Genomic DNA, 116619 nt, shown 5'->3' on the forward strand with positions numbered 1-116619 from the left:
CTCAGAGATGTGTATAACTGTAGACAGAATGACAGCCGCTCAACGAAGTAAGCATAGTGAGATAATCAATCAGCATTACGGAAAAGCGGCAACAGATAATTTCGAGAAATGCGAGTTATCGACTTAACATGCCTTTTATTAGATAGGATATAATTGATAGAATTAATATCTACTGTTTTGATTGTTGTGAACATTTTTTTCTTGGTATCTCGTAAATATAACTATCAAATTCATTATTGACTGTTGCAGAATCGTGGATCTGTATTTGTCCGGTCTGCAGATTCATGAACATGCCGATAAGCAGAGCCAAGAATGTTCCGGCGGAACTAGAAGAAAACTTAGCTTTGCAATGGCAATGGTTAGTGGGCCCAAGATGATTCTCATGGACGAACCGAGTACGGGCATGGATCCCAGGTCAAAGAGGTTCTTATGGGACACGATTCTCGCTAGTTTCCAGGTATGAAATAATTAAAATTATTCTTCTTAATTTTATCCAATACATTTTTCCAATAATATATTTTTTAAAAGATTCCTATTCCAGATGGAAAACTTAATTTAGATGAAAATTAAAGGAGTAGTATAAAACCAATACAAATGAATAATAAAATAATGATTACAACATACAGAATTTACAGAATATGCAAATACAGAATATACAGCAGTTAAATATTAATATTAAAAGATTAAAAAAGATTCGATTTGAGTATATAAAAATTAAAAACTTATTAAAAACTTGTCTTCTAAAGTCTAAAGAAAACCTCTTTAATTTAGGGTGGCAGGGGAGTTATATTGACTACCCACTCCATGGAGGAAGCCGACGCGTTGTGTTCAAGAGTTGGCATAATGGTGAAGGGTGAGCTGAGATGCATCGGTTCGACTCAGCATCTAAAGAATCTCTACGGTGCTGGCTACACCCTGGAGATGAAGCTTCAGGGCGGCGACTGCACGCCGACGACACCCTCCGGCGACAGGATTACCGGCTTAAAAGAATTCGTCGCCGGCCTCTTCCCCGATGCCACTTTGGAGGAGAGCTTCGCTGACCGGCTAGTCTTTGCCGTGCCCCAACATGCCGTAACTTCGCTGGCTGAGTGCTTTATACAATTGGAGAAAGGTGAGAAAAAGGCTCGAATAGATTGAAGAATTTGTTTGGAATAGTTTAATAAGCGGCTTCGTTGTGGATCCAAAGAATACAAAAATCTAAGAATATTTTTTTGTTTTTAAAAACGTACAAGGGACATAAGAGAACATTAGAATTAAAAGACAAGAAAATTAAAAAAATGTAATTTTGTTGATTTTTACGCCTATACTTTGAGTTGGATATTTTCAATATAAAATTTGCATCAATTTCAAACATCGCGTCTTAATTCTCAACTGTAATGGAACAATTTCTAATTTCCAGGATCATTAAGTTGAAAATTTTATTAAGCACAAAATAAATGAAAGTTGGAAAATTGAAACTTTGCTAATTCTTTGAAAATTTCTACTTGCAGCCAAACTCGAACTGGACATAGAAGAGTACAGCTTTAGTCAAACTACTTTGGAACAGGTGTTTCTCAAGTTCTCGCACTAGGGCACTTCCCTGAAATGACGTTGTGCCGTCGTTACGTGATAATCAGTGATAAACTCGCGATTAGTGCGCGCGGAAGAGCTGTTCGTCCACGAACGAACACGTGAAGAAAAAAAAAAGTGCTCGAACATGACAGATGTTTTCAATTACTCGCTCGCAATTTCAATTCTCGTTCTCGCTAACGAATTATGTGATTGCGTCAATGACAATGTGATGAAACGTGTCATCTTCTTATTGCAAGGCGTCGCGGATAATGGAACGGCGAACATAATGGTTATCTAACTATTCTAGTGTTGTACGTTACGAAGGAATATCAAAAAGAGACATCGTCGTGTGCCTTCAAATCCTTGGAGGGACAATGAAGAAACGAACAGACGGAATGAAGACGGGAGAAGAGGAGATTATGAATAATTTTAATTTTATTTTGGAGTGTTGCATTAAGGTGTGACAAGCCAGTTCGGGAGAACGGCTTGACAAGGAAATGATAAATGAGAAAGGAATATAATGAGAAACGAGGAATAATTATCCAAGAGTCCGTAGCATTTAAGACGAAGAGAGACGAAGGATTATATTTAATTGTTCCAAAGTATTGGAAAAGCAATTAGGAAATTATAGAACAATTGAGGAAACAATTAGACGGGATCGGCGTGTTGCGTTTAAAAAAGAGTTATAAATTCTAGATTGTTAAAGCAAGAATGAAGAAAACGTAAAGCGATGGAGGGATAGTCAATCAATTGTCTCACCGTTATACGTTCGACAGAAAACTAGGGGGCGAACAGAAAATGGTGGACAGATAGATAGCTGTATACCAAAGCCTAGATTTGAGGGAGTGTTAAAGACGTTTAAAGTAAAACTAGTCGCTTTGTAGCTCCAACTGGCAGAATGGGACGAAGGAGCTATGGGGGAACATACACACATACACAAACAAAACACACACACACACACACACACAAGTTATAGCTACTAGCCTAGTATGAAATTTCGAAGGAGCGTTAAGTGACAAATCGTCTTGCAGCTTTATCAAAGAAGAAATATCGAAGGAGCGATACAGCAAGACGGGACTTCAAACAAGAAATTAACGAAAGTTCTTTGATTTCGAGATTAAAGGAACTATAGAAAAATGATGTAGAAATCGCTATCGTGACGGTGAAAATTGTCTCGTCGCTGCATAATTAACGACGAGAGACGACGGGGGAATAGTCCATTATTTCTAGCGTGAAAATGTTTTGGGGAACGTCGGAGACAAACCAGTTCAGAGCGAAGAAATGTGAGTGGAGGACGGTGGAACGTGAAGTTAATCCTTCGGATGGTGCTTCGAGAATGTGTTGAGGCAAGAGATCGCCTTCGAGTTATCGGAGGAACGACGATCGATAGAATCAGTGGAACAGTTAGGAACAAATAGGAATCTAATAATAGTGTCTTTCCTTTAGGAGAACGTCAAGGTGACAGGGTGGACGAGGGAGAGACGTTGACGACGGTGTTACTGTTCGCGCGCTAGAGAAGAGCGTGTGAACGAGCGCAATCGTCCCTCGCGAAAGAAGACTCTCCCTGCAAAGTTTTGTGTATTTATTCTATAAATAGTATCGCGCGGGGGTACATATACACACCGTGGGAGATATAGACGCGATTTTTTAGCACGAGCTCCGTGTCCTTTTAAGTTGGTGGAGTGTTGGCCCAAAACTGGGCTTTACGCTCGATATTTCCCCACGAAATTTTTATCTGACGTCTCTATCTCTCTCATATCAATCGGCATTATTTCATCCGTATTATAACGTCACGTTCGAGAGGTGGATCCCCGCGCTGACGTAGATCGGCGTGCGAGGGTGCGAACGTCGGGTGTAAGCGCAGCAATGAGCGCGGGAAATGAATGTCCTCGTGGCGTAGAGAGTTGAGATTACGTACTGATAGTTTCACTTCGTATTTGAAAAACTTACCGATAATAGATCTTGTACCGATATTGCACTGGAATTGGAGCGCACGTCCCGTTGTTTTCGGGCAGGACGGCTCGTTCCTGGTAGCTGCAAATCGATAGACCGGCTCGAGAAGATAACTCGTGAGATTTCAGTCTTCGGTTGGTTTCATTTATAATCCTGAAAAGTTTTTGTATCATAATCGTACACATGCCAGTAAATCGCTTTACAAATCCTTCACTTACTATATTATAATTTTATCAACCCTGCGTGTGTGATCATTGATTATAAAAAATAGATAATCTAAAAGAGTTTAACAGACATTTATAACTCTTGAGATATTAAAATTTTGAGATTTTTTAAAACATTTTTTACGTTTTTTCTTCTATTTCTTTTTATTTATATTTCGATTCTCCTTAGAGATTTTTTAAGATATTTTTGATATTTATTCATCTTTCATTTCTTCTTCTTATCATGTCTTTTAATAAATTTAATTAATTTAATACCTCAATTAGTCGTACACATACAAAACATTTTTATCATATTAAAATTAGCACGTATTAAAATAAATTTCTGATGAATATTTGTATATAACATTAGATTCTGTAGAAATGATTTATTTGAGAAAAAAATGAACAATTACTTTTCTATCGTGTGCAAGAAAAATAGTATACGGCTAAGATATTAAGAAAAAAAGATAATAAGAACCAATTCAAATTCAATCCATTTTTTAAAATAAGTTTATGTTTTTACAAACAAAAAACTTGATTTTATGAAATAAATATCGTGATTTCTTCTCATCAATTTATTTTCTGCATTCAACTATTATATGAAGAAACGCAGACAGTATCATAAGTATTTTTGACATAAAATTGCAAATAGATACAGTTTTCAAGTTGGAAGATTAAGAATAAATTTGTAACATCGGATTTTTCAAATTGTCCACTTTTTGAGCCGAGCCATCGAAGCGGCGCCGACGTGAGTCCTATTGGGCCTTGGGCCATGCTGGATGCATCGAGTTACGAGGAGTGTTCGAGAAGTAGTTCTCATCGCGGAATATAATTACCGCAAGCGTACTGATTACTTAAACTTTTTGGCCAAGAAGCTTTTTAGGCGAATTTTTTAGCACGACGCAACGTTATAGATTCGACATTTAACATTTGTATTTGCTATGAATTTCCGGGAAATTATAAGAAAGATGCTTCCTGAAAGACACGAATACGGGAAACGAGATGAGATCGAAGGCATCAGAGTCATCCAACAGGATTTGCATTTAAGAGATAAAAAATTGAATTGGAGAGAAATATTACGCAAGTGGTCAGTTTTTGTCGACTGACGTATATTACGCATGTACTGTAATATTGTCGGCAGATCGGATGTTTTCTCTTTTGATAAGCGAGGGTATTAACGTGCCTTGAGTTCAGTATATTGTATAACGTGTATTATATACGCGTAACTTGGAAGAAGCCGAGAAACGTAATTGTCGGCCGCAGTCATGCTGCTCACAGAGTGAAGTGCGATTGTTCCCGAGAGCTACGAAGTGGCGATCTCTTCTGTCCTGTTACCTTTTCTTCCGAACACACTTTGCACTCCAGCGCGATCGTTTGCTTTTTCTTCCGAAACCCGCGAAGCGTCGTATTATTTCTCGAACACCTCTCGGATTTTCTACACACGTAATTAGGAGAACTACCCCAGGAAGGGCCGTAGTCCTAAGAGAGAAAACGCAGAAGAACGACACGGCTTATAGTCTCGAGCGCAACAACTAGAACGTTTTTCTTGTGTGATAACAATCGTACGGACACTCTTTACCGTTAAACATCGATTGAATAATACAGCGAACGATTCCGAGAGAGAAAGAAAAAAAAAAGCAGTCGCAGTTGAAGATACTGTTTAATATTGTAGGTTTAACTCTTTGCACACGGCAATCCTGTTTTACACGCCATCATCCTTCCCCGATGGAAGATCTTGTATAAAGAAATTTGAAAAATAAAATTTAGTTAATAAAAAAATTAGCTACTCTTTTCTCTTCTGTGACTAATTAAACGTCTCGTGAAAATAATTTATATGACAATTATATATAATTTTACTATTAGATACGTATGTACATATGTATAAATAAATCACAAGATTGGATAAAAAAATTTTGTGATATATTCAAATGTATTTATATATATATATATATATATATTTATACATATTTACGTATATATTCCTTCAACTCTTCTTGTACCGATTATTCGAGTGTAAAGAGTTAAGTCAGTTTTCTGCAGTCGGGAATAATTTCGCGTACCTTAGTCAACATAAAGAAGGGAGAACTGATCAACATTAAGCAATACATACGAGAAATTGAAATAGATACGAGTATGCAATTAAGGGCATGAATGGTAAAGGGCGTCAATTAAAAAACGCGATCGATCGTTCGATCAGATCGGAAAAAATATCTTAGTCCCTTCCAAACAAATTATTTGTGAGATGTACCCGAATTGATTTATATATTGTTTATAAATATATGTTGTACAGACTATCCCAAGTTCACTGTTTTTTCCTTTAACGACATATTCGACATATTTCTTGAAAAATTTCTTTTTAGTTTTTCCTCAAACGAAAATTTGACAGAAACGTCATCTGCCCTCCTAATCTTTTTAATCTTATGACATCTTTATTTATCGAGGAGAAACGTTCGAATTTTTCAAACTGTGTCATTAGTGAAAACGAAAATCAATTAAAAAAACTGCTCTTCTTGCACATGTTCATATTTACATGCTCTTCGTAAAATGAGAGAAAGAGATGCGCAGTGAATTTGGAACAGCTTGTATATAGCGTTAATAACTGTCTCAGCATAGAGTAACTCTTGGAAGGGAAAGCATTCCCACAACACGTGTATATAAACTTACTTGATCCTATGAAAAAAAAGAGAAGTAATATGCTTTTTATACAAGTATCATTCACCGAAGATTTTAGAATTCCGCTTTTATTGATTTATGAAAGACCCGGGATGATAAATAATCTTGTCATCCAATTTTTAAAATATAATATAGTCAAACTGAATAAACTTTGTCTAACATCAAACTAAAATGATCGATTTGTCTCTTTGTCATAACATAGTAAATTTTAAATTTATATGTGATCAGATATTTATTGATTTTTAATATTTTGACAATTTGTATTACTTTTATTTCATAGAGATACACACACACATACACACACACACACACACACACACACAAAACTAGAACGTAAAGATTATTTTTTCAGTTAATTTTTAATTAATACTAATATTCCAAATGTATTTCTTAGTATTCTCAAATAATAATTGAGTTTTTTTATTACAAGAATAACGTAAATAAGTGATTTATTTAAGGTTTAATTCCATCTGTAAGACTGTTTTCTTGTAATAAATTATTAATTTTCACCTTGACCGCTTAGTACACAATTAATATAATTAGATAAGTATACGATAAATTGTTATGATAGCTTTAAAGTGTAATTTTGTTGCCGTTATTTATTATTTAGTAAATTATTATTATAATTAATATTATTCAGGGTTGGGTAAGTTAATTCTTTTTTAAGCTAAGATAAATTAAAGTTAACAGCTGTGAAAATACACCTTAGTTAAGATGCAAGTTAATCCACAATAAAATTAATAAAATTAAAAGTTAAGCTAATAAAAAAGAAATAATTGTAAAGTTAAAAGTTAAATTTTTTTCATTTCATAATCTCAAGGTTTCTAAATAAAAGTGTATATTTATTATACTTATTTTCAGACGTGGAAAAAAGTCTGATTTCGAGAGACGTCTACAACATGATTCAATGCATAGTAAGCCCACGAACAGCGGTTCCTTTCCACGGCCACTGGCCAGATTATATTTGTTATATTAATAACTTGATGTTCTCATTTGTTCGAATTTGACGATACCGCAAATCTGTATTTTTTCTTGGATTTTACATAAGAAGCATTAAAAATGCAACTTCAAAAAGGTTAAATTAAAAATGAATATATACCAATAAAATGTAACTAAATGAAGTTAAATTTAAAAGTCTAAAATATACCTAAGCACTATCCAACCCTGATATTAGGTGTTATTGTTATAATTCTGTTAATCTCTCAAATTAAATCACTATCCAATGAATGATTGCATCGAATATGTATTTGAAAAACTTTAATTCACTAATGACGCAAAGATGAAGCTTTGTATGTGAAGGCTTACGTTTTATCAGAAAAAGAAGTCATCATGTGATTGAGAATCGAAAAGCTAATAAACTTGAATTATTATACATCCCTGCGAAAAATAGATTTAAAAAAAATTGACGCGAATTCAGCTTGTTCGAATTCTTAATCTTTCAGAAATCAGCAATCTGTTAAAGATGTTTGGATTTATGCTGTTAGTTATTTTTATTATTTACTAATATTATTTTGCATTTCTTACAAACAATTGGATTCGAAGTAACTTTTTTTCTTTCTTTGGCGTATAAAGTAGTAAAATCAAATACCCAGAAATGATCAGTCTATAAACGTCAAATCGACTGGGTATGTAAAAGGCAGTATAAACTTTACTACATTTCAGTATTTATTAAACAATTGTTTATAAATTCGTTTATAGAATAGCTAAAGAAAGAACAAAAAAGAATTTACTTAATCATTTTCGAACCGATGCGCGATGCTTGATTTCGAACCTCAGGAAGTCGCACCACAGAATGAATTCTTGTCAATTTTTTATTATTATTTTTTAATCACCTGTTGTTTTTTTTTACAAGAACTGCATTAGATATATGTATTTCTATTCTAGCTATATCTCGATGAAGTTTTATTCAATACATATATATAAATAATAAACAAAAAAATTACCTGTCCATATTTCTCGAATGTTTCGTATTAAAACCAACAGCGGCTTTCCGCGAAAGGTAAACTTTGTAAAAAAAAAAAGATAATTTAGGTCGAACTAGGCTCTTCTCGTTATACTTTCAAGCTTATGTAGAACTGTTTTCTTAGGATTTTCAACAAATTTCGTAACATAGAATAAAATCTGAAAGAATTTCGTACGACAAATTCGTTTGGGCTGAATTATTTGAATCTCCGTATCCCGTTTCCAATTTTCATCCTCCAATAAGAAAATATATAAACTATTTACACGAAAAACGCTTCTTGTTTATTATTCACAAACAAAAAGCAAATGGAATATAGAAGCTTATAATAGAAAAAATAAGTGGAATTTCATTTAAATGTAAAAATGACTTACTTTCACTGTATTTTTTTATTCAATCGTCATAATAGAAAGGTGTTTATACGCTATTAGCGTTCAACAATACATTTCCATTCAATTTATACTGTTCAGAGGACTATAATATATATAACGTTCCATTAGATATATATTAGATATACATTAGATGCTGTTCTTATATGTACGATTTTATACACGTCTTTATTTCATAGAATTACTTATTTTTGAACTAATTTCGAACAATTCAAAATGTCGAAATAAAAAAGATTTGTTTAATTTTTAATCCATCCTTATTATTAAATTAAATAATTTAATAATTTATTAATCAGTTATTAATAAATTATTAAAATAAGAAATTTAATTAACTTTAATTTTTACTTTTATTTTTAATTTTTATTACATTTATTTGATAAATATAATAAAAATTTGATAAATAATTACGATATTAATTTACATTTATTTAATAAATTTAATAAATATTAGTACCGTAATTGTTTATCAAATTTTAAAAAATAATTTTGTGTGAAAAACTATGAAATATAATGAATTATGCCTTAAATACTACATCTATATACTGAAAAAATGAAAAAACTTTTCCTTAAATTATATTATAAAAAAAGAGTAGAGCTATTTTTTAAATGCTGTAACATTTGTAAGATGTTTTTCATTTTTTAGATTTATGTTCTATACAATTAAATCTAAAAATTAGTTCAAAAATAAGAGATTAAAGTGATTTGTTTCTCAATTTTTTCAAAATTAAAGAACTTAAGTCGTTTCGAAGTAGTTGCAGAAAAATTTTCTTTGCCACTTACATTAATTATTGCAAATTGATTTTCGATTTTATGCTTCACATACACCATAAAAAATAATACATAAAATAACATAAACAACAAAAAAATTTATCCATTATAAATAGTATAAATTTACACTTGTTCATGTAATTTCGTTTAGTACTTTTTTAATAGTGTATTTCGATTTTAATACAAATTAAAAGTAATTAATAGTGTAATGAAAAAGAGAATTGATATAAGTGCTGCTCCTTGTTTTGAAACAGTTTTCGTTTGCGAGAAAAATTAAAATATATTAAGGAGTATAACTAGAGTAAAATATAACTAGATATTAGATAAATATAAGAAATTTGTCAAGTATAATGCAAAATAACATCTCAATGTATAATGATAAGAAAGAGTTTCTAGTCTTTTGTCGATTTTTGTTCTCTATATACATCGTAAAGCGATTTTTTTAAAATATAGATCTTTTTTGCCATTTTTGCTAATTTCGAATTGAAATTAATAAGGAAATATTTTTATATAAGATTTAGAAGATGTTTTTCTCGAATAGATAATAAAAAAAAAAGTTTTTGGCAAAGTCAAAACACATCTACAATGTTACGCATTTAAATAAACTTCTCCACATAAAAAAAGAAAAGAAATAAAAAGATAGATTTCTCCGAATTATTGGCCTATAGTCGGAATTAATCAAAAAAAGAAAAAATAATTCTGAATATTCTCTCGAAATGAAATAAAGATCCGCAAAATAAATTATCCTATTGAATCGCAGTGTTTTTACACACTAATACGCATTTTATATCGAAATAAGTTATTCACGCATCTCTCTTTTTTTTACAAACGCATATACATGGATGCTCACATTCGTAATCAGCATTCATACATCCGAAAAAATTCCAAAATTATTTATACTATAATACAATTGTAGTATAATAGTATCAAATATTTAATGACTTAACCGACCGCAAATTTGAATTCTAAACGGAATAAATTATTTAAATTTAGTTATGTTTACAGTTTAGTTTAAAATAACATTTATAACATTGGATTTGCAATCAAATTAATATATTTATATATTAATTTGATTATATATATATATATATTTCTTTTCTTAACTTTTTAAAAATATAGTTCTTACAATTCTTAAATAAAATATATATACTTAGATATTCTAAGACATTCTAAAAGTAAATGGAATATTTCATTTCTCTTCAATTTCCTTGTTGATTTTTTTATTCCAATAGCAATTTCGATGATCATCAGAAAGATATTCACGATCAGCAAAAAAAAAATTCGTTTCTTATTGAATAATGTCGAGTAATTATCGTACAGGACATACCTGTTATTAATCAGTTTGCCTGTCTCGTATTATAAACAATAGATAAAGCGAATTTGGACTGTATTTGCTAACTTATGTCCTTTTAAACAATTATAAATGTGATCATACGAATTACCAATCGTCGAAATCAAATTTTAACTTAAAAAGTAAATTTAATTTCACTTCTAGAAGTGAAGAGTGAATAGATTACTCTTTCGAGACTTCCTAACTCAGAGATGAAGATTTAAATAAAATGACGAAGAAGATAAAATAATTACGCGACTAAACATAACAGCAGACATAACGTCCAGAACAAGTCTGACCTCCTAAACATTAGTCACATTCAGCAGATTTACATTGTGTCATGAATGTCGAACAATAATGAATCAATAACAGTAATGAATCTACGTATCTAGTTAATCACTTAATTTTAGTTGTCATAGTTACTTAACTGAGAGTAATTTAGATGTGATCTTATCGGTATCTAGAAATTAATAGTTTCAAATTTTTCTAATAGATTAATAATTATTAATCTTTTGACTTTGACGAACTCGAATAATCTCGGTGATCTTTATTTTATCTTTATAAAAGACATCTTTATAAGAAATTTCAAACAGGAAATTGTCGTCGCTGAGGGTGATAGTATATTCGCTTCAGGAAGGCATTGCAATCCCAATTCCGTGCCGTATGTAGACGTTAACGATAATTTCGCGCAAGCTTATCTTAAAAACGAGATCAAAGAGTAATCGAATAAATCTTTCTTACATTGTAGATAAAATTAAAAGCTTGCTGCCCATATGTATGTTATTGCCGATTTGATACGAATCTTTTACAAGTTATTTTCAAGATTAAAATTATTAGATTCTTAGCACGTTGGTTTATTATATATCTACGACATTAATAATAACCGATTATCGTTGGTATAATATTGATTAATGTCGCATTCATATAAAATACATTTAGAAGTGTTTAAGCAGTTATATGCGCACATGCAGTTGTAGTCGCATTAGAGAACTGACCCGATGACATAGGTAATTATTATTTAAATATCAAATTATTCGACCATATATCAAAGTATTCTTTCATATGTATATATATCTATATACGTATTTTAATACCGAAGTATTAATAATATCTAAAATAATGTCACGTTAAAACAACTGTACTGACTAAAAATGCAATCCAGCTGTTTCTTCTTTTTTCCACGTTCTTCTTTGTACCTCTCTTTTTTCCTATATATTCGCTCGCTCATTCATTCATTTCATTCATTCTATCTATTTATTTTATGCCTATCTACCTATCTGTTTATTCTTATGTCAATTTATAGACTAGACCATAATGTCTAAAAAAAAAAAAACATAAGTAATAGAATTAAGTAATAAATAAATCGCTTGGAAGTCTTCAGAATTCTCGACTGATTCTTATAAGTCCACAACTTAAAGTTCTACGACTTATGTTATTTTTCTTTCACTACTACGGTCTTAATAAAAACTTAGCAAAATTCGTGATACATTACCGTTTTCAGGGATAGTCACATATTGCGTATGATCATTTCACAAAAAGTCAGAGTAATAAATAAACGGTATAAAAAAAAAGAAAAGAGAAATGCTGACGTGACATATTACAAAACATTACTCTACACCGCGGCGTATTTACCAAGTAGAGTTCAGCACCTTCTTCCTCATGTGGACAGGTACAGCCGATGGTAGTCATTGGCGCCGAAGGCGCAGTTGCACTTGGGACACTTCCGCTGTCGCGTTTCGTAACGTGTGCGGAGGCAGTCCCAGCAGAACACGTGGAAGCACTTGGTGAGAACAGCATCCTTACGTTTCACCTTGCAAGACGGACAGGTCAGAGTTTCCTTGTACTCCCGCAGCTCCTCCGCCATTACCTCATCCAGGGTTTCAGCGAGCTCGATCTTCTTCATACGCTCGACCTTGCGTCTGAGTTGCGCTATTTCCTCCTGTAATTCGCAATTCATACGTTAAACTTTATTTCTTATCAATAACTGATTATTAATGGTATTCAAAAAAAGGTAATTCAAAAAGTTCAGAACACAAGATAAGTATTGCAGTTAATGGAGAATTGAATCGTTTACCTGTAATCTTTTAGTTTTATACGCTTCAGCTTCCAAGGAACTTGTTTTCTCGGCTACGACCTGTTGCGCTTCCTTCATTTGGGAATGATATTTCTCTGTAACAATAAAAGTTGTATCAATAATTTGAACTAGACCGCGTAAGTGAATATTACAAATAAATTTGAGAGCGTCTTCTACGGTCACGGCTGGATCTTGGTGCTTAATAATATTTCTGTATGAATTTTTAAATCCATTATTCAGCCATTTAAACTGCGCTTCGAATCAATGTTGGACTTGCAATACAAACATTCACTGACGATGGAATATGGATAGTGAGATCGCAATTGCTCTTCAATTTTAATAAGCATCTTAAATTACAGCGAAGAAAATTAGGATGCTTCTTCGCATCGGATTATTAAAATTAGAATAAACGTCTTAAATCACTGCGGAGAAATTAAGATGCTTCTTCGCATTAGATTATTAAAATCGAAAATCAAATTGTGATTTCACTATTTTATCTTTAGCGAATGATTGCGTTGCAAGTCCGACATTGATTCACAGTTAAATGACTGAATAATTTCAAAAATTAATATAGGCATTCCATTTAACGCTCATAACGCTTTTGAAATCCTTGTTGTTTGTCAAATATTAAACAAATAATGCTTGCGAGCATTAAGTGGAATGCGGCCATAGAAATATTAGGCAAGATCCAACCGTGACCGTAGAAGGCACTCTCAAAAGTTGTATCAATTTCTTGTTAAAAGTAAGTTTAATAAATGTTTAGTTTTTATTAAATTATTTATTTTGATTTAATTTTCTAGATAATACTAACATTAATAAATGCAAAGACGTTATATAAACAATTTAATACAGGATTAAAAATTTATATGAGATATAGAGATTAGATTTTACGTAATTAAAAATTTGTACTTTAATCTTTCCGCGTTTTGTGCAAAGAATCTTACCAAGATGAAGCTTGAGATCAGCCGCAGATTGTGCGCTCTCAATCGCTTTCCGCTTATGCATCTCCATCGCCTGTTGTCTCAGCGCCAATTCCTTTTCCACCGTGGCGAGAGAGTTTTGTAAGAGACGCTCCTTCTCTTCTAACTTTCGTACAACTACGTTGGCCGCCTCCACCTGCGTCGTCAGGGTGGACACTTGCTCCTTCAGCACGTCCTTCTCCTCCCTCGCGAGCTTGTGCAATTGATTACTTTTAATCCTCTCCGTCATGAGCTTGAAATTCGCGTCGTCTTTCTCGCGCAGCTGCTGTATCAGTCTAGAGTTCTGCTCCTGCATATCCTCAAACGCTTGCCCAGTCACTTCCATCTCATTTAGAAGCGCCTCCTCCTCCTGCAGCCAAATACAATTCTGTTCAACATTATATTTCCGTTCGCGTACGCTACCAGATTCTGTTATCTACTTCCTAATACTAAAAGGCTTTTAATAATATAGGTACAGGTTAATAATAGGGTTTTTAATAATATATTTCATATACATAAAATATATAGGATATATATATATTATAGATAATTAATATTTTGCAAATGTAAACCACGATTTACTGTCTTTAGTCTAAAAACAATATAACACTAATCGTGGTTCGCATTTGCAAAATATTAGTGCGTTTTGAAAAAATCTAACCTATAAAAAAAAGTGTCACCAATCTGTCCACGACTGTATACATATATAAAAATTTGCATATTTCCATTACTGATTAATAAAAAAAATTCTCGAGCCAAACCTCTTACAATCAATTCTACCTCCCAGTTAATTAGTTCTAATCTTTTTATATATATAGCGCATCAAAAGTAAATTCACAGGAAGAATAAATAAAACCTGTGAACTACCTGTTTTTGACAAGCAACCTGACGTTGCAATGTGTACGCTTGCTCCTCCAGTTTCTTAATCTTTATCTGTGCATCCTCATCAGCTAACTTCTTGCGTTCCTCACGTTTACTTTCCTACAAGAACACAATGCAATTCACATTATTAGATTATTAATAAAAATCCTTACTAAATCAATGAATCGACAAATGCACATATACATACAATATTATGGTATCAATAATGTTATTACTGTTAAAGAGAAAAATATTAATTCTTATCCAAACAAATTATTTTTCTTCAAATTGCGATAGCTGATTAAATGTATGTATACATGTTTCATTCATTTCATTGATTTATCACGTTATCTATACATTACTATAAAATCATTACATAGCACAATTGTAGCAATTACAAAATATATTGCAACATACTTGAATCTTTTTAACTTGCTGTCGTAAGTCCTCTAACTCTGCTCTCGTTTTACGTTCGGCAGCCATTAACTGTACTTTGTCCCGTTGTTCTTTTCCAACACCTTTGTACATGTCTAATAAAAGCTTCATTTCCTTCATCTCATTCACAGCTTTTCTACAATCAGATATTTAATTTCGTTTATTTTCTAAAATTATATATCGTTGCAACACAGAAATGTCAGTATTTTATGCAAAAACTAGATATAACTCTGCGCAAACATACTTCAGTTGTGCCTTCAAATCTCTCACGAGCTCCGATTCCGCCATTTTTGCGTCTTTGGTGCGATGTGCAGGATCCCGATGTTCAGTTTTCACATTTTCTTTCTTGATATCCTTCTCACGTTTTATATCTTTCTCCTTTTTCAGAGTCGGCGAAGTTAACGTAAGAGAGTCTGGCGTGTTTTTGTTACCTTCACCTTCTCCAACCTCAATAGTTTCCACCTCTTCATCAGCACCAGATTCCCTCTTTATTGTAACACCACTTTCTTCTTTTATCTATATGTCAAATATATGTCAATTATATGCCATCTACATATCAACAATTTGTAAGACGAAAATAAGCATAAACAAAATCTCATTCTAGGAATTGAATAATAGTCTAATCTATTAATATTTCTGTAAAAAGATTTAACTTTTTCAGAACTGCATGCAAATACAAACAACAAAATGTATAAAAAATTAATATAATTACACAAGCAAAAGTATATCATATTTTGCGCGAGTGTGATTAAATTTATATTTTTACCTGTGTAGAACCTGGCAGCGAATTTGAGGCATCTTCTTCTTTTCCGCTGCCGTCTGAATTATTCCCTTCTTTATTTTCTTGCGACGCTTGTTGGCCTAATTTAGTTGTCAACTCCTCTACTTCCTTTTTTAACTGTAAACATTTGATAAAAATAAATCATTTTACAATTTTATTGGAGTAAATAATACATCGTACTATTATATACTATCATATGTAAAATTTTGTTATTATTGAGATAACGCGTGCTTTATGTAAGAGCGGTTAACTTGTAATCGACAAATTCAATCCTGACCCACGTAAAAAAAAAAATAAATAAAGGATCGTTTATTCTGCCCTCCAAAAATAGGAAAATTTCAAGAGAATATAATTTTGTCAAAAATTCAAACAAGAATTTTACAGCTAAGCCTCTATTTTTCAGATCGCCACTTTAGAAAACTGATTTTTCACGACACAGTACCTGAGGCCATCTCTAACACTCGTCAATTCACGAAACGTTTATTTGTACTTACTCGAGGTATTTCAGTAGAAGTTTCTTTGTACTTTCGCTTGTACCGATGCACTTCTCCTTTTAATTGCTGATTGTGATTCTGAAGGGAGGTAATTAGGTGCCGCATTTCTCGATTGATCGGACCTGTCTGTTCATTGGCAGCTAGATTCTGTTCGAATTCAATGCGAAGCATCTCGTATTCCTTGCGTAATTGTGCTAAAACGTCTTCGAGCTGTATACACTCACCGCGCAATTTCTTTTGGGCCATTAACTCTTCGCTCTATAAAAAGATTGTGATAAAAATAAAATGTCAATTTACACGCTCGTGAGAGCACCGTCTACGGATATATACAGATCTTACCTCCATCATCTCGATGTGGCGCAGATGTGCATTCTTGCTCGATTGCAATTGTTGGCGAGCGTCATCCAATTGCGTTTTTAACTGCATGGACTCGTTATATAATACGGAAAATTGCGATTGTAAACATTTGTACTCTGTTGTCTCCACAATTACTGACTCGGGAAGCTGTCTTATCTGCAAAAAAAGGTTCAAATTCAACAATTTAGTAATAGAGCGAAGTTTAATTAGATTAGATTGGAATATCGTGATATAAATAAAATTTAGGAAATTTAACTCTCTTTTATTACTCACATCCATTTTCAATTTTTCCACTTCTTTTAAGGTGTCGCGGTGTTGTTGATGCAGTTTGTCTAATTCCTGCAGTCTGTTGTTAGCTAATTCACGCGTCTCTTCGAGCTCTCTTTGTAAGTCATCAAGCTGTAAATAAAAAACAAAAAATATATTATAAATTAAAGAATATTGTAGTATTAAATTTAAGCTTGCACTTGTAACTTTATATAAAAAATTAAAAAAAGAAGTTTTACCTTAGTCTGAGGAACACTAGATGCAACTATAGTATTCGGTTTATTACTGCCTTTCTCGTCTGTGCCATGAATTTGCTGAAAGGTTTTTAACTTTTCGATTGCTTCTCCAAGATGATGTTCCAATTTATCGTTTCTCGCCCGCACTTTGTTCAATTCGTACTGCAGATCGTCGACTTGATTTCGCAATTCTGCTGCAAGCGTATCTTTGCCTGTTATTGTATCCTGCAGCTCTGACATCTACGGAGAAATATGCAGAATGAATAATTGACATTTCTAAATTATCGAGCAAAAATTTACAAAAAAATAACTCTAACGCTACAGCCCAATTGGAGACTCGACCTTCTAAATTAGGTTTTCTTCAAATTTTTCAACAGTTGGGTTTTTCTATAAGATTGTTAGTTTCACATCCAATTCCCCCTAACTTGGAGAATCTTATAAATTAAAAATTTACATGTGGAATCGGAGATTGAAAATTTGCGACTTGCCAGTTAAAAATCTGCCGCTCTCATATGAAATCACACGGCATTCCAAAACAAAATCTTATGATGAGATTAATAAATCATAACTTTTCAAATTTAAATGATATTGGTTAAAAAAAATATCCATATAAGAATCTCTCCATTTCAAAGACTAATAATTTATTTGTTGTCAAATAAATAGCTGTCAGATGTATATAGTCGATAATAATTAAATATAAGTAAAACAGAAGTCAATTACCTTCAATGAGATAGTGTGATACTTTTCGTGCAATTGTATATTTATCGCCTGCAGATTTCTGTTTTCCATTTGTATTTCTGCATTGGCACGACGTACGACTTCGTCAATGTTTGGCGCCTCTTCTATGATAATATGATGTTATAAAGAGATTTATGACTTTTCGCAATAGTTATGTAATATGTCCATAAAGTTTCTCCGAGATTTTGTGAAAAAATTTGGATCTTATCGCAAATCAAAACAAGATACATATGCCAATTTGTTCGAGTATCTATATCTGCGTTAAGACTCCTGACCACCGCAACCATATTGAAATTATAACGTCATAAGTGAGAAATGACATGTAAAAGTTTGTTGCGTGCCATTTTTAAATAAAGAAAATTTAGATAAAATAAAAAAACAGGATCGTTTTGAAAAACTTGTAAAAATGGATAAAAATTATTCTTCCCCCCCCTTGACAGTCAATAAACAGTCGTAAAAAGCACGTAAAGTGAAGCCTATTCAGATAAGAAAATTTATGGTTTGACAGCTATTGAAACGAGTGAAAAATATGCATTTATATATAAAATTAAAAAATAACTTGTTTTTATCCATTTTTACGAATTTGATAAGTACAAAACAAGTCACAATTAAGCACATAATAATAAAATGACACGTGCAACATAAAATTTCGTCAACACATTTTACAGTAAGATTCGTTAGTTACTTCAGTCGAATATTCTCTTCACATTCGGCTGTGATCATTCAATTCTTATTGCTTACCAGCATACACTATATTGCAGAATTCTTACAGTTTACGACTTATAACACTGATACATGACTGTAGAACAGGCCTAGTACGCTAAACAAGGTTCTAATTCCTATCGCGATATTGTGAACGTCAACGCAGAGCCAACTTTTGGCTGAGTAATCAGGAGCCTTAATTTGAAAAACCTCGAAGGAATTCTAGATGTGACTCACCACCGTCAAATTCTCCTTTGAGCGCAAGAGTGATCTTCTCATTCCTTTGAGATAAACGATCAAAAGCTTGTACAACTTTAGACACAGCACGTTTCGACACCTGCACACGGTTTGCTAATTTGTCGTCTAATTCCTCCTTGTCCCAAGATGACAGCTGCATGAGAAACGACGTTGTAGCTTCGCTCTCGTCTGTAATAAGAAAGAAAGACGTTTCGTTAAATTTGTCTCGTGGAGAATATTGTTATATTGCACTTTCTTTCAAAGCGTACTTTTGTTTTCTGATTCATCAGCAGTTTCAGCGTCGAATCTCTGCAGTAACACACGTATATCTTCATTGAGTTGATTCCAATATCGATTAACTACATTAAGTACCGCATCGTCCTGCATTTGACGTTTTTCTAATTGTTCGATACGTTGTCTCATTTCAGCTTCAACTCTATGCCTTTGTTCTAATCTCTGAAATAAATAAATTGCATATAAGAGAAGCTATATAAACTTGTACAAATTGTACAATACTGTAAAAGAATTATATACAATTTATATGTAAAAATATCATTTATAGGTTATACTTAAAACTTGATTAAAATTGAATCTAAAAATTTTAAATTATATATAAAGACGCATGTAGTATATGCAGAATAACAGAAAGATGTTAAAATCTAAATTATTTTGTAAAAAAAAAACAAAATTTAAACAAAATTAATTAAACTACTTCTGTAGAATAAACTGTAATGTTTATTTTATTCTTCCATTAAAAAATAACAGCAATTTAGTTTTAGCATTTTTCCAATTGTCCTGCATAATTTTATTTTTTTGTAGAAATATAGAGCTAATTATTGATAGGAGATTAAGGTAATTATGATAGTAGCGGGGCATTTGTTAAGTGCAAAGTGTAAGAACAAAGGATCTCAAGTTAAGGATCAAGAATCTTGATTAGCTCCATAATTTTTCAATCTCCTATATTTTATAATTAGTGTTTAATATCTTTAGTGCATAGAATTACATTACTATTTTCTTATATATAATGATATGCATCCTTATATGGCAGCTCAACATTTATCTTTATCTGCTATTACAAAGAATATATGTATATATACCATTACAAAATATAAATCTATATAAATACTTTCTTGCAAGAATATAGAGCCAATTATTGATAGAAGATCAAGGTAATTACAAAATCAACTTATTAAGGATACAAATGCAACATATAAATTTTTTTATACCTGTGCCAGTTTTTTGTTTTGAAACTGCAAAACCTTCATGTCCATTTCCTCGAGTGTAGATATGGGCCCAATTAGAATCGGCTCAAATTGCACCTTCTTTATAGGTGGTTGGGTACTGGAGTCCCCGCTCTCTAAGGGTCGCTTCGACATCTTTGCGCGTAGTGCTGTGTCTGCCAAGCATAAATAATAATAATAAATATAAGTAATTTGTTTGAAAGATGTTTTTATTTGAAGAACATCAAACTGCCGTTTAATATTTAAAAAGTTGAAATTCTATAATAGTATTGTGTAGGCCCATTTTCATAATATATGGTTAACAAAAAAGTTAGGTTAACTAAAACTGGAAAATTAATTAAAACACACTTTCATAAGCTTATAATAAAATAAACTAAAGGTCACGTGTATATCAGTTGAGTTGACATCAAATTAACTGGTTGGTGGAGTCCTAATCAAATGTCGTTAAACAATAAACTTCTTGATGATTTTCAACCTATAGGTAACCATAACCATACATTGTGAAAATGGGCCATAAGAGGTGGTTCCAACATGTGATACGACTGGTATGCCTATCACGCCATCGTATTAAAATCGATTCGTATTAAAAACGAAAAGTAAAGTATTGTATTCACACGAAATCTCCATGTAAATATAATCGTTTATTAATTACAGAAAAAAAAAGACGAAAACTGCTCCAAAGTTACGATTTATTTTCAGCGAGAAAATCCACGTAAACATTGCACCGCGAGTCATCAGTCGTCGAAAGCATTAATGCTCGCGTGGCAAGAGCACGATTTGAAGAAATGCGCGCGTGGAGCAAGAAACGAAAATAATTTTGCTAAATTCTATTAGAGTCGACGAGTCCCTAAGATGTCGTCCAGCTACACTTCGCGTCTACGATGCAGCCAGCGCGAGGTTCGTGGAACCTCAGAATGGAATCGAGATCGCGCCGAGGCGTGGGTGGGTCTGTCGAGGCCTTACCGAAACCTTCGAATTTACCACGAAGCTCCCGGAGAGCTCTTGGCGAGCGATACCGTTTTGGAATAACGCCGTTGTTATTGATTTCGCGCGCGCGAGCTTGTCGCTCGCGTGCGGGGCCGCGCGGGTTTTACCTCCGGGTACGAGCGATTCAAGCCGCTTCCGCCGCCGCTGCTACTTCCACGACAATGCGTCCCCTCGCTCTTCCTCGATCTCGCAGGCTCATTCTCTGCTGACGCGATCTGCCCCGAATGCCAGATCGGTCGTCACGGACCTCCGCATCCTGCACGATCTTATGGGACGAAGGATGATGATGATCGTTTCGAGAGGCACGCCAGCGGGCCAGCCAGTGATCTCTCTCGACGAAGCGGTGCCAACAGTTACGCGGCGCGCGGCAGCTCGGAGAAGCCTGTCGAGTCGGGCGCGGTCGGTAACCCTCCGTCCGTCCGCCCGCGGTAAAAGAAAAATAATGCAGTAGCTAGGTTATGCGGCGTGTCAATTACAGTCAACATTATAATTTATAATGATATTATTAAAGACCGACACCCTTACGGGAGTTAGCGTGGCTGGTTTAGTATAATTGCTAAAATTTAAGCAATTTATAATCAATAATATATGATATTAATTTAATGATTTATTGTTAGATCAATGTTTTTTAGACTGTACATTGTAATTCATCTGTATTATAACTGTTATAACTTAAAAAAAGCTATAATAGCTATAATAATTGTATATCTAATTGCAGTTAATGATTTATATATATAACGTATCGCGATATACTCGCGGTCGGTACATGCTAAGCGTCGATAAAAGAGATCGCGTCTCACATAGGTTGGTAACAGAATTGAAGTGGCTTGCAAGTGGCTACAATGGAAAAGTCAGGTTATGGTTCGCCTTGTTTACAGTGATTCGAGTGATTTACAGATCCGTGGTATTTTGACACGTGCGCGTAATTTCTCTGAGGAAATTCTTTGAAATCTTGACTATCCTTTGCGAAGAATTGTCAGACTTCTCCGCAATTTGACCGTTTCTTGGAGGGTGTTATCGTTTATTTTTTACATACCGTGATAATTAATCGTTATAAATATGGATCCGAAGAAAGTATCTCTGTCGAAGAGTATATTGCAAATGAAGGTGAGTTCAAGAAAGAGGGATTATGTAGAAGATGAAGCACTGTTGCATGTATAATACGTGAGTTTGTTTGCAGTTCATGAAACGGACGAAAGACAAAGTGGAGAAGGAGCATTTTCAGGAGGAAGGAGAGGAGTACTTCGGCAGCGAGCTTACATCACGCATGAAGGAAGCGTCGTAAGCACTTTCGGTTACTTTCTTTAAATATATTTTTAAGCCTTACATCTGGATTAATAATAATGTAAATTAATACAAATAATTTAAAGGAGGCTGTTTTGAATAAATAAAATATATTAGAGGCCTATGGGAGTCAACCATGTTTGCCACCTCTCCGGTTTTCGTCCGGAGACTCCGGCCTATTCGACAAATCTCCGACTCCTCGGCACACGAAAATAATCTGTAGGCGAGCGTTTAAAATGTTGACAACCTCCTTTTCGGGAAAACACGATTTTTCTTGGGCTCAATGAAAAAATCTGGCAGAAAAGCCAATTTTGATTATTTTTTTTTTTAGAGAATGTCTATTTTGAAAGAATTTTTAATAGCGTGATTAATGATCTTCTAGCAAAACACTAATACATGTCCGGTACAATATTCCTTAGAAAGTGGTAACCATGGAGCCAACATGGGTATGTAATAATTTTTTTACAACATCCAACCACATGCAAACTGCGCGCCGCATATTCGTCGATCTTGAAACAATTCATTACATAAGGTCGAAATCAATCTTGTAACAAATTTGGATGGAGTTGGATATTATAAGAAAATTATTTCACACCAACACTCATGTTGGCTCCCTCAGGCCTCTACTTTAATATATTTGGTAAATTTTAATACATTTTTGATGTTTTTTGTACATCAAAATATATTGTTAAAACTCAAATTTTATCCCAGTGGAAGTATCGCTGTCATTAATTACTTCTATTTTATTCTATTGTTCAGTGGAAAATTTCTCATTGAACCGAGCTATGTTTTCTGCGAGGGACTCGCCGACGGTAGATTGAGCTTTCAAGGAATGAATCCAACTATAGAGAAATTAATGGAAGTAAAGGAGAATGCCAAACGAGCCAAAATAGAGGTGAAACAAGAGGCCGACATATCTGATGAACAAATGGCCGTTCAGTGGAAGAAAATGCGAACGAAGTTTGACAAAGTAAACAAGAACAGAAAGGCGCAGCATATAAAGTCCAACGACCAAGACGAACCATTGAGGAAGAAACCAAAATTCCTGAAACCAGCAGACTGAATCGACATTGTGGCTAATGTATGATTATGTAATATAATTTTATATATATTAAATAAATACGTTGTATATTTGTTTGTATATTTACAGTTTTGTATATTTAATGGAAAAGCTAAAAAAGTAAGCAAAAAAAGCTCGAATGTATCTAGCCACATGTGGTTTTCTTTGCCACGAAATTTGACGCGGCGAGTAGCTCCCGAAATGTTTCCACGCACACGCCGCCGGTACAATCTTTCCGCATTCCTTCCTGCCAAAGCGTATCGAAGCTGTTCTCCGGAAATTCGAAACCGATGTTCTCGAATATGCTTCGTATTTCTTCCTTGTCGTGAGTCTATATAACATATTTACAAAATAATATAAATTAGTATTTTCATGATATAATAGATAAAATACTATAACGAAATAAAATAATAAAATAGTATATAAATTAATATTTACAATTTGAATTTTGATAAGTTTTTTAGATAAAAAAACTTTTATTTGAAAAACTTATTTATTTGTTATTTGAATTTCGTAATTTGATATAATTCATATTGAATTAAGAGTAGAAATATTCAAACGATAATATATGAGATAACTAGATGATGCGCGATCTACCTTGAAAAAATCTATATGTGTCAAGCCGTATCTTGTGAATATGCTAGGCGATATCACACAATGAACGGAGGTTTGATCGCCCAAGTTCTCCCTATCTGGATGTATACCGGCGCGCGGTAATGCTGTTATCAGAAAGTCTGACCTCTCAGATGGAAGTCCTGCCGCACGTACTTCTATAATAATTTTTGAAGCTCATATTCCAAATATTCGCTTTGAGAGAAATATTTTTAAGATCGAATATAGATATATAAAAAGAAAGTCCTACTTGCACTATCAGTTATTTGAACGTTTTTTATGCTGTCACTATACGTAGTACGATCTGGACTCCCCACGGATATTTCTAAAATAATATATTCTTTAATATTTTATGTGCTATATCATTACAAATTAAATTAAAATTGTTATATTGATTTCCTTAAGAAAGTTTATCATTTGCAATTCCTCCAGTTGATTAATTTTACAAAAAATTTAAAGATATCACAAACATTATCTGTAAATTACGTTTTATTGATGGCAAAACGGGTAAACTACGCTTCCAATTCAAGAGATTCAGCATTTCCCTGTAATTAATATTTCCATCTTTGCGCAACTGCAATGTGTCCATTAACGGCACGAGAAACTTCTTGTTTGGATATATGCGGTACTTTTCGAAAATCAGAAAAACCCTATCTTCAGGCAGCGCTCCGACATATTCCTGCATTAAAATTTCGTGACAATTTCATAATTACAAAAATATGATTTATAATCGAAATTGATATGACCGTGTAATTTTGGTTAATTTTATTGACCATTTACCTAGTATATCTATACCTATTTACATGCGAATTTATAAATTAATATGCATTTTGTTGTAATAAGCATAAAATAACACACATACATATGCATATATGATATATTTATTAGATATACAAAGTTAATAAAAACATGTGTACTTTGTCCAGACAAGAAAGCTCGTCCTCTATGTCCAAGAACGGCACTTCCGGCATGCGTTTTTTGAGTTTTAGACGAAAATCGTTTAAATCTTGTAGACATTGCCACCAAAAAAGCGCTTGCTCGTTGAAATCGAAATTACGTAAAATATCTGATACGTTAAATTCGTCTTTGATGGTCTTCCTACCGTGTACGATATCTGCATAAAGACGCGATGTTTCTAGGTCCCTTGAATCACAAATTTTAGTCCAAAAAATGCCATTTTTATTGTTAATTGTAATTAAATTCTTATTTATACCTATTATTTATTTAGTACTGAAAAAGAAAAAAAGATAATTTCTATACGATTTATAATTTAAAAGCCACGTCGTTTCACAAAAAAATTAAATCTAAAACATTATACAACAAAAAATAACAATATAAATATAATATATTTATATATAGTAATAAATGATAGGAAGATATAATTATAAAAAATAGTAAAAGTTAAAAAAATTTTATTAAAACTAAATATTTTATTTAATATTTTATTTATGAGAATTAAAATATTTGTATTTATCTTTTTATTTATATAACGGAAGGGGTGGAGGTTACATAAGGAATTTACGAGATTTTTATCATCTCTCTCTCATCATTCCATTATAAATTGTACAACTATCGCAAGATTAATAGTTGCTTGTTCAATTGATATTACTTGACTTGTCCGACAAACGATCTAGTACGCTCTACAAAATCCGCTTGTCGACGATTGACTAAGGTAACCGGTTCGTGATTAATCCACGTCAAAATTCTTCTAACCCGAGATTCCGATCTCCGACTCTTTGGCGGTTTGCCAAATCTGGTATGTTTATCGAAGGACTTTTTGTAACTGTAAGAAGAAATCCCGATTATATAAAGACAGCTCAATCCGTCTCATTCTTTGTATTTGCTTGACCAGCTATAGTCTTATTGACATCTTGGCATCATGATCGCTCTCTTGATTTATTCTGCCGACTCATAATTAATAACTATGCGATATTCAATACATATACCAAGAACGCGGAGAGTCTTCTTGTATCGTCATGCTTCCCTCAATTTCAAATACTTGTTTCATAGTCGCTTCCATAAAAATCCAAATGAGAGTTAATTACGATAAGAAGGTTAATTACAATTCTTTCGTTACACAATACTTAAGTTACATCAGGATAAAAAAAGGAATGATGACGTTTCAGATTACCAACAGGAAAAGAAGTATCATCCACACATTTGATATTCTTTATGCATGTGTTTGTGTGAAAGAAATCAACTTCAAGATAGATAACATTAAATGAATAGACAGTATATTCTATATATATTAATAAACAGTAGTTAAAGTGTCTAAAATCTAAAAAATCGTTTAACACTCAATGTTTCGCTGTTCCAGCTAAAATTCCAAATATTACACTTAAATTATATCGCTGTTTTTTGTATCTGCTAAAAAATTGTCTGTCATACATGGAATTTATAGCAACAATATTCTAAGAATATATGCAAGAAAATATAGGTCTCATAACCAAATATGATTGAAATCTGTATTGGAGTCTGGACTGATTAAACGTCATAGAGAAACTTCTTGCTTTTGACAAATAGTTCAGATATAATTTCTGTCTCTGTTATCTATATTGATTAAATACAAAACATACATGGTATCGCAGTGCTTACTAATCACTTATCCGTTTAGCTAATTTTTCGTACCTAAATAATTCTCGCTGTAATTGCAAGATTACTTTTTTCAATGAAAGAAGCGTCCTTTTATCATAAATTGAAAAATAATTTTTAGCACCTATTCGCGATATTTCCAATCTTTTAATTTAAATTTTTGGGAAGTACTTTATTGTCTCACACGAATACGATCATCCAAGAGCTTGCCTATACGTCCCACGCAATGCGCGATATCGCGTAACGGAATTATAATATACCGCGCCCGATTTTGCAATGGAAGAATGGCAGAAACGGAATACATGGCTTACTTAGTGTCCCGGCGACGTAACGTTATACGCGAGGGGATATATCGAATGAAGTTGTTCGGGCTGTTGCCGGCCTTTTTTCCCCGCGTGTTAATTCCCCGAGATGGATTTGCGGCGTTTAAAGAGCCGGCGGCGGCGCTGTCTCTTGTTGCGCGCCGATTAATTACCTCCGTTAATTACCTCCGTGCGCTCGATATTACGCAATAACGTAAATAGATAGTTGCACGCTCTTGGGTAATCTCTGATATTTAGCATTCTTCTCTATACGTATATAATGCGTGTGTTGTACGTGTGTGCTGTTGTTTTTCGTCACGGCGCATATTAATAGCGAGCGGGAGTATAAAAACGCGATTATTTACTCTCAGATAAATAAGCCAAATAAGTAAGTCGAGAGCGCTGTGTGCGACACGTGTGCTACAGCACGAGCTTTTCCGGAAGAGAAGCGGAGAGAATTAACATTTAAATCCGTACGTGCGCTCGACGATAAACGTGTAGGAGATGAGATGCGCTGACAGAATACAGATGATGCGCAATCTCGACGATATATTGTCTATTAATTTGGCGGCGGAAAAGAATCATTTAATTGCCACTGCCTGCGGTACGAGTAATACTCTTGTTATTCGTCGTCGCGGAGATGAGTTTCGCGGAATTCGATACAATATATGTATATATAACGTCTCTGCAGCATGTCGACGGGCGAACCCGCACCGTTATCCGGGACAAGCAATTCGCGCGCTCGCTTGCACCACTTTCCGAGATTTAATGTATTCTTACAGCTGCCACGTCAAGACCATGATGCAATAATATTGGCTGTTTCGCCTTGTTTTCCAGATGAAATATCGGACCGTTAATTGCGGTGGCATGTGGCTCGCCTTGAACGAGTCCCGGCTCTTCCCTTTAAGAGCACCGCGGGATGGCCGCGGTGTCGAAAATCGCGCGACCCAACTGCACGCGCGCCGCGCGCGAAACTCGATAATATTATATTTATAAAATCCTCGACCGCTTCGGCCTGGAAGGCGGCGGCGCCGCGCCGTTTCCCATGGAACCTCATGAGTGGTTTGGAGATATCGCGCGAGACCTTATTACGGCGATTATTTACTCTGATCACACAACAGGACTGTCGAAGTTCTGCGCTCGACGTAATTACAATTTGCAGCGAATTGTGAACGGCAGTGGAATGGAAAGAATGCCACTTTCAGAGAAAGAATTTGAATGTTATTCTGGAAAATTATTCAAGATAAATAAGTAGTAATGTTCGGGCATATAATATTTGTGGTATAGTTTAATTCCACGAAAGATCTCGCGCAATAAAAAAAACCGCGATTTTTTTAAATTAATTCGACGTTGCGTGAATTATCGCATCCGCATCGAATTATCGAGGTATAGAATTAACGAAATGGCCGAATCTCTTTAATTCTTGCATCCACAAATTCATTGCAATTTTGCCGTACATATATTCCGGTATAACGAAACAAGCTGTATACGGCAAGGATAGCTCGTGACTCTGTCAGTTTAGTCAGTTTCAGTTTACTTTAGGACAAAGATCCAATCATTCCTCTCTCATATCTTATCCGTCTCAGTATATGATTAAATTCTGATTACGTTTAATGCCCGCACCGTAACGAGAAATAATTATCGGTCATGATGCCGCTTGTTTTTCTTCAAAAGGCGGGTGCGCCACCGCGAAGAAAAACCGCGCGAGATCTGCAGATGCGACTGGATATCAAGAGAACGCAACGGATGCGCGAGTAGGATATTCGATCGGCGTGTTATTTCTATAGAAAAACGCGCGCCGAGATTATACGAACAATTTGCGCGATCGTCGATGATTGGCCGAGTCGTAATCGGGGTGGAAGGGAAACCTCGATACGAATCTCACGCGGCACAATGTGATTTTTCTTCCTGGAGAGAACGCTCCCCCTATCTCTCTCTCTCTCTCTCTCTCTCTCCTCGCGCGGCTGGAATCCCGTAACGGAGAAGTGCAATTAAAGCACGATCCATTGATTGGAGAATGATTAGTGCCAGAACGACGAAGCTGACCGGCCGCTCCCTTTCTATCACTCGTCGGCCTTTTTTTGCGCGGATAGGAAGCGAGGAGAATTGTGCTGCTTCGTTGCGCACTTCGAGAGAATTGCAATTCCGCCTCGAAAGGCGAGCGGAAGCTAATACAAGATATGTACGATGTGTGAAGAACAATTTTCCGTATATTTCATTTTTCCTTTATGTAATTATACGAGTTATACTAAATATGACGCGTGAAATGAGGAGGTACGTTATGTTAACTTATACATTAATGCCGTTCTATTAGACCGCTATATCAATAACAAGTGCGCATACAATATAGAGTTTTCTAGGAATTTTATTAAAGCAAGGCCAAAACAATACAGTCAAGCAGGCACAAAATGAGTATAAGATAAATATGCCTATTGATGGACTAACATAGATCATGTGACTGTCGATCCTCGGTAATTTAGAATGCACGCTGGTCTACTTGACGTCCACGTTCTTTTTTTTTTTTTACATTATTACCGAGGAACATGCGTCGCTATATACGAGTTTCATGAAGAGAGAAAGAGAGAGAGAGAGAGACGAAAGCTCGGACATGGCAAGCAAGCAGGTCTTGTTGTTCGTCTTGTACGTGCTAAATATTTGAGTCAGGTTGTCGTCGGCATTAAACGACGAGCAAACATCGCCGATACACCGCGGAAGAAAACGTCGCTCGTTTATCAAGTGCAAACAAGGCACCGTTTTGTCTGCCTTCCTCACATCATCCCTCAGAGTAGGTTGTTATTCAGGCAGCTCGAGTAAAATCGTCGCAACGTCACGGTAATTTAGAATTTAGAAAAAGCCATTCGGTGTTTTGCTTAAATCTACACAAGTCTATAAATATACGTATTTTCTCTTTAACATATTTTATATATATTAAAAATCATTACACTAATTATAAAAAATATATATAATACTAGTTTGCGTAAAATTATATAAGCTTTAGATATTAATAATAAATTACGCTGAACAATAAATTTTGATCAACTTTTTGTTTCTCAACAAATAATAGATGGGTGTTGTAGGGTTTTTTACGCTGAAAAAGGATATATGCTTTTTAAAAAATTCCACTGTTAAATTTTTAGAAACTCCACTTTGAAGGAATTTTTTATATAATAATAACGCGAATTCGTAACATACATTTTAATATATGTATATCTATAAGAAAATTAAATATATTATATATCTTTTTACAATACATGAAAATAAATGTGATGATATGAAATCTCTTTTATTATTTATGTACAATTTAAAGTAATGAAAATAAAATTTATTGGCAACATTTAATGTCAACAAACAGTTAATTTATAAACTTTTAGAAAACTATAAACTTCTGAGGTATGTTTAAATATCGTTAAAAATACATTTTTATTATTTCATTTGGATTTCTTCGCTCCAAACCTTGGCTTAATGTGAGAGACAAGCATGGCGAATGATTTCATCAAAAACATCACTACGATGGAGGCACGTTATCAAGGAAAGTGGAGTCTTAACATGCGTGTTGATTCAACATGCTGTTGGACACTGAAAAGAGAAGCCAAGGGTGCTACGTACAAGAGAAAGTCATTAGCTGAGACTTTATCCTGCATAAAATAAAAGAGAAGTCGTAAATTGTTTAAATTTGTAGTTTTTTTTTTCAAAAATAGAATCCTTGACTTTTCAAAATCTGTAGGCAAACTTTTTAAATTTTATATTCTTTTTCAGCAGCTAAATATACATAAGAATCACGATTCAAGTGTTGAGAAATAGAAACATATTGTAAATCAGTATTATTTATTCGATTCCTCGATGTTGTTTTTGAGAGAGAATGTAAATTTCGTGAAATAATTATTTATTTATACAACAAAATCACAATTTCACATGGTATCTGTAGAAGAATGTGAATGGTGAACGCGCGAATATTTTACCTAGCAAAAGATTCGTCGGTACGTGTACAGCTTAATCTCTTCGCGGTCGGATATTTTTTCGAAGGTGCGCGCGAACAAATTAGAGAAATGGTTGGAAAGGTGAGAACAATCCTATCTGAAGAAATCGTATATCTGTCTGGGTATGCGCGCAACGAGAAAACGCCCGAGATCTCGGCCGAGAGGAACTCGATATCTCACTCACAGCTGTGCGGCTGCGAGAGGCCGGATTTTTAAGTTACAGCCTCGTGCAAAGAGAGAAGCGCTAAACGACGAGCGTTTGAAATTGCGTCGTGTCGTCCGGTTGCATTTAAAGCAGCAGCTCCCAAACTGCACAAAGTGAGAGTATAATATAATAAACCAGTGAAGTGAATATTACAAGGACAGATAAGAATGGCACGTGCTTCGCGCCAAGCGTATCTCCATTTCTATTTCTGAAGCGTGTCGTATTTAAAGAACTGATATTTTCGCGCAGAATTCTCTTCGTAAGAGGAGACTTACGTTATCTTATCAACGGAATGTCATTAAAACCTAATATCAATTTTAAACTAAATTTTACTTCTTGGATTAATGAATCAAAGTTCACTTTGCCGTTTCTAATTAATGTTAAAGTTAAAATTTTAATATACTATAATTTTATATATAAATAATAAATATATAATATCTTTTCTTAAAATAATTATATTCAGATTTAGAGAGCTGTCAGACATAAAGAAGCGGAAAAAAGTATCGAAAAGTAATATTTCAATTGTCTTACCTATACAGAAGACGTGCTTACGAAGGATTAAGCTGTTCCTTGTGGGATGTTCCTTTGGGAACCCCTGATAGACCGACATGGTAGCGTGTGACGTAGTACGAAACAGTGTCAGCAAGCGGGGTCGGCGTGTGGGTAAAACGGTAACCGAGCGCGCGGAACAATATTTGCCCGATAACCAACCTGGAAAACGTTCTCTCTGCAGCGTGCTAATGGATTTAGCGATGGCGGGACCACGTGCCCCGTTCCGAACGAACGAGCGTTGCTCTACACGCGGCCGGCACGCGCGTGTTGTGCAAATGTCTGTTTGCCGTGCCGCGGCCGGTGTTTCACCGGCGATGATCGATGAGATTTTTATTCGCATGCGAGCAAACAACGCGGCGAGGCCGCCGCCGCCGCGCGTTTTTTTCTGCCGCGAGCGCGAACTCGATCGAATGCGGACGGATCGTATTTCGAATTCGGGTCGGATTCTCGCGATCATCTGTAATCCCCGTTATTTCGTACATCGTAGATTTATCATGGAATTTCCACCGTTATGCATTTCCTGAGAATCTTTCTCAGCAGATGTAATTACGGTGTAGCAAGTAATACTACATAGGTATATGTCTATAATATGTTCGATCACGTCCCTTTCTGCAGAATGTGTTCAATGGGAAAATTCACCTTCAGAGAGTAGGGAAATTATGGGATGGACAGATTTAAATCTAAAAATCTAACGAATTGAGAAGAAAGAATAAAACGTCAGATATGTATAAAAATCTGATGTTTATGATTTATAAAAAATATAATTTAAAAGAAAAATATGAAATTGTATACCTATATTATAACTGAATATTATGTTATTCTTTTAAATTAAGTATCCAATTGGCATGTTTCTCCCGGAATTATCTCAGAAAGAGGAATCTGGAACGGGAGAAATATCTGCCAAATGAAAGTTTTTCCTGTTATCTTCTTGAAATATTAATTCAATTATCGAAATAAATTAATAGATAGCTGAGAAGTTACAACCAATTTCTGTTTCAAATTTTTTAGCTGTATAGACTCGTTCCTCTAGAAAGATAGTGTCTTTTCGTTCAACGAACACCGAACCTTTCGACAAACCGTTAATTCGTGTAATTATCGCGACCCTGATAAGGCGTAACGCATCTTGATATCGCTTTCACTCTGGATCAGTATTTCATCCGCATTTTTGCCACCGAGCGAAATTCAGGTGATCCAGTTGCATTTGGTTGCAAATTTACAAATATCATTTTTTGAACCGGATTTAAGGATATCAGGAAAAAAAATTTTTCACGAGTTTGATCTTCTTAATTTATTATTATCTGTTAAAATTGCTATGAATTATCGGAACAATGAATTTTTATTCAAAAAGTTGACATGATATAATATGAAAAAAATTTGATATAAAAATTTGTCAAGAAAATAATTAATTATACAATAATAAAGGGGAAAGAGCCAAATTCAGCCGAGGCTAGATGTTGATTGTTACCCAATAATATTCTTGAGTTTTAAATTTTTAAATTTCAGTTATCGTAAATTGCGCGCTGATTACTGTCGGTCTTTAAGAATGCAATCATAAAATAAAATATTACCACAAATTAAATTAATCGTCAATTCGATGGCATGCTACAAGTATCTTAAATAACTATAAACTGTATTGCGAAAAATATTGCTTCAGCCAGGATTTTTCGCAATAAGTTTCTTTACAGTATCATTATCGAATTGACAATCAATTTAATTTATGATAATATTTCCACTTTATGATTTCTTGCCTTTTTTTTACATTGTGTGTTAGTAAAAATGATAGGTTTCTTTGATAGAATAGTGTTTAATTTATATAATTTTCTTTATTTATGTATTAACTATTTCGTTTCAACTATTTTCCATCTGTCATCCTCTATGATTCATTAAACGCTGAAAAGGTTAAAATAAAAACCTAAAGACATTTTTGAAATTTTATTATAACTTTTTATTTACAGTTTTGCAAATTGCAATTTATTTTATTTATTTAATGTCACTTTATTACATATCATTGAATATTAAATTAGTCACTTTATTACATATCATTGAATATTAAATTAGTCAGATATTGCGTTTTTAATTTCTGTTCAAATTATAAAGATTCTAATAAGATATAAATGTTATGAAGATCATACATGCTATTCATAAACGCTCGATGAAATGTTTTGATTTTTTCTGTGTAATTTTTTAAAGCCCGCGTTTCGTGGATTAAATAAACGGCATTACCAGTTCGACGTTCGGTACTTTCAAGGAACTCGTTTCAACCTTCACACTTGTGCCGTTATAATATATCGCTGTTAGGATGACTTCGAGAAGCGGCAGCAGTTTCAGCTTGTTGTCCATCATCATCCGTCACACGTGTTCATAGGTCGGGTTCATCAATTTGAACGGAGGGAGAGATCGATTTCCTTCGCTCGGTCTTAAGATAATACGGCCGGAAGTGGCGCCGTTCTCACATCTATAATAACACCGTAACGGAACCAGCAATGACGGACACCATGTCAAACGAACTCTCTTTCGTTAATGTTTATTACAGTTTGAGGACCGGTATTTTTGAGGTGGGCCACGAAGCCAATTAATAATTTATGACTAAACTACTTATCTTGGAAGCATTACGGTAGGATCGATTTGATTTTTAAGTGTGAAATTCGAAGATAAAAACGCCAGTACAAGCCATCACTTATTTTAGTATTTTTCAACAGCTTGACAGTTATTCTTCATTACTGTTCCATCAAAAACGATATTTACTCGAAAATTATTACTGATATTTCAGTTATATATTGCTATCTTTTTGAATATTATTATTGCAGTAGTGTCATCGGATGATATATATATGCGATGTATTTTCCTCGAATTATATAATTGATATTATTTTTATTGATAACTACCAATGATTACGTTGACGATTTAATGCATCAAGTATATTTTAACAAAATTTCATCAGAATCTTGTTGGAATTCGTCAATCAGATAAAACTTTAAAGATAAAGATAAAGGATGATATCCGTTCCGGGCAACGAGGCGTGTAATTGCCGGTGTAAAAAAAAATATCTCGCAATCATCAAAGAAAAGATATTAAAATTCGACATGTGTGTGTTTATGATTACCTACAGTGTATCGTACACGAACTGAAGTATGCAATCACACACACACACACACATACACACATATATATACACACACACACACACACACACACATACACACACACACACGAAAGGCCGTTATCACTAAGCGCGCGCGTGTGCGCGCATCGTAATTTTAGAATCAAGGAAAACCGAGCTAATGATATCCAACGATATGTCATTTCTATCTTAGACACTCCCTAATTCGGTACCGATTTACATTCTCTCTAGGCAGATAAGAATCCAAGTATGCGCCACTATCGCGATCTCTTGCAGAGAATTTCCCTGTCGCAAAATCATTTTTACGTGATAAAGTAGCGCTGTGTGTGTGTGTGTGTGTGCGTGCTAAACTTTCGCAAATATAACGTATAAAATGTAAATAGATAATCTCACTTGTTAACTCTTTAATAGAAACTATTAATTTTAATTCCTTCGATGGATTATTTGACTTTCGCCAAATGTCGAAAAATTCTGAGCAATAAATAAAAATTGAGTAACTGACTAGAATAAAATCAGTAATTTAAAATAAAAATTAGAAGAATTAAATTTAAAAATAAAAGCCAATAAACCTTTAGATTTCTCGTGTCACGCAATTTGACGAATATAGAATTAAATAATTATCTCAATAAGTTATGGATATGATTTTAGAATTTCTTTTTCTTTCAAGTAACACGTATATCGGCTTACATAAAAACGTAGGATCGGTTGCGTTTCCCTGATTAAGATCTTTGAGCTTAAATAGTGATAAATTAGTAAGTTTAATTTAAATTTATCGAACAGTTTTGATCCATTAATAGGAGATTAATTATATATACTGCGCGTGTTCTCTCTTAGAGGCATACTATGAAACGTGATTGCCAGGTTCCGGTAAGCGAATAAAAGGTGTGTAATGATTAGCTCTCAGCTCCATTGCCAGTTACAAGGATCCTGCTACTTACGTGACTCAGCGTGCAATGTTATCAAGAATTTTTTTAGCATGAAAGTCCTAATAAAAAAAATATGTAAAATTGAAATTTTACATTAAAATAATTTTTTTTGTAATTCTATAAATTCTTCGATCAACTTAATTTTGGTTCCCAAATCTCTTTATATTTTTGCAAATGTTTAAACATGATATTTATATTTCCTAATTCCTAAATCCTCTCATTCAAGGATTCTTAAACTTATATATTGCTTATTCACACGATTAAATTTTTACATACTTCGATTTTTAGTTGCATAGACATTTAATTTTTTAACTATTGATTTTTTTGGAGTTAAATATCTTGGTTGCACAAAAACTCTAGATTTTTTTAATCTGTCACTTTGAAGGACTTCAATCAGTAGGATTTTTAAACATTCTTTTTCATTTTTTCTGAGATTTACAGATTTATAAATTATTATAAAATCTATAATTCATTCGGAACATGAAATTCTTTTAGATTCATTTAGATTATTTCAAATTTTTATAAATGCTAAAAATATATACGTATATATTTGCGATTGAGAGAAAAAATGCGTATTTTATTTCTTACACATTAGTCACTTATGCCTAATAAACGGGCTGTCGGTGAGCAATATTACAGAAAATCCCGTTCGTTCTTTCGATTTCGATGTTCTCTTACTGCCATACGTGATGTTGCTATACTCGACGATTATAAACATAACGCGCTAACGATTATCCGCTTAACTCACTGACAGCTGACATTAGCGCAGGAATTCCCGCGCGAAGCAGCCGCGCGCGTTCTCTCGCGCATTGATTTTGATACTCGCAGTTCTATCTGTGCGCTCACCTTTCTACAGGTGATAGGACTATAACGTGTACACGTTGTTTCAAACGCCTGAGACAAACGTGTTTTCGCAATACAGAATTTAATTTCTCATCGAAGAATTACTGTACAATGTTTTCTCTCTTCTGTCTCCAATTTCTTCTGTCATTTCTACAAAAAGGGTAAGAAGACAGATATTCTTGATTGCGGAAATTTATTTTCACATTAAAAAGCGCCAATTTCATATCAATTTGAAATTCGAAAATAAAAATAAATCGAATGTCTTGATTAAAAGGATTGAAGAAATGATTATAATCGCATAATGATTTTCGCGTACTTTTGTTCCTAACACTGCGAATTGACGAAATATACATATATGAATCGTCCTGTATATAGGAATTAGAATGCCAGGTATATTACAGATATATTTCCGTATTTTACGTCACAATTTATTTCAACGTCAAGCAAACTGAGATCTCTGCATTTCATTTGTCTACAGTTCCAAGAAAAACGGCGACCGGTATGAGGCCAAACGGGCTGAAGTGAATCCTAATTGTCTACACAATCTACATTCCCAGACAGGATTTCTGATTCATCTCCAATGCATTTTCTGATTATTAACTTAAGCCTAAGTTCGCCTCGGAAGACAATTTCGCGTCATTATCTCTTTACGATTTTTTATTTTTTTCACCGCTCATGATCGATTGCATTACTCTTATCTCCGCTATTCGTACCTCCGTTATCGAAAGCCGCGGATGTGATCAAAATCAAAAAGTGATATTGTATTTTGGAAAGTTAAAAAGTTTACAGTCACGTCGGCTATACTACTGTCGTTTCTCTCATTTTACGTGATTGGAAATTAATTGTGTGTGTATAACTGACGGAGCACAGAGCACAAGAGATGTGCATGCATACGGGAGACGAGTGCACGCAGGTGCACTCCGCTCGAGGGCGGGAGGGGATAGAGCAGCGAGACATGGGAGGAGTTCCCTGCGAGTGCTCTCTCCGTCTCGTCGAAGAGACCACTCTCGCGGTGGCAGAGGTGGTCTCTGCTCACCTGAGCGTTTCAGGTGGCAGTCGCCCTGCTGAGTCGTTCAGCGACGGGTTCTCCTCGCGTGAGCGCCGCGAGCGAGCGCGATTCGCCACAGAGAGCACACGACAACGACGACAACGACGACGACTCCGGAAATTTTGAGATCTCCGCGAATACGGGACCGATTGAGATATGTCGAGCAAATCCGCGAGTACTCGCGATGCGGCCCCGAGAATCGCGGATCAATTCGCTGACGATCTCCCAAATTCTCCTTCGTAGATCGATGGGGCATCCATCGTATTTGTTTTTGTAAATGCAATCTTGAGTACGAGCTATACGAGTTTGACACTTAGATCTAATTAGTCAGACGAGAGTAATGCAGTAGGATTTTAGCCTAATAAAGTTCGATTAACGAGATCGTTGTGAATTGAACTGATTTAATCAGGGACACTAATTATTAAGTCAGACTGGTTTGACTAGAGGAGCGGATTATCGATGAAGTATAGCTGGTTGATTTGATATAATTACGTATTTTCGAGGCAAATCGACACTTTCGGTGAAATCGTTTAATTGATTTAATAAGTCGGAAAGATTTTCAATGTTTATTGAACTTCCGGATTTAAAAATATCGCAGAATCAAAACTTTTGTGATGACATTTTACGAAGGACAATGTGACGCATCAATATGACGAAGTAACCAAGCAGGTATTCTTTCGCCGGTTGTGATAACTCATACGCGTCGATTGAGGATTCGAAGGCGGATCCGCAGCGTGGAAAAAAAGTGCACGCCCTCGGGTGACTTCGAGATCTACTAATTGTGATCGAGGAGCAAATAATCTAGGAGAAAAGGTCGGCGCTCGTTAAACGGGATGATCTCGACACGGTGGATTCGATGGCGACGTGTGCAAAGCATTCCCCGGGCGGCGTATAAATTTGTCGTGAAATCGACTCGTCCAACTGCATTCTGACGGAATTATCAGGGGTATCGCGTAATAACGAGCAACGCCGAAGCGGCAAAAAGCGCACGGTTAAAGAAACCGATCGCGGGAAGGAAATCTCAAGTCAAGGAGTTTATGGGACTGCTGCCGCCGTGGACGACGGAGCAGCACGAGGAAGAAAAGTGCCCGCGTGCGCGCATGTTGGTCAATGAAAGCGCCTTATTAAAGATGTATCAATGTAGGATAGGGATGGACATGCGTTGACCGGGAACTTTGTGAAACGCGAACAATGCCGTACGAGACGGCGGTGTAATTTATTTAACGAAAGTAGAGACGCTCGGTGGATTCCGCGCGCTGGATTTTTCCGAGCTTTCTCTGACGAAGGAACAAATGATTTTTAAGATATCTACGTAGCTCGTGCCTTATATCAATTTTCGAATGTGTACAAAAAACATAACAAAAAAAAAGATGTAAATCAATCCAAGTGTTAAATATTCATTTAATTGACATTTAAAAAAATTTGTTCGCAGTTTTCGTTAGAATACAATGAAATTTTTGTTCATGTAAAAAAGAAGGATCGCCAGCTTTAAAGGTCTGCGAAATTCGAATTTCTGCGAGTCCGATTCTAGACTCAGTCCGATTTTCGGCGACATCCGGCGACTCGATAGAGGTCGGCGACCAGAAAGAAGATTAATTAATGGGCGGAATGAGATTAGGCGGGATTCACTGAGGCTATATTGGCCCGATCTGCTGATTGTCGAGTTAATTTTAACGGTGAATTAAAAAGCGAGACTAAAAAAAGCGAGCAAAAAGAATGCGGCCCGTCATAAATCTTACAATGACGATGTGACAGCGGATACCAACACCGTTATCGCTGAAAAATGCCAATAATTATATGGCTATAAGTCAGTGTCAGACAACAGAGTCAACAAATGTCACCTGTAAATGCGAATCGATTGATCGCCCGTCAACAAAAGTTCGCGTGCGTAATAATCGTAAGGTATTCTCAAAACGAGCGAAATATATTCCGTTGCAAGAGAGATTGTATAATTATTAATGTCATCGCATTACGAATGCGCGCGACGCAAACTGCAACGTAGACGACACTGAGCTTGCTCGAGAACGGGATAAAGGATTTTCCGTGCTCGAATTTTACGTGCGTGAGTGAAGAGAAAAAGAGTATATTCGAAGATCTCAAGATCTCCGCGCGAATTTCCCCGGAGGATGGTTTTACGTGAAAGCTGACGTGGCGCACGGTGGAATGGACAACGACAATTCGACTGAAGAGCAGTCGTTAAGAACTTTCGAAGTTTTGCAAAGATATTTCCTTCCCAAGTGCCGCAAAGTCGCATGCAGATGAGGTAGCCGGGTACTTTCGACCAGGGGAGTGCGTATATTTCCGCGTGTGTGTCCCGAACGATCATTGATCACGCGAGCAAGTGGAGCATGATGGGAGAGGTGATCCGCGTTTCTGGGAGGGCGCCGGACGTCGGTGACATCCTGAAGGAGGCCATGCTGTCGCAGAGGTTCGCCGATGTGGCCCTGTGCTGTCCGGGAGGTCAGCGATTCCTCGCGCATCGTCTTGTTCTGTCGGCAGCCAGCTCTTATCTCCAGGTAGGTAAAGTAAAAAAAATAAAAAAAGCGCCTGTCTATTACAATTAATTGATAGTTTCGTAATTAACTGGTAGTAAGTTGTTATAATTGGCAGTAATTAATAATTAAATCAGTCATATAGTCTGCAGAATGACGCAGATTAACTTTTTCGAAACAATTGAGAGATCGAAGAAACGTTAATCTAAGTTTTTTTTAATATTCTTCTTTGTAACGCATTTTTATTGGATTAATTGATTAGAGAGAACTGGATGTTATATATGGATATATATATATATATTATTCGCTGATTTTCCCTTCTTTTTCGTTATTTATTTGATAATATTAATGTAATACGTTATCAAATAATTTAAAAATAATCTGAAACAAAGTTGATATTTTCATAATTAACGTTTTTATAACACTCGAAATAACGATTTACCTTAACAGAGTTAACTGCAAGAGAGATAATTATATTATCTTGAATTTATATACGCGACTTATAGAAGGTTTCGCAACAGTGACATTTCTCAAGTGCGTTTTATCGCGCCTGAGAGAAGCTCCTATACCATACTGTTACTCGTATCCTCCGTCCGTAATAGGAGTCCGTACAATAAAAGAAAATGCGGCTCGCGCTGCCATTTAATTAGCGGGGTTAGTTACCGGATAACAGACGGGGAGCTGTTAATCCCGCACTCATGAATGCAAGTGCATTTCGCGACGGATGTTTCTCGCGTCTCGCCCGACGCCGCGGGCGTGCGCTTGTATTGTATATTCGGCCGCGCGAATCACTGCACCGCGTCCGCGATTTTAAACCCGCGATTGTGTGCCGCGTCGCCGCTGACGAGCGTTTAATGCCGCCGAATTATGTCACGCGGAAATAAAGATAATGCGATATCGCGCAACACACGCGCACTCGCGCTCGAGTGTGCTTGTTGCTTGAAACCGCGCTGCGCTGCGCGGCACGTTACGATGCGCGCGCGTCGCGCTCTTGCGAACTCACCGCCGAGAGTTGCGCGATCGTTAAACTATTGCGCCACTATAGATTGGAACATGAGCGCGAATTTAACGAGACAGGTGCGACTCATATACGTAGACTCGGCGATATTAATGTGCAACAGGACATGTAATCCTAATACTTCTCGGTGTGCACATCCTCCGAGAATCGATTATTTCTTAGAAAGAGTTACCCTATACATCGAGTCGACAAAGAAAGTAAATCGATTATTTCTTAAAGACTCGTAATTCTGTATTGAGTCGACAAAAAGTAAAAACCTGTCTCATTTCAGTTAAGGGGGATTAGATTGTAATAAATTGGAAAATCAAAATTGTAAATACTAAGTTTGCCCGTCTGTTATTTACCCGAGTTTCTTTCGAAACTTCGCTCTTTCCCTTCAATTTCTAACGCCACTTGACTCCATTGTTACCGCGCGATTATTAGTCTTTTGTATCTTTTTGCACCTAATTTCTCGCGCGTTTAAACCTGCTTTATTATACGTTGTGCGTTGTGCTCATTCGGCCAAACGAGAATTCAATTATAATACATTGGAAACTATAAGATTGTCCGTTGTTTATCTGAATTCTCTGGAAACTTTTTTCTTTTCCTTTAATTTCAACGCCACTTGATTCCGTTTTTATTGCGCAATTATTGGTCGTTACATCCTTTTACACCTAATCTCTCTCGTGCGTTTAAACGCACTTTATTGTACGCTTCATTGTGTTCGGTGCAGTTAAACGAGAATTCGATTGTAAATATTGGAAATCTAGAATTGTAACAAAAATAAGAGATTGCCTATTATTTACTTGAATTCTTTCAAGATCTCGCGGTATCCCTCAAATGTCCTTTAATTTCCAACGTCACTGAATTCCGTTATCATCAAGCAATTATTAGTCATTATACGTTTTTATACCTAATCTACCGCGTACTTATTTTATTTTACGCTCCGTTGTTTTTATCACATAAAACGCTTAAGTGCAGTTTTACGTGAGTAGAATCTTGTTGCGAAAGGAAAACCTAGGAAATAAATCCCGATGCACTTCAGCGTACAACGTAATTACAAAGTAATGTCGCGTCAGCGACGTGAAAATTGTCAATTATGCGTCGCTGCCGCGATTCGTGCCGTGAATTGCGCTTTCTAAACTCCAGCAAGCGGAATGCCGAAAAGAAAAATTTCCCGTACTTCCTCACAAATGGAAATTCGTTAAACGAGCTCAGTCCACTCGTCTTATTGACGTCTCACTTTAGTCTCCACTAAAATTCTTGACTTTCTCAAGGAAGGATTTAATCGCGAAGCATTAAACGTATCTCACTTAATTTCTGCGTGCATTGGCGATGCGGGGTTGATTATTTTTTTTAAATATGAATAATACCGATCGCTTCGAAGGCGGAACTAAGAAGCGGCAGTTGCGATCGTGCGGCGTTAGAAAGGCAATCGCTCTTCCCGCGTCTCACGTCAGAGAAAGAGAAAAAAGAAAGAAGGAAAAGGAAGAAAACGAGGTCCGCAAAAGGTTTGCTCTCTTGTCGCAACAAATATGGCAACCTTGACTTCAATGCTGGCAGATACCCAGATCTTCGATGCCGTGTAGCTTGTAGCGGCGCATTTCTACGGCGCTAGGCAACCCTTTTGCGGTTTCTTGGAACGCGTACCGAGACGACCGACCGCGCAACGCATCTTTCCGGTACTGCCATTCGCGGATTCCCAAGTCCCGGCATCTCGATTTATTACCGTTTGACCCAGTACTTGTTTACTCCACGTGAGATTTCCACTTTTTTGTCGCGATCCTTCGTGCGTCGTGTAGCACGAAAAGAAAAAATAAATAAATTTTCCGTGCCTCATTATACTGTTTCTTCAAAAAAAACCACGTAAAAAAATGAAATGACAAAGTCAAAATATCTTAAAATTTTTGTTACCTATAGACTTTTCCAAAATTGTATGTATTTTAAATATATGTATTTTTATTTGAATTTTAACTATATTTTTAAATTAATTGAAAGCATTATTGACAAAGAAGGTCGAGAATACTTTTTATATTAACATATTTTTTAATGAAATGCTGGGAAGAAAATTATTTTACACGCGCATTCTCTCTCTCTTTTTCTCTTATCTTTATATAATTATATATTCTATTTTTATTAAAATATTTATACATATAATAGTTTTAAAAGTACAATTGTGGTTTGCCTTTACATTTAAGACAGAAAATATTTCTCTTTTTATCAAGCAAGGATGTTGTAAAGGAAAGATATAAAATATAATTTTATAGTTTTACGATGATAAACAAATGCATTTAGAGCAATCTCCGGTTTGTTCATCGCTCGAAGCAGGCTTTTCATTGACGCACGTCTCACGGCTAATTAGCCAGTTAATGAGCACCATAAAGGATTGATATCCGGTTTTGTATAGCAATTCAGTCTAATAATGTTTTCGCACGGTAAAATAATTCACTATACAAACGGAAACAGAGAAAATGAAATGAATAAACGAATGTGAGTTGTTAAATATCTATATGATTCAGCCACGATCTCGTAATGGGCTCCTTATTGCAAAATAAATCGCATGATTTACGAATAACACGCTACAGCGTCATCTCGGAACTGGCAAATTCACATGATATTCTAGCGCGAATGGCCTGATTAATGCATATAATTGAGTGCGTATATAAATATGTATATATACGCATACTTATTTCATCTAAAATTTAAAATATGAGATAATTACAAACTAAATTAATAAAATTTGAACACGAATTACCTTATTTAATAAAAAAAGGGAGGGGAAGAGAGAGAAAGAAAAAGAGAGAGAGAGAGAGAAAGAGAGGGAGAAAGATTATAAAATACAGAAAATATTACATGTTGAACAGATTCATCGTTATGAAACACGTTGCGCGATTTGTAGACATGATTGCGCTACCGGCTTTTTACATTTGGCGTTTTTTTCATCTCGACGAGCGTGGAAAATCACACGTGCTTTAATTAGTGCGACTGATACAATTAGGTGAAGCGGGCTGATTCTTGCAGTCGCGAGTGAGAAAGTATTGTCATAATGAAACACATTTAATACATTGTATTCTTAATGTAATAAGAGAATTTTGTGGAAGTGTATTATGATACGCGCCTCGCGCGCAGTAGAACCTGAAAGAGATCTTAAACCGGTTTACACGACCACAATAATTTATTTTCGGTCTTATTTGCTCTGTTGGATCACTAACACAGAAAATTACGTTTTTTTACGTTTAATTTAGTTACGCTACGTGAAATTGTCGACGCCCAAGAAAAATATTACGTTCAGGACCGGAATTCGCTACAATCCGAAGTAGGATTTATGCATGTATGCATTTGGCCTGTTTCCTCCGCGGCATTTTATGGCTTCTTTATGGCCACTCGCTACATTAACGACCTTATGAATATTTTCGGGTAATTACGTTTTTTTTCTTATTCGTTAATCTCGATGATGATCGGTGTTTTTATCTTTCGCAAACAGTCACCAGTTGAAAGAAATTTCTGCAGAGAATTGAGAGTTTCCTTTTGCCGCTAAAAATGTAGTAATAATATCGATAACAATATTTTAAAGTGTTCATGATATCGAATAGAAATATCGACATTAACTTCAAATACTTTTAAAATGCAAGTACAATAAAAAAATTATATATAAAAGAATCATTTATAATAATATAATAATATGCTCTAATTATAATCCAGATTTTATAAAAAATATATATATATATTGGGAAAGTAATTATTGTAATAATTAAACGCGTAATTTTGATATATAATAATAAGAAATGTTTTTAAAGTTTTGGAAATCACGCCGCGGGGTGAATATCTAGCGTTATCTGCTATGATGTATTATGCTGTGATGTATAAACTGTAAATTAGCATGTTTTTTCCGTGATATCTGTCAACGGGGTTCAGTAACATATGGTCGTTAGACGAGTACATAGACGAATGCTTGTGTCGTTTTGCAGCAGTAGTCGTTCATGGTGTGAATCATCTTTTAAAGATATTCTTACAGATTAGAGTCTATCAATCCAATGCACATATACAACTCTTGGATTCCGCAGAGCCGTCAAATACCTCACGCAATCGTCGAATAATTTCATTTTTCCACATGAAGAAAATGATAACTTCTCGCGAATTTACAGCGTCTTCCGTAGTCACAAATGTCACAATATTAACACCTGGGAAATACGTCTGTACTCGCCCAACGACCATACATTACTGAATCCCGTTGACAGATGTCACGAAAAGTATGCTGAACTTGTGTATACATCACAGTATGAGATAACACTAGATGTCTGGCTCCGCGGCGCGATACCCAGAACTTTGGAAGCATCCCTCGTACTTGAGATACGGCAGCTCGTGCACCTCGTGCAAAAAAGATTAAGAATTCTTGGATTATTTTTATAAGGATTATTTTATAATATTATAAGAGACGAGAAAGAGAGGAGAAGCCTTAAATGGCCAGCGATGAGAAGTTATGGTCTTTTAGTGCGAGTAGATTATAGTGTACGTACATATTGCATTTTACAAGCGTCGTAATTTTACGCAGAATTTAATTGGATTATATCTGTCTCTTATTTTCGAAGGAGCTTTCAACTTCCCGTTACTAAACAGGAAATATGTGTTTCATAAATTTGATACTTCAGGATATTGTTGTTATGAAAATTATTTCAAAATTATTAAATAATATTTTAACGGCAGATTTTTTGTCTCAAGAATAAAGTTTTATTGATACAAAACACTTCTCTACGGAATTTTATTTCTTAATTATATGTGCACACGTACGGACGTGCATCGGCCATACAAACGTGCAATTTAAGAATTCGCGGTTTATCTTCCGAAGAGCTGATAGAAGCAAAAAAGTCTTTAGCCGTCGTGTGTGATGAGGAGTTATGGCTTTCCGCAGCGGGTAGATTACGGTGTGTCCACGTGCGCTTTTTGTGAGCATCTTGCCACACGAGAGCGTGTTTCTCATGGCTCGGCCCATCATTAGGATGCCGGCGCAGCACGAGATCATTCATTGCTTAATTAACATTATCGTAACTTGAAAGAGAGCGACGAACCGATGTTTCACGTCGGCGTGTATTGCTCATGTCAATCGGAAAGATACGACGTCGCATGTACGATCTCGATCGCGGCTTAAAATATCTTTCCGCATGTGCACATTTTCTCTTATTGCTGGATCATGCTTGTATATTGTGCTCTAAAACCATGGATGTTTGCCTTCAATTTTAGACGTTCGGGAAGTTTATAATCTACACATTATTTGAAGACGTATCTTACAAAGAAAGATGTACATATCTTAAGAAAAGGGGATGATACATTCCTTTGAAAGGAATCGCGACTTTTACATTTATTATTAAAATGATACGAAACGAGACACATAAGTGTTTTTTCTTGATAGACATTATGTCAACTTCAAACTTTCATATTATTTACATAAATTTGCTGGGTTAATTTATCCGTTTATTAACGAGATCAAAACGATCGAAAACGAAGAATGAGAATAGTTCTCAGGAAGTATATATTATTAAAGTTATGTCGTATAAATAGATACATTGCAAAATATCATATACATTCGCGCGTTTGAATCGCAGTAATAAGATTATAATGAAACTAGGAGTAATTAACGATGACATACATAGGGGAGACAGTATAACGGCAGAACCGCAGTGTCATGCCGATGGCGGCGTTTTAACCGCAGCAATGTTTTGCATCCACTTACACCAGGAAATGCTAATTAAACTACTACGAAGTTGAAATTCACCATGGATTTAATTAGACGAAGGCCAACAGGTCACAATAGGAAGATCGAAAAGATCAAGATTAATGTAAGTGTAGGATATAATTTGAGAAGTAACGTTTGATTAAGAAATCTAATTATTTTTATTTTGCTAAGTTTCTAAGTTTTATTTTTATTTTTGAAAAATGTTTGTATTAAAAAGTTATTTGAAGGTAAAATATTAACGTGATATTTAAGGCATCAAACTACATATCGAAAAATCATATTTATTTGTAAGAAAATTATACTATCGTTTTATTAAAAATAGAAATCTTAAGTTTTCTATTTCAGTTTTATAAAAAATATTTTGTAAGTCTTATCGAAATTCTAATTTGAAGTGATCTGTGTTTACTAGAAACTTATATTATTTAAATAAAATTATCATAAAGAATATTTACAGATGCAGTATTTTAATTCTAAATTTCCTAAAAATCCTAAAGGCATTTAATATCGATGAATTTAAAAATTTCATAAAATACGCGCACACCTACTAATTTCTATTAAAGATTCGAAATAGTCATATTTCAAGTGACAACGCCTAATGACGTTAGAACATGATTTATATATGGTTTTCTTCATGAGCATGTACATAATTTTATGGCATCTTTTAAACCCATAAAAAATTGTGACGCCCGTTAGAGGAAGCTAATTGAAGATAATAGACTTTCAGTTCGTTAGAATCACCAATGGAAAAAAGGACGGTCCAGCAGTTGTCCATTATTACTAACAGTAACGGGCTATTAATTCGACATATTGTGAGAGAATAGCGCTTTTTTTCTTCTTTCTCGTAGTATAGAACTTTAAGCATAATGTACATCAGTGAAAATTTTTTTCATCACATTATCGAATACACTCTTCGATTTCAAACATATTTTTATTCTTACATAATAATTTTTATTTCCATTTTTTTGTACGTCAAGTAATAGAGTGACGTTAAAAAACGACATAGATCAAAATATATGTCATCCTTTAATCACTTTAATGTCATCCTGTTACTTGGAAAGATAATAGACTTTCAGTTCGTTAGAATCACCAATGGAAAAAAAGACGGTCCAGCAGTTGTCCATTATTACTGACAGTAACGGGCTATTAATTAGCTCATAATCTCATAAACTCGATATTCATTTTCATACAAAATAATATTTAATAATACATATTTAAAATTATAAATACATATATACATATTTATAATAAATATATCTTTTTAATAAAGAACGATGGATATTAAATTGGCTGATTTTTACGTCTAAAATAGCAAATAAAAGTAATATTTTTTTAATTTTAAAAACGATGTTTTTTATTAGTTTTAAACTGCTAAATTTTAGATACTGACCTTTAAGAAATGCCAATTTATGGGAGAATTATTAAAATCATATAGTTAATTAAATATCTATATAATATACTGTAAATTATTGTTGAGCTTTACACACAACCGAATGTATTAATTTGTGTTTTCTTGCTAATAAAATATGATAATGCTCTCATCTCTAATAATTTATGTTTCTGCTTAAAAAACACATAAAAAAATTATTAATATCTGGAAACAAAAACATTATCGATAGGAACTATTTTAAATCATGCCGTTAAGGCTCGTCCCATTCATGTATTTAGCAAGTTTCATATGCGATTTTAAAATGCTAAAAAATATTTATATATATAAACATTTTTATATGTAAATATATTTATATGTGTACATCACGCCTGTAAGAAAGTAAAAATTATATTTTCCAAGTTTCTATAAAATAGAAACTAGCAAAACAAAGAAATGTTAACTTTTGTTCCAACACTTATTTATTTATAGCCATGTGAAAGCTACTATTTACACACACGATAAAATATTAAACGTGATGAATGACGTGATTATACTTATAGATGTGTGAAAACGATATAATTCTTTAGCAATCTCTTGCAAGATTTTGTTCATAATTGCGAAGGATCGATCTTTCGTGATCCGATTTTATCTTGCCTGGGGCAATTTCGTTAAATTTCTAACATATCACAAATGTACCGTTACGAAGTTTAACGAAGCGATCGATCGATTGATCGATGATAATCGTTCGCAAACATACTTGCGTTGCGAACTAAGAGAGTTGTAACGATATTCGCGCGTTTTATCTACAGCGAGCATCTTCCGCAGCTATTAATTCATGCGGCCTGGCAATATTCTCGGCACGGATTCGAATCGCTTATGTATGCAAATCAGAGCTGGCTCTAGACCTCTCCTAACGTTACTCTCCGGTGTAACGCACTTCCCAATTCGAGAGGATACCGTTCTGCAGGCTTACATGCAAATGCGCATTATTTATATTTATTTACACCGTCGCGCCGTTTCACAAAAAAGATCAGTCTTTGTATTGACCTGAATTATGTTCGAAATAAATTTATAAATTTACGGGAATAACTTCTGCGAGATGAAGTGGATGGGATTGGAGGCTACTGGTGGTTCTCAGAACGTTCGTTTATCCGTCCGACATGTGAAATTCTTCTGACTGCGAATGTATCTCCTTTCTTTTTCTCATCAGAGCTTATAAATTTTGCATTTAAATTCGGCGAATTTACGGCCTGAATACTGGCTAAAATATATAAGTATTAAATATGTCTATAGATGTTTGGTTGCTGACAGGTAGGATAAATCAGCTAATTTATTCATCAGATACATTCATAAAGCGAGAAGCTAAAGAGAGCTCTCATCAGAATTATGAAAGATTAATGTTGCGCGTGCGGGCGTTTATAGAAGCCAATAAAAAACGTATATATATACGTATATATTTGCGTACATTTTGACGAAAACTTTATTAATAGACGGATAAATGTATACACTATATATACATGTTTATCGCATTATAATACAACTATGGATTTCTCATTTGGCTTAAAATCAATATTTTATCAGCGAGAATATAATAAAAGTCCATTAATTGCCCGCAATTTGTCCATTTTCAATAATTATCTTGGCAATCAAGGTTTGAGTTAAGATTCTGTTAGAGTACATAAATATCACATAATGCAAAATATACACGCGTAACATAATTCATTAAAATATATAAGTTACAAGTGATAGTGATAAGTAAATGGCATAAGGATATGATTTTCATGTGTTACGCTAGATTACTTATCGTTGTCGTTAACTACCGGTTTTAAGAATTTTCTATGCGCAACGTGAAAGAAATATTTCCAATCTGCTGGGTAAATTCGTAAATCTAAACTTCCGACAACGTGATAAAGAGAGAATGTGCCTCTATGTGTAACCAGTTGCGAGTCGCTCTTCGAAATAGGATTCTTACACTGAGAGAAAAAAAAATGTAAAAAAAAAAATATTTCTTGACCGCTTGCTATACACAGGTCACGAATTAGCAAACACTTGTTTGTTAGTTTAACAAAATACTTGTTAATTCACAAAATATCATGTTAATGTTGTATGTTTAACTCAATAATATATATATAATTAAACTAAAGAAAAACTGTCAATAAAACGCATTTAGTTTATACAAACAACTTTTTTTCTTAGTGTAACAATTCGCATTATCGGATAAGTAAAATAAGTAGCAAATATTAAAGTGAAATTATAGTGAAGATAAAAAGTTGTAATATTTAGATATTGCGTAGAATATGCAAAAGAATAGGTAATATTATATTAGATTATTTCTTGATTCTCTGATATGGAAAGAAAAGATTTAGTCGAAAAAAATTATGCAACACACGAAGATATGAGAAGTAATATATAAGTATAATATGAAATGTATTTCATATATATAATATATCTTTAACAGATTTTATTTTTATCGAATTGATTTCATTAGTGTTTTAATTTTATATAATGTTGAGAAAATTAAGCTCACACATTGAAAAGTCATATTATAAGCGTTTATTTTTTCTCAATCGCAATCTACAAGATTACAATTAAGGCGAAATCTTCGAATGTACCGTTCCGTCGCGTGCAATTCGCAATTCGCGATTCGTAAAAATAAATACGTCGATATCGATCACTCACTCGAATGCGAGCCTTCACTTATTAGTCCGCATCCGTTCCGATCGCCAGGATGTATATACGTAATTGCTATCTTCGGCATGGGTAGGAATAACTAAGAAAGTAGAAAACCTGACGCTAACAAGAGTTACTTTTTCAATCTTACGGCGAAATTAACCCTAGAACGCAGTGTATACATTCTGTTATGCCAATAATATGCTGTCTTACGAACTCCGTGCCGTCTTTCCGTTCGCGTGAACAAGACAAATCTATATTGCTGGTTTAGAGTTGCGTATCAAGTATCTGTACTAACATATGAAGATCGATTCACTTGGTGGCGATGAGCTCAGAGGAGATTCATTCCTCTTTTTTTTTTCTTTTGAGATATAATGTTGCGGAACTGGAATATTGAATCTTGATATACCGGTTCTGAAGTAAGCCCCTCTGCAGCTTCGGCTAATATTTCAAATCATAACATGATACGATTGAAGTCCTCTTATTAATGCATTGTATTTTTCACGTCAAAGAGGGAGATAGACGGGCTCTAGTTGCAACGACAAATTATTTCATTTAAAGCGCAACTGAATTGACAGAATACTGACGGCTGGAAAAACAACTGGGCAGCTGAGCGTAACAGCGACTGTACAGAAGTGTAGTATTACAAGTTATATATCAGCGTTTCCGATCTACAACGGTGTAACAATTGTGCCCTTTCATTTAGCGCAGGCCTGAAGCTATCATACGTTAATATGGAACTGATAAAAAGCACCATTCGAAATAACCGCCGGCAAAATCGAGATTAAATATTTTTACCTTCTCTGAGAAGTCAAGCTCTTATTGTAAAAATTATAAAGGCCAGTATGACCTAATTATATATTAAGAATCCAATTGTTTTCAAGTCTCTATGCCAAGTTTCTTTTTCCACATTCGAGTTTTTTCCACGTTTAAGTCCCTATTTTCATTTTGAAGTTTTATCTAAGGTTTTATGAGTTTATGAATTTAACCTGAGGTTTTATAAATTATATGATAGAGAGAGAGAGAGAGAGAGAGAGAGAGAGAATATTTTCCATTTTCTATTTTATAATATTTTATAACATACATATATTCTGTTATGACAATAACATTATGACGTTCTAAACCCATTTTAGCCCATATTAATATTATGACGTTCTAAACCCACTTTAGCCTATATAATTTACTCCAGAATTCAAAATAGGATCATATAATGCGAAAAATATATAAAGAATCGGAATATGTGTATGTAACATGTGCATATAAAATATAAATTAAAATATACATATACGTATATCAAAATATACGGGGTATATGAATTTACAAATAAAATTCTGTCTTGAAATCTGACGCGAATTACAGATTCCGTAATTTTAAAATTCTTACATAAAGAAATCTCTTGAAATCTCTTTATTAATATACATATATTCCTGTTGAGAGTTGCATATCAAATATCTATATTAACGTTTAGAACTTGATTCACTAAATGATGACGATTCGTTTCGTTCCCTTCCTTTTCGTTCTCTTTTCAGTCACAATATTGTGAAACTGAACATTTTTTTTACAAATTATGACATCTCCTTAAGACTTTGAATAAAAGCAGGCGCCAATATTATTAATTGCAAGCATGAGAAATCTTGCAGCCGATGAAGATTAATTATATTTTTCAATTCTCCATGTTCTATTGTATTCTAATAGTATCGCATTCTCTCTCAGTTAGGGTCAATCGCGTAAGATCCCCGTTGTAAATGCCGCGGGCGGCCGATGGCGCGGCTTTTAACACCGTACGTCACTCGCATAATGGCCCGTTCGGCGGCCGGTTATCGATATTCGCCGCGGCGTATGATTAATAGCCGATATTGTTGCACGGTGATACCTGTATCTCACGTCTCGGTCGGCAGAAATCGTTACGCTTCACGCTCGCAGCTCGCCTCATCGCTCATCACGTTTACGGCTCCGGCCTCTCGCGTGCCGTAAGAGACGTTTAAATTCCATACGTTACGATTCGTACGAGCTGGTCGTTAACCGTTTCTTAACCGTCACTTATGCTTTCTTGCATAAAGTAGATGCCGGCCGCATCTGTCTTACGTGAACGCTTGTCATTTACAATCTAAGCAAACTGAAGATGCAACATCGACAAATTGAGATAGGATAAATAAGAATTAAATTATCTATGGCACAATATCGACTATCGACTTGAATCTGATTTCTCCGCGGCCTGTATATGTATTTCAAAATACGAAACAAGAACAGTGTGAAATTATCGAACGTATAAGAAATACATTAAGACGCCTTGTATATATTATGAACGTTGAAATAAAATTAAATTATCTACGACGCAATATCGACCGTCGTTCTTGTTATGCTCTTAATTTTCTAATTTAATTCCCATTCATCTTATCTCAATTCCATCAACGCGTTCGTGTACACAAGCGCCTACGCTTATATGTATCTCTCATTTTTGATCATTTCACATTGTGTTCCTATTCCATATTTTAAAGCAAATGTGACTGCGGAGACAAGCGACAGATAAATTTACATTAATATCGCGTTGCATGGGAATGCCTGTCATTTCTTTTATCTTAACGCGGAAACATAATTTGCATTCGAATTATATTCTCGCGCTTACACAAAAGTGTCTTTCTAGTCTAGCGCAACCGTAACGGTAGCCAGTAAATTGACGATGCCCATTACGTGTAACATGAATCAACCCGGTGGATTACAAGCACTCAGACTGCATTACGGAATAACGTGACGTTGACGACATGTGATGTTGACGTTACACATCGTGCGAAATGGGCCCTTAAACGGAGGCGGCCGTTCCATTTACGCTTACCGATCCGTCTCCCTCATCCCTTCCCCCTCTTCCCTCCTCTCGTCGCCGATAAGCGCTTACGTTCGCCGATTCGAATAATTTCAAGCGGCAAACTGGTAGATTAAATCGTGGCTCTCGGCATTTTCTCAGTGTCGGAATCGTATAATTATTGGTCTTAGGCATAATATTGCGAGCGCGCGGATCGAATGTGCATGTATATGAGGCGCTGCTTATTCGCGATGCTTTCTCGCGAATAGCGATATCGTAAAATCCGAACGATATTCGTTCGCCATTACACACCGCATTGCGGATACACGGCCATGATATTTGCGATGACCATAGTATTTGCGTCGCGTCTACATAGCAACGAGGCGTGGAAAATATGTTATTCTAAAAACCCAGATCCCGAGTTTTTCCCGTAATAACAATCGCCCCCTGCTTGTTATCGTTAACCGCCCGGTGAGCGAGATCGCGTGAGGTGTGAGTCCAGAAGTCCGAACATAACGATTGTAGAGATTTTTCCGGAGAGACTTCATTTACGCCATTTGATTTAGAGAGGAAAAAAAGATGTACAGAAAATTCTTCACAGTACTTTACGGAACTTAAGGTGCTCATTAGCATCAATATTATTAAATTGCTTGTCAATTTAACTCGTGATATCACGATTCCAATTTCAGTTTAGGGCTGTTTCAAGATCGACAAATAATCGATTCGCAGTTTATATGAACTGTGTGCCGATAATACGTACATACAAATTCACACAAAAATATTATCAGGCACCAAGATCCGCTTAAACCAAACAGGCTTATTTATATTGCTAGTTATGTACAGACTTATCATAATTTAATGTTAAATCACTTACAATTAAAAATTTATAATTATAATTTAATGTTAAGAAACTTTTTTAAATAAATTTCTAATAAATCGCGTTCTTCAGTTTCGAGCCATTTTAATCATTGATCCATAAATTTCTCCCTCTGTGAAAAGGCGATCATCATCTCTCTCGTGATATTTAATCCATAATTATAAATATCCATGTGTCTGTTATCTGTGAATATTAACGGTTACTGATTTCAAGCTGTGCGAAAATTTTTAATCTGCTTCTATTCACACGTCAGTCCGTCACGCGCGAACTGAAGAATCGGCTCCTCCTGTGCGTTCAATCGCGCGAGATTGCCTCGCGTTTGCAAAAATTCCGCGCAACACGCTGTCGTGGGATATCGCGAAACACCCGCAATTACGCGAGGTAGGTGCGAAATTTCGCGCGTTATTTTCACGAAAGGCTAAAACCGATCGAACGCGAAAATTCACTCAATCGCTCACGCCGTGAAAACTGATACACGATTACCGTAATTATGACGATCTAATCGGTGTTCTCGATCGCACCCTGAATTTCGTAACGTGCAGATAGGATAGATCGCATCGGATGGAAAGCGCGCTTCGTCAGAATATCACTATGATTCTGATTAATTGGTAGATCCCGGACTGCGATGCTTCATGTACAATAGATTGATCTATAAATCTTTGGGAAACAGGCTTAAAAATTTTTGCACAGCTTGACATCATAAATCGTTCGCCGGTCACACAGATATTATCCGTAGATATTTGTAATATTTATCGTAATTGATAGATTCTTCGATCATGTAATCGCTGTATCGTGCATGATGGATCGATATAATATAGGTAAGTTAATAGAAATAAACTTAAACTAAGAACAGTTTAAGTTTCTTTCGCACAGTTTAAAATCTTGTAATTGCTCATAGATACCAGATATGGATATTTGTGTATATTTGTACCTATAAATTAATGTAATATCCGAATTACCCGAAATAACTGTTATATTCAAAATCACGTTTGATCACGCAAATATAAGCTAGGATAAGATTGTAAAAAAGTTAAGAGTGTAAAGTCTCGTAGCTCGAATTTAGGATGAAACAAAGGCGTTACATTACTTCAGGAATTAATTAATTTAAATTAATTCTTTACAAATTAACATTTTACATAGAAAATTATCTATGCAACAATATAAAGTCAAAACAAAAAGTATTGTGATGAAATATACGATTTACTGGGAACTAGAGATAAAGTCGTGGGTACTAAATGTGTTGAACACTTCAGATTAATATTATTTCCAATTTTTGTGAACTCAGATAAAAATTTTGATTTATGTGAAGATTTATGCGCGCACGTTTTACTTGACCCGAGACGTTACCCGTGTTTCTTGATAATCACTTCTGACACACTTATAATGAAAATGGTTTAGCAATTAGCAATTAGCAGATGCATTATAGCTAGAATTCAGATAGAGATATAATGTGAATTATCTCGGTTGCACGCAAGAAACTCGCAGAAACCTAGCAAACGCTACATCTACTTTGTACCGTACTCTCTAATACTGCGAAAGTTCGTAAAATGTGTACGAGGTAGAGGCAACATGTTGCGCTTATTACACATATATCCCTAATTACATCGACGAGGTGCATTGATAACCACATGTATTAGCCTTGATTATCCCGCGATCAAAAAACGAAAAAAAAAAGAGGTAGAAAGATGGAGCTTACTTTGTATTTGCATTTGATTATATATTCGCCTGCGCGTTCGTGATGGAGTACATATTCTGGCTGAAGGCGTTGCAACGTTTCCGGAAATGTTTACGATTCAAGTGCAATAAGCGCAAATACTAACCCTAAGTAATTGCGCCCGAGAGTGCACTTCTAGCACATCGAGGAAGAAAACTAAAAAGCTGGCGCGGCCTTGTGGCACAGGGGTGTAGCTACCTGCGTATATAATAAGAATGCAAACGCAGATGCGTATGAGAACAGGCAACCCACAAACCCATTTCTTCTTCCTTTTCGTTGTAGAAGAAAATCAGAAATGCGCCGTAATTTTAAATTTGAAACACATTATCATCGAGATATATGATCTTCGTATAAAATGTATCTTTAATGTAAAGATGCTTCTAGGATAAAACTTCGATAGTGATTGTTGTTTCTTTGCAGTATTAAGTGTTAAGCATCTTAAATTAAAAAAAAATTATAAATTGGAATTTTTATCACGATAACATTTATTTTTAAGTCTTATAGTTGAAGATCTTCCAAAGTTATAAAATTTGTATTGTAAAATAATAATAAAATAATAATTATAGATTATATATGTTATATATGTATTTACATATATGAGAGAGATGTTGTTATTATATGTTGTAAAAAATAAAATGCGGGATTTACGGTAAGATTTTTGTGAAAGGTTTGAAAGTCATTCCTACGCCACTGAACGCAACGGTGCAGCAAAGCTGCAGCGAGCCGCGGGCCGGTTTGAGAGCCAACATTTAATTTACGTTCTACGTGCAGGAATGATGCTCCCATCATTTTTCGACGCCAACGATCCGTTAAAATGGTTGCGAAACGGTGCGAAGAAGAATGATTGAAGACTGAGACCTCGCGGCAAACATAATATCAACATGGAATTCGGAAGTAAAAAAAAATATTAAACTTTTATAGAAATTTTGAATACTTCAACACGAGTACGCGGATAATGCGGTACAAATTGCTGCGGAATTATATTTTTTATATATTTAATATAACAACATATCAATATCAATCTTACGAAAATAGAGGAGTTTAGACAGAGTTTATAATTTAGTTTCATGTACAATCTTATACTGATCTCACGTTAATGCAATGTATTAATCTTCTATTAATACATGATAGGACGAAAGTGCACAGCGATTCTCACGTAATTAACATTGTGTGCGAACGGCAGAAGTTAATTCAAGTTGGTTCCCTGATCTCGACGACCAGCCAATAACGGTTAATTATCGCCTTAAAAAAATCGGAAAGAGCCGTCGAAGCGGCCGCCGGCCGCGTAATTACAGTTATCTCGATGCAGCACGATCTTCAAGCTTACAACAATGAAATGCTCGTAATTCATTGTTGTCCATGTTTCATTATCCGCGTGAGTAACAACGGAAAGTGGAATGAGGTAAATCAAACGCACGATATTTACGAGCGCATAAAGCGCTTTGAACGGTTCATAAGTCCAAATTTACAATTCTTCTATTAATCCAACTGTATATTCATCGATAGATCGGTCAGAATTTTTTTTTTTCATTTCCATTTTTTATATGTATTATTTTAATATATGTAAATAATTATAAATAATGCTGTCTTTTTTTATTAAAAATTCTGTACAAGATTTCTTTACAAAATTTAAAAATTTATCAAGATATTAACGATATAATTCTTGTGGAAAATGTAGGAGTTTTGAATTAATTTTAAAAAGCAAAATGTAATGAGAAGAATTATTTAATTAATCGCAAGCTAATTGCACTTTTACGTTTAAAAAGAGAAACAAAGAAAGAGAGTTTATTCTTGTATGTTTTATGATGTCAAAGATATCGCAGAAAACTCAAAACATTTCTTCTCATTAAGTTTCCCTACTGTATGTCATTGCCGTTACATCAGATAACCAAGGAAATATATGTACATATCCATATATTTCTGCAAAATGAGGGCACTCCACAAAATGGGAGCACTAATAAAATTTGGCCCACATATGCAGCCAGCGTGCATTAACCTTTCCATAACTCGGTGCGTGCTCTTGATACATGTTATTACTGCGCACTACTAAGTCATAAAGAAATCTTCATCAATACGGAAACCGACCGACCGCAAGTCATCTTTTATCTATGTTTCTTTGGTCTCTTTGGCGTCATGCTAGAACTACTCGTACCATGTACATTTCCATCAAACCAACTTTTCTACTCTCCTTTTATGTTTAATATATTATCTAATAGATAGCTAATTACTTAACATTTGATTATTTTTTCTAACGTTTTTTTATTCTTATAAATATGCATTTTCTCCTACATATATATTTATTATTTAAAATATGTATATATATATATTTATTTATTATAATTTAAAATTAATATCTTTTCCTCTTACTCTGGCAATAAACAAACTTTCATTTACAGGAAGTGTTGCTGGCACACAGCAAAGTTACCGCTCACTGCGAACCGATCACAGTGATCTTGGCCGAGGTGGAGGCGCCGGAACTCGCGGCTCTTCTTGGCTTCGTCTACACTGGAAGTGCTACGGTACCGCGGATGCGACTGGACGCGTTTCTACGTGCTGCGGAGGCCCTGCGCATCCGGCTTCCGCCGGTGCCGGTGGTGACGACCTGCGGCGAGCAAGCGACGGACTGCAAGCTGGAGGACGTCAAAGACGTCAAAGTTAGCCCGAAGTACCTGCAGTGCGATCAGTATCCTTGGTACCGATCGAAAAGATTGTGCTACGAAGACCCGTTTGAGAGGAAGGAGTCCTACATCAGGATATTCCCCACGGACGACGTCAACAGGAATGTGTTCAGGAACATCGGAGCGCTTCACGAAGCGAACAATCCTGGCCCGTCCTTCGGTCCTGATTGTCCGAGCACGTGGCCAATCGGTGGTTTCCTGCATCAGGATAGAGCAACGTGCGATCCTTCCGCGGACAAGAATCACAGCTCGATGATACTCGCCGACAAGAATCCGGTGATAGCTCCTAATAGCGAATCCTCCTTCAGTATATATCAACGAGGCGCGTGTCTCCCCGGAGGATCGTCCTCCGAAGGATACGCCGGTCCAGATACTTTGGAGAAGGTCAGGACGGGATACGAGAGGCTACACATGAGCTGCTCGACGGAGAAGCCGATGATGAACGAGGACGTTCTCGCGAGAGGATCGGGAGGGGGAGAGACTTGCGGAACGACGCGGGACGAGTGTCCATACCGGGGCACGGTGCCGTTGTCGTCCTTGCAATGTGCCGCCGCCGCCGCCGCCGCCACCGCTGCCGGTCAGACGAGGTCGTTCGAGATGCTCGATTACACCTCGCAGACTTCGGCGGGCGAGGATCTTAGCTGCGGCGAAAGTTGTTGTAGGTGGAGAACCGCTCGCAGGCACGTGGCGAATCGCGTCACCGCGTCACCGTGGCGCCAGATTGCCAGGCCCCATCATTCACCAAGGACCCCGCGGCCCATCCACGCGTCCCAACGTCACGTCGATGACGTGAGTACTTAGGCAAATATTAGCCCACGTGTTCCGTTTTAAAATCGTCGATCATCGATCGACATAAAATCGATCGGTCCGACCGAATCAATTTTAATTTCAAATTTTATTTATTCTGAGACCTGAGTGGTATATTTATCCGAGGATGTGTGTGGAAGACGGGAGAAACAAGTTAAGTCGCATATTCGCTTACTTAACTATTTATGAATCACTCTTGCAAATATGAGCAATTATAATGTGACCACTGTGCCACAAATCTAAAACACAAACTTTTTCCAAAGTTTTCTTACATAATTTTTACAACATTCCATGTTTATGTTACTTTCCCTCCAAGCTCCTATTCTAAACAATTTGATAAAGAACAATTAAAAAATTGTATGCAACGTAGAGATCCAGTTTGTTTTTTTAAAAGTGTATATTCCGAAATGTTGACAATCTTTTTGAATTGATTCCGTTATTTCTGAAAGACATTTTATGACGCCGTGACAGTTGGGAGACGATTTTGTTCCAATCGACACTTCCAATCACGAAACTTTACAACGGCCATTGAAAACAGAGGAGAACGTAGGCTATGCATACCCGATTAGGATGCCAGATACGATTTCGCCGACAGGTCGACTGTCGAAATCCCGTTGCCAGGGGATCCCGTATTCCCACGTATTTGTATACGAAAAGAATCACCATTATGGGAACTATGCCAAGGTGAATAACACTGAACTGCACGATCGAACGAACGCGTTTTCGTTCGATCGATGATAAAAACTGGTACGTGTCAAGTGACGAAAAAAAAAGCGGACCCGGACCACAGTTTTGTGAATAATTTAAGAAGACCTCATTAAGTATTCACGAAGGACATATATATTTTACGTACGATGATTTATGTTATCATAAATAGTAACGACAAATAAGCGCGTTAGAACCATTCACATGCCTGCACGTGATTTAATAAACGAAACGCTTTTCAAGCGAGACCTATATATATATAAAATATGACATTTAGCATATATACTTAAAAAAATCAATTTAATTTATATTTCTTTGCCTAAATGCATTTATGTAAATAGTTTTATACGTCATGTATATAGCATATATATCCACATGTTTTTCGATTGAATCGCATTCAATTTTTAAACAGCAAATTTATCGAGAACCATTAATCGCGATTGATTGGCTTGCGCTGAACCAACCAATTTCCGCAAAATGGTAAGACGAAAATAAACCGTTACACCCTTGATTACTGTGGCGTCTGTGGCAGAAGCGAAGCACTTTAAACCGACGCGGATGCGCTCGATATGTCATCGCCATAGCGCGTGAGATAACGAGAGAAAATGGTTTCAATATCCCGACCTGTCTCTATAAATCGCTGTAACGGCGGAGTTAATTAAATAGAAACCTCGTGTCCTCGCGTCACGAATCCAGTGACATTGGCAGTTCTTGCATTTCGATTAATTAACAAAGGAATGCATAATGGTTGTTTGGCCCTCGTTCCATTTTCACATTTGTTTATTAATCCATTTTCAGCTTAGAAAATATATTGATTGTAATGATTATAATTTATTATGTTTAATAACTCAACACCTCAAACGGAAATGATTATTGCGTATTTGCAAATAAGCTTTTAGTGTTTTATTATGTAACTTTCATACTATATTAATAGAATATACAAAGAAAGAGCTCAAGAACACAAAAAGAATTTTTTTTAATTAATGATTTTAGAACATACAAATGCATGTAAATATTTATTACTGTAATTAATTGTGCAAATAATTTCTTTATATAATATTTATAGAAAATTTTTAATATTAGCAATCGTAAAAATCTAGAATTTAAGTGTCATGCTTTATTATATGTTGATTGTTTCGATTTATATACAGTCACGATATAATATATTTACGATATCTTCTAACGGATGTGTCATACAGACATAAAATACAGCGTTATTTTCTATCGTAGATCCTCTATTTGAATCGGCGTGATTCGCTCGCGAAGCAATCATGATGATATATAATTCAAATTAACTTGCCTAATGAAAATTGTCTAGTTTAAGCCACTATTAGAAGATTATGTGTTGGATAAAATGAGCTCATGAATAAACGAAGATATGCGCAACGCAGGAAATACTCGTATGAAGACTATATATAAGTTACGATTTGCATAATATTAATCCTTTTTATTACCGTGACAAATTCTTTCCTTTCTCACATCTCTTTTTGCCTCTGGTTGCTTCCAATCGCGCGGAAACCACGCGGACAGTTCGAGTCTTTACCGAATCGACATTAATTGAAGAAAGACTGTCTTTAGCATCGTCTATCAGATTTCGAAACATATAATGGACAGTCATGAACAGAGCTCTCATACTTGCTAGGAAGAGCCTACGGCCAACAAAGATTATCTGTTATATGCGACATATCATGCGTTAAGAGTTAATTGAAACCTGTAAATGCTGAACATGCATACGAACGCGGACACACCGGAAGACTCGTGTTCGCCATTTGTTGATTCGCTCATTCGCTCCCTGTACACGTACATTACGCATCTTTACAAGTGACAGGGCGCCGCTTCCAGCTGCGTTGTCGCCCTTCACTCGGGTTCGATGCCGTTCCGCTTAATGCGGCTATCAGTTAGCTCGCTCGCTTCGACTGTTTATCAGGCTGCACCGCGCCGTGATTGCGCATCGCCAGCTGGCGATGCCAGCTGCGCGCACGCGCGCGCGCGCGCGTCCGTCATTATTATACGCGCCCGATCTGGTAGCGTTTTCTCTTTCGACGAGACGGGAGATGCGTGCCAGATTTCGTGGACCGTCGCACTGCCGCGACGCGATTGTCCGCTTACGCAAGTAGCGGTTCCTGCAGCTTGCGCCGCGATTGCCAAAGATTTCAACGCCGGATAAGAATGCAGCGTGACGCGATCGTCACCTGTGATTTTCCTTCGCGCGCAGCGATAAAATTGCTTCCGTCTATCGTAATTCTGTCTAATGTCCAGAATAAACTTCGAGCAAATTATTAACTTAAGGGGGGAGCTTGGTTTAGCACGCTGAAAAATTAGGTGGTTTTTGGAATTTTTTTTAGGAAACCAATAGGGCACCTATTCGTTTCCATTCAATTTTTTATTAAAAAAACATTTAATCTAGAAATATTATAGAATGTTTTAATCCTTAATTTAAGATCATTCGGATTGTTTGAATTTAAAAGATTAATTTTCGGAAAAAGATTATGTAATTGAAAAAAATCTATATTTTTCCTCAAAATAGGCATTTATCGATAAAATCAATATAATTAAAAGAAATAATAATTTATTTCGACAAAAGTGTTATTCGTCCAATAAAGGATACGCTGTAGCGTCTTTTTCACTATAAATCATGAAACGAAAAAATATAAGTACTTGGCGGGAGCCGCTACCGCGTCTCTTGATAAATATTATCATTTTGCAGCAAAGTATGTTAATCGTCTCGATTTTTTTAAGTGTTATGAAGATAGTAGAGAGTAAGAAATAAGGATTATAAATTTTATAATATATTATTTCAAAATGTTTTTAAAAATTTTTATCACAGGAGCTGTCATTCATTATACTTCTTAAAGAAGTTTTAGTCAGAAGTTTAAAGTCAATAGTAAAATGTATATTAATAAATATTTTGTTTTATTTATATTCAATTTGTATGTCTTATTTGATCATATTTGATAATTATTGTTTTAGACTTTACTACAACAAGTTTTAATTATCTATAAATAATAATACTTTTAAAGTCATATAATCATATAAATACTCGCGTTATTACTAATAAATTAAATTCGAACTATGTGACATTAATTCTTTCGATATCAAACATCTCTCATAAACTAGTGTGATAAATATCGACATTGTTTAGAAAGAAATTTAAAAAGAGCAGTTAACAAGATGTAGATCGTAACAAAAAAGGTAACAGAAAAAAGTCGATATGCAAGTTATGATCCAAAGCTACGAATTCCGCGTGTGTCCTTTCTGCACGCCGTTACTTAAAATCCAGTGAATGCACAAAAATATTACGATAGGTATATCTCGAGATACGTATTTTATCTCGTGAATTTAATTGCAACGATTTATATTCGGCTTCCGTTGAACGCAAATACGAATTATTAAAGCGCGAGTAATATGCATATTAATAATTCGCCTTCCTTATCACATCGGGAGCGATTGGGCTATTACTATTGCATTCAAATAATCGATAGCGTTAAATTGTTTTACAATCTAACTACTTTCTAATTGCTGCTTTCTTCTCTGATTTTTCCAACTACTCATTATGCGGACGCATTCCTGGGCGCGACTATTGCTGCGCTATAGACGTTTTATTTAGCATTAGAGATGGGAAACTATCGACGTATACGATTGTTGGATTATGCCGCGTCGGCCGGACATGGCGTTTAGAAATTGTTTCTCAATGCTTGAATAAATTTGCAACAAATGACGATTCTTTCCGTGAAATCAAAATTAGAAGTTTAAAGTTACTTTTCTAGAAGAAGAAAGCGCATATTTTTTAAATACATCATTCAGTTACAACTTCTGTCACTTCTGTGTATTAAAACAAACAAAATAAGAAAATGCAACATAAACAATAAAATAAAAAATAAATTAAAATAATGAATAATAAACTAACGTTTTTTTTACAAGTCTTCTCTTTCGTCTGTGAAATGCAAATCTCTGTGAACTTAAGAAGAAATTGATGTTGTTGCAAATTATCAGAACATGAAGAAAGACGGAAAATTCTACACGCAACTCGTGATACCTTGACATTTCGACGTCATTTTAAGTTAACGAGCATACGGAGTTGATTACTACTTAAAACTGAGCGTGACTAAAAGTATCATAAAACAGTAAACGGCACTGAAATTTAGACATCACTTTCTAGCTCATTGAAACGCGTCAGCCGATGCACCGTGACGATTTCGATTCTTCACGCGAATACGCCACGCCATTCCTCAAGATTAATGAATGTGGATAAGTTTGACTTGATCGGTTGTGTTTTTCTGTCGCTGTCCGATTTTACGTAGATACGTTGAACGTGCAAAGAATGCAATTGCGCTCTAGGAAAACTACATGTACAAAGTTTTTACTTTTAATAGTTAATTTAAATGTGTTAAATAAACATTTAGTTAAAAACACTAAATGTTTATTTTAAAGAGAAGAAGAGAATTTATTTTAAAATTCAACATTAACACTAAATGTTTCATTATAAAAATGATTTTGAAAAATGTTGAGTTTTGAAATAAATTCTCTAGTTTGCTAAAAAAAGATCTAAATTTTTAAAATATTATTTTTAAATAACAAAAAGGCAAAATTTAAAAATTAGAATAGTAATAAATCATGTAAATAATAAATAAAATTTTATAACATAAATATATATTAAATATAAAATAGGATAATAGAAAGATATAACAAATAAAGTGAATAAAATTCTGTTTTATGGTCAATTAAGATAAAATGATTTGTTTTGGCAATTAAGACAAGAGACACTTTCCTCCTTAATCTCACTATTATTTAAAATTAATTATTTTAAAGAAAAAAGATTAATTCTGTATAAAAAAAAATGATTTCGACGACTGTTGCAGGAAATCCATAAGAAGTCTCTGGCTCCGGAACCAATACGATCCACGGTGATATCGATGAGCCCGAAGAATATTGTTCATTCCCCGAGAAGCGCACCGCGAAGCGACGGGTCTTGCCCTACGGCTTTCGAAGTTCCTACCAGTCGCGAGACGAGCAGTGACTCAAGATTATCGCGCGAGATAATCGGTAGTCCGGAAGCGAAAGTCCGAGAGATCTATCGATCGCCAGTTCCCTTCGCATCCTCCGATCAGATCGCGCCGTCCACGAACGCGGCGCGAAGCAATGAACAACCCCTCTTTCAGAACGTCGGCAACGCGTCGTCCGCGCAATCGGTGTCCCCGAGCAACGACGGCGTTATCACGAATGCCAGCAAAAGTGGCGGATATCCGACCACCGCGCCGGTGGTTCCACAGACGCCACCGAAACCCGAACTGTCGCATCCGGTCAGCAGACTCTGCGACACGATCGAGGCCGAGGAGAGGAAGGAGACGTCGAAGACGGAAGTGGCGAACGCTGCGGAGAAGGGCGGAGACGAGAGGCTCGCGAGGATTTTCGTTAATAGCGACAATAACAATAACAACGAGACGATCGTGAGCACGGAGGTGGCGCAGCGCGGACGATCGGCGGACGATCACAAGTGCGATCAGTGCGGAAAGACTTTCGTCACGAGGGCGTCGCTCAAGGTATGCTTTCTTAGCCATTAAATCAGACATTAACGGTTCTAAAGGCCATGCATTCCCATGGCAGATACGTAGACATTATAGATCTCACCTGGAGATTAGCCTAAAGATTAGCGAGAGATTTAGCCTGATAGATTTTTCATGGAGTAACTAACTGTTTAGCATAGAGCCTTGATCACCTTGGGTTGCACAAGTCCTAAACCTATCAAACCGCGACCGTTTCTCACTGACGATGTTCCTCACGCACGATGTTCCATAAGTCACTGCGCAAATTACAACCTCCCTGTCTGCTTTTTTTTCCTCCTTCTTTTTTTGTTGATGCTAGATACTACCGCGAGTCTCTAATTTCGCGGAATTTCGCAGAGCTTAAGTGTCAGTTACGTTGAGAATTAATGTCAGTTAAATTACCGCCGTTCTTCCTTACGACATTACATGGCACGCCTGGCGTAAACCAGGCACTTCATACTTGATCGTGTACACACTCTCGTGCGTCCCGTCGATTATATGAAGAACGAGATACTGATGTCTCTAAAGTCCGTTTCATATGCCTACTTTTCCCTCCTTCGTTTTTCGGCCCTTTTCAAACTCGGCAAACTCCGTCCTGTTACATCGTCGACGCGCCGTTTGTGCCGATTACGAAGGAGAAAACGACATATCGAGATTCAAAAGAGTCGCGCGCGGCCCACGCGCGTCAATTTTCTCCTTTTTGCCCTTCGTCTTCGGCCCCGTAGCCTTGTAAATAATAAGCTTAAGCTACAACATCGCCTATCTGTGTGATCGTCACAGGTGCACAGCCGAACGCACTCCGGTGAAAAGCCGTTCCGCTGCGCCGACTGCGGCAAGCAGTTTTCGCAGCTGCGCAATTACAAGTACCATCGCAGCGTGCACGAGGGCACGCGGGAGTTCGCCGCCACTTGTCCGGAATGCGGCAAGTACTTCAACGACCGCGGCTACCTGAGCTCGCATATGAAGATCCATCGGAACCGCAAGGAGTACGGCTGCGCGGAATGCGGGAAGAGCTTCAATCAGCGAGTGGCCTACAACATGCACGTGCGCATACACACGGGCGTGAAGCCGCACCAGTGCGATCAGTGCGGAAAGGCGTTCTCGCGGAAGATGCTGCTCAAGCAGCACCTGAGGACCCATTCCGGCGAGCGACCGTATCAGTGCCAGGTCTGCCAGAAAGCGTTCGCCGACCGCTCCAACATGACCCTGCACACCAGACTGCACTCCGGCCTGAAGCCCTACCAGTGCACCCTGTGCTCCAAGGCTTTCACCAAGAAGCATCACCTGAAGACCCACCTCAACTACCACACCGGCACCAAGCCGTATTCCTGCACCAATTGCGGCGGCAGGTTCTCGCAGAGCAGCAACATGAGGACCCACTTTAAAAAGTGCATCGTCAACAATACCGCCGGGATGACGGTGAAGTCCGGCGATGAGGCCGGTACCGATCGCACCGATGCCGAGGGCGGCATAACGCCGCAGGTGGTTCTGACGCCGCCCAACTCCGATCAGGAATCCAGTATCCTGACCCCAATCTCGAAGAACGCTGTCACGATAGAGGGCAACACATAGCGGTCCCTTCCACTTGTAAGACAGAATCCCGAGAACCAAGTTAGCGAAGAATAATATGAAAATGTGGCCAATCAATCGCTATCTCTACGGTGGCTTAGATAGTGTACATGATAGATGCATTTGTCGATAATAAATCGACCGAAAACAAACTTTTTATGTTTGCAAGTTTCGAGAATGTCTTTAAACATATTCTAGGAACGAATCATTTCACGTTTGAATTATTGTTGCAAAATTACCAGTAAAATTTGCTTCGAATTTGTATTAAAAAATGCGCAGCTTATTTTCGAACAACCTAATGTTAGTTAATTGAAGCAAGATTGCGTATCTCGGTGTGATACGATAGTCATTGCATTGTGCTTTCCAGTTCCTGTATTTATTGAACTAATCTCGTTGTACACTATATTGTAATCTAATCTAATATTTTTAACAATCTAGAACAGATTATTTTCTTAATCAAATGATGTTAAACTTTTCACAGAAAATTTATCTTTTTATTTAGGCAAAACTCGTTTTACTCATTTTCATCTTGCAGATTATAATTCTCAACGATGTCGATTATTTTTTGCACAGATCTACTTTGCTCAGATTTGAAAAATTCAGTTTAAATAGACGTATATAAAATCTTTAACTGCTTTAATATTAAATCTTTGAAATCCGCAGATTTTTTGTTCTCATTTAATTAACAATATTATACATTTTTTCTTTTATTTTTGTTCGATTTTCAGTTCAGCATTTAAACAATTCAATTCATTATAAGAGAAATAACAAAGAAAAAAACAAACCTGTCAATTATTCATTATTAATACATCTGTCAATGTGTGAACGATATTTCAACTTTAGAAACTGAAACTCGATATCTTTCTGTTTTCTCTTTTTAATTCATGTTCAATAATTGTCTGTGGTCTTATATACTCTAAAATCAAAAATTATTCAAGGAATACGTCGTTTCTTTATTGCATACCAAACGGTTAACAGCTCCTTCGCCGAATCTGCAACAAGTGCATTGCAACACGGCAAGTCTCCAATTGTCGATTGCAACACACGGCAATTGCAAGTACAATCGAAAAGTCTGCAGCCTTGCGTAGTAAGTATCTCCTTGTATTTGAAAGTAACTCGTCGGACTCCGGAGAGTAATCGAGCTTCCATATCAGCGCAAATAGTTTTGTAACAACTTTTTCCAAGAAATATCCCTATGGCAGCGTTTAAGGATCTGTTTCTGGAGCAACTTTGTTACAGTGGCTAAGGAGCGTTTTCTCAAAAGGTAACAAGTATCAAAGTTCTTGCATTAAACATCGTGCGAGTAATTTAAGATCTTATTGGAAAGAGACATTCAAAATTAACAATTATTTTTTTGTTTTAATTTAAAAAATTGAAAAAAACATAATTTTTGTAAATTCAATCATAATTCAAATAAATCGAGAAGAAATCTAAGGTAAAAATAATCTGAAATTTGATTGATAAAAAAAATGTCAAAAAAATTAAACCTTCCTTTTCTGATTATTCCATCAAAAGAATATGAAAAAGTGCAAGAAACGTAATTTATCGAATACTTTGTGTAAGACAATAAGTCGCGAATTTAAGAAAATAAGTATGATAAAATTATTTGATGGAATGGAAATAATCCATTTTTTTTATATATTTTAAGATATTTTTTATATGTATAAAATCAAGTTTATAATTATGCCGAATGTTTATATAATGCCGATATGTATATATTCGATACAGTAATATATTTATAATAATTTACAAAATATATGTTGATAGGAAAATATGTTTAATACATGCGTATGTTGACTGTGTATGCCAAGCATATTAAATACATGAAATACAAAAAAAATATACAAAAAAGTATTCATATATTGTACAGTTACATTTAGTTGGACAGATCGAATCATCTCTGTTCAATAAATAATAAAAAAAATAAAGATAATAAAGATGAAACGCTTCGATAACTTTCTAAACTCGAAAACTCATTGTTAGTGTTGCTTACTCAGCTATTTATCCTCATTGAAAAATCAAATTTTCCTCGCTGAAAGTATGCTGTGCTGCTTCGGCAATACCTTGCGCTCACAGGTACGCATACACCTGCGGTATTTACCTCGTGTTTAGGGTAAGGGGCAATCGCACGACGCACGTACGAAATATAACGGTGCATCGCGGGCAGAACATGCGGACAATGACGATAAATCGCCGCCGCGACGGTGTTTCTCTCTCCCGGTGCCGGCGGAATTATCGTAAATCCTGCCGCGCGACACAAATCGCTCGTTAATATTCAAGCGCGAGTGAATGACTCTCTCGCGGCAATACGTCATAATTTTTCCAGGAGTGTCCTGCGGTGGGATGCACACCGCGGCGACTTTTGCCATTAATACTGTGTAATGCTTATTAAGTCGTGTACACACGCGCGCGCTCACACGTGAAATATTACCTCTTACATTAACGTTATCAAAGTATCAATTTGCAATTTCACGTAAACGCGCGCTTCTGCGAACCCTCTAGCTAACGTATAAGTGCCCGCAGCACACGGCACGGTGTACACTTTTTCGCGGAATAACGTGTTTCCAATTTGCGTTTCTAACAATCTCATAATCTGAAACTTATTATATACGACTCGCGTTTTTTTCAAAGCTGATTAAAATTACATCCACGCGGTTGCCGCGCGCGATTCGGATGATACTTCCTCTGTTCACGCTGCGATACGCGTAGAAACGGGCCGAGCTGTTTGCTCGTTGGACTGGACCTTATGGTATGCGCACAATAATCGCAAATCACCGGCACGTGATGGTTTGTAGCTCTCGGAGCATATCAGATTACGGAAATAATCCTGGGAGAAGCGTGGATGCTGCGAGCGGGGATGATGCGCGCGAGATGCGAAATAACAGATCCGCAGAATCGCGCGCGTACGGCACGTACAAGGTCAAGCGTACGCCTGTAGTGGATCATGGACATCGTGATCGAATCGGAGGATCAATGGAAATGAGAATAAGCAGCGCGAGGTAAATGTTTTTGATCTATACTAGAAATTAAGTTAAAGAAAAAAAATTTAAAAAAAAAGATACGTATCACGATGAATAGTGAAGTAAAATTGAATGTGTGAATGAAAGCTCACGTTAATAGTGTTTTAATTATTCAATTAACTATTTAATATTTTGTATTGAAAATTAAGAAATTATGAGAAAGAGCGACGAAGAGAATTATTGATACAAAAAAATTCGTCTTTCTTCAATTTACAGTGAGAAATTATGTATCGTACATCATAAAGTAAATATTGTATTTTTATAGATTTGTAATCGCCGAATCTGGTTTCAATATTTTTGTAAAGTTCTATATGAAAGTACCATGATTAGCCTCTTATTGAAACGTCGAAGTTTTTTGTTTTTCATTATATTTTGTAACGAAAGACAATGAATATCTCTTTTCGCGCAATTGATCAATAGCTGCTCAGCAATTACGAATGTCATATGAATGTCCCATGTCCATTCAACGATGCGCTTCCCATTCTTCATTCTCGCCGTACCTCCCCTTCTGTACATCACTATAGGCCATTATATCAGCCGCGCGATTCTCTCCGTTTCTCCATTCACCTAATCTGATCGGGAGAAATGGCATCTTCAGGGAACATATGTAGTCGTAAAGAAGATCTTGAACCTGCTCGCTTAGCAAAGACACGACAAAGCTATCAAGGCATTATGCTCTCCCAAGTGGGTTCTTAGAGCCGAGTCATCCTCGACGCATCGTTAATTAAGCTCATGGCTCATTAGACATTTTATCGTGTATATGAGCCTCAAGTTGACGGACCGCTGACCCTGGGTCAAAAGTTGCCTTAACAGTTACATAAAATTGTTTGAGAAACGAGTTTACCGGCAATCCCCGACATAGACAAATTTGTGATTTAATATAATTTCTCGCTCATTTTATATCGATATCTCGGAGCTACAGTTGATTGCAAACGCTTCAATCTTATGATCTTCCTTTCAAATTCATTCTAAAAGACGCAATAAAAATTAATTTTTATAAACAAAATAAATACAATCTGAAATACTACGAGAAATATATGTGATTTCAATTTATAAATATGTAATCTCTATCAAAAATGTGCAATAATTTTAATATTCCTAAATTTTTAATTTGCACTTAAACGCGCCTAATTATATTTAAAAATAAACACGGAAACGAGAACTAATATTTATTAATAAATACTTCCCTACGGTAAAATGTATCTGTTACTTTACAAAGAGATGAAAAACATCCAGTTTTCGCAATAACAGGTATAATTAACAGCTCCTTTCACATCATTATTCTATTAAATACCATACGTTGCACTAAAGATACCTACATGTAGAAAATGCGACGCTAAAATGCACTCAATGTTTGAGGAGTACGTTAAGCAAACACTTATTAATTTGAAATATTATATCGCAATACACTTAAGATGAAAGAGCTCCTTTTACGAAACTTCAAGAAAGAAATCCGATCGGCGATCCGCATATACGCGAATCCGCGCTCGAGCTTTCTCTTGCCCGGCTTGGTCTAATGGAAAACACGGGGATTGTTGCTTTCCGGAAACAACTGGCCCCATTCCAATTATATGCACTTGCGCGAAAGTATCAATAACGTCCAAGAATGCACTTCCGCGATTACGTAACAAAAGAATACTATATACATATGAAGTCGTCACGATGAGAAAAAAAATTATATATAAATTATATAAGAAAGTGATTTAGTTACCATAGCTTAAAGTAAGAGTAGAGTTAACTTACCGTTAAAAGATTATCTAGTTTCTAAAATCTAAAAAAAAAAGTTACATACATACATACATTAATATTAGATTAATGTATATTAATTGTTTTATTAATTGTTTTATATTTTTTATATATAATAAGTATATATAAGTAATAGAATTTTATTTTCAAACTTAAAATTTTTTAAATAGATTTACATTTACGCGACAGAGGTTAAATCGAATTGTTTTAGCATTAAATGAAAGTTACAAACTTAAAAAAGAATAAAAAAAAACAAATCCTAAATATCAAAAAATACTTTGATTTCTTAGATGTGTTTTTAAATATTCCTTTAACTTCTACATTATTAGAGCAATTTTATAAAAATTGTACGTTAATTTATTTTGTCATCTTTACCGTTTATCCGGGTTTCCGTGGCATTCTGCCTTGACTTGAAACAGATAATTTATCTGCTTATTTTGATTTATATATTTGTCAGCGACAAATTATATTTTCGACCTCGTGTATCCATGACCTATGCGAGTTTGCAAATCGGCACCGGCATTTGAAGACTACCTGTTTGGACCGACCGAAGTATCAGATAACGTCCGTTAGAACTGGTTATACCGACACGGTGCGTTACGATCCTGCGGCGCGATACGGAAGATAAACACCGGATAGAGGTCCATCGCGCCTTCGGGTACAGCGACTGACCTCCTGAACTCGATGGCCGAGAAGGAGAAAATACACCCGACCGACCGCTTCCATGCTTTTTTTTTTAATCCGTCCGTTCCACTAATTAGCAGTACTCACGGAAGACTCGCAAGGGTTTTCGGTGTAAACGCATAACTCTCCGGCGAATGTGGAACACGTGGAAGAAACGGAACAATTTTAATATTACATCAATTAATTTCGCGATAATAAAGGACATACATATATATACGCATAAACACACACATGTGCACGCGGTGAGATCCGGGTTGAATGGAAATGTACTCAGGTATGCGTATTTCAAGTGATTTTTTTGCAATTGATTTCTTTTAGAAATAAAATCACGTATAAAAATATTTTATTTCGTATTTATATTTATTTATTTTTATTGTTCGGTACTTTTCCGACCACTTATTAAAAAATACACAGAAACTGCGTGATACTTATTTGATTATGCAATTTTTCAACGAATTTTTTATTTATTAATAAATTCATTAATAGTCATTAATAAATTTAATAAATATTATAAATTATTAATGTTTTACATAGTACATACAGAGTATTTAAAAGTACTTTGTATCTCGTTTTGTAGTAGGAAATATTTTTATAAGATTCCAATAAAACTTGCTTGATTATTCAGTTTTTCATTGAATTTATTATTCACCAATAAATTTATTAATATTCATTAATAAATACAATAAATATTATAAACTATCAATGTTTGCAAATATCTTTGAGGATCTGTGCCAAAATTTCTAGTTTTAAATCGGAAATAACAGTTCTAATTTTAATTAATAATTTTACTTATAATACTATTATATTTATTTATTTTCGAAGAGAGAAAGGAGAGCGCTGAAGATAATTGTTCGCAAGCAAAAAAGAACACGTGCGTGTACTGTGAGAATATTACTATATTAGCCACCATCGCTGCGCTCTAATCATCAATTTGCATATTCATATAAGATTTACAGCTCACTGTCAATTTACATATTCATAATTGAGTTACTCGAGATGATATTACGAACGAGAACAGTCGGTTCCTATAATGCTTCGCGAATGTGCCGTTTTAGCGGATAGTAGATGCGGGATACACAGGAGAGGTCCACCTGCGCGTGTAACGTCTGCATAATCATATAATTGAAGTCAATTGACAGTCGCGTTGTAACCGCGATAACGACACCGACCGCAATCGCGGTTGCTAAATACACTTAATTGGCGGGGAGGGAGAGGAGTAACGTAAAACGTATCTGGACGGCACTACACTTAACCCCGAGCGATTGCGAGTCGGAATCGTTCGACTTCCTCCTACGGGCTCGCTCGCACCCGTGAACGAGAGAGAAACGACGAGAAGGGGATTCCCCCGCGCGCGCACGAAAACGATTTTTCTCGCGCGCACGGCCAGTTAAATTGTAAACGTTACGTAAAACGAGTCGAGTAAGCGATCGTGTAAAGAGCGCTTGTTCGAGAGACGGAATTGCATTTTGCCGGAGAGTTTGCTCGCCCGTCTATTTAAGAGTTTGCGTCACGAGCGAACGGTATTGTTCCCCCCGCGGAGCGTTAAACGCTTTTCGATTAATGCCTACCAGATGATCTGCACGGGATATCCCGGAATCGAATGCCCTTTTAAACCGCGGATTCCACGGCTGGTTTAACGCCGTTTTTTTCTGCAAAGCCCGCGGCACATAGAAAAACTTAAGGTACTAAGACGTAAGCAAGAAGCGAATCGGCTAATCACAACAGAAAACGTAGTAAGGCAATAATCTTACGTTCTCTATTGTGATTGGTCGATACGCCTACTGCTTATGTCTTACTGCCTTATACGTTTTTCTATGTGCCATGGACTTAAGAAAAACATCCTTTGAGATAAAACGTACATTATGTGTTTCTATAATGTTATTGTTGTTTAAATTAAAATTAATATCAAATTGTTTGTTTTAATAAACTTATTTTGAGCATACTCTCTAAATTTTCTGGAATGAGATTCACTCCAGAAAATTTAGAGAGTACTTGTATTACATTTTGCTAATTTCTGCAATTAGGTTTAATGTATTCCACGATGTTCCTTACAGTAAATTACGATTCTTCAAAACACTGTACGCGTTATTAACTTAATGTTGATTAATTAATGTATTTATCGATTTTTTTTCTTAAACTCGGGATTTAGAAATCTGTTACACAGCACGGTGAAATTTTCATTAAGGAAGCATCGTCTACAAGTGGATCGAGACACCCACGCGAGGAAATGGGAGTTCCAACGGCTATCATTTACATGTCGGTGCATCTAAAATTGTTATGTAGGAAAACCCTCGAGCGCACGCGGGGTTTGAGGTTATTAGGATACAAAATTGTACGGTTGCACTTGCTTTCAAAGATGAGATGAAATAGAAGCGAAATTAAGATCGTCGGAGCAATCAATGATCTACACCACGGTAGCGGTAATCTGCCTCGCAGGTAAATCGGCACATTCGGTGTCACGAAGACTAGATCGTAATAAGACCGGTCGAACCAGTCGATCTCTATATAGGTGGCACAGATCGAAATTGCCGATAAGTAGTAGCGAAACAGCATTGTATAAGAAAATCAATTGGTACGTGACAAACAGAAATTGTCAGAGACAACACACCATTGTAAGAGTACAAGATCTTCTATTCTGTGGATCATTGAATTAACCACTAATCTGCAGAAGGAACCGGTTATTTTTATTAGTACAAAAAAAGACACATACATTTCTAAACTTACGAAAATATAAATATCTACTATAAAATATCCGAAAATTTGATTACTCGTATGGTTTACAAACGGTACATACATATATATTCGAAAAATTTTGACATAAACGGATACAATACATACAAAGAATTTATTTAGAAACACAATTATAATTATTAATATGTTAGAGAGAATGTATTTAATAATTTTCATAAAAGCTCTTCGTTATTTAGATAATCATTATTTCAAAGACATCACAGAACTATGCAACCATGTCGAATTGTTGGCTCTTTTTTATATTTATTTTTACATTAATTTATATTTCTTTTGCATTGTTTGCCAATAAAAATGGTGTTTTTCTTCTATAATGCAGTGTTTTGCATTCAATGCATTTATTGAACAATGCATTCATTTTATTTAATCCGTTTATTTATTACAAACAAAGCGGATACGATATGCGATCTATGAGAGCCTTAGCAGGAATCCTTAATTTACGATCACTGATATAAGGATTGCGCAAATCAAAATTATAATAAAGGCTAATAATAATTTATGATCAAGATTATAGTTTGAGAACGAGAAGACTTTACATCGACAGCATTATATCGTTTCTGATCCGTGCAATTGCACGTATACGAAAAGATATATTAAATTTGCTTTTGTAACTCATATACATATATTGTAACTAATAAGATATGTATTATTAATCATCCACGGTGTGTAGACGTGTAGACCTTATTATTCTGCGGTATAGAGAATATATGTAGATTCTTCGGGGCAGATTGAACCTACCTTTCGTTGAGCCTGACCATATAAATTCTGGCTCCATTTCACCCACGGATCGATAAAGGAGAGAAACTCCTTCTGCTGCCGGCTATCATCGTCGGCTTATCATTGCCGACAGATAATATATATGCTCCATCCTTACTTCCGCGTGTCAATTACACCGCATTTCTTCGCGACAACAAGTAGTTAATCAAACGAGAATACTAACTCGAACAAATTATATTGATTGCCTGAAAAAACCGTGTATAAATAGCATAATACGCATGAGAGAATTAACGTGATTTTTATTCGAATTAAAATTATTGTATATACAAGTTTGATAAAAGCAGACTCGATCACGATGTTAAAAATTGAACTTTTTCATTTGCCTCTTTTTCATTTAGATATTTATAAAAATAATTATACAATTTCCGAAAAAAATCTATCTCAACTTCATAAAGTTATTTTTGTAAATTTAATAAATTTATAAAATTTTAAATTATTTTAGTACTTATTTTTAACTAATCAAAATGATCCACATAAGCGAAAGATTAAAAATTAATTTTACGCAAGAAATAATATTTACCGCAAGATTGCTTCACCGGCACCCGATGCCTCTTCTGGAACTCCTCCTCCTTTCAGATTATCAGGCCTCTGGGTTCCCAGGTTGTTAGACCTTCTTCTTATAGATTCTCCTCTTCACGCTCCTCTTCAAGATGCACTCGAAAAACACTTGCTGGTAATTACGATCGCGCGCGAACATCAATAAAAGTCGTTTCGCACAACACTTACGGCACTACCGTTTGAAATAGTTAAGATACGATGAATAATTGCTTATTGTAATTATCATGAGATACAATCGTCTTTCGAGGGAGAATAAGTACATAAAGCGTCTCGACTCATTTATCTCGCTACTTGATCAGTCAAGTGTCGGCGTATGAGTGATAGCGCGGCGACCTTTTGTAAACAACGCGCTGTACGCCGCAAAAAGTATCAAGGCCGCATATTAGCCGACATGGTTTCCCGGAAACATCTAGCAAGTGAAGAAATAGATTTGTATCAAATATTCGATTTTTCACAAAGAAAAATGAGTTCCAATCTCTCTAATTAATTCGAATAGCGTTTTCTACTGGGAAAACTGGTGCAGCACTAACGCCATGTCAGGTTTCGATGAAAATTGCACAAATGTAATAATAGTACAGGTTTAGTGCGGTTCAGTGAAACACCATATATTATAACTCCATTATAGCTTCATATAATAGCAAAAATAACTATAACACAAATTTTAAGTTGCTTATTGTGCAATATTATTCTGATTTTATTATTTAGTTTTTACAATTTTTAAATTCTTTTAAATGTCAAAACATTAATGTTATTATTAGACACGTCAAAACTAAAAACAGTATCGATTATTAAAATAATGTAATATTCAGACCTTAAATTACAAACAACTTCAATTTCAATTAACTGGGTGAACTGGGTCTTCCACCATTTCTAAAGACGGTGAAGCAAAAGTTAAACTCAGTGCAATTTTTTGTACTAGTTTTGTTAGTGGAACATTAAACATTGAAAATATATGAACTCTAATTTTCACAAGAAAAAAATATATTACACTCAGTGTGCGCCAGTGTTGCACTATAGTTTTCCCAGTAGAAAACGCTATTGTATATGTTACATGAAACGAGCTTACAGTAAAAAATAAAATATAGAAAATTGTTATGCGTTCGTCGCAGTAAAATTCCCACTATCCTTGTATCTCGTAATATGAGTTATGCAGTATTTCGCTGGCTCGTTTAAAAGTGATATCGAGATCTCGTCGCCGCGCGTCGCATCGTCACCGCGCGGGGACGTTACAAGAGTGACGAGACGACTTTCTCCAAGTGTAACAAAGCCATGACGAAAGCCGCGTGGAACTCGAGCGATCGAAGTCATTCAGCGATCGCACGAATAGACTCGATCCATTAGCTTTGCGCAATGTAATGCGCGTTGTAGGTGTGCGCGGCGGACTACTTGTTTTACGAGACTTCCCGATCTACGGTGCCGGTGACACAAATGGGTTCTAAATACCCGACATACTGTCTCTCAATGGAAACGGTGTTACGTTCGAGCACCGCCTACACTCGCGAAGTTAACGGTATGGAAATATGCGTGCACAAATACGTATACGGCTTATGCGCAATCGAATCGCTGAAGGCGAAAGCATTGTCCGTATATTTTCAAACTCTCTTCTAACAAATACAAGTCGAATACAGGCGACGCGATGCCGCGCGATGTCGTCGAAGCAATTTAAATTCTAGGATGCAGATTTGTACGGTTTTTGTGGCAAAGTGGGATTCCAGAATGCTTCTGATACAAAAGTATCGAGTTAATCTTTGATTAAATTGAAAAATATTTGATTTGTTTTCACATTTTAAATAAATCTTATCGTTATATTGAAACTTGTATGAAAGTGAGAAAATACGTTATAGAATAAAAGGAATTCAGATCAAATACGAAATCTGAAGTTGAAGACAGAAACGATAGTTTTAAAACACATTGTATGATCGATGTATCCGCGCTGCGGTTGCAACGCCCCTGCATTTACGATCAATTAAATTTCACTTCGTCGAACAAAATTGCAAGGCGTGGCCTTGGGAAGCATCACCGATAATTAAATTATTGACGGTTGTTATGTACGCCAATGAGTAATGATTATTGCCAACAGTGGCACATTTTGACATGAAAACAAACATATATGTTTCTTATATAGGATTTAATGTTCGTTTTCAGAATTTTAGTAGAACTTTTTCGCGATATCTAAAATTCCTAATATGTTTTAAGAAAAATTTCGACGATTCCTTTTAACATTTAAAATAATAAAAGCAGGAATGAACAAATGCCGGAGATTTTTCGTTTCTTGGATAAACATTTTCAAAGTTCTCATAAATTTTGAAGAGTTTTTTGAAAATTTGATATTTTTTGGTATTCTTTAATGTCTCAAAAATTTTATTAAAAATGTTATAATTTAAATTAATCAAAATTAAAATAAAAAAATTATTGTAAATTTTCATATCCTTGTATACAAAAATGAAAGAAAACACATCGCGCTATATTTCATCATTTAATTGCAAAGTTCTCTTTAAAGTGTATCAAGAACATTGGGAAAAAACTGGAGCTTTATCAGTTAGATCGCGATTTGAAAAATAAAACAGTCGACTTTGTAGAGATCAAATGCCGCAGACAGATTTTTAAATCTAATTGAAGATCAGCATATTCAGTAAATTAGCATTATTGTTAAATTAATATTAATATCCATTGTTAATATCTATATTGACATTGTTTTCAATTTAACATTATTTTTCTTCTAACGAGACGATATCTCGTTATTCTTACAAAGATTATTAAAGCAAATTGCTAATTAATTTCGCATGCGTCGAGTGAGATATCATGTTCGATCGCTTGCGCAACTGCGTCCACATTAAAACCGCAATCAATTATTGTTACCGATCGCTCGAATAATTGTCTATCAGATAAACGTCAAGCTGGAGATATTTGCGAACCGATAAATAACTTGGCGGCTTGGCGGAAGCAATTACTTGATTTTCCGTTCATCGTATTTCAGCGTATATTTAATTATTACGTGATTTATGACAGCTTACGGTAGCTGTCATTGTTAATAATTGACGGACATCGAATTTAACGCGGTTCGCTTTCGAGCGTCTGCAAAGTAGTGTAAACAAATATTTTACTCATTGATCACTTGTGTATATTTCAATTCAAGTGTATAAAAGTGTAAAAAATTTTATTTGTATATCTCATGTACTTTTTCTGAAATAAATTTCCAATGTATGAATCCGCGTCGGATTTCTCTCTCCGCCTAATGAACAGATGAGCGTCATCGATCGTTAGCGTTAATATTAAAACGTTAATGCTTCACGTCAGTATTAATGTAGTCTCGATCGGGAAATTTTCTTCGCGACGTTACGTCGCCGTAAGTGGCCCGGAACAGGTGCAAGTTGCCGGCCGTCAGGAATCTCGGCAATAACAGGATTAAAAAGCGAGCAACGCGATATCGAGAGATCGTAATATGATTCGCCGGGAATAAGTAAATCACTGGCCATTTTTTTTTATTACACGCGTTTGCGTCCTTACAGGACCAGGGACGATCGTACGTTCGCTGTCGACAATTTCACCGATCGGACGCAATAAATATCACATGTAATACGCCGAGTAAACCAGTTTGCAAAGATATTGCCCAACCCCCTGGTCCATAACTAGACGCTCTGGTTCCCACGAATTATCTCTTTCGCGAGGATATGCAGTCTTCATTTAGTTACTCTTTTACGCATTGAATATCACGAACGTTTTTAATCAAGCTACGAATTTATGCTAAAAATGACAAAAGTTGAAGCAATACAAATAAAATTATAAAATATTAGAAAACAATAATACAAATTAAATATTAAATCTATACTATACAAAAACAAAATAATAAATACAAAAAAAATATTTGTCTATGTAATATACTTACGTAACATATTTAGTGTCAAATATAATGTCAAATTTAATTATTTATTTAATATATCATGTTATTATAATTATATTTTTAATTTATATTAATATAATTATAACAATAAGAATTGTGTAAAATTTACATGAAAAGATTATTGTCTCTTTTAAATGGAAAATATTTGAATATTTGGTAAAATTCAAGAGAAAAGAAAAATTGATAGATTAACTAATTTTTTTACGATTTCAAATTAGCTCCTCATGTCGTGCCATTAAACTTGAAAACACCGGTTTAATATTACCGGTCTAATAATCTGTAACCGGTTAGAATAATCTAATCACTGCTCGTAACGCGGCCTCGGCAAACAAAACACGGAGAAAGAAAAAGAGACGCGCGAGAAGATTTACGTTTCGCGCGAGAAGCGTGTCCCGGACCCGCATTAGAGGGCCATTAGCGTCGTTCAATGTTGAGATATAGTCTAGAACAGAGCAGCAGGTATCGGCCGGCAGTAAACGTCGGTGCTCGGTAATTATTGACCGTGCGGATAAAACAAGTCCGACACGTCGCCGCAAGTAACGTGCCTGCTAACGAAATGTCACGGTGTAACTTTGTGTTACACATTGTATGCAATCGCGGGCACGAAAGGCCGATCGGATCGGTTCGCATCTTGTCATGAGATTCGACACAATTTTGACGTAAACTGTGAGAGGCGGATGATAAGTATGAACGTAACTTTTCATTAAATCTTGAAATCAATGTCATATTAAATTCTTCCTTTCTTCAACGGATAATTTGGTTTGTAATATTTATATGATATTTGTATTCTTTTGCAACAAGCATTAATATAATTTTTTAATCATTATTTGATCGTCTGATTAATTTTATCTATAAAGATAGAAAATATTTTGCACGGAAGTAACTTTTGTTCTTTGATTATACGCTGCTTTGCTATGACTGGATAGTTTCATACTAATCAATTAATGTCAATGCATACATAGAATGTTAGTTTGTTAATTATTGAATTAACAACGGAAAACGACAAATTAATCAAGCTTTGCTCGTCACAAACTAATCGAGTCTTGCAACGCAAATTATCAAAACGCAAAACTGTCAACGTACAATTCAATATCAGAAAAAAATTCTTTCTCTTTCTTCTCCCTTTTTCTCTCTCTCCCTCTCTCCATGTCCCTCTCCTTCCTTCCTTCCTTCCCTTTGTGCCTTCCATCCTTTCTCTCTCTTTCTAACAGTCAAAAATTTGAGTTTTTAATTTAGTTCAACTTTAATTTGACTAACAACAAGCTTAATTCTTTTAGTTCAATCAAAAACGCCAATCAATCAGTGTCAACCAATTAATAAAAATGATTTTACGATCAAAGATATAAATCAATTCAAAAAAAGGAAGAAAGAACGCGTATAATCGATTAATCCGCGGCACCGGATTAATTACAGAGCATGGAGCTCGAGCGATCAGTCTAGCAACATTCTTAAGTAAGAGCATGCGTATTCCTGATCCAAGATCTAATCATGTCTTATTATAAATTTATTCGTACCTTGTTATTATATCCCTTCCGAGATTATTTCGGATAATGAACTATCAATTCTATTTCCTAAAATAAGTGCCAATCTCTTATTATTACAGTTGCAATTACCTGTTATGACTGAGTGTCGCGTTCGTTAATAATATAAGAGACTCCCAAAGTTATAATACTTTTAACGATTATTATAATGATATTAGAATATAAACATTTAATCATTTTTATATATTAATTTATAATTAATTAATTTTATAATTTAATTAATTATTATGTTCAATAAATGTAAATGATCCATGATTCTTATTTGTTACATACATATATATAATACGCGTATAAATTGTTTTCTAGTTATAAATGTTTTAATCCTTTCAGTATATTTATAAATTAATGGATTATTCTGTAATTATTTCTTACTCAGAATTATATCGCGAAATCGGAGATAGCCTTCTGTATACATTTCATGACTTCACCAGATGTCAACGGAAAAAAAAGAAGAAGACGTTTTCTCCAAAAACTTCGCAAACGCGTGTATCTTTTCGCACCTCTCAACTTTTTACGCTCCACGGAATTGCGAAATGTCACCTCCCGAAATGTCCGTGACAACTCTCGCCTGTTCCGGATCCGTTGCTGAGATTGGCGTTGCTGATCCGCGCTGTGAGAGCGCCGCGAGTTCTCTCGAAAGAACGAGGGAATGAGGGTAAAAGAAGAGCGGCGGCGCGGCGGGGCGCGGCAGCGACGGCGGGCTCCACACGGGCTCGGCGAAGGCTTGATTTATGTGTCATTCCGCGGAACGGCACACCCGCCCGCTCGAGTGTGAAACAAATAAATTTCAGGCGAAGTAGTGAGGCGCGCCGCGAAAATGCTCGCGCGGCTATAAAGAGCAACCTGACTCGGTGATTAATCAGTCGGTGAGATGAGAAACGGAGAACCAAATTGTGGCGGGTAGAATTACGCGGGACATGACCTCCGTCATTATTCTTCTCCTCGATTATACGACTAATCTGTAAAATTAGATGAGAAATGTATCTCTAAGTTCTTCGATTCATAAATATAGTGATGAAATAAATAGCAAAGTGCAAATTAAGCGGCAAAATGAGACAAGAAATATTTGTGGACCAAATAATATTTGACTATAAAATATATAATTAACTGTACATAAGTTGGCAAATCAAAATAAATGGCAAAACATATATAAAATGATTTCGTGCGAACTCGCAATACAGAGAAAACCGTAATTTCTCATAAAAAAGTAAGTAAAAAATTTAGAATATAAAAAAAACTGCTTTGAAAAATACTCCAAAAATTGAAAAATTAACGTATTTACCCTATTTAACCTTGAATAATTTTTATCAATCAAATTATCGTCAAATTAATCTCAACAGCCAACTATTAAAATATATGTATATAAAAATATATTTTATTTTTCAAAAATAAAATCATGCGTTGATTCATTTTAATAATTTCTTTAATTATTTTAGTATAAATAAAACATATATGTACTGAATGCAGAAAATCAATTAGTTTATTATACACATAGCTAATACTTAAAATCGAATTGCTTTCAAATTGATAATTTAATTTTTCCGTCATTGCAAATTGAAAAACGCTATCGATTTCAGAGTTAATTACTTCGACGTAACGATTTTACTTGAACTTTCCCAGGCATCGCAGAAATTAGAAATTTCGATTACACGATTTAAATATGGGAATTAAATACCGTTAGTTCTAGTATATCTAATTCAAAATTGAAAAGATTTAATTTTGTAATAATATATTACACAGAATATAATGATAACAAAATAATAAAAGAGAGAATCGTAAAATGTAAAACTTATAAATGTAAATCTTTTCGATGAAAAAGTCTGCTCTTTGAAACAAACGGAGCATGTAATCGAAAACTCGCACATGCAATTGAAGGACGACCGCTTCTAGATGGATTATTAATCAGTGTCGCAGCGCGTCGCGAGATTCGTTTCTCGTTTCCAATGAAGTACTTACAAAAATAAATCACAGTTACGAAACCTTCAATCGCTCCAAGCTATGAAAGAGAATATTTTGCTTTTTAAGCGGTTACTTTATTTTTGATCAGTCATCGACATCAATCACAAATTAGTAGTAAGAAACTAAATGTAGTTATATTAAAATTCATCAAATTTAAATAATCATACAGATTAAATCACATGATATAAGAAAAGGGGATTTATATACAGCAATAAAAACCACATTATATGAAAAAAGCGGAAAAAAATTTATATATACATTGATAAAAAGTCTTCTGTTAATTATTATTAAACAATAATTTTTACGTAGAAAAAATTATTATATATTAGATATGCACAATTTCTTTAATTTTTATATTTATTAATAATAATGGTATAGAAGAAATGTGCTCCTTTTCTTCGCTATATTTTTTGCAACGGTCAAGCGCTCACAATCGCGGATAATCACATTAATTGATTGACGATACGTAGCCGTTCACTCCTACAAAATACGTACAAAACAAAGTCTGCCATAGACCTTCGCTCTCTCTCTCTCCACGTTTTATCGCCTAACAGTATGTAAAATTAAACTACTCTTGCGAAATTCTCTTCTTGTCGCCTAGAGCTACAATCTGCAAAAAGGAGCGCTCTATTTTCCATCAAGATTGAATGGCTGCTTTTCTTAATGCATACCGATAACATTAATCGCCACGATATACATATCGTTTCTTGATCTCGTCTTTTTCCGAAAGAAACCAATTGAGAATGAAGTTTCATAAATTTAAGGAAATATAAGTATAATATTCCAAGACAGAAATATCACAGAAATTTTCGTCGGCGAAAATAATTATTAAAAATATTATTAAATTATCACGTACAAATATCTAGACGAATAGAAAGTTGCGTATCATTGAAAGTTCTGTATCATTGAAAAAATGGTATATCACAAATATGTTCAATATCATCATATGTTCAAATTGAGTGCTACAAAAATACGATTTATATAAACGTGTGATAGCGTTCTGATTAATTTAAATTCAAGGATAATAAATGCGCGTGTGTCTACTTCTCGCTATTTTATTAATATTAACGGCTTTAAAGCTGCACATTTGAACCTTCCTAACAAAATGAATGTTTTCACCACATTATACGCGTATACTTTATTATTTTTATCCTCGCAAACCGCAAATGTCTAAATTAGTGCTAATTGGCAATATCTCCAGAATATACAGAAATACATGACAGGCGACAATAAAGTAACAACAGAACGGACTATAACTGAATACGGAACTATGCGATAATACGTCATTTTTTCGCCGTGTTCTATCGGAGATACGTGCTAATAATGATTAAATTAATTACAACGAGACCTCGTATATACCTGGCGGTAACAGTTCCGACATTCTAACAGGCCATATAAGATAATTTACGCTACACTTTTGTCGGGCGTTAACGGTTCATGTGCGGTATTCCTTTAATCGGGGATTATCTCGAACGTAAAACAAAAGTATCGCGGACGAATTAAACTGGGGAGGTGAGGGGGGCGGGAGGGAAGGAAAGGGAGAGGTCGACGGCAAAAAGCCTAATCTTCTCGCGTGAGCATATTGCGTTATAACGTGGCCGCGCTCTTTTTTTTTTCCTCAAGGATAATGGATGGATTGAAGCGACCGCATGTTTGCCTACATGGTAAATGTAAACGTTGCTGCGATCGTCGCTTTGGTTTCCGCTTCATCATATGCGTATTAAACGGTTTTATACGGCTGTATATGGTACATTATTGCGTATAATCGATGCAACGTATATGATGAAGTATAGAAAGTCAGGTAATTGCTATTATTCAATAAAAATCCGACTTTTGCGCATATATCGCATTTCTCCGCATCACCTACAATCTAGCTTAGCTGTTGGTTAAAAAGAGAATTGCTACACTCGTACAGGATGCTTCAAATTTAATACCCTCCGTTAATTTTTTAATATAATCCACTAATAGTGTAAATTTGCCAGCAAATTTAAAACGCGAACAATTATAAAGACCAACATTTTATACTTTCTTAATATCTTCTTTTAAATATCTTGATAATTATTCAAATTAAAATTTCAAGAATAAAAGATATTTTATTTTGTATTATTAAATTTCTTAAATTTATGAAACACTTTATTCTTTAATTAATTCTTTTTGTCTAGAAGGATTTCAATTTTTTGAAAAAGTTGAAAGTATTGGACGTTTTCAATATACTGCAGCAGTTGCGGTAAAAGGTGATCCCTATTATCCCTATTATTTTAAAATAAAAACAATTGTAAATCTCGAAGAGAATAGAAGTGAAAGGTGGTGATGACTCTTACATATAAAGGTAGTGAGGAACTCTGGCAAATTTTGTTTGTGTACGTAAAGTAGCTCTTATGTAATATAAATGAACATAATTGTGAAAAATTTGTCATATTGGCGTAGACAAGTAGTTATGTCTGATAGAAATTCTCAGTATATAATATATATAGCATGTGTGTGTTTGCGTGTGTATGTCTGTCCATTAACACGTTAAATTTATATGTATATATCATTAATCTTGTGTTATAGTTATATTATCTCTATATCGTTGCAATTACACATAGTACTAATATGTGCGACACGTACTTTTCTCCTCTCACATTCTATAATTGCCACATTTTATTGCTTATACCCTACCTATTTAATTGCACACACGTATACATGACAGACTTTACAACGCTGTAAATTATATTACGAGACGTTATCGCCAAGTTTATTACCCTCACAATCGTGTTCACGCGGCACTTGATAAGACAAGAAAATTTCAGAACAAAATAACAAATATTAGGTGTGCCTAAAGGAAACGTCAATATTTTAATCCCAGTAGTTTAATAATTTAAAAGTAATGTTGTATTTGTTCAGAAGATTGCTGGAAGATTTATGTACGGTATTTATATCCCGTATATTTAGCCGCGCATTTTAACAACGGATCCCCCTTACTTGAGGAGAAAACGATTTATAAATAAAATCCAATCGAACGTATAATACTTTATAAATAACGTCGTACTTCATTTTTGCAGACGGGATTATTCCCTCGTGACCGCCATGAAGAGGCTCATTCTAAGCTACATATTTGTACGGAGTTTACTAGAGTGCGTCCTCAAGATTGCCGTGTGTACACCTTGTGTGCGTCTTATTGCTGCGCCGCAAGCGACATTCGCGCAGCTCGCCGTTTTAGAAGCGGAGCATATAAATCCGCGCGCTGAAGAGAGTATTTAACATACTCAACGCGCGGGCGATAATCACTCATCCTGTGCTTTCGCGTTCGCTTGCGTCGCTTACATACCTACGCAAGATCATCCGCCGATGGCTCCCGGACATCTCTTACGCGAGCCGGCGACTTTCACCGCACTTATAGGATAACGCGACAGCGATTTTTCGCCCCAGAGGCGATAAGAACGGTTTCTCAGGTAATTTTCGGACATCCGTAAAGCAAAGATGTATTTTCCTTATAGACGAAAATGCATACTATCGATAAAAATTCATGTTTACCCTTCTGGTGGTCTTATATCGAACTTATAGGTATATGAGAACTCGAACAGTACCATTTGCGGCAATAGATACCGAATAGTTTAACAAATAACAAGAGCTGAGAAAAAAGTAACTCTGTAACACTTTAATCTCATTACAGCGGGAAAATCGTAAGAAAATCATTTCAGATGAGGTTGTGCTACTTCCTCTACATTCTAAGCATGCATTCGAAGCAGTGCACGAGCTACAACCAATAAACTAGTTTTGATATCTCTCTCAAACATAAAATTTCATAAATAATATAAATTGTTACACATTGGACTGTAATCAAACTGAAAAATAAACATTTGAATACATATCTATGTATTTGTTGAAAATTCAAACTACAAAAGATTTAACTATATAAACTATACTCTTTATTATTTTATAAATATTTTATTTCAAGGAATTCTGGAATTAATTTGGAGAAATTATTGATTCAAAATTACAGAAATAGTATGTTAAAAATATATAATTATATATACTTTATGTTAAAGTATATATGTATGTATGTAAAATTGATATTATTTTAATATTAAAATAAAATGTAAGAAATATATATTCCGATATCAATATAAATAAAAAATCAAAATTGTATATGCATTACAAAATAAACCAATGAAGTCGTAAATGTCGGAACTCTTGAGGGACTTACGATTAAAGTAAAATCATATGGTAAGAGGAAGTAAGAAGGAAGAAAGAGGAAAATGTTATAACGCTCGATTTTTTTCGAAAGTAACGGGATCAGCTTGATCGACTTTGTAGCTTGTAGTCTCAGGGATATTAATCGAAGACAAGCTTGCGCAACGGCGCAGTGCAGCGGGCCAATGAGGCACGTACGTATATACGCGAGGGAAATTCGCGGTGGATACGCGAGATCTCGAGCCTCCACGTCCTCCGATATTAAACGTAGGCTCTCGGAGTGGCGTAATCGCGCGCGAACGGCATCAGATTATGCGGCCGGAGAGGAACGATCTCTCGGACGTTTTATTTTCTTTCCTTCCTTCTTTCCTCCCGTTTAACCTTTCGCGAAGCCGCGCGGTAGCGAGGCGGCTGCAGCGGCGGCGGCGGTGGCGGCGACCGCCGCGGCGCTTTCGCGTCTTTCCGGCCGATCGTTTCGCTTGTATCTCGTCGTTCTATCTGCACTTCGGCGCTTATTAAAGCGCCGTAACTTGTTATTTGCGTGCGTTAAGCGCGTGTGCGCGTATAGTATATGCGATGCAAATTGTTTTCGTGCTCGAAGGCAAGGGGGGCTCTCAGTAGCACAAGCGCACACCCATTGAGACAGTTTTTCCTGCAATTTTCCCCGCTGTAGTGAGCTAAAGTGTTACAAAGTTGACTCTCTCTCTCTCCTCACTTTTATTTAAAAATAGTTAAAGATTTGAGGTCGCGATATACCTTGTAATATAATATAATTTAAAATCATAAATATATATACATCAGATATATATAAGACCATAATTATTTTAATTGAATGAAAATATTTGGCGAAGATCGATGAGATACACAGAAATTGATTTTATATTACATACTATTAGCCATAATTTTCACTGTTAAAAATAATGTTGATGAATATATTATCGGCAAAATCTCTTTTAATGAAAAAAAAATATATAAATGTAATTTATTTCAGGAGATTTATATTTCTCAGCTCGCTGTCGTCTAATTGCTATTTAATTTAATCTTATTTCTCCATTAAAATCTGCAGTTACTCCCTCAGTGCTTGTCCCCCGTACTTACTCAATTTTTAAAGACTAAATTTCTTTACCTGTGGAATGTCTTTTTCCACCCGTAACGTACACGCAGCGTATGTATGTACATCGAATATCTGGAAAAAAAAGAACGCCGTCCTCACGCGGTACGATGTAAATCGCTTAAACACAGCGGCACGACTAAGTTACGCACGCGTCGCGCAATTAAACGCGCGATTTACGCACAGTTCGCCGGATCCTGGAACCTCTTTTTCACGTGCGCGTACAGTTCCAGAATAATCGGGCGTAATTAACAACGCCTCGCTTAACGAAACTTTCGTTACGCACGGCGTACATTTATCGCGTACCGTAACGATCAGAAACGTTAAATCAGCGATTTTATTTGACGGCGAAGCTATCGCTGTGCACTTTGACGAGATAAAAATTAAATTACACGCGGCGATCGAAAACCGCGATTCCCCACAAAAATTTTTCCCATCAAAAATAATCCCAAGATCGAATTTTTTGCTTGCAAAGTTATTACTTATAGTATCTTTAAAGTTATTATTAGAGTTATAAAGCAGATTTAAAAATTTAAAAATCTACATACACAAAGTTTCTTCAAGTTGTTTTAAATCTGAAAAAATTGAATTCACACGAGAGTTATTTCAATCTCTTCAAGACTTTACTGAAATTATCTTCACAAATCCGTTATTCAACAAAGTTAACTTTATATGTGAGTCAATTGATATATCACAGACTTAAAGAACAACGAACACGCGAGTACTCGTGGAAGCTAGCTGCTAAGCAGAGGCATTTGGAGATACCCGCATCTTAGTACCTTTCTCATGCTCCATGAGGATAATCACCTGCTCGTCTAAGATGCACTTGAAAACGTGCTTATACGTTAAAGTATGCAGCCATCTATTTCTCGCGTGCAAAGGTCTTCGTCCTATCTGGCTAGTCCCATCTCGCCGGACCATCTCTCTTACCGGGCACAATGACAATTTACCGTACTCGTGAGACTTTGACGCGAGATTGCGGGTATACTAAATTTTATTTAATAATCTAGCATTTTACCTAATTTCATCCGTATAAATGCGCAGACTGTGCCTACAACCGTAATTATGCCGGCAAAGTAACCAAGAATTCTGTTATGATGTGTCCTAATTAAAAAAAAAAATACCACAACGTATACTGTATCGTGATGTGATTCTCTAATTAAAGAAGTAGCAAGTGTAGTGATATACGCGACATGCTAAATCTACACGAAGAAAGTGTGGTAATAAAAATTAACAATTAACCATTTGTTATTCCGCAATAAACTAGCGTTATATCAGGAATTATGATACTTCATTTGGAAACAATATGTAAATAATTGTCATATTTATAAAATTGTTATCGTGATCATATACAAATATATCTTAATCGTATGAAATAAATTCCACTGAAATTCCCCTGAAGAGGAAGAGGAAATCTTACAACCTACGCGTAATTACTGTTATACAAGTTGTAGATTTTACTATGATTGTAATGAAAATTACACTATTAATATATAAAAATCTTTATGCGTAACAGAAAATTGACTGACTAAGCATAAGCATGTTATAAAGTTATAAAGTACGTTATAAAGTTCAATATGTCTATTTTAAGCATTTTTAATATTTGTACATATAATTTTTTGTAATAATCTACCTTGTAATTTTTCTAATATAATTAAAAATACATATAGAATTGATTTTCAATAGTAAATATATCGTCACATCTCAATTTTACAACAAAATGTAAAAAAAATATGTTTTTATGTGTAATTCATGCTATTGATATTATCTCCGTGTATCCTCTTCAACTTCTTCTCTTTTAACATCTTTTAATTTCTCCACTTATTTTATCAAATTAATGTTTTGTTTATAATTATTTTAGATTTTTGCGTATAATTACAAGTTATTTTTGTATATTTGTGCCTCGCACGATTTTGGGAAAAGTTGTCTATGCTTCAGTCTTCAGAATTGCTTCGGAGTTGTCTCACGATCAAAAGTAATGTGTGAGTAAACAATCGAAGCTATTTATCCAAGCACGATGGAGGAATTCTGAAGTACTGTCATTGGTAAGAAGAAAAAAAATTAATATGGAACACGTTGAATCGGTTACAACAGGATGCCCGGTGTGTATTTACCTTTCCCACGTGAAATGCGTCGCGCGATGCATCTTCGTTAGAAATTCTCATCTCGTGCGGTACGCAATGTCAAGAGCGCATTGTGCAGATGAGCCGAGCATAAAGATTATATTCCGAAGCGCATATCGAAGGTAAACGCTTTTGAAAAACCACATCTTAGAATTGTCGTGGATCGAAAGAAAAAAAAAGGCACAAGATTTTCTTTCCGTTATTGCATTCCGAAACTCATTTATCTTCGAAGGTAAATTGTATAATACCCTTGAAACATTTAAATTAATTAGCGAAAAGTACGTAATCGCGCGTAATCTCACGTATAGCGAAGCGGCTATTGAAACGGAGGGAACATTTCAAGACTTTCTTATAAACGTTTCCTCAGACGTCTACTTGTTTAAGTACGTTTTATGTCGAGGATTATATGCTCGGTTTATGTTACAGCGTCTTCATCGCTGCACGATTACCGCGTCATTATTGCAGTGTCGGGGCTGTGGGACAAAATCAACGGCGCGATCTCGCGACAGTATAGAAAATACACACATCGGGAAGTTCCGACTTCAGCCGACATCTTTATCTCGGCCGTCTTCATCTCCCTTCCGTATGTCATCCGCAGCGATCGCCACGAGGCTGAGAGACGTCATCCGCGGAGACTCACCGGCGCGGCGCGGCGGCGAGGGGATCACCGTGGATCACCGAGAGGTGACGAGAGGAGACGTGAATCCGTCGCCGTTCGCGACGGACTTAATTAGCATCGTGATTTACGCGATGTTAACCTTTTTTTCGGGCCCGGACGTTAATATAACCCTTTCCCATGATCCCGCGTGATGTGGCGTGGATTCCGTCGCGCCGTCGCGCGTCGGCTCGCGCTCAATAAAGCACGGCTCTTAATTGCGGCCGACAATTAACTTTGGCTGTGGCCGACGCGGCGGCGCAATGAGCCGAGATCGGATGCGGTGTGCCCCTCGGATCTCGTCACATTTGTCAGCGGCACTAAACGCTGGATCCTAGTTTTAATGGGCGCCCATCTCGCTCACGGGGGCACCGTTAACGTCTCCTATCCGTGGGACAAGAAGAGCCAGGCGTTCCAGCGGCGGCTTCGCCGTCCGCGCCGGCAATGCGGTGGATACGTGTCTCTCGGGAATCGCGCACAATGAGCGTTCGCTAATCTCCGAGATGCATGACGTGAGCGCAAGCTAACCCGGAAGAAGGTGAGGCGAGAGACGGTGAGGCGAAGAAGACTGGGAAGAATCTAATAATGGCTCGGTCATTTTGAAACTGACATAAATCAATTTTGTAAGTGTCGTTGTCCTGTAAAGAAAATAAGATAAACTCGTGTAAATCGTGTTTGCGAGAAGGCAATCTATGGCATAGATGGTTCTGGGGAAACCTTGTTTCCTTGGAAAGTGATTTCTACGACGCTATTTATCTTATACGCTGTACTCTATAAATCACTGAGCTTTCAAGTCGCAAAGATCAATTTTAAAAAGGCATCTTCCTTTAAGATGGAGAAAATCGGCTAAGTACCCAAATTTTTTTTTCTCGAAAGTAAAGTTTTCTCTTTACGAAATAAAACGTGCGAAGGAATTTACATTTCGCTCTACACATTTTCTCGAATTGACTTTTCGCCAAAAAAAAATCACGTGCTTTTCGATCGGACTGCGGAATTTATTACATCCGTAACTAACTCTACTCGGTATTTTCCGTATCGCGAGATACAAGTCGGCGTGGATGGATCATAAGTATCAGTTATGGTACACGTGTGGCCGCCTTTATCGATATTGCGCTACATAATCTTTGACCTCTGTCGAGATATATATATTACCATCGATACAAGGTTGCCTACTTGGAAGTAGACAACTCTCAGCGCCGACTCCTGCATTCTACTTCTTTCGAGTAACGTATAACGCCTTTACAGCCGCGTTATAACCGGTACTGGGTACGCGTTAGATTCATTGTAACTGCGTTATAATTTGAATAGAAGCGATCTAAAAAATATTATTAATTTGATTACCTTTCTAATAATTATTACAACTTTATATATACGTATAAAAAATTGTAATAATAATAAAAATGTATTAAAAAATATAACACAAGAGTTAAAAATTTATTTTTTACAATATAATTTTTTATATATATTGTTTATATATATTGTTTATTAAATAAAAAATAATAAAAATTAAAATATTTTAAAAAGATAAATACGTATATCTCTTGTACATAACGGTTGTATATAGTGTTATGGCTATTAACATTTTATTATCAATAAATATTTATACATTTATGTATTTATACAACATTTTATTATCAATAAATATTTAGAAATATTTAATAACTGCGTATGATAAATTTATGCGCCAGCCGAGCATTTTCATCTTGATTCGATTACCATTAAATCATTGCAGAAATAATCATGTATCGATACTTAATTCTTCGCCGAGCATAATGTATTTTACGGTTTTTCTCTCTCATTCAACAATGACGTATCGAATCGATAGACTCGATCAAAGAAATGGTATAAATTAGACGACTATAAATGTCTAATTATCACAGTCCGCTGAATAAATATCCCATCTATATAACGGATTTACACGGAAACTAATCGAACTTAATGAAAGATTCAACAATAGAGAACAGAATAAAATTTTTTATACAGAAAATTATTTATCTATCAATTTCTTAAATTTATATAAATATATAATTATTTATTGCATATAATTTTATAATATAAAATAAAAGAGGATCTCTTATTAATATTAATTGAAATATAATTATGAATTATTTTTCCTTCTGCTTTATGTCGTTAAATGCTACAAACTTTCGCAATTTATTGCCTCATTATTACATTTACGTTCCAAGAAGTTAGCGTTCGTCCCGTTTTGCTATCCTCATCACGGATGATCTTTGAAACCGCATGCTTTTTTCGACTTCATCGGTCGATTAGAGCCGCGACACCGGTTATTAATTTGTTAATTATTCCGAGAGCGCGAGCATGGAAAACGGAAAGCGGGCTCGCCCGGTGCGACGCGGCAGGACTCGGCGCGACGCGTCCTTTCACTCGTACACGAGGATGCCTTGACATTTCGCGCCGTGTAACAGCGTGTCCGCACGCGACCACGAGGATGGAAAGTCGTCAACTTGCTTCGCGTCTCCACGCACGCATCCTTCGACCACGCATTCCGTCGTACGAGTCGAGAATTCGTTTACAGGAGAACGCCGAAAAATGATCCAACGATCAACAACGACGAGGAAACCGAAAGACGAAAAAGAGGTCAATTAGGATGAAATTTTCCTGAGATTGGTGGACATCTTTTCATGGAAATTAAAAATTCTGTAATTAATATAGACAATGTGTTTTAATTTTATCTTTTATTCTTTAACACGTAGATCACTGGTAGAACAATGTTAAAAACAGAACTCACGACGCCGATCACGAATTCCCTTCGAGAAAAGGATACGATTATCATTATTGGAGAAATCAGCACATTCGTTTGCAACGTTCGCTGCAATGCCGCAAGTGCATTTAGAAGAAAACAACGCCCATTTTTAGGCGAGAAAGTGGCTCTCGACTTGCAAATCGACTCGCTTACGGGCTTTAATCGTCCAGACACCCACGCTTGTGGCGTCTTTTTATGACGGAAGTGACGCGGCAACGAAGAACTGACGGAATGACGGCGAGCTCGTGAGAGAATCTCGGAGCGGCGCGGAGATTGCGATAACGCCGACGGCAGATGCGTCCGCGAGCGTAAGGATCGCATCCATATAGAGGGGCGTGCGACGTTATTCCCTTCAAGATATAGAAGAGAAGGCGAGCGTCTCGTTCGTTAGTTAGATAACCTTTACTCCAGCATTAGCCTCGCCCTCGACCTGCCAGCTGTGGCGGAGATACGGCCACTGTGTTTCCGCGGGGGGGATTGCCCTTTCGTGATACACCCCACGGTTTTCCGTGCGAATTGAAGATTACATACTCGTTTTAACCCTTTGCTCCTTTATCTTTCAGTCCGTCGAGCAGCGCATCGAAATGTTAGAAAGGGAAACTTGAGATTTTACACTACATATGCGCCAAATCTAGGTAAATTGTAGAGAATAGGAGTAAGATAAACTGTGGCTGACATGTATCTGTATCTGAACACGTACACAAAATTTATTAATCTTAAATACTTTTTTTATTATAATGTCAAAATTTAATTGTAAAAATATTTAAAGATTACAATTAAATTATAATATTATGAAAAAAATAATTTAAAAATAAATGTTTGTGTACTTGTTCAGCTATAAATACACGTTCAGCCACTGGTACGTTTACCTTAAACGTTACGTAAAGATTATCACGAGAATAGAGATTGTTGAAAAAATGAAATGTTGAAAATAAATTGGAAATAACTCGAAGATAAGTATGAAATTAATTAATCAAAATATATTTAAAAAAAGCTTAGAACTATATTATAACAATAAAATAAATAAAAAAAGGTTAGAACTATATTGCAACAATAAAATAAATAAAGAATATATAAAAAAGAGAGAGATTTCATAAATAAAAAGACGTAAGTACTCGTTTTAATTACTAAATCTTAAAGACTTGATCTTTTCTTCATAAACTTTAGCAACATTTTCTTTAAAACAGCTTCTATCTATTATACAACTTATATTTACTAATACACTTATTAAAAATAATCCTCATAATTGCCAATTATTTGTGATTTCTTATTTATTAATTGTATTGTATTGTAACATATGAGAAACTTAATTGCATATATCGTGAAAAGAAATTACGCCCTAACTTCAATTCTGTATTTTAAAGACTATAACGGCCGCAGAAATTAACCAAAGCTTTTAATGAACACGAGTCTTGAACAGAAATGAAACACCTCGTTTCACTTATTTCATCTTTCGCCAGAAGAATTATCGTTTCCTTTGCCAACAATTATTAGCAAACTCAGGATTCTTCTATCGACGTCCCGCAGAATTAACGATCGGCAGCATTCCACGTGCGGAAGAATACACCGATCGTGGAATGTAACGCGCGGAATTACACGTTCGGACCGCGCGGCAAGTATCATCGTGAATTCCGCGGATTCGCGCTGCCGCGTTTCGCTACAATGCGATTTCTTCCGCGAGACGAAACGCCGCGCCGCGCCGAGGCCCGAGGAGAAAATTGCAACCGAGTTGCAATTGCCAGTCGTTCATACAATTAAAGTATTGCCGTGGGAAGGTTTAACGACCGAACTCGAAGGAACGAAAAGCAATTTGTGTCGCGAGTTCTCTTAACTTAAAAAAAAAAGAATTGCAATCGAAATGACCTACTCTTATAGAAATTACATCAAGCAATTACATCGAGAGTAATGATGATTGCGCATTAAAGTAATGTCGTGGAAAATGTAGTAAATTAATGGAACTATCGTATAAAGTATTATGATACTGGTGATTATAAGTTGAAGGTAAACTATATAATAATTCTATAACATCGGTTTGATGAATGATTGTAGAGTATGAACCAAATTTTAAATGGCAATCAATTAATAAATAGAAAATGGATATACGTGTTATTATATATATTATACATTTTCAAGTTGCTATTATTAAAATGTAATCTTCAATATGTATTCAAGTATTTGGAAGAGTTCGTGTATAATTCAAAAATATAGAACGGAATATAATTATAGATATACACTGTTAAATCTACAGTGTCAAATTTAAATCGTCACTGCTTCTACTTAATAAATAGTTTTTAACTAAACTAAAACACTGGAGTTAAACAATTTAAAACAGTTTAAATTTAATCCAAATTTGGGTTAAACTCTATTGTTTTATTTAAATATAACTATATTGTTTTAGTTAAAAGTAACTATATATTATATTAAGTAGGAGCAGTGGCGACTTAAGTAGGGTTAAATTTGACACTACAGATTTAACAGTGTAGGTAATGCCGGAAATTAAACATAATTTCTTTCACGGAAAATTTTATGTTAATTTATATTAATCTAACGTTTGGACTGCAACTAATTTTTCTCCTGTCGTTGATTGCAACGAGACGATCAGTTCTCATCAAAGAATGAACGTAAAGAACAATGATGCTGATCCCTTATAAATGCATCGTGGGAGGCCGGTCGCCTTCATTCGTAATCTTTGTCGAGCGATTTGTTTCGCCGAGCCAGGGCGAAAAAGTCGAGAGCCGCAAAGTAAACGATCCGAAACGATCTAACTGTGCTCCATTAATTCGTTGTCAACCGATGCTCCTCGATGGGAATCGAACCAGGTCTTCCCGCGGATCCGAAAGAGCGCGATGATGAATTGGCGTTATTGAACACCTCGGGCGGATCGACCTAAGCCCGCAATTACACGGCCTGTTAGAGCAAATGCCTTTATTTATGAAAGCTATAAGTACTTCAAAAAGTATAAAATACAAAAGGCTAAAGAGGAGAATAGTAAAAGAAAATGTGGCAAAAACGAACAGAATAATGTGATAAAGATTATAGGTAATAATAAGCTTCTTATTCTAGAATATGTAGAGTAACTTCCGTTTTGTACATAATAATAATAATGTTATAATAGAAATTTTTAATCAAAATTATGTATATTTCTTTTTTTGCTTTAAAAGAATTATTGTATTTAAAAATATATATCAGCGAATATATATATGTTATAAATTACACATGTATAATAAAACTTTTTTTTAATTTTGAAGAGCGATTGTTTTATAATATTAATAGTAATTTTTTTAACATTAAACTAAAAAGGTGTTAGACTAACGCCTCAACAAAAGTTTGACGAATTAAATGTAAACAATTATACATATGTATATAAAATATTTTTATATATTTTTACATATTTGTGGAATAATTTACTGATGAAATACTTCTACAACTGTTTATAAGGTTTGTATTCAAATTGTATTACTAATGTAATTGATAAAAACACACATTGATTGTTAATTGATTGTTAATCTTTATAGTAATAAGTATACTATAATATCGTAATATTCTAGTTTTACAACAAAATATTCAAAAAAAATAAATTGTTTATATAATTTATACTGTAACATTTTCGCGATATAGAAAAATGAAACGTCAAATAATGAAATACAAATCTTTATAACACTGATTGCCATGTTACTTATATTTGAATGTAAATTTTCGCAGAAACCCTCGTTACTTATTTGCGGGTGTCAATTTTATTTAAAAATTAAGAATATTTTTACTACAAGTATTTAAGATATTAAAGAAACAATATAAATTACAATAAGACATACATTTAGGATATACATTTAAAAAAACAATAAAGTTTTAAGATAAAGTACTAGATTTATCACACAAGCTGAAATCACCTGGTCAAAGCGTTAAAGCCTGGATTAATAACAGCGAAATAAGTACTTACATAAATGTAGAGATTAAAAGATTGTTTTAAAAAATATATTGTTTTTATTACCTGTGCATTTATTTACTTCGCTACTTTTTTGAAAAATTGTTATAGGAATAAATGGATTGTTCAAGAATACGAGACAATGGTTTGCTTTAACAAATCTATATGTTCCTCTTGGTGATAGAAGCAATAAATCGAAACACGAAAGTCAATTATCCCTTGGGCGGAACGATGTCAGACTTAACGAGTTAATTTTCTGATAGCCCTATCTATGTGTCAATACGGTAGTAATATGAAAGCATTTCATTCGCCCATACTCCCCTCCCCGGAATGACGAAGGTTATCGCCGGAGGCGAGCCCAGTTGTTAGATCCACACCCTAAACGAAATTAGAAATTGGAACCCGTGACCTGCTGGGGCTTTAACATCGTGCATTGGGCCATTTTTTGACTGTCCAATACCTGTCATAAGTGAGTCGGTTATATCGATTACAGCGGATTACACGGGATTCAATAGAGAGGAACACGTGTTGCCCTTTCGAGCATTACGTGAACGAATGAAATTTGTGATTGCTGGTAGCGCGGGTGCATTATATAATTGTTAAAATGGAAATTATGTGAAGTTAGCTTTCTAATTGTAATATAGAAAGAACTTACTTAAATTAACGCGCGTGATATCTGTCGTACAGAGCGAGATTAAAATCAGTGTTCTATTATTATCACTCTAATTTATTTTTCGTCAGTATCAAACGATATATTTTATAGTTATCATTTTTTAATCAAATTAATCTAATAATATGTGAAATTAGTAATAGCTAATAATCCGCACGAATATCGATTAAATTTAAAAGCAATTACCACGACGTTCCATAACAATCGTAAGAAATCTCTGTAATATAATTAATTCACACAATAGATGCATTTAAATGCTGGCAACGGACTTCATTCGCGAAGTGAATGTGCAGTTCTGACTAAGAGTGCTCGTCCTGCGTAAGGATCCAGTGAAAGTCGCCGCCGATCGAAAGTCAGGGAATTCATAATTCATGAAACTTGGATACCCGTAGAATATCGGCTGCTCTTTTTCCTCATTGTATCAAAGGTTAATTTCATGCCGCGTAAGCTTATCCGCCGCGCGACAAAATTGCGTGCAAATTACGCGATTAGTAACCGTCCGTTGTTGCACGCTGTCGAGAGATCTATCTTTCACGCGCGATAACACGCGTACAGATTGGATATACTCCGTAATTCTGATCGTAAATTATCGGTACACTAAAAAACTGTTGGAATCACGACGATGATATGCCGAGCTAAGAATCTGCAGAGGCAGAGAATTGAAAATATGGACGCGAAAGTTTGCAGAGAAATATATAGAATTAAAAATATATACAAAAAAGTACACGCATCAAGACGCGGTAGCGGCGCGACGCCAAATATATAAAAAAATCAGGTGATGACTCTGTGACATAAGGAATCCCTCAATTCTCGTGCATTATTTTTTAACGAATCTTTGATCAATTAATCAAATTTGTTTTCTTAACGAAAATCAAGGCATCATTTGCAGCAATTTTTTGGTATTAAATATCTTTGCAATTAAGGATTAGAATTTTATTAAAATCAACTTAATCTAAAAAAGAATTACTGTAATTTTACCACTTATTTGGCTTCCTGAACTTTAATTCGTGGAGAGAACTTTTTTATTTACTTATAATTCGTAGAAATTACTGGTGCCTCGATAATTCTGTTAAAAAGAATTTGTTAAGAAATCTTTAAAGAATCAAAGAATTTATTGTTAAAAATAATGTTTGAAAAGTGGAATACTTTTCTCCCTATAAATAAACGTATATACTTGTGAAATAAAATTTGATATATTATTGATTACGCATTATCGTTTTTCTATTTCAGAAATAAAATAAATATACATTTATTATACAAATAATATATTATAATTATAATAATATATTATAATATATTACAAATAATATATTATCATCATTTTATTTGTTGTAAAATAAAATAACGATGACATCAAAGAGATTGAGACACATTTATGACCGATTCATAGTGCTGTAACACCGAGTAGCAGTAAAATCAAAGGAACGCGAAATCCATGCGTGTGCTCGTAACATGTATAAGGCTCGTAAAACTATAGAGTTACATTATAAAAATTTATAAATACCAGGGATACACGCAGCGTAGTTTCGGTAAATTAATTTTGGATTCGCGTGTTAAGGCCAAGAATATATTTGCAACTTTGTGCTGAAAATTTGCACGAAACTTTCATGAAAGCGCGCGCGTTTCATCTTTTATCGCTTACATGGTACGCGGGGATAACGTTATAAGATTTAAGTTTGCGTTGCATGCGCTTTCTACACCACGCGTTAAAACGGAGCGATCACGGTAGGTGGCTTCGGCAAGACACGGAAAAAAGGACAAAATATCTATAGAAAGTGCCTCGCGCGATCGGAGCGGAGCGAAGCGGAGCACATCCGACGTTACGTTAGTGATGCGCCTGTGCGAATTGATGCGTCGGCCGACCCAGCTTCCCAGTTGCAACCCGCGCGCTAATCCTTATGTGAACGATACTTTACTTTCACCGGTTACCGCCGTAATCCTTTCTTTTTTTTTTTCTTCGCCTCTTACCACCGCGTGTGACGACACCGTGGCGGTCGATTATCCATCTGCCGTGCACCGTAATCGCGCGGGTATCGCGTGCGAAGCGAAACGGGGTTGCGACCCGACGTGATCCACGGAGTGGCCATATCGTGCAGCCACTCGTAGAACATGAGCAAGAAGTTCGCACGTGCAAACGACCGGATAAACGGACCGTGTTGTGCAATATGAAACAATTTAGATGCGTTAACGTCCAAGCAAGCTCAATCATCGAATTGTACACATGAAACAGCTGATAAAACAAGAAGTAAATATAGGTACGTCTATGTTTCGGACGTGTTTATATCTAAACGAGTAAAACGCAGTTTAGATATAAAAGAGATTGAATGTAATTAGGCGCGTAAATTTTAGAAATGATGTATTTAATTGACATCAGTAAACATATTTTTTCTAATAATTTTTTTTTAAATACATATGTATGAGATATATCAAATCTTCTTAACCAAGTATATTTACTATTCATTAATTGATCAAACAATAACATTAATTAATTAAAATGTAATCATCCTCTCCAAGACGAAAAAAGAAAAACGATAATTTTTAATGTTAAAAAACTGACGCGCATCATACAAAAAATATCTACTTAAAAAATTCTTTAGGTTTTCCATATATATATATATATATATATATATATATATATATATATAAAATATATATTTGCGAAATTATTATATTCACACTAAAAGATATTTATTATCTGTATACCGTAGAACTCGAGTGCTATTACCTAACGAAATCATTTCGCGTTCTCATTACTCATTTCTGACTGTACTTGCTCAATAGCTGAGAGATAGAATATCGTTTTTAACATTCCTGTATCTAGATCTAGAGAATGTCTACGATACCGAGGCACTCATCCCAGATCTAACAAAAATTCAGTCGGTACAAACTTATCTCGATCGCGAGAACTCTTGCGCAATCGCCGCGGACCCATAACGCGTATCATATAATAAAATGCGAAAAAATGTCTCCTTATTAATATATGATCTATTCTTAAAGCAAGTAAACGGAAGATGTAACATGGTAATCATATTATAAAATGCGAAGCAAAAAGGACGTCTCCTTGTTAATATATGATCTACTCCTAAGGATGGCAAGTGAACGGAAGATGCAACACAGTTTTATGACACGGTTTTACAACACGAATCTGATCGGTTTTTAAACCTAATCCAAACGTATCGAATGTCGCAGTATTATAATCTTACAATTATATGTCTCTTGCATTCAAGAAACATCTAAAAAGTAAATCAGAGATTTCCGTATTCAGAAATGTGTACAGACATAAAAATAAAAATTTAGTCAAAAAGTCGAAACTTATCAAAACAATTTGAACTTAACAAAAACAGTCAAAAAATTATATCATAAAACATATATTATATCATTAAAAGAAACGTAATTATCAATAACATTAAAGTTTACAATCCTTATAAATTATAGTGCGTCTATACATTTAAAAAAAATACATACATATACCTATTTACTTTTGCTCTTCTACATATATTTTTTTAATTTACCATGCGTATTCAAAATTAATAGATTGAAATATTACATGTATATTTCTCCCCTGAAGTTTATACATTTTCATTATGTTCATTGCCATCCCTTAGTTTCACAAATTCCCCCATTTCTTTAATTTTACTGCTTCTTGGCATTAAAATTCCTTGACTCAACTAATATAAATACTTTTTATGATATCATCAATATTTTAATTCGCAAAAAATTATATATATATATATATATATATATATAATTTTTTGCGAATAATTTGTGAAACTAAGGGATGGCAATGAACATAATGAAAACGTATAAACTTCAGGAGAGAGATATACATGATATATCAAAAGCGATCGTATCACTAAACTTTGATTTTTAAACACGCACATTTTATTGTATATATATACATATATATTCAGTACATATATATATATATATATATATATACACACATAATTTATATTCAATAAAATTGTGCGTGTTTAGAAATCAAAGTTTAGTGATACGATCGCTTTTGCCACACCTCGTATAAAATGACTGACGATAGTGATTGACGAGACAACAAGCAGATAAAGAAGCAATGAACACAACAGAGGGGCCGACGTGCAACTGGGATCTTAATGACTTCGCCTTTGATGATTACACCCTGTCACTGAATAATATCGTAATGATTTAACCCGCTCACTCCCTAACCGTTCGTTTCGCCCGCCGCGCTTAATGACTGTTATCGCGGGAAATAAGAGCAGCTCGCGAGCAGTTTCGCGAGAGTTTGCACAAAGAACACTTTTGACAGCTGAATAGTTGCGAACGGATATACCCGCATGAATTACGTAATTCGTCGACCGAGTAATTACTTTAACGAAAGAAAGGATTGATTCCCCGATTCCCGGCGTTCGCGGATATATTTGCAGGCGTTATCCCACACGAACAAATCATTGTTATACGGTCTCTCGACCTTTCTCGTCTCGCAAATGTTTCGAAACAGGCTGTAACATTAAACCGCAACGGAATGTCTAAAAGTAATCGCTACGTTCGTTCGTTAATCGAATTTAATTAATTTGTTAATCAACTTTTGACGTTAACGAAGCGTCTTCAGCGCCGATAACTCGCGGGAGGATTACAGATCCTGATGGAATCTGAGGACCGTAATAAAAATCAATCGCGGCGAAATTCCGTGAATCGAGAAGTACGTGGAGTATAGCGTTTCCGCTTGTAATAATCGGGGCGCGATATTACGCTCCAGCATCATGCACCTCCGCGATTACAAAGTTGCAATTCGCTAGAACGATCCTCTCTTTTCGCAACCCGGCAATTAATAGGAATGATTTATCCCCGCGCTGTTAGAACACGGAATACCCGGGATTACGTTCGCGAACGCGTTACTAATTACCGACAATTACCGCAGGTGCATTACGCCGCGGCGGCGCGGCGCACCCTCGTCTCTCTTTCTCTCTTTCCCAATCGATTCGAGAGCGATTCAGGAGCTTTCGGAGAAAAAGGACGCCGATGCTCTCGCTGAAGCCGCGCGCGCGCGCGCGCGCGGAGGCAGAAATTTGACGGTAATTAGCGGAGCCGGGGTTGCGCGCGGAACGATTTCATATTAATTGCCGTCCGGGGCTATCGCGCGCGGAGCCGCGCGCGATTATGGAAGACGAGCTGAGAAAGGGGAACGCGTAACCGGCCGGCGCGCGGCGTGCAAAGCTACCTAGCAATCCGTGGATTAACGTATAGCAGCGAAACTAGTTTCTAATAGCGCGCAAGCGGGCTGTCTAAGAATCCTTTCTCATTTCTTCATATATACATGCTGACTTGTTTTCTACTGCTGCTTATTAACTTTTCTCCGATGCCGATTTTTTACGGACGTCGCGTGACATATGAAAATGAGAGTGGTGCAAGAAACGCGTTGAAAGAAAATTGAGTTGTCATTGTAAATTAATAATGGATGATGCGGCATCATCTGCGATATAGCTTTATTTATTTTAGCGGATATTCGATACCATATATTTATTCGAATGAATTGAGGAGTAGGTATTTCGATATTAAGTAGAGACATGCGATTATAAATTATAGATATCGCGAAAATTCAAATGTTCAACTGAATGTCAAGGTGAAATCACGATTTCTATAATCTATATTTTAATTATTCGAAGTAGCGAATAATAATAAAATGTTCCTTTAAAATTGTCACAAAATTCTTTTAGAATATAAACAAAAATAATGTATATCAAATAACATTAAATAATAATTATATAAACTCAAATATTTAATATTTATCTCTATTAATACGTCCATCTAATATTAATTTATATTAATACTAATTCTAAATTTGATCCATGAAATTTAAAAAACGACATTTGAAACATCAATATATACCAATAGTGAATAGATACACTGCTGGCTATTAAAATTGCAACATTGCAAAATTGCACACCAAGAAAGATACAAGATATAAAAGTAATATTTATATACGATAGATCATTTATGACACACGGAATGTATGGGATTTATAAGTACAGCTCAATATTTTTATTAAAAGTATAATTTCATATTCTCCTATACATCTACAAATTTCGATTCACTACGACGCGTATTTTCCGTTGTTGCAATTTTAATCGATCAGCAGCGCGTAATCCGGCAATATTACAGAATGCCCAGCCAAGCTACGTTCTACCACGTTCTTATCTACGAATTTCTTGATTAATCTGATGTCAGATTGTTTATATTGTATATACGCGCGAATGAATGTTTACTAGAGCATACCCTCCTAAAAATATTATTCATAAGTAGACCGACCATGTTTTGAGATAACGCTCTGCAATTACGACCTCGAAATGTCTACAATCTATCTTCCATCGAGCAATCTCTAATTTGCCTCGCTACTGATCGCCGGTAAGAAAAAAAAAACAAAAGGAGACACGATCTATCGAGATAAGAAATAAAGTAGGCGGAGTGAAACGCGGGAGAAACGGAGAGCGTAAAAAGGACGTTAATACAACTAATCGTGTCCTCGTTGAGATTTTTTTGTTGCCTTTGACGCGATTACGGAGGGTCGAGCGCAGGTAAACGGCGCCGCGCCGCGCGCGGGCCGACACGCGACACCTTTCCCCAAACTCCGATCGATTAGTCGAAACGAGATCTAATGTCCGACGTCCGCGCGCGATCGTCGAAGATTCCGATCAAGAGCGAAAGTGAGAAGCGTTTCTGAAAGTAGATCGTCCAGGAATGTAGCCCGTCCGATTGTCGGGGGATTGAGTAACCCACCGCGTGTCGATTAACAGCCAGGCCGAACGTCCGCGAAAGATATCTCTCACACGCCTGATTAACATAAGCGCCGTAAAGGCGTCATCGTGATGAATTCTGATGACAAGGAGGGAGGAGGAGGGGGGAAGGAGAAAACAGAGGAGGGAAAAGGAGTCTGCGAACGATGCGAGATGATGCAAAAACGGACGGAGTAAAGAAGCGACGAATTCTCTTTTCCCGTCGTCGCGCGTCGGGACGAATTTTTTCGCTTTTATCGAACGCTTTCATGAGCGATGATTTCGCGAAATTTTCAGATCGATAAGATGACGAGGATGGAATCGGGCTGCTAACACGTACGACGTGCCGCGACGTGACGCGTTGAAGGACGTAAGTGGAGAAGTAAACCAATACTTCGATTAATCGACGACGCTTCGTCGTGCTCCTTTTAATCTAGATATGCCAAGAGAGAGGGGGGAGGGGAGGGAGGGGGAGAACGTGAAAGGTTTCGCTACAATACGAGGCAGTACGCCCCATATCGCGATAATGAGGATCTCGGAACGGGATTGATCTATACGAATCCGAAATGGGATCGGCGATCTAATAAGGGAGCGGAATCTAAGATGATGCGGAGAGGGAACGAAATCTCGAGACATCCGTGTGTATGCAGTGTGTACCTTGAATATCGATCACACACTCATTATCCGATTTTGAAGCATCCTGTACATCACGGTTAAGATATTAAACCATTATCGTACGCTGTTAAATATACGTCTTATAGCGACATCACGATATGATTGCACAACGAGCTCCAGCTCGTCGGATCATTTGATCCGGGGGGAGATCGGAAGAGAACTTCGTCTCTCCTCAACGTCGAGGAATGTTATCCGCCGATATCGATAGATCGCGTGCTGCACGTACGCGCGCGCCGGTGAACGTCTCTTCGCAGGTGCTCGCAGGTCCTGCAACCTCACGTTCACTCGCGAATTCTTCCTCATCCTCTCTCGTCCTCTTCTTCTTCTACTTCTTCTATATATTTCCACGCGAATGCAAGCACAAAGATTCCTCCCTTTCCCCCCACCCCCCGCGCGTATTCGCCGCACTGAACCGAGTAACAGTTGAGTAAGAAACTGGCCGGCGGCTGTACGTGCCACGGTAGATCCTCGATCGCAGGCAGATCGTGAATCACGTTCTCCAACGGAAACTGTTGTTGTGCATTTGACCCGTTAGCGCGTTCGCGCTACGCGATCGGATCAAAAATCATTTTCCCTCTTACGCAGCGATTACGTGACACTTGATCTCCCGTAACCTGGCTTCGCCTATACCTTTCCCGATCATATTGTGGGATATTTAAAATCGTACTCAAAGATAGAAACTCGTTTCTCACGTGGAGAGAAATAGTCTCAAGTTCGAGAAACCTAAGATCAATCGATCTTGCCACCCCTGACATTATGAATTCCTGCATGAAATATATATGTTAGGATTCATAAAGGTGAGAATATATTACATAGATCTGTACGATATACACAGAAAATTCAGCTAAAAGAGCTCGAGAATTTTAAAATATGTAATTAAAACAGTCCTGTCTCTCTAAATTTTGTATATACAAGAGGAAAAAGAAAACAACATAACGACCTTTTATTTCTTTACAGTTCTACGTTGAATTATATTTGTCAATTTAATGCATCAATTAAATTTGATAAGGCGTTGCGGCAGCCGATTGCATAATTCTTGAAACATTCGATCTGTCCGCGACTATAATTGGCAAATTATATTTTTGAGGTTTTTATAAATTCTTTCATAAAATGTAATAAAAATTTTTTGATTCGTGTTAGAACAATCGATTAGATTATTCTAATGAGAATGAAATTGCTGATCTTCGTTCATTTGCAAAAAATAATTTGGCAAAAAGTTAACGTATTTTAAGGTGGTTTTATCGCGCAAATCCCAGTTAAAAGTTAGTCCTTCCATATGACTAATAATTTAATAAAAACAAGCGTAATTCAGTAAAAACATTTCGCATAGACTGTACATACATACATACGTACGCGATTATGTGACAACGTCATACTATCGAGTTGGCGTTGAGCGATAAAACCATCTTAAAATTACCTTAAAAAATATTGAAATCCGAAAGACAAAATCCAGTTTTTACGATTAAATTTAGATATTCATTATTGTTTAAAAAATTTTATATCGAGACTTCTTAAAGATTCCTATTCTTGCGAATTCTATTAGAGATATATATATATACAAGACCAATATATTAATTTCTCGTAGAGCGACGAATTCTCCAGTTACATAAACCAGTCTGCCTTTGAGTTTATTATGATAAACGATTAGTTGCTACTGTGTCGCAACTCGCTCGGAATACAAATGCAGATCGAATTTAAAGCGCTTACGCGACACCATCGGACTAGATCTCCGAAGGTGAAGCCGCGAGGACAAACTATTGGATACCGCGCGGCTCGTGTAATACACACTGTTGCAATTCGTTGTCGTTCGACTACCGGGGCTCTCGGACTTCGGCGTGATAATGATCGACGGATGGCGGCGGCATTCAGAGTACCTGGATTTAATTTATTCCGACCATTCTTAATCAGATAGGGTGAAACGCACGGAGAGCTCGAGGTGCTTGGTTACTACCGTGCACCGCGACGAAATAAAACGCGTTTCTTTGACAATCCACAAAAGAATCGCTGCGCGGTATGCTCGAACGTGAAGTTCGTGTGATCTAAAGTATCTATTCCATTTATCAACCGTTCGCTTGTCACTTTACTGTCGAACAAAAATATGTGAATGAAATAGCCGGAGATTCTTTGCCAATCCACAAAAGAATCGCGACGCGGTATGCTCGACCGTGAAGTTCGTCCGATCTGAAGTATCTATTCCATTTATCAACCGCTCGCTTGTCACTGTCTGTCAAACAAAATATGCGAATGAAATAACCGAAGATTTTTTTAATAACATATATAGTTCAATAAAATTCATTTGTACTTTTCTTGCAATTAATTCAACTCTTTCTCTCTCTCCTTCTCTTTCTGCCTGTCCGAGTTTGCGTTTGTTTTGAAAAATGCTTACACACATCGATATAAGTGGTTAATTTTGTTTCGTTAACATTGCATTGTAATAGTCTGTGTAAACGTTTGTGTTGAATCACTGTCGATTTGTCGCCGCTCGGAAAAGAAACGTTCTCAATCGCGCATTTACATATTCGCCGATCATTTATCAACGCTCCAGATGTTCCGCCCGAAACCGCACAAAGATAAAAGCCGAGAGGGGGGAAAAAAACGTAAGAGGAGAAGAAAAAAAGACGAGAAGGACGAAAACGAGAGCGGTCGAAGTTTCTCCGACCCAGATTTTCGCTTTGCCATAATCACAACACGTTCAAATGGCAGAAGTTAAATAAAAAAAATCTCGGACGCGACCGACGCATCTGCCGCCGCGGCGCGACGACGCGCGAGCACAGCTGCACCTGTGCAACGCCCGAGATACGTTTTCCCATTAATTAAGCAGATATGAGCAATTTGCCAAATCACGTAACCCACCCGTCGCGTCGTCGTCGTTCCCGCGGGCCCTCCAATCTCTGAAGTTCAGCTGGCGCCAACGTATCGCGCACCGGCGGACTTTCGATTTTCTTTCGGGGCCCCTCGATCTCTCACACACGCGCGCCCGTCCGTTCGACAAAACGAAACGTATACTTAATATAAATCTGTTCTTAATCTGTGCTCTCTCACGGCCTGGATTCTAATTGCTCGGAGTCACCTGCGACTGTTTGACCGCGATAATAAGACAGGAATAAGATATACGAGCGCTGCGGCGCCTTGTTGCAAAAAAATCTTGTTAATAACGTTTTCTCATTCCCCCTCATTTGCTCTTAGTACCTTTTATATCCTTATACGCAGAAAGAGTGATTTATTTAATTGATAAACATTATAAATATAAAAGATTGTAGTTTATGTGGGGAAACGATACACGGGGATTTTCCACGTGGATTTTTCTATAGCTACTATTCATAATTAATATTATTTTAGATTTCAATGAGAACAGTTCTTGCAAATTTCAGTTACGTCAAATGGCAGTATAAAAAGCGTTCTTATGAAACTTTTAGATCTCTTTCCTCATAAAGTATATCTTTCCTCTAAGGAAGGATTAAATAATAACAATAATAATTTTGTCTTGCGCGTTACGATGACGACATAATCGTTCACCGCGTAGAAAATTGATTCGGATGTTCAAAATGGGAAATTCATCTGCGTCGCGAACGGGCACGCGCGCGGGGGGGTCCCAATCGAAAAACTCTCGAAGCGGTTTTGCATATCTCGAGGCTGTTACAAAGTTACAAAGCGCAATCGCACGACGGCCGCCAGAAAGTCGCCAGGATATTATGCGGGCCGTGGGCCAGATTATTCCGGTCGTGGAACGTGATATCCTTTATGCAAATTTCTGTGGATGCGTGAGTGCGTACGCGCGCGCAGATCCGTGCGGCAGGGAGCGACATTGTGCAACCCGATTAAAGCCGATAAAAAAAGTCAATTAAGTAACGCGAGCGACTACAGCTCCGAGTGCGAACGCAATTACGCCGAGAAATCTCTTCGCGATCCCGACGTCGCGATAAATTAAAAAACGCCGGCTGCGTACATTGTCTGCGAGTGTGCGATTGTAAATAGTATCTGGGTCGCGGCGGTAATATTTTCGCGCCATATAAATAAACCAAAGAGTTCTCAACGAAAAAAATAATTGGATCTCGCGATCCCGTCGAATTGAATTTTGTTAAGAAATAAAATTATTTTGTGTATGAAGTTAAAGCCATTCTGATTACACGTAATATTTATACGTTCTTTCCGTGCCTATTATACTCCGTTTAAGAAACTTTAAACTCGCCAAAAGAAACGTAATTTATTTATTTATTATTATTCCGTATTATAAAAAAGAAATTATTATAATTCATTATTAAAATTCAGCATAAGTGCTGAATTTTATTGTATCCTGTTAAGTCAAATTATCATGGAAAATGAGACTATTCAATATATTCAATTATGTATATAAATATAACAAATATTCTTGTTGCGATTAAAAGGAAAAAAATAAAGATATAAGAAGGTATTATAATATGATAAAGATAATTGTGATAATTGACTTAAAAAAAAAAAGATAATTACAAAATATTGAATGTACAGAACATTGACTATAAAAACATTAATTGTAAAGAAACGTTGACCGTCACGACAATTTAGCTTGAAATTAAACATCTCTCTCTCTCTCTCTCTCTCTCTCTCTCTCTCTCTCTCTCTTCCAAAGTGCGACCGGATTCGATTCGTGGAATTTGGGTGACCGGCTGAAAAATATCGAACCCGAGGATCGTCCCTGGTTCCGCACGGGTGTGGCTTGGCTAAACGACTTAATAAAAGTATACGCAATATCGCACGCACGTAATATGCATATAGCGACGATTAGCATCGATACAGAGCGAAGAAAAAAATCCATTAGCATGAACACGACTGTCCTTCGCGATTGTATCGCTTGATTTCGCGTTTATCCGCGTCCCTCCGTCTCCGCTCGTTTTTTCGACACCACGGGACCACTTTCGGTTTCGTCCCTCACGAGATCTCGCGGACTTTCTCGCAACGAAGCAGCTACGATATTACATAAGCGCAAAATGGCGAAAATTATGTGCCAAGATTTATGTGGCCGAAACGTGTTATTTAGGCGCTCGAGGATTGACGATTTGCAATGCTAATCGGATTAATGCGGACAATTCCATCGATTAACTTCCTCGAACATGATCAAAGAAACTTTTACTTCCTTCAACCGTGATTTTACCTGCTATATACATAATTACGCAGATATTGACTTCTTTATTGACATATAAATATATTGATAATTTTCTTTCGTTATTGTTTAATAACAAAAATTTTGTTAATAATAAAAATATATTTATTTAATTATTTTTCACAATATCGTCTGAAATATATTGGTTTTGTTGCGCTTTTAGTTAAGATTGGTCCTTGATAAAATATCCAAATATATTCTTATATGTCATAAAATTATGTAGCAACTGTTTACGTAATCTGATTAATAAACGGCTAAACACACTATCAGCAGAAAATGCTGTCGCGCGATTTGCCCCGCATTACGAAACGAGTATTGGATTTACATCATCGCGTTGTGTGTTCGCAAAAGCAAGCCGACGAGGTGACATGTCGAACGAAAAAAAAATCGGCATTAACTAACCCTTAATAAAAGGACGTTAAATCGTGGGATAAGCGGGTTCCGTTTGTGCACGCTCATGCGTGAAGGCATTAAACCACGGGATTAATAATCGGCATTCACGGTCGTCGCACGCAACCTGAACCCGACCGAACTCGCTCTTATTACGGCGACTAATGCGCTTGGCACGTATTTCTATAATTAGCGTGATAACATCGGCGCGCCGGTATCGCCGATCGTAACTCGAAAGAAGGAAAAAGGATCAACGGGAAGTGAAACCTGAGGCGTACTCTTTTTCTAATTTTATCGCGCAAGTTGGCTATTCGAACAAGTTTGTAAGGATGGTAAGAAGAAAACGAAAGGAACTAATGTAAACAGAATTTCACCCTGAATTTCACCCTGAGAGAAAAGTATTTGCTATTTGTGACCACCTATATAAATTATATATGGTAAAATAATTGTGATTAGAAGCTCCATTTTTATAAGTTGTTATTGATGCAATGTTAGTAATAATGATTATATTTGTAGTTTTATATATATATATATATATATATATATATATATATATATAGTTAGTTGTACCGAAAATGGCTACGCATTATGATAAAGATTAAATTACGATAATTGCAACTATTCTTCTCTCTCAGTGTACATACAAAAATGTAGGTATATACGAAATAATTCGTGTATAAAATGTAATGTTAAATATATATCTATAAGCGAAATATTTATTTAAGATGACAATTTTGTAGATTTATTTTTTAATATTTTAAACATTCGTTATTTTAAATGTTTTAGTAAATTTATTTTCTACTCTGTAGACAAATTTATAAAGATTAAAATGCTGTTCGAATTTTCTGTTTCAGATGACTATAAAAATTATTATCGCTTTCGTCAGCAAGACAGATTGTTTTCGCGTTAATAATATATATCAACATTATAACACAATGCCCTCTCAAACATTATCTCTGTTTCCGCGCACTAAATACATTATTGCTTTTTTAAATCTAATTGTTAAACTAATAAAGATTAATATATTTTTACAAGTTAAATTTAAAAAAATTGCAAACATATAACAAAATTTTATTTTTTGATTATTTCTTAAATGAATGTAATTTCTCAATAAAAATTAAATTCCAAGTTTAATTAAATATTTGATTTAATAATTAAGAAAATATATTTTCTTGTAAAAAAGATAATGAAGTCATTTTTAAAGTTGTAAAATCGAATCAAATTTCGTTGTTCTTTTCCGCGATACTGATTTAGTTCTCTCGTTATACGTCGTTTCGTGAGAAACTGTCATCGTAAAGATCGCTTATTGTGATAGTGAAAATATCGCAGAGGTTAATAGCATATGTATCTTTATTTGGCTTAAAAGAAAAACAAGATCACCCTCGTTTTGAAATTGTCTCGACAAGTGACACACGTATGATAAGAAATTGTAATTTGATTTTATTAAAATAAAAAATTTTCCGTTCAGTCAGTATAAAAAAAATTCAATTAGTATCAGGACAAAAATTATAACATATGTTCTTTACAGTTCAAATGCTGATGTGCAGTATATAATGAATTGATTTATTCCCATCTGTAGGTGATCATATCTTCTCTTCTCTCCAAGACAAATTTATATCAAACATATAAAATAGAGCCACTCGTGGAAAAGATAGAACAATGAAATGTGATTATTGATTTAACGTGCTTTTTCATTTTAACAACGGAGAATGTAAGCTGTTTCAACAAAAAATTGCAAACGTACACGGAATAAAATAATGCATTAACAGTATTTAATTAAAGATAATCTTATTAATTCAATGACAATATTAATGAAACAGTATTAATGAAACAACAAATGAGATCTTGTTTAAAAACATTATTTACTTCAATAAGATTAATATTGAATGATTATCATTGAGATAATTTGGTACAAAGATTACTTCCAATTAGACAGTTGAGTACTGTTAATACAAATAATTTTATTTTCCTTTTCCGTAATATTATTAATAATAACTATGCTATTGCAACATTTTTGAAATATAATATTGCAAAAATTTTTATTACGTATATATCTTATAACTCATTTATATTCTACATTTTGCAGTTAAAATAATGCAAATACACATTTCATTAATAAAACAAATGTAAACTATAAAAAAAACTGTGGAAAACTATGGAAAAATTCAAGTGACACAAATAACGCTAGATTCTTCTCTAAATTATACACCTAAAACTAAATTATAGATCAAACATATCGAAATAATAGTGAGCCGACACGGATGTTGGTGTGTATATAATAATTTTATTGTTACATTCTTCAGCCTCACACAAACTGCGCGCTGCAATTTTTTGTTGGTCTTAAAACACAGTTCTTACATGAAGCCGGAATCTACTGTAACGTATTAAATTGAAGAGCAATTTAACATTTTTGAATATATAGGGGGATTCTTATAGATGCTAACAAGCATCTATAAGAATCCTCATCCTCCCAAATCTGTAAAGAATTTTATTATAAAAAATTATATATTTTTCTTAGTATCTGAAAATGAATTTTCTCCTATTTTTTTCATTTTCAAATAGAATAGAACTTCGTTTATCCGCGCTTCATTTATACAAGTTTATTTTCAGTTCTAAATTTCAAATATATTCGAAATTATAACTGAGCTGATATTATCCAAATCATTCGATTGGTTCAGATAATAAGAGCTCGATATGCTCGGTTTCAGTTTATTGAACGTTAGCTCCTATTATCGGACCTAATATAAGTGAGCTCTATTATCCGAACTATCCTGTTATCGGAACTTGTCTCCCGATGTTCAGAGCTCTACTGTAATATCATTATTATTGCTCTAATATATTATTATTTATCAATAATGTGGTAAAAAAATAAGACAATAATAAGTCAATAATTAAAACAAATAAATTTGATAATATAAAGGGCTATATGTAAAGACAAACCAAAGCAGGAGTTAATGTTTTATATTTCTAATTAAATCATCTTGCTTTGGCTCGTTTATATCAAATTAATGTTTATATTTATATTATCAAATTTAGTTACTATTTGTCATTCAGTTCTAATTTTTATTGTAAAAAAAAAATAAACAGACGCAAATTTAAAAATACAAATTTATATAATTGTTAGATATGTTACATGCATTGTATTATCCATGAAATCAGTCATTTACGTTGATAAATATCGCTCAGTGATTCGAGTATTTCATTCAGGAAACGTATCCTTTTGTAGCCGTCTTCGTTATTCGACCTCGGAATCCGCCACGCATTTGTCAGGCTCGTCCTCCGCGATAACCTTCGTGAGAACTCGTCGAATCCGAGAAGAAATCGGACCGACAAATCGTTAATAACTATCGCGGGATAGATAGGTTTGAAGACGCCCCCGGGATCGTCCATATGAATGCAACGGAATTACGTTTGAAGGCATGGACGCCCGCAGTACCGCGCAAGATACCGGACAATATCGTGTCCTCGAGCTACACGAAGACGAAAGCGTTCGTGCCATCCTATGAAAAGTATGAATATTTATCGCATCTACTTTAGGAACCAGAGATATCGAAAAATTGCCTCGTGATTTGAAATCATTTTATTTTATATAATTGATGTAGGCAATATATGATCATACGTGTGAGACGAATAAATAATGGTTATTA

General features: G+C 35.6%; 6 protein-coding genes and 3 long non-coding RNA genes across 15 annotated transcripts in view; 7 read left to right on the forward strand and 2 right to left on the reverse strand.

Moving 5' to 3' along the window:
• Positions 1 to 3884, forward strand: part of LOC105458584 (ATP-binding cassette sub-family A member 5-like) — a 27099-nt gene extending 23215 nt beyond the window's left edge. The window contains exons 22-24 of the mRNA XM_011704023.1: positions 250 to 457; positions 772 to 1111; positions 1491 to 3884. Of these exons, the coding sequence (XP_011702325.1) occupies positions 250 to 457; positions 772 to 1111; positions 1491 to 1570 (628 nt within the window). The 3' untranslated portion in view covers positions 1571 to 3884. The remainder of the gene's footprint in view (positions 1 to 249; positions 458 to 771; positions 1112 to 1490) is intronic.
• Positions 3885 to 11516: 7632 nt separating this feature from the next.
• LOC105458589 (E3 ubiquitin-protein ligase Bre1) lies at positions 11517 to 21535 on the reverse strand. Of its 3 annotated transcripts, none has more exons than XM_011704045.1 (16): positions 21303 to 21535; positions 20194 to 20363; positions 19237 to 19423; positions 18968 to 19156; positions 18011 to 18129; positions 17294 to 17530; positions 17061 to 17186; positions 16770 to 16943; positions 16431 to 16688; positions 15922 to 16053; positions 15400 to 15671; positions 15138 to 15291; positions 14727 to 14840; positions 13845 to 14247; positions 12901 to 12995; positions 11517 to 12765 (listed from the first exon to the last, which is right to left on the reverse strand). In XM_011704045.1, exons 2-16 carry the CDS (start codon positions 20341 to 20343, stop codon positions 12484 to 12486), a joined length of 2892 nt encoding a protein of 963 aa, XP_011702347.1. In that variant the 5' UTR covers positions 20344 to 20363; positions 21303 to 21535; the 3' UTR covers positions 11517 to 12483. The 3 variants fall into 3 exon arrangements, with proteins under 3 accessions (XP_011702347.1, XP_011702356.1, XP_011702338.1); XM_011704054.1 differs by having other exon boundaries at positions 13845 to 14229; positions 18011 to 18132; positions 21303 to 21534; XM_011704036.1 differs by having other exon boundaries at positions 18011 to 18132; positions 21303 to 21534.
• Positions 21536 to 22017: 482 nt separating this feature from the next.
• On the forward strand, positions 22018 to 23719 carry LOC105458660 (M-phase phosphoprotein 6). Of its 2 annotated transcripts, XM_011704148.1 has the most exons (4): positions 22018 to 22302; positions 22376 to 22476; positions 23239 to 23560; positions 23630 to 23719. In XM_011704148.1, exons 1-3 carry the CDS (start codon positions 22255 to 22257, stop codon positions 23540 to 23542), a joined length of 453 nt encoding a protein of 150 aa, XP_011702450.1. In that variant the 5' UTR covers positions 22018 to 22254; the 3' UTR covers positions 23543 to 23560; positions 23630 to 23719. The 2 variants fall into 2 exon arrangements, with proteins under 2 accessions (XP_011702450.1, XP_011702441.1); XM_011704139.1 differs by lacking the exon at positions 23630 to 23719 and having other exon boundaries at positions 22019 to 22302; positions 23239 to 23622.
• On the reverse strand, positions 23672 to 77512 carry LOC105458645 (EF-hand domain-containing family member B-like). Of its 3 annotated transcripts, XM_011704122.1 has the most exons (8): positions 77162 to 77512; positions 76603 to 76826; positions 25761 to 25934; positions 25069 to 25294; positions 24638 to 24830; positions 24402 to 24476; positions 24137 to 24309; positions 23672 to 23870 (listed from the first exon to the last, which is right to left on the reverse strand). In XM_011704122.1, the coding sequence occupies exons 2-8, from the start codon at positions 76620 to 76622 to the stop codon at positions 23685 to 23687; spliced, it is 1047 nt and encodes a 348-aa protein (XP_011702424.1). In that variant the 5' UTR covers positions 76623 to 76826; positions 77162 to 77512; the 3' UTR covers positions 23672 to 23684. The 3 variants fall into 3 exon arrangements, with proteins under 3 accessions (XP_011702424.1, XP_011702431.1, XP_011702416.1); XM_011704129.1 differs by lacking the exon at positions 25761 to 25934; XM_011704114.1 differs by lacking the exons at positions 76603 to 76826; positions 77162 to 77512 and adding an exon at positions 26098 to 26320.
• On the forward strand, positions 23778 to 24394 carry LOC105458637. The gene is made up of 2 exons (XR_975557.1): positions 23778 to 23864; positions 24184 to 24394. It is a non-coding gene; the product is annotated as an uncharacterized LOC105458637 (long non-coding RNA).
• Positions 33874 to 36076, forward strand: LOC105458632. Its single transcript, XR_975554.1, has 3 exons — positions 33874 to 34334; positions 35568 to 35652; positions 35735 to 36076. It is a non-coding gene; the product is annotated as an uncharacterized LOC105458632 (long non-coding RNA).
• LOC105458623 lies at positions 39789 to 67938 on the forward strand. The gene is made up of 4 exons (XM_011704093.1): positions 39789 to 40233; positions 58761 to 59831; positions 65414 to 66094; positions 66878 to 67938. The coding sequence occupies exons 1-4, from the start codon at positions 40066 to 40068 to the stop codon at positions 67667 to 67669; spliced, it is 2712 nt and encodes a 903-aa protein (XP_011702395.1). The 5' UTR covers positions 39789 to 40065; the 3' UTR covers positions 67670 to 67938.
• A 4034-nt stretch (positions 77513 to 81546) lies between the features above and the next one.
• Positions 81547 to 82792, forward strand: LOC105458617. Its single transcript, XR_975553.1, has 3 exons — positions 81547 to 81784; positions 82378 to 82552; positions 82704 to 82792. It is a non-coding gene; the product is annotated as an uncharacterized LOC105458617 (long non-coding RNA).
• Positions 82793 to 116146: 33354 nt separating this feature from the next.
• Positions 116147 to 116619, forward strand: part of LOC105458604 (stress response protein NST1-like) — a 2673-nt gene continuing 2200 nt past the window's right edge. For both annotated transcript variants that reach the window (XM_011704068.1, XM_011704076.1), the window contains exon 1: positions 116147 to 116481. In XM_011704068.1, coding sequence (XP_011702370.1) covers positions 116363 to 116481 — 119 coding nt within the window. In that variant the 5' untranslated portion in view covers positions 116147 to 116362. The remainder of the gene's footprint in view (positions 116482 to 116619) is intronic.

This window comes from Wasmannia auropunctata, unplaced genomic scaffold, assembly GCF_000956235.1.
Source record: "Wasmannia auropunctata unplaced genomic scaffold, wasmannia.A_1.0 LD336101.1, whole genome shotgun sequence".
Lineage (NCBI taxonomy): Eukaryota > Metazoa > Arthropoda > Insecta > Hymenoptera > Formicidae > Wasmannia > Wasmannia auropunctata.

Bases quoted from the DNA above. Each gene is read 5' to 3' on its own strand.
- LOC105458589 (XM_011704036.1), bottom strand. From the start codon at position 20,343: ATGTCGAAGCGACCCTTAGAGAGCGGGGACTCCAGTACCCAACCACCT. The intron at 17,531-18,010 runs GTAATTGACTTC...ATTTCTCCGTAG, and splicing joins ATCACACTATCTCATTGAAG to ATGTCAGAGCTGCAGGATAC. The intron at 15,292-15,399 runs GTATGTTTGCGC...ATCTGATTGTAG, and splicing joins GATTTGAAGGCACAACTGAA to AAAAGCTGTGAATGAGATGA.
- LOC105458623 (XM_011704093.1), top strand. From the start codon at position 40,066: ATGATGGGAGAGGTGATCCGCGTTTCTGGGAGGGCGCCGGACGTCGGT. The intron at 59,832-65,413 runs GTGAGTACTTAG...CGACTGTTGCAG, and splicing joins CCCAACGTCACGTCGATGAC to GAAATCCATAAGAAGTCTCT. The intron at 66,095-66,877 runs GTATGCTTTCTT...TGATCGTCACAG, and splicing joins TCACGAGGGCGTCGCTCAAG to GTGCACAGCCGAACGCACTC.
- LOC105458645 (XM_011704114.1), bottom strand. From the start codon at position 26,171: ATGGAAGCGACTATGAAACAAGTATTTGAAATTGAGGGAAGCATGACG. The intron at 24,831-25,068 runs GTACACATGTTT...ATTTTAATGCAG, and splicing joins AGCTTTCTTGTCTGGACAAA to GAATATGTCGGAGCGCTGCC. The intron at 24,477-24,637 runs GTAATTTACAGA...ATATTATTTTAG, and splicing joins CGTTTTGCCATCAATAAAAC to AAATATCCGTGGGGAGTCCA.
- LOC105458660 (XM_011704148.1), top strand. From the start codon at position 22,255: ATGGATCCGAAGAAAGTATCTCTGTCGAAGAGTATATTGCAAATGAAG. The intron at 22,303-22,375 runs GTGAGTTCAAGA...GTTTGTTTGCAG, and splicing joins AGAGTATATTGCAAATGAAG to TTCATGAAACGGACGAAAGA. The intron at 22,477-23,238 runs GTAAGCACTTTC...TCTATTGTTCAG, and splicing joins TCACGCATGAAGGAAGCGTC to TGGAAAATTTCTCATTGAAC.